The sequence below is a fragment of the Schistocerca gregaria genome, chromosome 1, assembly GCF_023897955.1.
Source record: "Schistocerca gregaria isolate iqSchGreg1 chromosome 1, iqSchGreg1.2, whole genome shotgun sequence".
Classification (NCBI taxonomy): domain Eukaryota; kingdom Metazoa; phylum Arthropoda; class Insecta; order Orthoptera; family Acrididae; genus Schistocerca; species Schistocerca gregaria.
Genome location: NC_064920.1, coordinates 464,810,014 through 464,954,192, shown reverse-complemented (window position 1 = coordinate 464,954,192; position 144,179 = coordinate 464,810,014). Strand labels below are relative to the sequence as shown.

Here is a 144,179-nt window from a genome sequence, read left to right as displayed (position 1 = left end):
CTTGTTTCTACATACAGGGTGTTTCAAAAATGACCGGTATATTTGAAACGGCAATAAAAACTAAACTAGCAGCGATAGATATACACCGTTTGTTGCAATATGCTTGGGACAACAGTACATTTTCAGGCGGACAAACTTTCGAAATTACAGTAGTTACAATTTTCAAGAACAGATGGCGCTGCAAGTGATGTGAAAGATATAGAAGACAACGCAGTCTGTGGGTGTGCCATTCTGTACGTCGTCTTTCTGCTGTAAGCGTGTGCTGTTCACAACGTTCAAGTGTGCTGTGGACAACATGGTTTATTCCTTAGAACAGAGGATTTTTCTGCTGTTGGAATTCCACCGCCTAGAACACAGTGTTGTTGCAACAAGACGAAGTTTTCAACGGAGGTTTAATGAAACCAAAGGACCGAAAAGCGATACAATAAAGGATGTGTCTGAAAAATTTCAATGGACTAGGAACGTGACGGATGAACGTGCTGGAAAGGTAGGGCGACCGCGTAAGGCAACCACAGAGGGTAACGCGCATCTAGTGCAGTAGGTGATCCAACAGCGGCCTCGCGTTTCCATTCGCCTTGTTGCAGCTGCGGTCCAAATGACGCCAACGTCCGCGTATCGTCTCATGCGCCAGAATTTACACCTCTATCCATACAAAATTCAAACGCGGCAACCCCTCAGCGCCGCTACCATTGCTGCACGAGAGACATTCGCTAACGATATAGTGCATAGGATTGATGACGGCGATATGCATGTGGGCAGCATTTGGTTTACTGACGAAGCTTATTTTTACCTGGACGGCTTCGTCAATAAACAGAACTGGCGCATATGGGGAACCGAAAAGCCCCATGTTGCAGTCCCATCGTCCCTGCATCCTCAAAAAGTACTGGTCTGGGCCGCCATTTCTTCCAAAGGAATCATTGGCCCATTTTTCTGATCGGAAAAGATTACTGTATCACGCTATCTGGACATTCTTCGTGAATTTGTGGCGGTACAAACTGCCTTACACGACACTGCGAACACCTCGTGGTTTATGCAAGATGGTGCCCGGCCACATCGCACGGCCGACGTCTTTAATTTCCTGAATGAATATTTCGATGGTCGTGTGATTGCTTTGGGCTATCCGAAACATATAGGAGGCGGCGTGGATTAGCCTCCCTATTCGCCAGACATGAACCCCTGTGACTTCTTTCTGTGGGGACTCTTGAAAGACCAGGTGTACCGCAAGAATCCAGAAACAATTGAACAGCTGAAGCAGTACATCTCATCTGCATGTGAAGCCATTCCGCCAGACACGTTGTCAAAGGTTTCGGGTAATTTCATTCAGAGACTACGCCATATTATTGCTACGCATGGTGGATATGTGGAAAATATCGTACTATAGAGTTTCCCAGACAGCAGCGCCATCTGTTGTTGACAATTGTAACTATTGTAATTTCGAAAGTTTGTCTGCCTGAAAATGTACTGTTATCCCAAGCATATTGCAACAAACGGTGTATTTCTATCGCAGCTCGTTTAGTTTGTATTGCCGTTTCAAATATACCGGTCATTTTTGAAACACCCTGTACGTTTTTCAGTCAAATTCTTCTCGAAGTATATCACCTGGCTCATTTTCATCTACGTCCTTTCCTGTTTCTATAACACTGACTACAAATGAATTTCCCTTGCACAATCCTTCTATATGCTCCTTGTACCTATCTGATTTATGGTCTTTCTTAGTAATGGATTTGTACCTGAGCTCTTGTATTCATGGCTGCTTTCTTTTTTCTAAACGTCTCTTTAATTTTCCAGCAGGCAGTATCTATCTTTCCTCTTATTATATACGCTTCTATACCCTTAGGTATGTCCTCTACACATTCTTGCTTAGCCATTTGACATTCCCTGCGAACCTCATTTTTAACAGTTTTTTTTCTTTTGCGTGCTGCATTTCTTACATTTTTATATTTTCTCCTTTCCTCAGTTAAATTCAATATGTCCCTTAATATCCAAAGATTTATACTTGACCTTTACTATTTCATCTCTCAAAGTTACCCTTTAGTATTCTCTGTATTCCTTTCCCCTGTTTCAGTCAATCGTTGCCTAATGCTGCCTCTGAAACTATCAACACATTTGGTTCTTTCAGCCTTTTCAGGCCACATGTCCTTAATTTCCTACTGTTTTGTAATTCGTTCAGTTATAATCTACAGTTACAATCTACAGTATCTGTAAATTCTGGTCAGTTATCACATCTACCTCTGGAAATATGTTGTAGTTTAAAATCTGGGCCTATAACTAATCACTGTGTTCATAGTTGGGCGTTCGGTTCATTTTGAATTTATAGTAGAATTTACTTCTTTTGCTATTGTCATGAAAATCATTCATTACACTGCAGTTTATGTAATTACGATCCTACATTACCAACCTATTCCGCTGTCTAGCGACGATTTCTATGCCCAACTTTCATCAGAGTAGGAAAATTGAGGTAATCATCTGTACTCGACAAGGCACGAAGTTTATATTAATCATAAACCTACAGATCTGTGTTACTCTTATCCTATCCTGCTGCCGTCGACGTGATGTTCTACTCCTGGACAACCAACATTCAAAATTTCACTTTATCATTTTATTTATTTTGTGGGATACATTACATTCCGAAATCTCTGTTTTACCGTTATATAATGTCTGTCGCGTTCTGGTGTCTCCATCTCTCTTCCATGTACATAACATTCTTTCGTGGTTCTTAAGCCAAGTTTAGCGATGATTAAATTATATTCTTTGAAAAATTCTACCAGGCAGTTTCCTCTTCCATTCCTTTCCACCAGTCCCTATTCACCAACTATTTTTCGTTCTCTTCCTTTAGCTAACATCGAATTCCAGTCCGCCAACACAATTAAATTTTAGTCACAGTTAACTATCTCAATAATTCCTTTTATCTCGTCACACATTTCTTGAATCATCTGTGCAACTTATTAGCATATCAACTTGTACTTCTTTGGTGACTTTTGGCTTCATGTCTGTGTTGGCCATGATAATACAATCACTGTGATGGTCGTAGTAGCTTACCCGCATTCCTATTTTTTTATTCGTTATCAGATCTACGATGATATGTCGAAACATTATGACCACTGGCCAAAGCGACGCTGGATGATACCTGGTGACGTTCAGGCACGTGACCCGTTATGAAAAATGTGTAAGCGCAGCAGAGACAGTTGGGGGATCATCCTATGGAAGACAAGGGCTGCAGACATCGAAGGACATATTATTATTACGCAAAGTCTGTGATCAGGAATCTCGAAAACGGTGAAGCTGGTAGAACGTTGACATGGTACTAACGTGAGCATCAACAGAAAGAGCTAGAAGGACAGTGAAACTGCTTCTATCGCTAAATGATTGGACTTCCAGGGCTTTTCACAGAATATGGGTTCTGTGGTTGCCTGTTCTTTAAAGTAAGATACCTGGTGATCTGTGGCACCTCTGCTGAAAGAGCACAATGCTGGTGCCCGCATTGTGTTTCGAAGTATACCATTCATCGTACATTGTAGAAAATCGAGCTTCGCTGCAGACCACCCCTAAGTGTTCCGACCGTCACTACTCTCTTGTAGTCCAAAGTGATTTATTGACGCCCGCATCTCGTGGTCGTGCGGTAGCGTTCTCGCTTCCCACGCCCTGGTTCCCGGGTTCGATTCCCGGCGGGGTCAGGGATTTTCTCTGCCTCGTGATGGCTGGGTGTTCTGTGATGTCCTTAGGTTAGTTAGGTTTAAGTAGTTCTAAGTTCTAGGGGACTGATGACCATAGATGTTAAGTCCCATAGTGCTCAGAGCCATTTGAACCTTTTTTATTTATTAATTTTGAATGAAGTTGCGACTGGTCACACCTTCACAGCACTTCGCACACTGAGATAGTGACACACTGCCGACAGAGGTACCGAAGGTAGAATTTGAATAAACAGTTTTCATAATTCTCATCTTTTATTTTCTTCTTTGTTGTAAGTTGAAGGCTCGTAGTCCAGTCTAAAGTATAGCTTTTTATACTGCTCTAGAGGATATTTCGGTTCATTCAATTGAATAATATGAACACTGGTGGACTTTCTGGTGTTAAACACTTATATTTTCAGTCATTTCACTTCATAATACAACTCAGTACTTCTAACTATTCAGAGACAAAGATTTACCTCTAACAACATGTAGCAAAGACAATACTGTCGTATATCGATCTATTTGGATCTATTTGTGTAAAATCATCTTTGGAACACACATTTCATAAGAAAATACAAATAATTTTTTATGTTATTTAGAAGTCCATAATCATGATCGTAATTAGATTAAGTGTTTATAGATGTTGACGATTATACTTTTTGTATAACTATGTGGTAGTGGGTTTCTGAGTTTGGAGTCTTCAATTTGGAATCCGTCATTTCAAACAATCCAAGTTCCGTTAGTACATTTATTTCATCATATTTAAATTTATTACAAGTACCCCCAAAAATTTTGAAAGCATAAAATTTTAGAAATATTTTGATACAAGATAACACAACTGGTTATGGCAACAATATATGGAGTATAACAAAGCAATATTCATACATTACTCATTACATGATACACAAAATTTTGACTACCTTTACTTCATTAATTTATTCAAATGAGGACAAAAGCAAAATTTCACTTTACAGAGTTCTATTATCACAAATTTTCTGAACAATTTCAAAGTCTGCCCTTGTACCTACTCTATAGCTCTCAGATTATTTCCAAATATCATATAATATATATGGGATAAGCAAAAGATGGTACACTTAACAGAAACGTCTACTTGTAACTCTGTTCTTTGACATAAGGCCACATTCATTGATTTTTTCATATTGTTCTTCGTGCAAGTCCATCAATTTTACGACTCATTTTGTTCTGTAGTCTATAATTGTTACAATGATTTTGCATTCATTAGTTTTCATGTAACATCATAGATTGTACAATAAATTACTAAAAATTGCTTTTCAAATATTTGAAATTATGATACAGGATGAGGCAACTAGCTTATTCTTACATTTTTTCCTGAAAACTGAATTATTTAGTTACTTATGTAAAAAAATGGCCATATTTTATGCAAAAAACGTCAACGACTCTGAAATTTGCTTAGCTGCTCATTGACTATTTGTCACTGTCCTATTTAAATTCTTCTTTCACGTCTACTTAAAGTACACTGATTCAACTGGGCAATATGAAAGTTCAATACACATACGAAAATAACATTAAACGACAAAAAATACAAATCATAATGTAATTTTTCATACTATCTATGTAATTATGTAGTTCGGTAGTTCTCAATTCGTTCGAGCAATCAATCATTCATAATAGGAAACACAATCATAACTCAGTCACTCAAAATGATTCAGAAATTTTACTTGTTAGAATGAAATCAGGCGATGATTCTTCTTCTCTACAGGCTCGTGCTTTGCGGCAGTCTGCTAATATGTACAAATAAAATGCCTCGTAATTTTGGGAGCGTTGTGTAATCAGCAAGAAACCTCAGATCAAATGAATATTTGGCTTTGATGAAGTTTAACCTTCCGAAGAAGTAATGGAGCTCTTGGATTATTAAATGCAGGTTCGTATCCAGTCTTTCGGAAGTTCCCTTCTGATTAACAATTACGCAATATATCGATAAATATAATTAATTCTCACATGTCAAATACACACCTTTTGTATGAAGGAGCAATATATACAGGGTGTTACAAAAAGGTACGGCCAAACTTTCAGGAAACATTCCTCACACACAAATAAAGAAAAGTTGTTATGTGGACATGTGTCCGGAAACGCTTAATTTCCATGTTAGAGCTCATTTTAGTTTCGTCAGTATGTACTGTACTTCCTCGATTCACCCACCAGTTGGCCCAATTGAAGGAAGGTAATGTTGACTTCGGTGCTTGTATTGACATGCGACTAATTGCTCTACACAGCACATCAGTAAGTAGCATAAACAGGTTAGTGTTCATCACGAACGTGGTTTTGCAGTCAGTGCAATGTTTACAAACGCGGAGTTGGCAGATGCCCATTTGATGTATGGATTAGCACGGGGCAATAGCCGTGGCGCGGTACGTTTGTATAGAGACAGATTTCCAGAACGAAGGTGTCTCGACAGGAAGACGTTCGAAGCAATTGATCGACAACTTAGGGAGCACGGAACATTCCTCCCTATGACTCGCGACTGGGCAAGACCTAGAACGACGAGGACACCTGCAATGGCGAGGCAATTCTTCGTGCAGTTGACGATAACCCTAATGTCAGCGTCAGAGAAGTTGCTGCTGTACAAGGTAACGTTGACCACGTCACTGTATGGAGAGTGCTACGGGAGAACCAGTTGTTTCAGTGCCATGTACAGCGTGTGCAGGCACTATCAGCAGCTGATTGACCTCCACGGGTACACTTCTGCGAATGGTTCATCCAACAATGTGTCAATCCTCATTTCAGTGCAAATGTTCTCTTTACGGATGAGACTTCTTTCCAACGTAATCAAATTGTAAATTTTTACAATCAACATGTGTGGACTGACGAGAATCTGCACGCAATTGTGCAATCACGTCATCAACACAGATTTTCTGTGAACGTTTGGGCAGGCATTGCTGGTGATGACTTGATTGGGCCCCATGTTCTTCCACCTACGCTCAATGGAGCACGTTATCATGATTTCATACGTGATACTCTACCTGCGCTGCTAGAACATGTGCCTTTACAAGTACGACTCACATGTGATTCATGCACTATGGATCTCCTGCACATTTCAGCCAAAGTGTTCGTACGCTTCTCAACAACAGATTCGGTGACCGATGGATTGGCAGAGGCGGACCAATTCCATGGCCTCCACGCTCTTCTGATCTCAACCCTCTTGACTTTTATTTATGGAGGCATTTGAAAACTCTTGTCTACGCAATCCCGGTACCAAATGTAGAGACTCTTCGTGCTCGTATTGTGGACGGCTGTGATACAATACGCCATTCTCCAGGGCTGCATCAGCGCACCAGGGATTCCATGCGATGGAGAGTGTATGCATGTATCCTCGCTAACGGAGAACATTTTGAACATTTCCTGTAACAAAGTGTTTGAAGTCACACTGGTACGTTCTGTTTCTGTGTTTTTCTATTCCATGATTAATGTTATTTGAAGAGAAGTAATAAAATAAGCTCTAACATGGAAAGTAAGCGTTTGCGGACACATGTCCACATAACATATTTTCTTTCTTTTTGTGTGAGTAATGTTTCCTGAAAGTTTGGCCGTACCTTTTTGTAACACCCTGTATATATATTTCCCTTTTAATAGTACAATATCGTATCAGTTATCTTTTGTCATAAATCTCTATATTCAGATTGCAATTCTTGAAACATTGCTCAGGCTAATCGGCACGAAGACAATCTCGTAACTTCTTTTTTTTAACAACCACCAGAGAGAGTACTACAAAGAATAATCATGCGCTCATGGCATAGCTATTGTATGAAACTACTTTGCGCATTGATTCTGCGAGTACGAAGATAGAAAATTAGTAAACGTCATACAAGGGTAGAATTGTATCAGAATAATTCATCGAATATAAAGAGGGAGTTTACAATAGTAAATAAAAATTATATACAGCGCAATAAATTGCAATTATGTCATGAGAAATAGTGTGGCGCTTTCCACACACCTTCCAGAAATTAGTACACAATAACTGTCAAAGTTTAATTAGATGACAAATAATTCTAACAAAAAATGTTCTAATGGGCATTTTTCAGATCTCAGAGTCTTTTTACACAAATATCATGACTAAAAATAACATAGAAATGTCACAAGTATTAATTCATTGTATATCACAAAGAAAGACATATTAAGAACTGTATAAATGCTCAGAAACTGACTGAGATTTGTTCTTAAAGCTTCACCTTTTCAAATGAATAGTTAGTTACAATATTATTCTAAACACTGACAAATAACACAGTAAAGGAACTAAGTTCTCATGAAAGAACATAATAAAATACATGTCATGGCTTATTTACAACCTGAAACACAGCACAAGCAAAGATTATATGTTAACACATTGGAGTTGTTATCTCAAAAATTTATCAAAAACTAATTACATAGTTCTTAGTATATGGTAGAAAACATTCTGATTCTACAAATTTTTAATATGTGTATTATGAAATTTGTTTATTCAAATTCTGCTGTCGCAATCTCTGTCTGCAGTGTGTTCTATCTCAGTGTGCCAAGTGCATTGAAAACGTGACCAGCTGACAAAATCAGTTAGTTGCTTCTTTATTAATAAATAATCTTTGGGCTAAAAGGGCCGTGAGAGTCTGAAAATGGTAACATCGTCCAGGATTTTCTGAAAGTAAAGTGTTAGCACTAGGTTGGGCTATTTTTCTTGTTACAGATTAAATAAGTGTATGGTGCGAAAATCTTATATGAACAGTCAGTCAAGTATGAGCAACTGTTACGAAACAATAATAATAACAGCAAAAGGAGATCTCCATGCTACTCTATCCTGTGTAAGCTTCTTCATCTCCCAGTAGCTGCTGCAACCCACATCCTTCTGAATCTGCTTGGTGTATTCATGTCTTGGTCTTCCTCTACGATTTTTACCCTTCACGCTGTCCTCCATTATTAAATTGGTAATCCCTTGATGCCTCAGAACATGTCCTACCAACCGATACCTTCTTCTAGTCAAATTGTGTCACAAATTTCACTTCTCCCCGATTCTATCTAATAACTCCCACTTAGTTATGTGATCTACCCATCGAATCTTCAGCACTCTTCTGTAGCGCCACATTTCGAAAGTTTCTATTCTCTTCTTGTTTAATCTATTTATCGTCAATGTTTCACTTCCGTTCATGGCTACACTGCATATAAATACTTTCAGAAACGACTACCTTACACTTAAATCTATATTCAATGTTAACAAATTTCTCTTCTTCAGAAACATTTTCCTTCCCATTGCCAGTCTACATTTTATATCCTCTCTACTTCGACCATCGTTAGTTATTTTGCACCGCAAATAGCAAAACTCTTTTACTACTTTAAGTGACTCATTTCCTAATCTAATTCCCTAGGCATTACCTGACTTAATTCGACGACATTCCATTATCCTCGTTTTGTTTTTGTTGATGTTCATCTTATGTCCTCCTTTCAAGACACTGCCCATTCCGTACAACTGCTCTCCAGGTATTTTGCTGTCTCTGACAGAATTACAACGTCATCAGCGAACCTCAAAGTTTTTATATCTTCTTCATGTATTTTACCTCATACTCAAAATTTTTCTTTTCTTTCCTTTACTGCTTGCTCAATATGCAGATCGAATAACATCAGGGATAGGCTACAAACCTGTCTCACTCCCTCTCCAACCACTGCTTCCCTTTCATTGCCCTCGACTCTTATAACTGCCATCTGCTTTCTGCACAAATTGCAAATAGTCTCTCAATGCCTGTATTTTACCCCTGCCACCTTCAGAATTTGAAAAAAAAAGTATTCCAGTCATTATTGTCAAAATCTTTCTCCAAGTCTTCAAATGCTAGAAATGTAGGTTTGCCTTTCCTTAATCTATCTTCAAAGATAAGTCGTAGGGTCAGTATTTCCTCATATGTTCCATCATTTCTAAAGAATCTAAACTGATATTCCCCCGAGGTCGGCTTCTAATAGTTTTTCCATCCGTCTGTAATTAGCGTTAGTATTTTGCAGCTGTGACTTGTTAAACTGATAGTTCGGTAATTTTTCACGTCTGTCAACAACTGCTTTCTTTGGGATTGGAATTATTATATTCTTCTTGAAGTCTGAGGGTATTTTGCCTGTCTCATACATCTTGTTCATCAGATGGTATGGTTTTGTCAGGGCTGTTTCTCCCAAGGCTGTCACTAGTTCGAATGGAATGTTGTCTACTCCCGGGTCCTTGTTTCGACTTATGCATTTCAGTGCTCTGTCAAACTCTTCACGCAGTATCATATTTCCCATTTCATCTTATCTACATTCTCTTCCATTTCCATAATATTGTCCTCAAGTACATCGCCCTTGTATAGACCCCTTATACACTCATTCCACCTTTCTGCTTTCCTTTCTTTTGCTGAGAACTGGGTTTCCATCTGAGCTCTTGATATTCATATACGTGGTTCTCTTTTCTCCAAAGGTCTCTTTAATTTTTGTGTAGGCAGTATCTATGTTACCCTTATTGATATACGCCTCTACATCCTTACATTTGTCCTCTAACCATCCCTGCTTAGCCATTTTGCACTTCCTGTAGATCTCATTTTTGAGACGTTTGTATTCCTTTTTGCCTGCTTCGTTTACTGCATATTTGTATTTTCTCCTTTCATTAATTATATTCAATATCTCTTCTGTCACCCGAGGATTTATATTAGCCCTCGTCTATTTACCTACGTCATTCTCTGCTGCCTTCAGTATTTCATCTCTCAGAGCTACCCATTCTTCTTCTTCTGTATTTCTTTCCACCATTCTTGTCAATCGTTCCCTTTCTTTCGTGATTCTTGAACCAAGGGGTAGTTATGATTGTACTCTGTGCAAAAGTCTGCCAAGTGACTTCCTCTTTCATTTCTCACCCCCATTCCATATTCACCAATTACTTTTCGTTCTCTTCCTTTTGCTACTAACGAATTCCAGTCCCCAATAACTATTAAATTTTCGTCTCCTTTCACTATCTGAATAATTTCTTTTATCTCATCATACATTTCATCAGTCGTTTGTTAGTATGAAACAGTTTTGCAAAAATCAGCCTAAAAAATTAGCTCTTCGACCAAACTTTCGATGTCATGACCCACATAGAAGCCTTAAACAGGTGGTTACCAGTTGAGGTACTTCATGACCTAGTGTATGGGCCAGATGACATGATAGACAAGTTTTTGAAATAGGTAGATAAATTAGATAGGGTGAAACAAAAAACAGGGAAATCCAACCACCCTTCTATAGGCCAAAGATGATTTATTAATATTGAACTAATTTACTAACTTTGGCGGCTGGTCACATTTCTGAAGCACTTGGGACACTGAGATACTGACACACTACAGACGGAGATAGCAACAGTAGAATGTGAATAAATAGGTTTCATAACACTCAAAAATTTGTAGAAACAAAATATTTTCTACCATATGTAAAGAACTAAGTACTTATAGTTTTTCATAAATTTTTGAGCTAACAACTTAAATGTGGTAACTTTGTGTTAGCACTTGTATCTCACCAAAATTAGTTTTATTGAAGCGTTCATACGTTGATCCAACGATATCGTCAATTACGATTGGAGTGTGTAATGGAAACCTGCCTGCTCTTTGGTTGAATCACATTTTTGCTGCACTAGGACGCCATCATCGAACTGAACAGCGGCTCGAAACGTGCAGCGCGAAATGGACACAGCCTGATGAGAGCAGTATTATGCTATAGGCGACATTCTCCTGTGCTTGCGTGGGACCTGTTGTAGTAATTGAAGATACGCTGACAACTGCAAACCCTCTGCATCTCTTCATGATTGATGTCTTGCCCAACGGCAATGTCATCTTTCTGCAGTACAATTGTCCGGTCTCGAAGCCAGAACTGTGCTACAGTCGTTTGAGGAGCATTATAGTGAATCCACGTGGATATCTCGGAGATTGACTACGTCTGATGTAAATTCTATGGAACCCATTTGGATCGCTATCGGGAGCCATCACGCATACCCAAATCAGTGGCCCGTTATTTAAGAAAATTAGTTGACCTATGCCACATACCTCCACAAACCTACCAACAAACTGTCGGATCCCTGACAGGTAGAACCAGTAATGTATTTTGTTCCAAGGACGGACAAACAAGCTGTTAAGCAGGTGGTCATAATGTTTTGGCTCATTAGCGTACATCTACAATTACTCCTACTTGATTTTGTATTTATAAGCCTGTACTCGCCTGACCAGAAGTCCTCTTCATCGTGCCACTAAACTTAACTAATATGCACTACATGTAATTTCAACCCATTCATTTCCATTTTAAATTTTACTAACCTACCTGCCAGATTAATGGATAGAACACCCACATTCCGATCTGTGGATTTCCAGTTCTGTCTCTCCTGATGATGACATCCCCTTCTAACCCCACCTGGAGATCTGAATGAGAGACAATTTTACTTCTACAGTATTTTACAAAAGAGAATTCCATCATCATTTAATCACACAGTACAACTGGATGCTCTCAGGATAAATAATGGCTGTAGCTTCCCCTTGCTTTGAGTTTACGTAGTACCTACACAGAAAGGCCGTTTTGGTTGATGTTACAAGGTCAGGTCAGTCAATCAAGCAGACAAATGCGCTTGCAACTATTGAAAAGTCTGCTGCCTACCTTCAGTAATGACATGTTTTTCTGGCTTTTCACCAGATATATCTGTGTTGTGGTTATATCTAAGGTACGACTATACAGTTTGCTGAGGCCTGCAAGACACGCTGCCACATGACCACCTAATGCCTTGGTTCACAAGAGGTTAAATATTAAATCACGCAGTCTAAAGGCTGTCAATTTAAGTAAATACCTAGAGATTACAATTACCAACAGCTTAAACTGGATAGATGATCACATAGAAAATGCAATGTTGCAGTGATGATGTCACCACCCCACTCTCTCCTCCAACTCCCCCTCCCCTCCCACACCTACCCTCTCCCTTCCCCATCTATGAATTGGCGGGAAAAGGATTCACTCTGTGTTGAGCTGCTGAAAAGGAAGGACGTAAGGTACAGCCTTGGAAACTGTGTTCAATTATTTATATGTTTAATATGCTGCTGGAAGAATTTTCTAAATTTTGCCGTGGAAACTTAACTGACAATTATTCTGCAGCCTTATTGCTTGAAATTCAAATAAACACAACTGCTTAAAAATGATGGAACAACAGAAAAATGCTCTCCTGAAAAACGGTCGTCCGTACAATAGAAAAACGTTCAAAAATCGATAACTGAAACGAAACCATAATCTTGCCTATCCATCGAACAACGCTTTGTAATTTGTCATGGAAAATTTCGAAGTACACAAAGGAAAACATCTGAGAAACTTTGACGAAAAAACACCTGTCCTAATAAAACAGTGATTACTACTGATATAAGAACTACATCTGTGATGGTATAAAAACACACACATTGGGAAACATCAATGAAATGCTCGTACACACAAAACGTATATCACGAGAAAAACATGAACGCAAACTGTTCTAATTACATGGTGCTAAAAAAACGATAGTGAATCAAAATCATAAACTACTCTACACACTCAAAACAAAATGTTGTATCGTGAAGAAATAGCGGTTTAACAGCTTGAGTGAGATCTTCTGATGCAATACACGGAACAGCTGGCGTCCATGAATCTAAATAAACCACACATCCCAACTGCCAGTCTCTTGCTGTCATGACATCTGTCGTTCAACTGGCGGTGTCATGCCAGTTGGTACACAGCCTGTGGTGGGCTCCTGCGACTGGTATGTGACTGGAGACAGCTGGCACATCAGCTGTTATATCGGCATGCAACATAGTACCTGCTTAAGCCTTTCGTCTCGCTAATCTGCTCGTGGCCTGAAAGGCCCGCATTTTCAAGCTCAGGCATCTGTGTGTGTGTGTATGTGTGTGTGTGTGTGTGTGTGTGTGTGTGTGTGTGTTTGTATATGCTTGTGTGTTTGCATCCCCCGCTCCCACTGCTGCATACAACTGCCTGTTACAAATTATGCAGAAAATGCCATGTATCTCTTAACGACCTGCCTGGACTTTACCTGTTTTCCTAGTTGGAAACAAGTGTATCTCCCAGAGCGACTGGAGGTGCCTTACAATACACGACCCCCCCCCCCTTCCCGCGGCAACCTTCTTGATATGTTTTTGCGTATACCAGGAAAATTGGGGCCAGTAGCTTTGTCTGAAAGAGAACAGACTGTTTCACTGTCAAAGGCAATACCGGCTCCTTCCAGGAAACGAATGTTTCCCATCATAAAAGAGTCTAAACGATTCCAGGAGAGGGAACAGGCAATTACTGGATACAGTGCAATTTATCTCACTGTCAGAGGCGATAGTGATGTATCAGCTTGTTCTAAGAATGGGTGCACTCACCAAGATTTCCACACCATCCACAGATGTCAGCAGGTCTCTTTATACCAGGGAAACTGGGACCGTAGCTTTGTCTAAAACAGAACAAAATATTTCACTGTCAAAGGTGATACCGACTCCTTCCAGGAAGGGGATGTTTCTCCTCTCAGAAAGGTGTCTGGACCACCACAGGAGAAGAAGTAGGCAGTTACTTCCTCTATGGGAACTTCCGTTTTTGTCTGAAACACGGCAATTTTATATCGCTAGCGATCTACCAGCTCCTTCTAAGGAGAGCACGCAGTATAAGCTGACAGGTCTCTGCCTGTCAAAGACAGTGGTAAGAGCTCCACATCTGCAGGACAGAGGCACTCGCCCTAACATGATGAGACAAAAGATTAGCAGACGTGTTCCAATTTGCTGGTCAGAGTTACTGTGATCCTTTTGGCTAACACTAAAAGAGAAGGAGAAGCTTGATGCTATATAAGACCTACCCTCTCCACAGTCATCTTTATTCTGCTTCCCCACGTCTGTGGTTGTTTGCCTCTCTGTGGTCACAATGAAGCTACCTCATCCATGGCAGTGCCAGCAGCAAGTGTCTGCGACTGGATGAAGACTGGTGTGTGTATGTGTATGTGTGTGTGTGTGTGTGTGTGTGTGTGTGTGTGTGTTTGTGTGTGTGTGTGTGTGTGTGTGTGTACAAGTTCCTCAGCAACTATTTCGCTTGTACATTGGTAGGAGGCAAGTCTCCCTACACTTCAGTGACAGTTTGCCGTCCTATCTGTTCATACCAAGTGTGTGTGTCTGTGTGTGTGTGTGTGTGTGTGTGTGTGTGTGTGTGTGTGTGTCTATGTGTGTGTGTGTGTGTGTGTGGGCGTCTCTAGTCAAATTTTGTAATATATTTTCGTAGTTTATCGTCAGATTTCGAAATATATTTTCGCAACAAAAGTTTCTTTGTTGTTATTACAGCATTCATTCATCAAATTCAGGAGGATTTAATTCGGGAACTGAAGACTGAAAGAAGGTCGGTTGATGGGGTGTAGAGCCCATTCAGATAGTGGAACAGGCTCCAGCTGCGGTTTCACCAGCACATCAGCTATGTAAGTACAAAATTTGGTGTTCAATTTCGTAGTATATACTCACATTAGAAGAATGTCTCAGTTCTTTTTCCCTGTTTCAGTACATGATGTCGACTAAATTGATTGGTTTCTGGAGCTTGTAGGCAAGGAGGTCAAAGAGTCTGAGCAGACTCCAGGGAAATTCTCCCATGTAAGTTCATATCCTCGTTGAAAAGATTTTTTTTCGCAGTGTTGTATTTCGTGTATTTGCATCCCCACTGTATACGTTTTTAAATAGATACGTTCCTGCTGTTGTACGCGATTTTGGGAAGGTCAAGGGCTTTGTTACGCCATCCCGGATAAACCTATCGCAACAGCCATGTAATTACATGTGTGTTCATCACATTGCATTTCGTAGTACATTCTTGTTTAGAAAAACAATTATTAATTCATTCCCATGTTGTTGTAGTTACAGCTTCCATAGCTTGCATACCGAAGACTGCAGTGAAGCTCATGAAACTTGTCTATGTACTGATGTGCTTACTAAACCTGACCAAATTCCACATGGACCGATACCATTATGAGTTTGTGAAACCTCATTTTGTTGATTCTAAGTTTAATTTGTATGGATCAGGCTGGTTCATCTGTTGGGTGAAGAACTGAAATGCATATGAAGTAATGAGGTGCCACATTGAAGAACTGAACATGTCTTCATACCATGGTCGATAATCCTTATGGTGTTGTTCCCCAGAACAAGAAGGTTATCGGTCTAATGAAAGACGAGGCAAATGGTTAACCATCTGTGGTGTTTGTGGTTATAAAACCCAAGGTGCATGCATGTTCTACATTCGAAGGTGCTACCCAGAGTTGGACAAAGGGCATGAGTCTTACGGCATCAAGGGGTCTCGAGACTGAAGACTATTTGCGTTGCCTCTACAGAAGTGCTCCACTGCAACTTTTGCATACGATGCAGCAAACTAGTATTTGGTCTCAAGGGCTTGAGGTCGACACTGTATTGCAGTCTAAAATCGCTTTGTTGGCTAACGACGATAAACACATCATTTTTAATGGCGGCATTGAAACTCTCCTGTACTCATTTATTATAGTGTAATTATTATTAGTGATTGAAGATCCAGGGAATATAAAAAATCTCTGGAAAGAACATTTTAAGAAACTGTTAAACGCTGAGGAGTAGGTACACGAGGAAATAACAAATAATGGAGATATTGAGAGAAGTTGTGAAGCAGAATTAGGACAAATTATACTGTAAGAAATGGAAATAGCTGTGAAGAAGATGAATTGGGGGAAAGCCCGAGGACCTGATGAAGTATCACTGGACATGATTAGAGCAGCAGGTCCAGAGGGAATGCAGCGGCTGTATAGAGTACTATCAAGTGTGTGGAGAAATGGAGAAATAGTACAATACCTGATGATTGGAGAAGAGGAGACATTGTTTCCATCTTCAAAAAAGGCAATAAAAGACTTTGTAAAAACTGTAGAGGAATAACCCTTACGAGTCAAACAGCCAAAAGATTTTTGAAAGAATTTTACTAAATCGAATAAGTGAAAAGATAGAATAGGAGCTGAGTGAAGAACAACATGGGTTTAGGAAAGGAACAAGCACAATCGACCTGATATTTTCTATCTGTCAACTGATGGAAAAGAAGTTTGGAGTATAACAAAAGGGTGATGACGGTTTTTATAGACATAGAAAAGGCATCTGACTCAGTTAACAGGGAAAGACTCTGGAAAGAAATGAAAAAGATAGATATAGAAGATGGATACATTAATGTAATAAAGACAATATACAGTGGACACAGTTGTATAATTAGAACACCATTGGGGAACTCTGAATACTTCGAAATAAGACAAAGACTTAAGCAAGGAAGTATTCTATCTCCTGAACTTTTTAATGTTGTGATGGATGGAATGAATAGGAGAGTTAAAGATATAATAAAAGAAAAAGACAAAAAGATGATTTTTGCAGATGGTATGGTAATATGGGGTGATAAAGAGGTAGATGTGCAGTTACAACTTGATGTGTGGAAGCAAATAATGGAAAGATCTGGATTAAAAATCAATAAAGTTTAGTAATGGTATTTGGAAGAGAGAAAGGAATCAATGGAAATATTACCTTGAATGGAGAACCCGTCAGAGTGGTAGAAAGTTTCACTTATTTAGGGAGTGAAATATCTAGGGATGGAAGAATAACCAACAAAATTAAAAGGAGGTTACAGAAGGGAGGCAATTTCTACCAAACAATGAAACACCTGATCTGGTATAAGGAAATTTCAGAAGAAGCAAAACTCCTGATATATAAGAATTATTACTTCCCTATTGTCACCTATTGTGGAGAAACATGGACAATGACAGAAAGGGACTGGAGCAGGCTGCAGGCAGGGGAATTAAATTTCTTACAGCAGTTAAGGGAATAACAAGAATGGACAGAGTAAGGACTGCAGAGATTAAAAAGGACATCAAACAAGAAAGGATGAGAGAAGAAATTGAAAAAAAGAGGTTAAGATGGTATGGGCACGTTAAGTGGATGCATGGGCAGAGACTCCCCAAAATTGTGATAGAACTAAACATGGATGGAAAAAGACCTAGAAGGCGCCCAAGAACACAGTGGAAAATGGAAGTGACAATATCTGTGAAAAGAAGAGGTGTGACCTGGCAGCAAATGGAGGAAGAAAAGTGGTGGGAGGACCGAGCCAAATGGAGAGGACTTGTCAGCACCCAGACCCAGCAGTAGCCCTTTCAGACCTGATACACACAATTGTATGGGTGCGGTTTATTTGCTTTTCAGCATCACATTATTCCGCTATGCAGTTGAGTCCAAAGTCACACGAGTGTGCAGGAATCGCTGTTTCGTATACAACTCGATTTATATCGATCTCTCGTTACAGACGTGAGATACTGTGTGAGATCTTTGGTAATTTTCAAGATGGCGGGTCAGAAGCATGTCTGTCGAGGTAAATGTTTATTGTGCTTTATTTATTGCTTATGACATTTGGAAAAATGTTTTTGAGATTCCGAACGGTGTACAGAAGTAAATAAAAATATGACCGCCACAATTATTTGAATACTTTCATAGCTACAATGACTGTAACATCCACTTGCTCAATTGTGCGTGTTGGGACTATTTTACCGGATGGTCGTTTTCGGTCGATGTTTGTGGTTACGATTCGGAACAGATTACGGAATAGATAAGTCATTTTACTATTGTATTTACTCATTATTTTCATAATTCGTTTGTTTGTTTCGTTTTAGGGCTTACTAACGAGGAAATTCTAGCCATATTAGATGACTCTGAAGTGGGGGTCTTCAGTAGTGGTGACGAATTGCTAGATACCACTTGAACTCTTCCATCAATCAAACCTAGACTCGAAGAAAGCTATGAATCTTCTGACGAGGAGTTCAGGACAATTTTCCCAGTCAACACAGTAGAAAGAATTCTAAAAAAACAGTAGAAACACATCGTCGTTTGTCCACTTGGAGAAAAAGTCCATTCACCTCCAAAATTTTTGCGCACTCAGAGAGTGAGGTAGGACAGGAAATTAAAACTCCAATGAGCTATTTCAGCGAGTACTACCCAGAAGATTCTTTTCAGCTAGCATCTGACTGCACTAAAAGTTACTACTTTTCGAAGAAAGGGAACTTGCTTCATACAAATCCTCAAGAGATAAAAAAGGTTTATGGCATGTATGTACTTATGGGATGCATTAGATATCCTCATACACATATGTACTGGCAGAAGTAATTGCGTATGCCAGCTATTGCCGATTGTATGACTAGAGACAGGTTCTTCACTCTCAGAACAGCACTGCATGTTGTGGACACTAACAATATTCCACGTGAATCAGAAACTAATAGATTGTGGAAAGTACACCCTGCAATTAATATTGTACACAGTGCTTGTTTGAGACTTACACGCCCCTCTGAAAATTATTATTTCATTGGTGAGCAAATGGTACCATTTACTGGACGCTGCACATTGTCTCAGTATGTTCCAAACAAACCGCGCCCTTTGGGAATTAAAAACTTTGTTTTAGCAACAACGAAAAGTTTAGTACTTGATTTTGAATTTTATCAAGGTAAATCAACTTCTCTGCCAGATGTTGGCCTTGGTCTTGGGCCATCTGTAATACTTCGCCTTGCTCAAACATTACCTCAAGGTGCAGCACTATATTTTGACAGATGTTTTACAGCTTTGCCATTATTGCAACAGTTACTTGACCTAGGGCTCAAAGGAACAGGAACCATAATGAAAAACAGAGTGAAACCAGTTCACCTGACAGAAGAAAAAAGACTGAAGAGAGGAGATATGGAAGAATTCTGCAGGGACGATCATAAAATAGTCATTGTCCTGTGGAAAGATTCAAAAGGTTTTTGCCTCTACTTGTACAGGATGTGAACCAGTAAGCAATCTTGAAAGATGGAGTAAACTAGAAAAGAAGTACATCTTAGTGCCACATCCTGCAGTTGAAGTGAAGTACAACCTGTGTGTGGGAGGAGTGGACCTCTGCGATCAAATGATGGAGACCTACAGGACTTCCTTAAAGACAAAAAAGTGGTCTTTAAAGTTTTTGATTCATTTACTTGATTTGGCATGCGTCAATTCCTGGTTACAATACAAAGTTGAATGCGAAGCCAATAAAGTACAATAGAAAAACACTTTAGATCTTCTTGGATCCCGACAAGTGATTAGGGAAGCGCTAATTTCTTCTTCTTCAGGACAGGAACATGAACGTGAATCCGATGAAGAGCCACCAAATAAAATGTACAAACCAGCAAACACACCATGTGATGCGAAGCGGCTAGATGGATATCATCACTGGCCAAATGTTGATGATGTGCCTTCAGCTCGTTGCTGCAGGCAAAAAAATTGCAAGAAGAGGACGAGAACAAGATGTCTGAAGTGTAATATGTATTTGTGTTTGTCAAAAGACAGTAATTGCTTTCGTGAATACCACTGCAAGAAATGACATAAATATGTAAGGTAATCCCGACACACACAATTGTGTGGGCTCAAAATTTGTATCAAAATTAAAAAATAAAATTTTCTAAGCAATTGGTCCACGATTCTATTTTTTTTTAGTTATAACAATGCGTTTGTTTCAAAATTTTCATTTCAGATTTGGGTGGGGTGTGAAAGAGGTAGCTGGAGTGGGATCCGGATACAGATAGATTATTAGTGCAAATATGTGTATATGTGTGTATGTGTGTGTTGGTGTTAATGTAAATAGTTCCTGTAAAAAGTCCGGTGTTTAAGTTTCACCTGCCACCAGTGCCACTGTGCCCTGAGAAATTGTAAAAAAATATCTAAACCAGTGCTACTGAAAATTGTAAATATTCTCAACCAGTGCTACTGTTGGGTGGACTGTGGACGGCTTTTTCTACTCATAGTTATTAGTAACAGTAATGGTAATATTGAGTAAGTTTAAAGTAAATCTGCACTGAACATATTAGAACCAAATTGTACAGAGTCTTAGTTATTAGTATCTGTGCATTAGAACCAAATTGTATGCGAAGAACGAAATTATAACTGAAGAACTAAATTGTATCTGTGAGCACAGAATAAACGAAAAATTCGTTAGCATACATCTCCATCGTTGTTGTTATTTACAGAAAACGTATGCCTGAGGTTGAAGATACTGCATCAGATGTAAAGTTCTTTTATTATCACACAACCGGTTCCGGGCTCTTCTAAGCCTATCTTCCGTGTCGTACTGTAAACAACAAGAGACGGGAGAAAATTTTCACACGCAGCAACACCTATAAAAAAGAAAAAATTCCATAAAACGTTTTTAAAACTTTTAACAAACATTTCAGAGCTGCCGGTCGGGCTAGATGCTGTGAACCCATGTCAGTGCGAAAGTGACTCCAGACAGTGCAACGGTCGACTGCCTGGGTAGGGAAGTATACAAATAATAGGAGGACACTTACACTTGGTGCTGCCGCCCCCGAGCGCCGCGGTGGACGTGTACTAGGCGCGGTGAGCTACCATGAGAGCCGAACAGGGAGTAGCGGATGCGAAAGATGAAGCAGACTGGTAAACCAGAGTGGCTAGTGGTGGCACCTGTTGACGGAGAGAGGAATGCGAGGACACTAGCCCAGCTGCTTACAATTTAAAATAGTGGTTTACATTTAAAATGAGGAAAAAACAAAAATTACAAAAAAATACACGAAATAAGTTAAAAGTGCATTTTGCGTAGTAAAGAAGCGTATTGAACAGGCAGTACAGAACTGCGGTAAAACTGAGTGGAAGCTGCGACATTAACTTATTAAGTAAACCGTAAAGCGCAATGAAACTTTCGTTATACATTGGTGGTAAACAAGTTCTTAATTTAGTCGGTATATGTAACTGGCAACGTGAAACAACGTGCCACAGTCATCAGTTAAAAGAACACACGCATGTGCCACTCCTATGCACAAGCTCCCGTTACCGATCAACAGGGAAAGTAGCGAAACCTTACAGTTTATACTGTCAGAAAGTAATATGTCAATTAATGGCCAGCAGTAACAGTCCTAAAAAGATACATTCAAAGTGGGGTCAGTTTAAAACCTGCTAACCAACAGCCGACAACGAATCGAGGCTTACATGAGATGAGGCCTGAGACGCATTTTACATCATGTAAGGCAGGTACATTTTTAGTTAGTGAGGGCACAATAATGCGCCATAGTCATAGGATAAAATGTAAAAGATGCGAACTTTTATTAAGGAGAGGACAATTTTACAGCTATGTAAAATGAACTGGGCGGACCTCACTATAGTAAACATGCATATGCTGTACGCCCGTTAAGCCTGTTGAAGGCCACAAAAATAGTGGCAATAATTAAGGAATATACATGTATGGTGTACAGTACTCAGCCACCAGAAAGAGAAGGAAATGAGGCTGGCCGCTGCTTCAAAAAAGAAAAGTTATTCAGCAGAACTGCGTGCTTAAGCGCAGTTTGGTCGTTCAAAATGCCAAACGGATCATGGCAAATGCTGTGGATGATTCCTACTTCCTCTAAAATGTTTAAAAACGGGCCTTTACGTTGAACATGTAGAATGCTGCAATTTGTGTTTATATTTGAAATAGAATGGTTATGATCCTTCAGGTGGTTAGTGAGAGCGGTCTTGGAATTGCTAAGATCCTGATTCTCTCTGAACTGTATGTTAAAGGAGCGGCCAGTTTGGCCTATGTATGCGCAGGGGCACCCACTACACTGGAAGCGATAGACGCCCGATTGTGCGCAGCGATTGTCTTCTCTGGTTTCGTGGTGTTTCAATAGGTGCCCGACCAAATGCGCGGTGTAGAAGGCGGGTATAGCCCTCTCTTTTCTAAGCCCTTTTCCAATCCTGTCGGATATAACACCTACATAAGAGATCCTACAAAAGTTTTTACAGTTATTATTATTAGTAGATGACAGGGTAATTCCATACAGATGGTTGGAAAGGGTTTTCGATTGCATTTGCTGATGAAGAACATCAACAACATTTATCTGGTAGCCATTAGCATGTGCTATGAATTTTATGGTATCCAACTGGCACTGATAATTTTCTTTTGAGAAAGGTACTCTGGCCCTGTGGCAAAGCGTAGTACGAAGAGCTGCCATTTTTTACTGCTTTTCATGAACTGAAGAGCAATGAATAATAGATTTAGTCGTAGTTAGTTTTATAAATACGTTAAAGTCCACATTACTGCCCTGTAACTAAATTTCCAGTTCTAAAAATGGGAGTGTAAAGCTAGAGTGGTATTCTATCGTACACTCAATCTTGGGTTGCATTTTGTTATAGTTGCAGGTGGGCGTCTGTCCCGTTATACAAAAGTATGATGTCATGACGTATCTTTTGTAGCATACTACTCTGGGTGTTGAGTGGGTTGTAAACAACTGATGTTCATTGTGATGTAAATTTTAACTATTATACTGGCAATGGGGATCCCATGGCTAAAAAGTTGGATTCACTAATAGGAATCACTTCTTTAATAAAGATATTTGTGTATATGGTTAAGATTTCGAGACTTGCTACATTCGTATCACTGGTTACACTTACACGATTGAGGTGTGTAATTAACTCCTCTCTGTTCTTGATGGCACGATCATGGTGTAAAAAAGTAGTGCTTACTGATGAAACTTTGCAATTCCTTAGCCTATAAGTAATCTGGGGCATTAATAGCGTCGATAATTGGCCTTAAAGCAGCCTGTGGCTTATGAACTTCCCCAACGTCCCTGAAAGTGGACGTTCTACAATTCAGCGATATTGAAGTTTTTTAAGAAAGTCGGAGAATAATGTATCTGTTTCTTTAAGTGCAACCTTAATTTGTGCTACGAACTTGGCTGCGGAGTTAAATGAGTATGTTTTGAACATAGGGCTCGAGAGGAAGTCCTGTTCTTTTCATACGTAGTCGGCCTGGTATAGGACTACTGATGTGTGGCCTTTGTCCGCCCCACAATTATGTCTTGCTCCTTCTGGAGCTTTCTGTTAATGTCACACAAAATTTATTGGCCCATGCAAGGACATATTTCTTGTGGGGATTCCAGTGTTTCTGATTTTTATGATTTACTTTGCCAAGTCGTATTGAATGGCTTTCTTCAGTTTTTGACAGACGGAGATTTTTGTGGGGTTATCCGATTTAGCCTGCTCCAGGCTAGCCCTTTGTTTAGAAAACACATTTCCTCGAGATTAAAAACGATGATAGTTTGGTTCTCAACCGTGTGGTAAAAACTAAAATTACATTTAGGAGCTACTTCCAAAGCCGAGTCAAACCTCACACCTAATCTTTCCAGCTTCCTGACATGAAAACTAGAATATTATCCTTCAGACAATTAATGAGACACGTAATATGCGCATATGCATCGTGAAAGACATTATACATGGTCAAGCTGACGGTTTAACCAAGGGATCCCCCATTGCCAGCACAAGAGCTAATATTAACGTCACATTGAACATCAGTTATTTTCAACGCATTCACAACACCTTCAAAGAGCAGTACGCTACAAAAGATACATCGATAACATCATACTTTTGTACAACGGGACCGACGCCAAGGTGCAACTTTTTCAACAAGACTTTAATAAAATGCTCCCCAAGATTGATTGTGCGATAGAATACCACTCTGGGTTTTACACTCTCATTTTTATATCTGGAAATATCGTTACAGCACAATAAAGTTCACTTTAACATATTTATGAAACCAACTACGACTAGTTCTATAGCTCATTGCTCTTCAGTTCATCCAAAGCAGCAAAAAATGGCATCTCTTCGTGCTATGCTTTACGCGCGGCCAGAGTCCCTCTCTCAAAAGAAAATTACCGGTGCGAGTTTACATGCTAATGGCTACCAGATAAATGTTGTTGATGTCCTTCATCAGCAAATGCAATCGAAAACCCTTTCCAACGATCTGTATGGAATTACCCTGTCATCTGCTAATAATAATAACTGGAAAAACTTTTGTAGGATCTCTTATGTAGGTGTTATATCTGACAGGACTGGAAAAGGTCTTAGAAAAGAGGGGGCTATACCCGCCTTCTACACCGCGCATTTGTTCCTCTCTCCGTCAACAGATGCCACTACTAGCCACTCTGGTTTACCATTATGCTTCATCTTTCGCATCCGCTACTCCCTGTTCGGCTCACATGGTAGCTCACCGCGCCTAGTACACGTCCACCGCGGCGCTAGGGGGCGACAGCACCAAGTGTAAGTGTCCTGCTATTATTTGTATACTTTCCTACCCAGGCAGTCGACCGTTGCACTGTCTGGAGTCACTTTCGCACTGACATGGGTTCACAGCATCGGCAGCTCTGAAATGTTTGTTAAAAGTTTTAAAACGTTTTATGGAATTTTTTCTTTTTTATGGGTGTAGCTGCGTGTGAAAATTTTTTCCCGTCTCTTGCTATTTCGAGTACGACACGTGAAGATGGGCTTAGAAGAGCCCGAAACCGGTCGTGTGATAATAGAAGAACTTTACAACTGATGTAGTATCTTCAACCTCTGGTATAGTGCTCAGTTGTGGATGTTCCTCCAATTGCATTGTTTAAACATACGCCTATCGTATGCATAACAGCTGTGCAAGACAAAAATTACTTTAGTTTCAAATCTGAGTGCTACGTTTTAGGTGGAGAATAACAAAACATATAATGGTGCGTGGGATTACGCCTATTGGGGAGCATAAGTTTCATTATGATTACAGATAGGACATGATGGTGACCTCTTTCAGAGACATATAACAAACACGTCTAACATTACATCTCCTGTTATTGAGGAGAACCACGGACGTAATATCTTGGTAAAGTTACATACAAACAAAGTGTGAAAGAAATTACACAGCTTTGTTTTTCATCCAACTTAAAAGTAATTTTGCATCTTTGTTAGCACACACGACACTATTTTCAAACTTATTCCTCTTCTTCTTCTTATGGAGAGTAGGACATCTGTAGAATTCTAGATTTTTGATAGCAGCAAACCTGCTAATCCCATGCATCCATGCGATTTTCCCCTTGCCTTTGACGTAGATGATGGTATCCATGTGATCAAATAATCGAAGCAACGTCACCATATTTTTGTAGGGTATACCAGGATAATTCCAGTGAATTCCATGGCAGTAACGTGTTACCCACTTTGCACTCCTCAGTGTTTTTGCACACATCATCTTGTTGAAGGACCACAAAGATGCAGTGCTTTCTGACAATGTCTCTGTTACACCAGCATCTTCTGTGTGTACTATGAATACAACCTCTTTAGAGAAGAAGCTCATCGTCATACAAAATCTGAGCATTTGCAATAGTGATCACACCTTGAGATGACATTGTGAAATGCTCTTAGTATGGCACACCACTTGTTTCTTTATACAGCTCATTGCTCAACACCAGTGAGCGGGCAGTAGTTAATCACACGGTTATGTAGAACTACAGCATACGCTGCAGTGTGTTCGGAGAAATTTACTGAAGATTCTAATTCAAGTTGTACATCTATCGGCCCTGCTTTAATTATTTCATTCACCTTTGAGCAGTATATTACGATAATTGGCACCAGCTCCTTGAATTTCCTTCTTCTTCACAGTAACCGGCTGGGGTGGCCGTGCGGTTCTAGGCGCTTCAGTCTGGAACCGCGCGACCGCTACGGTCGCAGATTCGAATCCTGCCTTGGGCATGGATGTGTGTGATGTCCTTAGGTTAGTTAGGTTTAAGTAGTTCTAAGTTTTAGGGGACTGATGACCTCAGATGTTAAGTCCCATAGTGCTCAGAGCCATTTGAACCATTTCTTCACAGTAAGAAGCACGGAACGTTGCATACATGTCAAATGCCAGACTATATACATTTCCATCCCACAACGGATGTAGATTACCGTAAGGGTCAACTTCTTAACTCAGGCAGACTCTGTCATTAATTGACCTGCAACTGTGAAATTTGGTGCAGTCATTTCCTATATTCCCTCTTCTACTGGTCTGAAATGCAAGTATGATGAAATTAGACGTCTCCAGTTGAACAGAAGTTTTAATAGCCCGCATTTGTCCGCTAGGAGTCGGTAGCACTGGGTACTCAAAAACCTCCCATGAACGGGATGTTAATAGTAGAAATACAAGAGCAATCAAAACTCTTAAAACCTTTAAATCCTACTCACCTGATACAGTGATTTGTGGTATTTCCCATCCTATTTTATTTTTGGAGGCCCTGTTTTCTTCTTGAGCTCTTTGAATGTATGGTTTGTTATCCATTGCACAAGATACAAGAATAAGTTCCTATTTAGCATTCACAACAATGCCCATAAACAATTTTAGAGATATACATGCAGTAGATCTCTTGTACTCTTCTACTACCCACTGGCTCCTCTATAAACCACCCACCATTTTCTAAATCGTTCAAATCCGAGGGAGAAACAGAGACATATGTTCTAAGAGTTGATGCTATGCCTACACTGCGTGTATGGTCAATCTCAATCCCATTAAGGTCGTAAGTTTCGATGGCGCTCTAGCAGAACAATCTCTTTTCATAAATCATCATCAAGAACTATGAAACTCTTGTATGGAAGGGTGAATTTCATCTTTCTTGTAAACTGTGCCTGATGGGTAAGTTTTATGTGAGAGGTACTCCTACATATAATTCACTCATCATATTCTGTGAGTTACTTGTGTTGAATGATGTCATTGTGAGATTTCAGACCTACTGCTTTAAGAAACTTGTAGTCTGCAATTGGTATAACATTGTTCTTCTATTCTGAAGTATCATGCTGTGAGTTGTTTGTGGTGGTTTTAAACCTTATTTTATACCTTACACACACCCTGTTTTCATTGACAGTACGGTACACAGACAGAGGGATTCTGCAGGCTACTGTGAGTTCCAGCTGGTTGAAGGTCACCACTGCTTCTGGTCCAGTAAGTTGAGGGTCGTTGTCGTCGCTTCTGCCTTCGACATTTCGTGACTGGTTGACGCTGATTCCCGCTTCCTATCCTGACTGGTTGAACTTTGTTGCAATATCTGTCAGGTTCCTGCACGTTTGAGGCCACTGCTGGTTCCACTTTAGATGTGGTCGTACAACGATTTCCTCGCCATGAAAGTCGATTATCCTCCTCTACAGCACGCTGCCCCAGGCAGTCCAATACCTGAACTGCTACTGAGAGGTATATAGCGTTGGTAGGAGTCTCAACGATCATATACCCAGTTCCGACTGACGAGAAGAACCCATAAATTGTATGTATCGATCTATTGTTGAAATCGAAGATTGTTGCAATGTTACAGTCGACACGGATTGTACTGACAGGAAGTATATCCACTGACTGGTCAGGTCTGTAAAATTTATTAGGGTCCATCTTCAAAACCTGACCGTTGTGAAACCATGTAGTCATCGCATGGGTCATGAGCTGCGGTGGCCCATCGTTAGGAGTCTTCGGTGGACTATATGTTCAGGCACACTTGTAGTCTGCCAAGTGTTAATGTCTAATGTTAGTTCTGCCACGTTCCGCCGTCTGTCATGTTTTACCAGTCTTACCACCCTATGTAATTTGACATCTGTAATGAGTGGTGGCCGTCCAACCCCATGACATCTAGACATGGTTTTATCTTGGTTTCACTGTTTGTTGAAGAGACTCACCACAACATTGCTGGAACGCCTGAAACCTTGTGCAGTTTCCGAAGAACACATGCTAAGCCTCTGAGCCATCATAATTTGCACTCGGTCAAACTGAGATAGATCACGTGCCTTCTCCATTCTGCACACACACACAGACAGCACTCTCACTGACACTACATGCACCATGCATGTGTCCGACTAGCAGGCATTCCTCGCCATTTGATGCTGCTATCGCCTGGGCGAGATTATATTGTCAGTGGGTCGGTGGTCATAATGTTCTGCTTGATCAGTACACATCTCTAGATACCTAACTTCAGATTAGAGAGACTGAAATTTTTGATCTATGTGTAGACGAATTGTCTGTCCGTGTATACCCATTGTCTTGGTTGGAGTGCCTTGGATACTTACAAATTGGTACTCACCTCTATTGTAGATGCATAACTACAAACACCTGGAAGTTGCGCCTATTCCTACCATCATTCAGTTTTCTTATTTTATCAATAACAAGAAACCAGTACAGAGTATTAGTCCAGCAATCTACACATATCTTCACAAATTCATTGAATGACAATGTCAGTTCCACGTGAGCTTGGTAAATGAGCTTTAAATTCAAACTGTCTTGTTTGAAGGCTATAATGAGGCTTCCATTATCCCTCACAAACTGTTTCAGGATTCTGGAATATGTTTTAGTAAAATAAAATATGGCAACACCCACATGATGACCAAAACAGAAATATCTTAGAATTTGATGCTTGTTTTCTACAGCGACATAATCAAATATGAACTCAGTGTTTCGCCCTACTTTTTCTGGAGAAGGAGATTTCACTGCTTTGACCCAACGTCGTGTATGTTACACATCTACGCTTTGGAGTCTCTTTTGCAGCAGCTGGTACTTGGGCTGAAACAGCGTTTTTGAAAATATACACACATTCTCTTAATGTGTTAGCAGTGGCTCAGGAACATCTGTCTTGCCACAGCTGGATGAACCCACAGTTATCACCCCATATTATCAGGTAGGAGTGTCCCATTCTTCTTCTTCTTCTTCTTCTGGTCTTCTTGGGCACCATCACAGGACCAGTTGTTTATAAGAAAGTCATTTTGTTGAGAATGCTTCACCCATCCCACCAAGATACTGACTACATCAGGTTTTGATGTGCAATGGACTTTTATGGAATATTCACTTTCCCCAGTGCATATTTACCTACGATTTTTCCTTCTCTTCCTGTTCCTACTATCGAATTCCACTCACCCATGACTATTAAATTTCCATCTCCCTTAATTATCTGAATAATTTCTTTTATCTCGTCATACATTTTCCCATCTCCTCCTCCTCTGTGGAGCTAGTTGGCATATAAGCTTGTACTACTGTGGTGGGTGTGGGCTTCGTGTCTATCTTGGCTACAATAATGCGATCATTATGCTGTTCGTAATAACTTATCCGCATCCCTATTTTTTAATTCATTATTAAACTTATTCCTGCATTACTCCTATTTGATTTTGTGTTTATAGCCCTGCAGTCACATGACCAGAAGTCCTGTTGCTCCTGCCACTGAACTTCACTGTATCTAATTTTAACCTATGCATTTCCCTTCTTTCTAACCTACCTGCCCGATTAAGGGATCTGACATTCCACCCTCCGATCCGTAGAACGCCAGTTTTATTTCTCCTGATAACGACGTCCTCCTCAGTAGTCCCCGTCCGGACATCCGAATGGAGACTGTTTTAAGTCTGGAGCATTTTACTCAAGAGGATGTCATCATCATTTAATCATACAGTAGAGCTGCATGCCCTCGGGAACAATACGGCTGTAGTTTCCCCTTTCTTTCAGCCGATCGCAGTACCAGCACGGCTAAGCCGTTTTGGTGATGCTACAAGGCCAGATCAGTCAGTCGTCCAGACAGTTGCCCCTGTAACTACTGAAAGGGCTGCTGCCCATCTTCAGGAACCGCGCATTTGTCTGGCCTGTCAACAGATACCCTTTCGTTGTGGTTGCATCTACGGTACGGCCATCTGTATAGCTGAGGCACGTACGTCTCCCCACCTACAGCAAGGTCTATGGTTCATGGGGGGAGGAGACGAGGGATAATGGGTAATAATTGTAGAGGGATAGAAAGCTCGACTACAGAGTGCACGATTAAAGTGTTTGCAGGTTGCAAAAATTAAACAGAAATGGAGGAACTGGCACAGGACAGGCTGGCGTGCAAGATCTGCGACAAACTCATCTTCAGAATGAATACCTCAACAACATGGCACTCTAAGCGAAAACGATAGTTCTCGTTGTGTTATACTACGTTCCAGAGACTATCGTGGTCTATAGAAGTATGAATTAAATGAAGTATTTGACAATGAACTAGAGAAAGAGACGAATTTATTCAGACATTAACAACACACGTGAACACTGTCCATACCTAGTTAACATCCATTACAGCCCCAAACAAGCAAGATAGTTTCCACAGAATCTCCAAGGATCCGAAGCCAAGTCGCCGTACGCAATAGCAATGGCCTCTAATGTAGTAATGGGGCACGTATCCAAGTTCAGGTTTCCTCGAGCAACCCAGGCGATGTCACTAGCTGCTTTATTGTCTGAAGTGTTTTTCCACAGACGGTACTTGCAACTAGGGCTGCGATGGGTTGTTAGCATCTGCTGGCGCTTATGGTTCAAATGGCTCTGAGCACTATGGGACGTAACATCTGAGGTCATTAGTCCCCTAGAACTTGGAATCACTTAAAACTAACTAACCTAAGGACATCACACACATCCATGCCCGAGGTAGGATTCGAACCTGCGACCGTGGCGGTCGCGCGGTTCCAGACTCAAGTTCCTAGAACCGTGCGGTCACTTAGGCCGGCTTGCTGGCGCTTATGTCAGTGATCGTTCTGCATCGATAATGTGATGTCTGCGTCGGAGCCTGAGTTGCCGTCAGGCCGGGATAGAATATTATGCAAATTTTTGTGGGTATTTGTAACACCATATCTTTAATTCTGTACGGATTTATTTTGCCTTTTTCTTTGGTTTAATTTTATAACATTGAGTATCTGTAAATGTGTTTGAATCAATAACATAAAATTGTATACTCCTTTCTTTGTTAAAACTTTGCCGTCGTGGTTTGATTCTATGCAATGTTGTATATCTTTCATTTAAATTCTTTGTCCCATTTGGAGGTAACAAAACTTACTGTATGTAATTGTAATTTCTGTGTGATAATTTTTTTGTAGAAATGTCAATATGTGCCAATGTTCTGTTTTATTTAATGCGTTTGGTTGCTGTTATGTAAACTGCTGATCCTCACTTAGGGTTCTTAGTTATTCTGTATGTAAAAGTTGTTGTGGTTCCCCTTGGGAACGGAACTGTGTAGAGCGCGCAAAATTGTCGTTGGCCTAGGTAGAAAAGGTGGAACAAGAGTCAGTCGGGGACGAGCTACCAAACTATGCAGTGCCCATGTGAAAGTTGTATAATGTGCTGGTTCTGAGAGAGGCCTTTCCTGCCGCTTACCGTCCTCTGATGGATGTGTAAATAGCTGGAACGATTCCGGAATTGGTATTCATCATCACCACCAAGAAGGGCCAGAGTCCAGCAGTTCTGCCTGCAAATCCACCTACCAACATGCAGTTGCCACCACATTGCGCAATCACTGTATCGGAATGCTATGATTATGTACAGTGAAGGATCAGCTTATTGAGTGTTTTAGTGTGCACAAATATAAGGTAACTCATAACTGAATTTATGTACTTACCTTGATTTTTTCCCTATCACAACACCTCTCAGGTTCCTCTCCATTTAAACTATGATTACCGAATGTACTATTTTGTGGAAAAAAAGGAAGCCTCAAAGTTAGATAGTTAATTACATAATGTTGTTTGATCGTTGATGAGAAGGGAATATTCAGGTTTACTGTGGATTTAGTGAAATTGTGGGAAGCAGTAAATGTAGTTTTGTGAAGTTTCAAAGTCACCTATTTAATCATTTACTTGAAAGTAGAAGACTGTGGTAATAAAGATAATTTGCAATTTCTTTTAAAAATCAAAATTCTTAAAACTGAGATTTATAAAGTTGTGCTTAGTTAATGATCAAAGTGCTGCCTGTAGTAAATTTTAAAAGGTGAGTCAGTTTCTAGTAAATTTGTCAACATTGTGTCTCACTGCAGCAAAAGTCGTGAATTTCAGTTGTGGAAAGTTATATATGCTTACTAAGCACTTGTTTCTTTTGGGTATTGAAAGTGCATATCAATAGTGTAATAAGATCCACAGGTTCTCCTTTGCCAGTATTTATGAAAACAATAATTTCTTTATTCAAAAGACAGTGAGAAGTAACCTGTTAGTGAATTGGAATTAACTTACATTTTAAATAGCAAACTGTTTAACTGAGAGGGACTTAATCTTGTTAGCAGCTCATAATTTTGCAATGAACAACATTTATAATTCTATGTCAATTAGGAAAGTGTTTGAAAAAATAATACTTAACCTATGTCCAATTTATGATTCTGCAGTGAATATTAATGGTAATGTTATAAATACCATTTAGTTTGAATAAGCCCTGAAAGTAATACTGAGTTTCGTGATCTGTTATATTTTTGCAAACAGTTTGTGCTGCTCTATCTGTTAGTTCCAACCTTAACGTTAACATATGCAGGTTTCAGAGTTCATTGCACTCGCGTGTGGCAAAATATAGGTTGTGTTAGTCCGTTAAAGTTACTCATACCTACTTTCTTAAACAAGAACGTTAATCTTTCTCTTGCCTAATTAGACTGGCAACCGTTTCCTTTATTCTTTAAACACTATTATTTGTTGCTATTTGAATATTTACGTAATTCTGACTTTCGCTTCCGATACGCCACCTCCGTTAGGTATATCACGGTCAACATAACAAAGTTCCTCTCAGAGGGTAACAGTGCTCTGTTGCTTTATACCATAATTGTTTTAACTAGATAGTCTTATTTCACGGCCTGCCTCCTACTTTAAGGTTATGGTGTAGTAGTAGCAGACGGTAGTGTTATACAGGGTGTTACAAAAAGGTACGGCCAAACTTTCAGGAAACATTCCTCACACACACACACATACAGATAAGATCTTAGGCGGACATGTGTCCGGAAATGCTTAATTTCCATGTTAGAGCTCATTTTAGTTTCGTCAGTATGTACTGTACTTCATCGATTCACCGCCAGTTGGCCCAGTTGAAGGAACGTAATGTTGTCTTCGGTGCTTGTGTTGACATGCGACTCATTGCTCTACAGTACTAGCATCAATCAAGTCAGTACGTAGCATCAACAGGTTAGTGTTCATCACGAACGTGGTTTTGCAGTCAGTGCAATGTTTACAAATGCGGAGTTGGCAGATGCCCATTTGATGTATGGATTAGCACGGGGCAATAGCCATGGCGCGGTACGTTTGTATCGATACAGATTTCCAGAACGAAGGTGTCCCGACAGGAAGACGTTCGAAGCAATTGATCGGCATCTTAGGGAGCACGGAATATTCCAGCCTATGACTCGCGACTGGGCAAGACCTAGAACGACGAGGACACCTGCAATGAACGAGGCAATTCTTCGTGCAGTTCATGATAACCCTAATGTCAGCGTTAGAGAAGTTGCTGCTGTACAAGGTAACGTTGACCACGTCACTGTATGGACAGTGCTACGGGAGAACCAGATGTTTCCGTACCATGTACAGCGTGTGCAGGCACTATCAGCAGCTGATTGGCCTCCACGGGTACACTTCTGCGAATGGTCATCCAACAATGTGCCAATCCTCATTTCAGTGCAAATGTTCTCTTTACGGATGAAGCTTCATTCCAACGTGATCAAATTGTAAATTTTCACAATCAACATGTGTAGGCTGACGAGAATCCCCACGCAACTGTGCAATCACGTCATCAGCACAGATCTTCTGTGAACGTTTGGGCAGGCATTGTTAGTGATGTCTTATTGGCCCTCATGTTCTTCCACCTACGCTCAATGGAGCACGTTATCAAGATTTCATACGGGATACTCTACCTGTGCTGCTAGAACATGTGCCTTTACAAGTACGACATAACATATGGTTCATTCACGATGGGTCTCCTGTACATTTCAGTCGAAGTGTTCGTACACTTCTCAACAACAGATTCGGTGAGCGATGGATTGGTAGAGGCGGACCAATTCCATGGCCTCCACGGTCTCCTGACCTCAACCCTCTTGACTGTTATTTATGGGGGCATTTGAAAGCTGTTGTCTACGCAACCCCGGTACCAAATGTACAGACTCTTCGTGCTCATGTTGTGGACGGCTGTGATACAATACACCATCTCCAGGGCTGCATCAGCGCGTCAGGGATTCCATGCGACGGAGGGTGGATGTATGTCTCCTCGCTAACGGAGGACTTTTTGACCATTTCCTGTAACAAAGTGTTTGAAGTCTCACTGGTACGTTCTGTTGCTGTATGTTTTCATTCCATGATTAATGTGATTTGAAGAGAAGTAATAAAATGAGCTCTAACATTGAAGTAAGCGTTTCCGGACACATGTCCACATAGCATATTTTCTTTCTGTGTGTGTGTGGAATGTTTCCTGAAAGTTTGGCCGTACCTTTTTGTAAGACCCTGTATATTGAACCCACATTAATCAACATTTTATGCCAAGTTTGGAATGAAATTAGCTGCTAAGTGTTCGTTAGTTTTGAGTTGCCATTTTGCTGCCCTCTCACATAAACTGAGAACAGAGCGTCGAACTATATCAATCCCCATTAACTTGGCTGTCGGGCTGTATATTTTGTTTAATGATATTAATTGTTTTTGTTTTTAGTTTTCAAATAAGATTGCAGTATGGCATTAAGACCAAGTGTTCTTATGGTGCCATGTCCCTCAGGCAAATGAACACACAAAGTTATAGAATTCTTAAGGCAACTGAAGGCAGGCGGTGGAAACTTGCCACCTCTTTCCGCTCAAAAATGCTGAGAGTTTGGCAGGGGTGATGTTCCTGGGTATATCGCCTGACATGTTGGTCACGACAAGTAGAAAAATGTTCCTGACTGTGTGCTGTTTCCTTACGACCTCAAGACATGTAAGAGACTGGTACAGTCCCTTCTCTCCCATTTCCATCCCTCGTCTGATGCTGCTAGACTCCCTTATAAATTAAATTCGATACGCTGATCTCATACTCACTGTGATTTGCAGTCTTAGTTCTTTTCACAAGTTTCTGCGTAAGTAACTGTTCGGTTTATCGCAGTCAATCACATTTTCGGGAGCGAAGATGATGTAGTCCGTTCACACATGTCGACCAGTATCACACTAAAATTGGCCAGACAACTTAAAATTTGACCTATTCCACGAAAAACTCATACTATTATTTGAAAATAGCTTTCCACAAAATCTAATCATAAAGGAGATTAAACAGCCTTGTAAACACAATGGACTACTAGCCTGATTAAAGTATCTTGTGAAAGGAAAAGACAACTCTGTTTACTGTAAGAAATACAGATCCTGCACTAGTTGCACACTACAAAAATTACTCTAATTTACTAATAAAAGTTATTAAAAAGTCAGGGAACATGCATATTTTGCAAGGAATCAGCAATTCCGACAACAGACTTATGGCTGTGTGGAATGTAGTGAAAAGAGACAGGACAACCAGCCACAAAACAGGATAACATCTCTATTGTACTAAATGATGAAACAACTGCAGCAAATACATTTAATAATCATTTGTTGAATATAGTAGAAAGTATAGGGAGAAACAATTCAAGAGAAAAATCAGAGCAGTTTGTTGAAAAAGCAACTCTCGTTGAATTCAGTCAAATGATTACATGAAAAACTTCTCCTTCCAAAATTAAGAAAATTATACATTCTCTCAGAAATTTGTGTTGTCTGCTTTTGGTAGTGTTTCCAATAGAGTACTAACGATTTTTTGCCATATAATAAGGCCTCTGAAATTTGTAATCCATCGCTAACACAAGGCGTTTTTCCAGATAGGTTAAAATGTGGCACTGTCAAATCCAACCATAAGGAGGACGTCAGTAACTATTGATCTCTTTTAATTGCTGACATTATTCTCCAAAATTTATGAGAAGGTGATGTGTTCCAAAACAGTACCTCACTTGAGCAACAATAATATCCTCAGCAGACAACACCTTGGATTTCAGAAGAGTTGTTCTACTGAAAATGTCATTTGAATATTCACTCTCCAAATTTGCAAGTATTAAATAATAGAATAGCGCCAGTTGGTATTTTCTGCCGCCTATCTAAGGTATATGACTGTGGGAATCACAATACTCTCCTAGATGTATTGAAGTTTATGGGATTGATGGTATAGCCAATCAGTGGCTAACGTCATATATGACCAAAATAATGAAAAACGTTGCAATTAGAAATTCAACCAATGTATAATGGAGACATTATACTCATTGGAGATATATCAGGTTTAGGGTTCTGTAAGGCTCAATCTTTGGTCCACTGTTGTTCCTCATTTATGTAAAAGATCGTCCGTCTAATATCCAACAAGTAGAATTAGTTATTTTTGCAGATGACAATAGTACTGTAATCAATACAAGCAAACACACTGAAACAAAGGAAAGAGTGAACAATGTTCTTAAAAATGTCGTTGACTGGTTTTCTGCGAATAGTTTCACCCTCAGTTTAAAAAAAAAAAAAAACCTATTGCCCCGTGGCATCATAGGAGTGGCCAACATTTCCCCACCCAAACAAAGAGAACCACAGCTCAGCGTTTCCCACCAGTTTAATTAATTGATATGATTAGTGTTTAAATCAATAAACAATATATTACTCAAATATACCACCCATTTCGTGTCTTGATATCCTCCTAGTCCAGGTCCTTCACACAGACTGAGCTTTTCCCACCAGTTCACAGATGACAAAGGGGGAGGTGACAAACAGGAAGTAACCTCTTGAGTGAGAGAGAGCGAGAGAGATAGAGAGAGGGAGAGAGAGAGATGGACAGACAAAAAGTGAGTCTGGAATTTCCTGGTCAAATGAATGCTGCCACCTGAGAGGGGCGCTCGTGTAATCACTTGTTATGTATGTCGTGTAATCACCTGTTATGTTCTTATAAAGAAATTCACCTAGATCTTTTTGTGGACCATCAGTAACAAGCTAGAACAGGCTTCTAAAACAAGTATCCCTTCCTCTGGGAGGCGGAGAGAGAGGAAGGAAGGAAGGAAAGGGAGGTAGGAGGAAGATAAGACTGGTTTTAAGCTGGTTAGTCTGTATCCAAACATCATGGTGAGCACATATGTAGCGCAACCACTCACTCTTATCGAGGGCCAGTTCTTGCAGTAGCTGTATTATTACAATGATTTTTCTCAATTCCCAGTGTGTGTTTTACGGTTATGACACACTTTTATGAGTTGTGGTTCTTTTTCATGACAACTTCGATGTGTAATTAGAGCAGTGAAGCATTTTCTGTCAGTTGTGGTAGCATGTATTTGCCTTCCTACACTCACTGATAGTTTGCTATCCTGTCCCTTCTTAATATATACTCCTGGAAATTGAAATAAGAACACCGTGAATTCATTGTCCCAGGAAGGGGAAACTTTATTGACACATTCCTGGGGTCAGATACATCACATGATCACACTGACAGAACCACAGGCTCATAGACACAGGCAACAGAGCATGCACAATGTCGGCACTAGTACAGTGTATATCCACCTTTCGCAACAATGCAGGCTGCTATTCTCCCATGGAGACGATCGTAGAGATGCTGGATGTAGTCCTGTGGAACGGCTTGCCATGCCATTTCCACCTGGCGCCTCAGTTGGACCAGCGTTCGTGCTGGACGTGCAGACCGCGTGAGACGACGCTTCATCCAGTCCCAAACATGCTCAATGGGGGACAGATCCGGAGATCTTGCTGGCCAGGGTAGTTGACTTACACCTTCTAGAGCACGTTGGGTGGCACGGGATACATGCGGACGTGCATTGTCCTGTTGGAACAGCAAGTTCCCTTGCCGGTCTAGGAATGGTAGAACGATGTGTTCGATGACGGTTTGGATGTACCGTGCACTATTCAATGTCCCCTCGACGATCACCAGAGGTGTACGGCCAGTGTAGGAGATCGCTCCCCACTCCATGTTGCCGGGTGTTGGCCCTGTGTGCCTCGGTCGTATGCAGTCCTGATTGTGGCGCTCACCTGCACGGCGCCAAACACGCATACGACCATTATTGGCACCAAGGCAGAAGCGACTCTCATCGCTGAAGACGACACGTCTCCATTCGTCCCTCCATTCACGCCTGTCGCGACACCACTGGAGGCGGGCTGCACGATGTTGGGGCGTGAGCGGAAGACGGCCTAACGGTGTGCTGGACCGTAGCCCAGCTTCATGGAGACGGTTGCGAATGGTCCTCGCCGATACCCCAGCAGCAACAGTGTCCCTAATTTGCTGGGAAGTGGCGGTGCGGTCCCCTACGGCACTGCGTATGATCCTACGGTGTTGGCGTGCATCCGTGCGTCGCTGCGGTCTGGTCCCAGGTCGACGGGCACGTGCACCTTCCGCCGACCACTGGCGACAACATCGATGTACTGTGGAGACCTCACGCCCCACGTGTTGAGCAATTTGTTGGTACGTCCACCCGGCCTCCCGCATGCCCACTATACGCCCTCGTTCAAAGTCCGTCAACTGCACATACGGTTCACGTCCACGCTGTCGCGGCATGCTACCAGTGTTAAAGACTGCGATGGAGCTCCGTATGCCACGGCAAACTGGCTGACACTGACGGCGGCGGTGCACAAATGCTGCGCAGCTAGCGCCATTCGACGGCCAACACCGCGGTTCCTGGTGTGTCCGCTGTGCCGTGCGTGTGATCATTGGTTGTACAGCCCTCTCGCAGTGTCCGGAGCAAGTATGGTGGGTCTGACACACCGGTGTCAATGTGTTCTTTTTTCCAGGAGTATATATATATATATATATATATATATATATATATATATATATATATATATATATATATTTGTGTGTGTGTGTGGATGTCCAACTTCTTCAACAGCTATTTCGCTCGTAGGCCAAGATGAATTAATTTTCTGGCAGTAGCTATAAAACAGTTCCCCGCCAATTCCAAGTGGTATTGTGGACTAGAACAAACATTAAGGTGAACATATACACACAAGTGATTGGAAAGGATAGCAAAACCTGTTTCAAGCGCCCTCACTGGAGCCCCCTACACAAGGCGAGTACCTCTGGTTCACTCAGTCGGGGGTAGTGCAATAGGACAAAGTTGTCTCCTGCACTGTGGACTGACTGACCACTTCAGAAAACACAAACAGCTCCCGCATACACAGTAGTCTCTATGAGTTGTGAAATGCATCCCACTGCATCGCCATTATTTGCTGAAAATTACTCGCCCCCATGGTATGCATGTGCTCGGCGCTCCACCTGGGCCCAGCAGTACACACCTCGTACATAGAGTCCAATCTCTGTGGTGTATAGATACACACACTTAGCGCTCCATGATCTGGCTGGTAGACACACACATGCAAAATGTGGCTAACATATCGCACTTTGCTCCATTTCTCGGTGCTTACAGCTATTACATGATGGAAAGTGGAGGTGTGGGGTGTGCAGATGTGAGCTCTGTTGAAGTGGGGAGCCTTGTCTACCACAAACTTATTAAATAAAGAATATGTGAGTTGAATTGAACAGTACATTACCATGTCAATTGACATTGATTTGAGATTCTACTTTTCAAGCAGCTCAGTGCAGATTGAGTCTTTTTCCTGTCGGTTTATAGATGAGGATGGAGAGGGAAAGTGCAGAATGGGAGAGGGGGGTTGGGCGATTTCGCAAATTGGGAGGCGGTAAATTATTGATCAATTAAATTAATTAGTCAATTGATATCAAAAGTAGGGTTGTATCAGCAAGGGATAGGGGGAATTGGAGATTTCCCAGAGGGGTGGGGTTTTTTTATAAAGAGGATTTATCCTCTGGGGGATCATAAATCAACCCCCAGGGAGTCATAAATTAATTAGTGCAACAAGTGGAGGGAGTGGGCAGTAATTTGCCCCTGAATGTATACTTGTCCTGAATGTATCCAATTGGCGCAAACTTTATCCTCCAGACACTTCTTTGCCTCACAACTGACCTGTATCTGTATCCCGTGCTCAGTCGAGCACGATGCCAAGGTGTGTTACAAGCTGTTGTTTGCTGACAGACGTGGCAGCTCTGTGTACCAATTTTGCTCCCGGTGTTCCCCCAAATCACCTACAAATTTAAAGACTTTGTCTTCCTGCTATGTGGTACTGCATACCCCACAACAAGTAAAATTTCGGTATTTGCTGTTCTTCTTGATGTTGCAATCTTAATGGACAGCAGTATTCCGTAGCTGTAAGACAAGACTTAATACATCCCATAGCTTGGCTGCATCTAAGCACAAATCCCATTTTTTCTCTCTCTCCTCTTCATTTTCAGCTTTTCGTTTGTGGAACAAACTATCCGTTACTCTACATGTGTTTGTACAAAAGCCGCTTTTAAGGGAAGGGGAAAAATTGAGCGTATATTTACTCTCAGTATACACCAGATGTTTTCTCCTGACCAAGAGAAAACCAACACTTCTCTTAGAGAGTCTTTATATTTTGACTCCACTGCTTTCTCTTTCATTATCTCTTCTATTGACACTCTCCTAGCCTTTTTCTCTCCGCCACTGAGCAAGTAAATCCATTTGTATTCCTTCTGTACCACTGTTTATATCATTACTCCTAGTTGATAGAGACCTTATGTTACAATAAATCAAAAGTGTTGCTATAATAAAGTGATTTTATATTGAAAGGCCGCCACTTAAGAAAGAACATCTTATCATTCCTCCTGAAACTACAATTCGCATTGTATTTGTTACTTGTTTGGTCGGGCTGTCGATAAGTATGTCTACTACAAAACGCTGGCGTGATTCATCTTCCCTTGTCCGAAAAAGTTTGTAAATTTATGATAAGGACTATGGGACCAAAAACCTGAGGCCATCGGTCCCTAGGCTTACGCACTACTTAATCTAACTTAAACTAACTTACGCTAAGGACAACAAACACACCCATGCCCACTCGAACCTCCGACGGGGACAGCCGAGCGAACCGCGACAAGACATCCGAGACCGCACGGCTACCCCCCGCGGCTGCTTGTCCGAGAATACGGTGATCTCTTCTGAGACGCTAAGTCATTTATAACCCGAGAGAGCCAGTAGTTTTAGCAGGCGGTAGTTTTCGCTTCTCCCAGCCACGCGGCTCGCTATACGCAAAGTTGCTGCTTCTTGTCTGGTCTTCATTCGGTGCTGACTCTGACCTCCTCGCCATTTTCAGCACGTCGTATCAAGCTCTTATTCAGTTTTTTTGTCTACTGGACAAGATGGAGCTTTTAAGCAAAACATTTCGATGTAATATGGTGAGACGCATATCGCTGCGAGCATTGCATTTAGCATCCTTTCAACAAAGATTTACAGGTTTACTGGGATTGTAATTTCGTGTGCTAAATGTGGGTCTTTGTTCGAGTTAGCACTTGTTACAACATGTGTTACGAAGTCCATTTTAATGATAAGCATCCTAAACCTCAAGTCACTTAAACTTATACGCATCTGTCTCACTTAAAATGATTCGTTTCTTCCATGTGGAATATTATTGTTGTAATGTAGTTTTGAGATACTGTTCAGGAAGACTCAATCTATTTCAGAGTGTGAACGCAGCCTCCAGAACTGAACTGCATATTTGATTCCTTATTCAATTGTAGTATTAGTGAAATTAATTTGCCTACTTTGATTGATTTACTTCACCTTTTCCTTTGAAGCACGAACTTACCACCTGACACAGCATCCATATTACTCGAATAATTTTGAATGATTACGCTCAGCGAGCTCATATAATCCGTAGAACATGGTATATATGGGACACTTTGTACTATCGTGTTGCCTTTGAACTTATCTTTCGTTTATGTTTTTCAGATCGTAAGATATGTTTGAGGCTCCTGCAGTTTCTCCGAGATCTTCAAGCGGTGGAGACGAACGACTTGCACTTATTAATACTGGTCAAATAGCATAGATCTTCATGTTGTTAACTATTAATGAGTAACTTATTTTAAACCATGTTTAAAGAGTTTACAGGATCCATTTTTGTGCTATTCGTTATGCTTTGAGATGTAGAAAGTAGGAGCTCACACTTCATAATTCATGTTTAATGTCCAAAAAGACATTACTAATAAATGATTTCCCCTGCTGCTGTTATGCTATCGCGTAATCTTGCTCCCACTGTCACTCTCACTATAACTATTTAACTTCGCGTCCTTTAAAATGGTTTCTTCTATTTGGGACCACATTTCAGAGCAAAGTTAATTATTGTCGGTACCAAAATTTCTCCACACTGATGCACTCCAACTGACAGAGAGCTATTGTTGTTCAGTTTCGAGCACTTGAAAGTGACCTAAGGACCTAAATCGATTGTGGAGAAACTTTTCATGCAACTGGCACAGTTTCAATCTAAATTTACGATCTACTAACATCAGTTTTAATCTCCGCTTCCAATAAATTTCCTCTCTGTTCTTATCGTGGCAACTACCATAGCGATCTGCTAGACTTTCCATAGTTCTGCTGACATTCTTTGTTCCTTCAGACCTTTTTGCATTTATAATGGCTATTGGCATTGTATGAACACAAACAGGATGTCACTGTCATTCTCATAGTTCTGTCAGTTGAACAAATTTAATTCGCCAGAATCCTTAGACGTGAGGTGTCGCCCAAGGGGATTGCGTTGTCATCAACCCTTGCGCTGTAGCTAGTATGAAGATGCACGCTGTCAGGACAAGTCGCTGACGTTGTATTATGTAGGACGCATTGTCCACTAGCCATTCTCTAGCATTAAAAAACTAAACTCCGTCCGAACAGACCTTGTAAGGCCCAACGGTACAGACCGGCCGCTCTGTCATCCTCAGACCACAGGCGTCACTGGATGCGGATATGGAGGGGCATGTGGTCAGCACACCACTCTCTCGGCCGTATGTTAGTTTACGAGACCGGAGCCGCTACTTCTCAATCAAGTAGCTCCTCATTTTGCCTCACAAGGGTTGAGTGCACCCCGCTTGCCAACAGCGCTCGGCAGACCGGATGGTGACCCATCCAAGCCCATCCAGCCCGGCAGCGCTTAACTTCGGTGTTCTGACTGGAACCGTCTTACCACTGCGGCAAGGCCGTTGGCATTTTCTATCATACTTTGAGTTATATATTTGTAATGCGACTGTTTGTCGACAGGTATCAAATGAAGTACCCAGTGGTCTGTTTCAGCCACTGAGCCACGCCCGATCTTCTGATCGTGTCTTATTCTTGCAACCTTCTATTATGTACGTCATAGACTCTACTGCGTTGGAGCCCTATCACACTTGCAGTTAACAACGAAAGACCCTCACATAGTTTTTTGTCACAATCAGTTGAGCTTGAAACCCTCACTGCTTAGAGATCTCCAATAGTACGATATTTCTGTGACGACTTCGTTGACATTGTGCGCTAATACAAGAAACGTGGATTTTAATATTAAAAAACCGACTTTCAATGGTGATAATAAAAATAAAAGAACGAGAAATTAACCAAACATAGTGTTGCAAAGCACAGTTTGCGTAACAGTGCCAGAATACAACAATTAACTACAGAAAATGTAGAAGTGATGCTATAAACAAAATTACATGGTCAGTCAGTAATCACTTCTACATATGGCTTCACAAGCTTCTGAATTTTAGCTGGGTCGTTATTTTATTTTTCACAATATCTGCCAACTTCTCTTGTTGTGTTCGTCAGGCGTCGAGAGCAGAGTGGTTCGAGTCAAAACTTGATTTTTTACATTACACGTCTTTTTTCCTTTATTCCCAGATTTCGAAATGAAAAATATGCATTCGTCACGTCGAAATCTATAATCAAAGTAATAAATACACTATTTGATCAAAAGTATCTGGATACATATTCGTGGGCCTTAAATGAGATTCGTCCACCTCTCGCCTTTAGGACGACTTGAACTCTGCAGGAGGACTTTCAATAACGTGTCTGAATATCTGGGGAGGAATGGCAGCCCACTCTTCCTCAAGAGCCAAAGAGTGTTCCACTGGGTTCAGGTCAGGACTCGGGCAGGCCAGTCCATTTCACGAATGTCAATAAAGCATTGTCTCCAACATTCTGCTTCATCGTAGGGTTCACTGTCATGCTGATCTAAACAATCATCATCTCCGAGCTGTTTCCCTACTGCACTCAGCACACAATGCTGTAAAATGTGTTCACATCCTTCCACATTTGGGTTTTTCTTACTCCAAAATAAGGGGACCACACCCTAACTACGAAAAACACCTCCACACCATAACACCACCTCCTACATAGTTCACATGATGCCAGACACCATTCTGCGGACATTTGACAGACCCAAACCCATCCATCGGATTGCCACAGGCGTTTGCGTGATTCATTGCTCCAAATCACTCGTTTCGAGTCATCCACTGTCCAGTGGCGTCGATCTCTACATCAAGCGTCGCTTACCGTTGACCACAAAAATGTGTTGCCTTTGAGGAGCTGCCCGACCACTGCACCACATTCATGTTAACTCACTAAGCACAATCATTGTGCTAGCTGGGCTGCTGGTAGCACTTTGGAACTCACGAATAATTCCTTCCATTGATTCCACGCTAGTTTTAAGATCACCCTCCGCAGTGCTCAATGGTCCTTGTGCGTTAGTACGTGAGGTCTGGCTGGTCTTGCTTTGGCTATAATTCTTCTTTAACGTTTCCTCTTCACAGTCACATCACAGGGGTCTCCTCGGCAATTGTAGGAAGGTTGTAATGTACCTGATGGATCCGTTACTCAGGTGACATCCAGTGACTAGTCCACATTCGAAGTCAGTAAGCCCTCCTGACTGACTCTTTCTTCTACTATTGCTTCTCTACTGACAACACACTACTCTTTGCCTCCTTTTATACTGGCCTCTCGTGATATCTAGAAGCCAATTCCGCATTAATAGGGGTGATTAAAGAGATTGTAAGGCTCCAGACTACGTTTTCTGTAGTTACTGAAATGCAGCACACTGCACAGCAACGTTCTTTTATGTGCAGCACAGTCGCTGAAACACGTCATGCTAAGCATGAAATAATGTATCTGATAGAGTGTCTTATATTTAAATGCTTAATGACACACATGCGTGCCTTTTAAAATCTCATTGTAATGAATAAAATTAAGATTTTTGCTTCATTAGATCCTAATATTGACTGTCAGGTAAAACAAATTTACAGGGGCAAAAATATGTAAGATCGAATCTGGTAGTATCTATCTCACAGAGGATTGCAAAATGCGGTATAGAAATTTTACTGATTACCAGCATAACAGTAAGTTGTCGACCCTACGCTGGGCTATGAATAATACAGGTTTGCTAGTGTTCTTTGTAATTTTATGCTGTGTTATGTAAAATGGTATAAATAGAGGAACTGATAGGTTATCTACGACATGTATAAAAATCAGACTACAGTCATAAGAGTCGGAGGGCATGAAAAGGGAGCCAGTAGTTGAGAAGGGAGTGAGACACGATTGTAACCTATTCCTGTAATTATTCAAACTTTACACTGAGCAAGCAGCAAACAAAACCAAATAAAACCCAGAAAGAGAATTAGAAGTGACAAAGAAGAAATAGAGCTTTGAATTTTGTCAGTGACATTGTAATTCTGTCAGAGACAGCAGAGCACTTGAAAGGTCACTTGAATGAAATAGATAGCGTTTCGGAAAGAGATTATAAGATGAACATGAATAGAACCAGAACAACATTTAGAGTGAAGTGGAATTAAATCGTACGATGCTAAGGGATTTGTATAAATAGGAAATGAGATAGTAAAGTAGCAGGCGACTTTTGGTATTTGGGCAGTGGTATGGAGCAAGGAGTTAGCTTGAGCGGTAAGCGTCTATGCCACGAAAATATTTAACAGAATTAAGCAATCTCTTTATTGATCCTTGAAAATATTTAATATTCAGGGCACAAGCGAATCAGTGAAAAAGAGGGCAACACCTCATTATCAAATTTAGCGTTTCATGGCAAGAAGAACAATTCAGATTTAATTTTACAATGCTGCAGTTGCCACTCATAGGGAATGGATTCATAGACTGTCCCGTTGAACAGTTACGACACAGCTTTTGCAAATAACCCCCTGACAAACGATGCGTCCAGTGGTTTGGGTCGACAGTTTCCGGAAACGACCCCTCATCTGCGACCACCATACTGCAGTGTGTACCAGGTCAAACCTCGTTTCAAAATAACCAAGTACATTCAACGTCCATCAAATGACTCAGCTCTACCAAGGCACCATCGCATCACGTAATTCACAAGTGATGCCACATACGAAGATACACAGGCTGCCAATAGCTGAGTGAGAGTGAGATTTGTTCCTTGCACCTAGCAAACTCGGACACGCTCCTTACGGACTTCGCGCGCAACTCCACAGGTAAACATCAACTGATGCCGACAACAAGTATCAGCCAGGGGGCAGAACTTCACTGCTTCGGTTCTCGGATCGCCTCGTCGTGTGCTCCTCAGTTCACCGCTAGATTCGGCCCCACCAAAACCCACGGCGGCGCCCCTAGAGCGGCCGCTGCCAACTTCAGGCGAATGATAGCACACGTAAATTCGAATCGATCTATCGCACTCGAGTTAGAGCCAGCACCAAACGGGCTCAGGCAGCAAAAGAAGTGACGACGGTAGAAATTGAGAGAATACAAAATGAAGACCGGCAATAGCACGAAAAATATTTCTCAAAAACGGAAATAAGTTAGCACCAGATTTAAATTTGAGTATTAAGAAATTTTTACTGAACGTATATGTCTGGAGTGTGGCGTTGTACGGCAGTGAAAAGAGGATGATAAACAGAACAGACTAGAAGAGAATAGAAGCTGATGAGGTGCTATGGTAGAATTCTGAATATTAGATGGATGTACTGGACAACTAATGAAGCGATGCTGAATTCAATGAAGGAGAGCAGAAATTTATGACACAACTTAATGAAGGACTCAGTTGACACCACACATCCTGAGGATTTAACGAATACTTAATTTGATAGTGGTGGGAAGTGTGTGTGTCGGGGGTGGGGGGAGGAGGAAGAACAGAAGTGGAGGAAAATTGTAAAGGGAGATCGCTTGACCAAAGTGAGCGAGTACTGTGTGGTTATAATTAAACTCGAGCTATGCATGGGAGTCCAGTGTGAACTATAAATTATCGCATGGCAGTGAAACTTGGTACATATTCTGATGTGTTAATGTGGAACCGATTTCTGTTACTAAAAATTTGTTCCAATGTGGGTCACCAGGTGCAAATCTACGCTGTGAATGCAAGAAAGACGTAAAGCAGGGCTTCCCAACGTGTGGTCCGCAGACCCCTTAGGGGTCCGCCGGCTCTTTCTAGGGGGTCCGCGGCCACCTTTCACCAAATGATGTAAAGTAATGAGTAAAATTATTGAATAAAAATTTGAAAATCAAATTCATCACTATTTTTTTCGTGTGAAAAACATGTGTACTTTTACTTCAGGTCGTATTCCCAAGCAGCCTTTCCTGTTCCTAAGTGAGAACGTATACACAGTTTAGTGCCGGAGAATGCGTTTTCTCTGATCGACTCTTTCGCAACAATGCGGGGGTCGTTTGTGCGTCAGCTCATGGCGCTAGATGGACTGAAACCTTTTAAGCATGCACGGAGCAATCACAGCACTCGCTTGCACGTATGCGGCCCCAGGCACCCTTAAATGTTAAACTTGCTTTGTCAGTGCACTGCCTATTTCACAAGTCGATTTTTGGCCAGTTTATTACGTCTCCTTGGATCCTTGGCTGAAGTCAGGATCATTGAAGAAGGGTGCGGTTTCTCCATCGCCTTCACAACAAGGGAAGTTGCCAGTTGAAATGAATGAGGAGGGAGGACGACCAATGGAAGAAGAATCACAAGAAGCTGCAAAGACTATTGATTCTTCGGGAGGGGGGGGGGGGGGAGAGGGGGCATCATTAGGAACATGGAACTTGCATTAAGAAGCTTTCAGTTTCCATGGGTTTCACTCTGAAATTTAAAGTTACTGTGCTCTTGACTGACTAGGGGTTCGCCAGATGAAAAGGTTGGGAAGCCCTGACGTAAAGAATGTTTCCATATGTAACGGATTGGCAATAGGACAAGTGGGAAAAGATTTGCACCTGTGACCAAAATGGGAACTAATATTTTTACAGCGGAAATCCGTCCCGCATTAACACATTCGAATATCTAGCAAGTTTCGCTCCCACACGATACCTGCAGCCAACACTGGACCTCTATGGGTAGCTGCACTTTAATTGTAACCATTCGGTACAAGTGAACAGTACGTGGAAAACTGCGTCGAAACAGTCTTCGGACCGAAGACGCAACACCAGCGGTGTACGGGAGTTCACTCTAGCCGCAGTGAGAGTGTAGCGCGCGTTGAGGTTACCGTAATTCCCCGCAGCGCTCCCGCCTCGGCCAGCGGCTGCCGCTGCGGAACCACACTGGCAACTGGCGGCTGTCAGCTGTCAGCCGGGGGACTCACCGGCAGAGGGCAGGGCGGGCGCGCCGGCCGCCGCAGCCGCGCCGCCGGCCCAGTGTGCGGCAGCATGGCGGCCGGCGCGCCGCGGCTACTGTGCGTCTGCGCCTGCGTCTGGCTGCTGCTCGCGCCGGGCTCGCTAACGCGTAAGTACAGCTGCCCGCCGGCGCTCTGCGTGCGCGCTAGGAACGTCACAGTCCAACAACTCGTCCAGAAACTGGACTTTTATTCTAAGTCGATAAGGAAGGCGATACAGAAATCATCCTTGTTTTAGGATGAAGGGTATAAGACGGATGTCATATTCCTTGACTTCCGGAAAGCGTTTGACTCGCTGCCCCACTGCAGACTCCTAACTAAGGTACGAGCATACGGGATTGGTTCCCAAATATTTGAGTGGCTCGAAGACTTCTTAAGTAGTAGAACCCAGTACGTTGTCCTCGATGGTGAGTGTTCATCGGAGGTGAGGGTATCATCTGAAGTACCCCAGGGAAGTGTGGTAGGTAGCTGTTGTTTGTAGGGAAGCTGTCTTCGTTGAGTGACTGTAGGAGGATACAAGATGACTTGGACAGGATTTGTGATTGGTGTAAAGAATGGCAGCTAACTCTAAATATAGATAAATGTAAATTAATGTAGAAGAATAAAAAAAAGAATCCCGAAATATTTGAGTTCTCCATTAGTAGTGTAGCGCTTTCACGACCTATTCTTGAGTACTGCTCGAGCGTTTGAGATCAATATCAGGTCGGATTGAGGGAGGACGTAGAAGCAATTCAGAGGCGGGCTGCTAGATTTGTTACTGGTAGGTTTCATCATCACGCGAGTGTTACGGAAATGCTTCAGGAACTCGGGTGGGAGTCTCTAGAGGAAAGGAGGCGTTATTTTCGTGACTCGCCACTGAGGAAGTTTAGAGAACCAGCATTTGAGGCTGACTGCAGTACAATTTTACTGCCGCCAACTTATATTTTGCGGAAAGACCACAAAGATAAGATAAGAGAGATTAGGGCTTGTACAGAGGCATACAGGCAGTGATTTTTCAGTCGTTCTGTTTGGGAGTTCAAATGGCTCTGAGCACTATGGGACTCAACTTCTGAGGTCACTAGTCCCCTAGAACTTAGAACTAGTTAAACATAACTAACTAAGGACATCACACACATCCATGCCCTATGCAGGATTCGAACCTGCGACCATAGCGGTCTCGCGGTTCCAGACTCCTGCGCCTAGAACCGCACGGCCACTTCGGCCAGCTGTTTGGAACAGGAAGAAAAGATGCTAGTTGTGGTACGAGGTACGCTTCGCCATGCACCGTATGGTGGATTGCGGAGTATGCATGTAGATGTAGATGTAGGTCTTTTATGAGCTAGGAAAAACTACGGAAAACCTGAGTAGCCAGAGAGTGGTTTGATCCTTTTCCCTTTTGAACACAGGTCCAGTGCTCCACCAGGAAGCAGAAATCACTGTCGACTGACTGGATATTTACTACACCACCTGTCATTTTAACTATAAAATGAATTCGAAGCGCTTTTTGTTAGTTCAACTCATTGTTGGGTGTCAGAAGTACATTAAATTGTGTATTTCACTGAAACTGAATCTTCATAATAAAATCGCCGAGCCTACACATCTGTATATAGTTCGTTAACACTACCACACTATAACCCATGCAGGCCGCACTGTGGCACCCAGAAAGAAAAATACGCTGTGCCAGTATCTGGAATCGTGGAACTCCTGGCCACTCAGGCCCCCAGACCTACTTCCTCCCTCCTCTACACCCGTTATAGCTCCTCCAAGCAGTGATTTGCTACAAAGTTTTAGTTTCAGCATTGTTATTTTTGTGCATTATACACCTTACAATCGCCGGCCAGTGTGGCCGAGCGGTTCTAGGCGCTTCAGTCTGGAACCGCGCGGCCGCTACGGTTAGAATCCTGCCTCGGGCATGGATATGTGTGGTGTTCTTAGGTTAGTTAGGTTTAAGTAGTTCTAAGTTCTAGGGGACTGATGACCTCAGATGTTAAGTCCCATAGTGCTCAGAGCCATTTTTGAAAACATTACAATCAGGCAGAAATGACTCCAGCATGACTCACTTTTTCGCGTTATTATTAATTCAGTGTTATCACAATGGTGGAATGATGAATAAATAACCTTTTGATTAAAACAGTTCACTTATGGAGCTTATATTCTGCAAAAGTAGTGAAACACCTTAACAATTCAGTATTTTACAAGGGAACCAGAATCATCAAAAACGAAACTGAAAAGTATACGGGCATCTCCGGTGTTCGGACACTGTATAGACGAGCCTTTAGATAATGTAGAGTTGTTTCTGATCTCGATAATTGTAAATAAATGCATAATAGTAGAGAAAACATAGGAACACCCACAGAAGATAATACAAAAAAAAACAGAAACATAAAACTGGTGATCGACTTCGTTATAATTAAGTCAATTTTATATTCTGCCATACTAGAAAGCTCTGTTGACTGGAATAGGATATAGTATTCCTGAGACATTGTCTACAACGTTTGTGGACGACCAGTTTCGTAAGTACTATTCGAGTGCCCGCCTCAAGCTTGTCACCACAGAGAAAGAGACTAGAGAATTTACAGACAAGCTGCTGTATTTGTAACTGGTCTCTTTTTCTCGGAAGCGATGCATAAATCTCGGTAATTTTTGGAGAGCAATAGTTAGGTGTCAGGGAAAGTAGAGAGAAAATTCAGAGCTCGGTTAACAGACGTAAACTTGAAGACATTGTTCGCCTATCCATAACCAGATATGTCACTATTGTCTGAGGTAGGCATTTTACAATGTCTGTGAAGATTCTTTCAGCTGCGTTCATACAGTGCTACGCCTCCAACTTTTAAAGGTCAAGAGCCACAAATGATGTATCAACCAGGCGCTAATGTGTTGTGACTGTCGTTCCCAGAAGATACGAAGTTATCGGAAGCGAGGAACAACAGCGTTCAAAGTGCTCGTGCAATTGGACGATCACACTCAGCGACCTTCTGAAATGCCTAGGAAATGATTTCCTTTCCATATACGCGATACGTAGGTATTCAGTGGTCACAACACAGTGTTAGATTTTAATTTTCTAAATGCTGTTCTGTTATAATTATAAAATGCCTCAGTTATCTGCATATCACCAATATTAGTTGCTTTCATGTTGTTGAAGTTGCTACTTATAAAGAAAGACGATGACATCATCAGATACATAATCTTTTCACTAGTATTGTTATATGAACTTTTCTGTGGTGTAACAAGGAAGATGCGAAAGATTAGATTTTGCCATGTAGGTCATTGGAGACAGAACACAAACTCACATTCGTCAGGAATTTATTAGGGAAATCACAGTAAACCTACATTAGAATGGCTGGGAGGAGGTATGAATGAAAACAAGATCGTCGTGTTAATCACTAAACACTTGGGTTATTGCTACGGTGTAAACGTTTAATCGTAGATTAAATCAGATACACTGTTGTTTCTGTAGACACAGCGAGGAGACCCTCGAGGATGTGGAGGATGTCAGAAAAATAAAAATACACAATGCTTATTTATAAGAGAACCGACATGCTAACGTTACTTCCTCATGAACGTTGAAACAGTCACACATTTACCCACTTTTTTCATTTACGCGTTAAAAAGTCAGCACACACATTTCAGTGTGTATGCATGTAAAAGCAAAAGATATCTTCTAGATTATTGCAGCCAAGCATTGTCAAAAATAAATAAGACATACAGATAACATTACTGTACTCAATCTGGGTGGGAATCAGGTGTTACATAGCATTTATTTTAACTATTAGGCCTATAAATAATTATTCATTTATTTGCTCTGCTTCGAAATTCATGAGCTGGCCACAAATATATGCTTTAGGTTCCCCTCATATTATACAAGTAGCTAAACTTTTTAACCTTTTTGGAAAATTATTGAAAATGTGTTCCTGAAAAATGGACAATTTTCTGGACTCCTGACTTTAATAACTCTTCATTAAGATCGTTCTTATTCCTTCCACTGACTCCATTTTGAGAGATATATACATCATTTATGACAGTTTTCATTAAGCAGTAAATGTAGGAAGAAGTACAGGTCAGTAGGCAGCGTCTTTCAAGAGTGTTCTACAAGAAGTTCTTGAATACATACCATAAATTACTCGCAATACCCCAGAGAGGGCACAAAAGCTTGAGCTTGTCTAACTTGTATAATGTGATGGAGTGAAAGCAAGCAAAGTAAGCCAGCTCTTTAACGCTTATACTACATAAGTTTGTCAATATTTGAGACACAAATAAGATTTTTAGGCGTTTCGCCAGTTATACATTATGCTCCTCTCAACTGAATTTATTACCAAATGGTTATTTGAATTCATAGACCAGTGATAATTTCGAGATATCAACTCTGGCACTCTCTTGTATCCTCATCTTTTATGTACACTACTGACCATAAAAATTGCTACATCACGAAGATGACGTGCTACAGAGGTGAAATTTAGCCAACGAGAAGAAGATACTGTGATAAGCAAATGACTAGCTTTTCAGAGCATTCACACAAGGTTGGCGCCGGTAGCGACACCTACAACGTGCTGATATGAGGTATTTTTCTAATCGATTTCTCATACAAAAACACCAGTTGACCGGCGTTCCTGGTGAAACGTTGCTGTGATGCCTTGTGTAAGGAGGAGAAATGCGCACCATCACGTTTCCGATTTTGATAAAGGTTGGATTGTAGCCTATCGCGATTGCGGTTTATCGTATCGCGACATTGCTGCTCGCGTTGGTCGAGATCCAATAACTGTTAGCAGAACATGGAATCGGTGGTTTCAGGAGGGTAATACGGAACGCTGTGCTGGATCCCAACGGCCTCGTATCACTAGCAGTCGAGATGACAGGCACCTTGTCAGCATGGCTGTAACGGATCGTGCAGCCACGTCTCGATCCCTGAGTCAACAGACGGCGGCGCTTGCAAGACAACAACCATCTGCACGAACAGTTCGGCCACGTTTGCAGCAGCATGGACTACCAGCTCAGAGACCATGGCTGCCGTTACCCTTGACGCTACATCAGAGACAGGAGCGCCTGCGATGGTGTACTCAACGACGAACCTGGGTGTACGAATGGCAAAACGTCATTTTTTCGGATGAATCCAGGTTCTGTTTACAGCATCAAAATGATCGCATCCATGTTTGGCGACATCGCGGTGAACTCACATTGGAAACTTGTATTCGTCATCGTCATACTTGCATATCACCCGGCGTGATGGTATGGGGTGCCTTTGGTTACTTGTCTAGGTCACCTCTTGTTCGCATTGACGGCACTTTGAACAGTGGACTTTACATTTCAGATGTGTTACGACCCGTGGCTCTATCCTTCATTCGATCCCTGCGAAACCCTACATTTCAGCAGGATAATGCACGAACGCATGTTGCAGGACCTGTACGGGCCTTTCTGGATACAGAAAATGTTGGACTGCTGCCCTGGCCAACACATTCTCCAGATCTCTACCCAATTGAAAACTTCTTATCAATAGTGGCCTAGCAACTGGCTCGTCACAATACACCAGTCACTACTCTTGATTAACTGTGGTATCGTGTTGAAGCTGCATGGGCAGCTGTACCTGTACACGCCATCCAAGCTCTGTTTGACTCAATACCTAGGCGAATCAAGGCCGTTATTACGGCCAGAGGTGGTTGTACTGGGTACTGATTTCTCAGGATCTATGAACCCAAATTGGGTGAAAATGTAGTCACATGTCAGTTCTAGTATAATATATTTGTCCAATGAATACTCGTTTATCATCTGCATTTCTTCTTGGTGTAGCAATATTAATGGCCAGTAGTCTATATGTTGGACGGAAATTTCTTGCAGGTTCTGAGCTTCTTATAGAAAGCTTTTTCTTTTAAAAAACAGTTTAATGCCATTTAGTTAGTTAGAAACCACGTGTTACTGATCAACATGTCATAAACCCTTCTTTCTGAAACTAGTCTTGGTTTACTACTTATTTCTCTTTGTATCATCTGAAATGGAAAGAGACAAAGCGTCTGGTAATGTTTTCGTTGAAAAGTCATTAATACAAAAACGTAAGGGCCCTAAGACGGAAGCTTGCGTGACACTACATGTAATAGGTTCGCATTACTGTGAAAATCGACACCGTATATCAGAACTCTTCGTTATTGACATCTTGTGTTCCCTGCTAGAAACGGCGTGAACTATTTAAGAGAATTTTCTACGACACCAGATCTTAATTTATTTAAAGGGATGTTGTGAAACTGAAGCAATCTTTCCGGCTCGTCCACGGAAGTTCAGTGGTCACGGTCGGAATCAGCGCCGGGCGTCACGCGAGACAGCTCTGCCTGCCGAAGACGTGTCCGCCACCTAAACTGCAACACAGCCACCTTAAGAAGAATACATCTCCACACAGGAACGCACTTGCAGGCTCTTTTACAGCTTAACGTACTGACAAATCAACTACACTCCTGGAAATTGAAATAAGAACACCGTGAATTCATTGTCCCAGGAAGGGGAAACTTTATTGACACATTCCTGGGGTCAGATACATCACATGATCACACTGACAGAACCACAGGCACATAGACACAGGCAACAGGGAATGCACAATGTCGGCACTAGTACAGTGTATATCCACCTTTCGCAGCAATGCAGGCTGCTATTCTCCCATGGAGACGATCGTAGAGATGCTGGATGTAGTCCTGTGGAACGGCTTGCCATGCCATTTCCTCCTGGCGCCTCAGTTGGACCAGCGTTCGTGCTGGACTTCTTGTCCAAACTACACTCCTGGAAATGGAGAAAAGAACACATTGACACAGGTGTGTCAGACCCACCATACTTGCTCCGGACACTGCGAGAGGGCTGTACAAGCAATGATCACACGCATGGCACAGCGGACACATCAGGAACCGCGGTGTTGGCCGTCGAATGGCGCTAGCTGCGCAGCATTCGTGCACCACCGCCGTCAGTGTCAGCCAGTTTGCCGTGGCATACGGAGCTCCATCGCAGTCTTTAACACTGGTAGCATGCCGCGGCACCGTGGACGTGAATCGTATGTGCAGTTGACGGACTTTGAGCGAGGGCGTATAGTGGGCATGCGGGAGGCCGGGTGGACGTACCGCCGAATTGCTCAACACGTGGGGCGTGAGGTCTCCACAGTACATCGATGTTGTCGCCAGTGGTCGGCGGAAAGTGCACGTGCCCGTCGACCTGGGACCGGACCGCAGCGACGCACGGATGCACGCCAAGACCGTAGGATCATACGCAGTGCCGTAGGGGACCGCACCGCCACTTCCCAGCAAATTAGGGGCACTGTTGCTCCTGGGGTATCGGCGAGGACCATTCGCAACCATCTCCATGAAGCTGGGCTACGGTCCCGCACACCGTTAGGCCGTCTTCCGCTGACGCCCCAACATCTTGCAGCCTGCCTCCAGTGGTGTCGCGACAGGCGTGAATGGAGGGACGAATGGAGACGTGTCGTCTTTAGCGATGAGAGTCGCTTCTGCCTTGGTGCCAATGATGGTCGTATGCGTGTTTGGCGCCGTGCAGGTGAGCGCCACAATCAGGACTGCATACGAGCGAGGCACACAGGGCCAACACCCGGCATCATGGTGTGGGGAGCGATCTCCTACACTGGCCGTACACCTCTGGTGATCGTCGAGGGGACACTGAATAGTGCACGATACATCCAAACCGTCATCGAACCCATTGTTCTACCATTCCTAGACCGGCAAGGTAACTTGCTGTTCCAACAGGACAATGCACGTCCGCATGTATCCCGTGCCACCCAACGTGCTCTAGAAGGTGTAAGTCAACTACCCTGGCCAGCAAGATCTCCGGATCTGTCCCCCATTGAGCATGTTTGGGACTGGATGAAGCGTGGTCTCACGCGGTCTGCACGTCCAGCACGAACGCTGGTCCAACTGAGGCGCCAGATGGAAATGGCATGGCAAGCCGTTCCACAGGACTACATCCAGCATCTCTACGATCGTCTCCATGGGAGAATAGCAGCCTGCATTGCTGCGAAAGGTGGATATACACTGTACTAGTGCCCACATTGTACATGCCCTGTTGCCTGTGTCTATGTGCCTGTGGTTCTGTCAGTGTGATCATGTGATGTATCTGACTCCAGGAATGTGTCAATAAAGTTTCCCCTTCCTGGGACAATGAATTCACGGTGTTCTTATTTCAATTTCCAGGAGTGTATTTATCGTCTATGTTTCACTCCCATACATGGCTACACTCCATACAAATACTTTCAGAAATGTCTTCCTGACACTTAAATCTATATTCGATATTAACAAATTTCTCTTCTTCAGAAACGCTTTCCTTGTGATTGCTAGTCTACTTTTTATATCTTCTCCACTTCGACTTTCATCAGTTAATTTGCTCCCCAAGTTGGAAAACGCCTTTACTACTTTAAGTGACTCATTTCCTAATCTAATTCCCTCAGCATCACCCGACTTAATTCAACTACATTCCATTATCCTAGTTTTGCTTTTGTTGATCATCTTATATCCTCCTTTCAAGACACTGTCCATTCCATTCAACTGCTCTTTCAAGTCCTTTGCTGTATCTGATAGAATTACAATGTCATCGTCGAATTTCAAAGTTTTTATTTCTTCTCCATGGATTTTAATACCTACTCCGAATTTTTCTTTTGTTTTCTTTACTGCTTGCTCAATATACAGATTGAATAACATCGGGGATAGGCTACAACCCTGCCTCACTCCCTTCCCAACCACTGCTTCCCTTTTATGCCCCTCGACCCTTATAACTGCCAAATTGTAAATAGCCTTTCGCTCCCTGTATTTTACCCCTGCCACCTTTAGAATTTGAAAGAGAGTATTCCAGTCAACATTGTCAAAAGCTTTCTCGAAGTCTACAAATGCTAGAAACGTAGGTTTACCTTTCCTTAATCTTTCTTCTAAGATAAGTCGTAAGGTCACTATTGCCCCACGTGTTCCAATATTTCTACGGAATCCATACTGATCTTCCCCGAGGTCGGCTTCTACTAGTTTTTCCATTCGTCTGTAGAGAATTCGCGTTAGTATTTTGCAGCTGTGACTTATTAAACAGATAGTTCGGTAATTTTCAAATTGTCAACACCTGTTTTCTTTGGGATTGGAATTATTGTATTCTTCTTGAAGTCTGAGGGTATTTCGCATGTCTCATACAACTTGCTCACGAGATGGTAGAGTTTTGTCAGGACTGGCTCTCCCAAGGCCATGAGTAGTTCTACTTCCGAGGCGTTGTGTCGGCTCAGGTCTTTCAGTGCTCTGTCAAACTCTTCAACACTATCGTATCTCCCATTTCATCTTCATCTACATCCTCTTCCATTTCCATAATATTGTCCTCAAGTACATCGCCCTTGTATAGACCCTCTATATACTTCTCCCACCTTTCTGCTTCCCCTTCTTTGCTTAGAACTGGGTTTCCATCTGAGCTCTTGATATTCATGCAAGTAGCTGTCTTTTCTCCGAAGGTCTCTTTAATTTTCCTGTAGGCAGTATCTATCTTACCCCTAGTGAGATAAGCCTCTACATCCTTACATTTGTCCTCTAGCCATCCCTGCTTATCCATTTTGCACTTCCTGTAGATCACATTTTTGAGACGTTTGTATTCCTTTTTGACTGCTTCATTTTCTGCATTTTTATATTTTCTCCTTTCGTCAACTAAGTTCAATACTTTTTCTGTTACCCAAGGAGCTCTACTAACCCTCGTCTTTTTACCTACTTGATCCTCTGCTCCTTCACTACTTCATCCCTCAAAGTTACCCATTCTTCTTCTACTGTATTTCTTTCCCCCATTCTTGTCAATTGTTCCCTTATGTTCTCCCTGAAACACTGTACAACCTCTGGTTTAGTCAGTTTGTCCAGGTCCCATCTCCTTAAATTCCCACCTTTTTTCAGTTTCTTCAGTTTTAATCTACAGTTCATAACCAATAGATTGTGGTCAAAGTCCACATCTGCACCTGGAAATGTCTTACCATTTAAAACCTGGTTCCTAAATCTCTGTTTACCATTATATAATCTATCTGATACCTTTTAGTATCTCCAGGATTCTTCGATGTATACAACCTTCTTTCATGATTCTTGAAGCAAGTGTTAGCTATGATTAAGTTATGCTCTGTGCAAAACTCTATCAGGCGGCTTCCTCTTTCATTTCTTAGCCCCAATCCATATTCACCTGCTATGTTTCCTTCTCTCCCTTTTCCTACTCTCGAATTCCAGTCACCCATGACTATTAAATTTTCGTCTCCCTTCACTACCTGAATAATTACTTTTATCTCATCATACATTTCTTCGATTTCTTCATCTTCTGCAGAGCTAGTGGGCATATAAACTTGTACTACTGTCGTAGACGTGGGCTTCGTGTCTATCTTGGCCACAATAATGCGTTCACTATGCTGTTTGTAGTAGCTTACCCGCACTCCTATCTTTTTATTCATTATTAAACCTACTCCTGCATTACCCCTATTTGATTTTGTGTTTATAACCCTGTATTCACCTGACCAAAAGTGTTGTTCCTCCTGCCACCGAACTTCACTAATTCCCACTATATCTATCTTTAACCTATCCATTTCCCTTTTTAAATTTTCTAATCTACCTGCCCGGTTAAGGGATCTCACATTCCACGCTCCGATCCGTAGAACGCCAGTTTTCTTTTCCTGATAATGATGTCCTCTCGAGTAGTCCCCGCCCGGAGATCCGAATGGGGGACTATTTTGCCTCCGGAATATTTTACCCAAGAGAACGCCATCATCATTTATCCGTACAGTAAAGCTGCATGCCCTCGGGAAAAATTTAGGCCGTAGTTTCCCCTTGCTTTCAGCCGTTCGCAGTACCAGCACAGCAAGGCCGTTTTGGTTAATGTTCCAAGGCCAGGTCAGTCAATCATCCAGACTGCTGCCCCTGCAACTACTAAAAAGGCCCTCCGTTGTGGTTGCACTACGGTACGTCCATCTGTATCGTTGAGGCACGCAAGCCTCCCCACCAACGGCAAGGTCCATGGTTCATGGGGAAGGTACAAAATGTTACTGACAGATAAAGAGTATTCCGGTCACGTATCACTTATTGTCTAATGAAGCAAGTACTTTCTCAATCTACATGTAAGGAGCCTACTCAGTATCAAAACCCTTTAAATTCAGGGACTCTGACATTTTGTTATTCGTAATTAGAGGTTACTGGAAAACTACTATATTGACGATCCTAAGCATTTTGTAAGTGCTGACAAAAATAGAAAAATAGGGAAGTTTGAAGAAGTGTGATCAAACGAATCCCGAGGCCTGCTAGTGTATATTAGTATGGGATATGTCCACCCTTCGCATGTGTGACCTTCTGAATTCTGGTGCGGCACTTTCCGTGATGTGTCTGAATGTCTGTGGACGAATGACAGATGATTCTTTCTCGAGAACCGAAACCAAAGAAGATGTGATGTTGAACGCTGGGATCTGGAGCGAACCCACGTTCTAACTCATCCCAAAGGTTTATAAAAGATACCCAGTGTTGTTCAATTTCAGGAATGTCACCGTCTACAAGCCACTGCCTCACAGATGCTGCTTTATGACAGGGTGTATTGTCGTAGTGATAGGCCTACAGCCTGTCATCGTCTTCGAACTGTTCCTCTGCTGTATGCAGCACACAAAGTTATGAAATGTATTGGTATCCTTCCGCATGTAGCGTCTTCTTTAGTCCAGTAGGCGACCACTCACTTGCCGCTACAGACATCCACAACCGTACCGCCATATCTCCGTACTTCAGTATTTGCACTACCTTTAATGGCAGGTAACGTTCTTCCAGCATTCACCAAATCCGAACCCTTGAGTCAGATTACCGCACGTTGTAGCACGTTTCGTCAGCTCAAATCACTAGTTTCCAGTCATCCACTGTCCAGTGGAGTCGCCGTTTACAGCACCTCAAGCTCCGTGTTAGCGTGCACTTCAGAAATATGTGTCTTATGAGGAGCTGCTCCACCACTGTACTCCACTCTTTGTAATTCCCTACGCAAGATGGACTGCTAATAGCTCTTCGGAACCTTTCTGTTGTTACTACTTCTCTCCTGACAACAAAATACTCTCCGCCTCCTTTTATACGGAAAAGTCCGCCACTTGTGACATCTAGAGGTCAATTCTGCATCACATGCTTTTGACCAGACAGTATGTTCATTTTTTCACTTTCTTAGAAGGGGGCACTCATTTTCGAGTCACGATGTATTAACTATTACACTGAGTCAGTTTCCTCCTATAGCTCCGAATGTAAAATAATCGTATTGTGATGAGATAAAAAAGATTTTTTGGCGTCATTCAACATTTCGCCACCTTTCTCTTAAGTGCCAACATGGTGAACGTGTGACTGAACCGAGAGCTGAGGAATGGTGACTTTGTTAATGTACGTTCATAGTATATTGTCACTAATTGTATAACAGCTCTTGAAGTGAAAGTTCATTTTCTTCTATTTTTAGACCTGTTTTGTGTTTACTGACTTATACTGAATCCAAGATCCACAGCCCGTGCCCATAATGTCCCTTTTAGTTAAGAGGCTCCACCGTGCTGCTCTGTAGAAGGTAGTATGTATCAAATTGGGCAATACTGGGGGGGGGGGGGGGGGGGGGGCAGTGTCCGATGTTCGGAATGACGACTCACATGTTCAATTATTTCAGTCGAGTCGTTATGGAAACATATGCTGCAAATACAGGAAAACACAGGAGGTAAAGTTACCGCTGTAGGATCCGTAAGCGCAGTGAAGCAGCAGATTAAGAAACACACGTGTCGCAAGCAGTCAGATTGCTGCCTCACTGCGCTGTAGAATTCCCTATCTGGACGCGTTGCGCAGCGCAGGTTCTGCCATAGAACGGCGCCTCTCGAGTAACCGCTGAAAATTCAACGAGCACAATTCCTTTGGCATCTGATACTACTCACATTTGAATAACCAATGGTGAATCTGTCGCACATTAAAAATTAAGCAGTGAGGGATATATTGACACCCGTACCGACAAATAGTGCCAGTTTATTCTTGAGACAAAAACGATGAGGAAAGACCAAAACTTTTGCCCAAAGATAGTTGTAAACCTACTTTCATCTCTAACTGAACTTACAGTCATTTTCACGTTTTTTACCAAAAAAGTAAAAGTCGCCAAGTTCGTTCAACAGACGGGTCGATATTTCATGCAGTATATGTTGAAGAGACATCTGCCAGTTTGGGAACAAGTTTCCTTTTCTGCACTGTACTTCAGGCGCTGTTGACAACAAAATGTCATAATATATAAATTTAATGTGAAGGAGGCAGAAAGGAAAGGGAAGGGAAGGTACTGATAATATCAGCTGCATGTGGAATCAGCAGCGACGAGTGAAACTGTGTGTCGGACTGGGAATCAACTCAGGATGTGCGACTTACTACTAGGCAGTTGCGTTATCGCTGAGCCACCCGGCCAGTGTTTATAGCAAATGCGCGGACTGTCTCTGCTCGTCCTCGGCCAAGCCACATTCCCACCTAGTTCAAAAGAATAGACGCCACGCATTCATATAATTGATACATCCCAATGGAGTATAAATCCATAACCATCAATGCAGATGCACATTTCTCGTTCAACCGCCACAGGGAATCTAAAATTAGCGAGCACGGAAGACATGGACTGGTACTAGAGGTAAGTGGTGGCTCTATGTGGGAATGTGGATCGGCCGAGGAGAGTGGCGAGATAGTTGGAGCATTTGCGATAAACACTGTGTCCGGGTGGCGCAGTGGTTAACGCACGTGCCTAGTAAGCAGAAGATCCCGGTTCGAGTCCCGGTCTGGAACACATTTACATTCGTCGCCAGTTATTCACCGTAAAGTCCCGACGCTGGTGGTATCACAAGTACTTTTCCTTTCCTCTCTCCCCCTCCACATTCAATTTACATAATATGTATCACAGCTGCTAATTCCACGTGGTGTCTGTTCTTACGGATATTTTCGGACTTTTCCAAAAGAACAGACACCTCGCACTCGTATAATTATGCCATAATCTGCACAATACATCAGCAACAGATGTTACCAGGTTATAACTGCGTTCATATGGTCAGATGTAAAATCTTCTGGTCTCTCTTCCAACTGGCTGGGACTGGAGGAAAAATAAAAAAGAAATGAATATAGAAACTCTCTCTTAATATGATGAGAATGTTACCAGGAGATTATTGCTGCAGTTTTTACGCAGAACCTGAAACGTTCAGCGGTTTTTTGGTACTGCTCGACATGAACAGACATAAGCGTCGAATATTGACCAAATCAATTTTGCTCCCTCGTGCAAAGTTACGAAACGTGTTACTATAAATACAGATAATTCGTCCTAAGGTCAGACGAATCAATTTACGAAGCTTTGGACGAACTGCGGAACATTAACTTTAATGAAACACGGAGCTAGCAAAGTAATTTATACACTTTACACATTTATAATAAAATGTAAATTCTATTGACAATTGTGCAAATTCCTACCCAAAAAAGATAAGAAAAATCAAACGAAGTCAGGAAAACGATATCCGGAATACCGTTTCTGCGTGTTATCACGTTGTAAGAAGCACTGAAACGAAAGGATAGTAACTGTGACCACGCAAGAAGAACGTAGATAAAGGATAATCATTGGTTCAGTGTTAGTATAAAATAAAAAAAGTAAATTTGTAACGTCACAATCACTTTTTACTCACAAACTTCGGTCCATAACCGTTATAGGAAGTGTAACAGGTCATTAGCTATATTTAGTACCCACACATTATGATAGGTGGAGTACTCGTATTCCCTTATATGGACACGTCACTACATAGTAAGTAACCGACAACTGGCTACCTCCTACAGTTAGTTACGTGTTGTAACACTTGTAACGACTATGATTTCACCGGAAAACGGCAATCAATTAGTACCCAAAAGGTGGCTATGACGTCAAAAACAAATATTTATTTCAATCTCAGCTCTGTTGTTTTAGTACAATAACCAGTGATAGTAGGCGGCAGCTAACATTATGTGGAATACGACGGTAACAGTGCTAACAGCACAAATATTCACTGGGTCCCAAAACATTTTCAAAAGCACGCTAGTTCAAATTATGGAAGGAAGATAAGAAGGACGATCAGTTTCGAGCGTATCTTCACGTACGAAGCCAGTACAGATGGAATCAGATCGGATTAGGGAAGGAAATCAGCTGTATATTTTTACAGGAGCTATCCTGGTATTTGACTTCAGGAAAAGAACGGGAAATCTACGTCTGAACGGCCAGATGAGTATTTGCTCGCGATTGCTTTCTGCACGCTCGCTCGGGGCCGCAAGTGTGCGTCAAGTCCGATGAAACAAAACCAAAGCAGGAAACACGTTATATGGCATAATTAAAATATACTGTTAGGCAAGGAATTTATCATCATCGTCTTCAGTACCAACTCCACTATTTACGGGCTTAGCCGTCCTGCATGCTCAGCCGTTTTCGTCTGTATAACGAGTTATATGGGAGTCTCAGGGAAGGACTAGCTGATACCCTCGACAGGGAAGCGGTAACACGACCGACGTTGGTAATGGAGATAACGGACGCGGATTCGCGAACACAGATGCACTTGCAGCCCCCAGAACTGGAGCAGGGATATTGGGCTATTGCTCCTTGCAACAGACTGCGGGCCATGAAAGAGACCTTAGCTGTCTGGCATTCGTTCTTTCGTCGTCAAGGAAGAGTCGACTGTCTTATGCCAGTTTCATATTGGTATACCTGTCTAATGATTTTACCCTGTGTAACGAGACTCTCCACAGTGGGACTGTGGTGCTACGCACAAGGTGGATCAAATAGTGGTGGAATGCTCCCTAACCATACTGGATCTGAATTGGAGAAGGTACCTTCTATCTCCGCCATGTTAAATTCACCGTTTTCAATGTACCTTTTTGAGGAAGTGTTGACAGTAGAACACTGGATTGATTGGTTGGTTGATCTGGGGGAGGGGACCAAACAGCGAGATCATCGGTCCCATAGGATTAGGAAAGGATGGTAAAGGAAGTCGGCCGTGTCATTTCAAAGGAATCATCCCGGTATTTGCCTGAGGCGATTTAGGAAATCACGGAAAACCTTAATCAAGATGACCGGACGTTGGTTTGAACCGTCGTCCTCCCGAATGCGAGTCCAGTGCGCTAACCACTACGCCACCTCGCTCGGTGGCACACCGGAATTTTTCACGTATATTTACACTATTTCCTAACAAGCTATCATGTTTAAGAATAATATATTAAATCTGAAACGTTGAAAAATGTTTTGATATTGTCCCTTTTTTGGGTAAATGTATAAAATAAAAAAGCTAGAAAGCTAAAAAACGTATTTCGGGCACTTGTATTGAGACAATTGACTATTAAAATTTCATTGTTCTGGGATGAATGATTTCAGAGGAAAGGCACATTATGGAAAATAGAACAAAAATTACGCTATGTTTCAAATATTTTTGCAGTGACAGTGCCATCAGTACGTTCCTGCTTTGTTCACATTTTAAAAACGAACTTACAGCTTCTGAAAACAAATTGTTATCCCATATAACATTTCTGCTACGGGTTTCAGAGTGTTTTGCACCATCTCTATATGTAGAAGGGCAGTAAAACAGATTCCTCATAGAAAAGTTGTGAGTAGAAGCACTTCCATATGATTCTGTACTCACTGAAGTAGAAGTATGACGTAACCTACACTATCACTAAGTAAATGATTATCAGCTTCTAGTGTATTTATAATGTTTATATTCATTATTTTCTATTTTCCATAACCTCCAAACTTTTTCTTGTAAACTTTGGAGGTCAGAATCAGAATAAAAAAACACACTGTAGGAAACAACTGAATGCAAGACAGGAAAACATATAGCCAATTGATGGATGCTCACAGCAATGGAAAAAAAAATCCGCAAGGATAATGAACTCAAACATCATAGCAAGAGAAGTCTCAGAGCAAAAGTGGGTGCGCCTCATTCTGGAAACTGTCATTTAAACCGACATTCACGACCTTTAACTAAGGATTTGGTCTAAAATACTTTTATACTCGCATAAAACATAATAACAAATAACAAAATTGCATATTTTCATCATTTCCAAGGTACCTTTTGCCCTGAAGTCTAACTCTTAGTATTGGCTGCTGGTGAGAGGACAGCCTTCAGGATTCGACCATTCACAGGTCGGGAGCGAGATCGCATGTTCAGCCCTGGGGAAAGGACTGCCCCACTCGCGTTTTCGTTATCTTCCAAATATTTTTTCAGATATTCGCTCAACTATTAGCTGTCAAGCCGCTTTTATTTGTACTGACGTCTCCTTTGTCTGTTTACAAGGGAGATGATACTGTACCATTGTTCTAGAAACGTCTAGTGTTGGTTGGATGTCGGGCATGGTGGCTGGGTGTTGAGCGTGTGACTCTCTGCAGATGAGCCTGGAAGGACCTCTTTTTACATCTTCTAAAATTGCTTTTAATTCTTAGTAATGTCAACGTTCAGGGCGTTTCTGTCATATTTTGCGCCGGACATCGTAGCCCCTTAGTTGGGATTTACTTTTGGTTTACAGTGCCGTTATCGATGGATTTGTTTCTTGATTGAGGGACTGATTACTTCGTAGTTTTACCCCTTAAACATCACATGCCCAACCAAGCACATTTACCTTCTTACCCATAGTCATCTCCATCTTATTACGTTGAATATATGGTGTCATATCAAAATTTGTGCCAGATGTGGGCTCGAATCAAGATTTTCTGCTTATCTCTAACAGTCACGTTAACTGTTACACTATCTAAGCACGCAGGCATGGAGGCCCCGGTGCACAAACCAAAAGTGTCGCCCCACCTTGTGCCTAACCCTCCAACGTTCACGTTCGTAGGTAAGCAAAAGACTGCCCATACTTAATCTCTCACGCTCAGCTCCCCCAATCATTGCCGACCCCCCCCCCCCCTCTCCCCCTCCCCTCAACACACATTTACTCATCAACCCATCACTATCCTCATGTCTCCTATTAACAAAAAAACGCTTTCAAAAAATAGCACTTGACCTTTAATAGTTTAATAGAATAGAATATCAATATTTTCTCTGATATATCAGCACATGAAACAGCTATACTTTCCGATGCCTCTGCACGTAACAAATACTGCCCTCCGCCTAAGGAACATTTTAATGTAAGATAAAGGTAGTTTTTTTATAGAATTTTTTTAACCTTGTAGGACACCTTTCTTAGATTCAAAATAAAAATATTAAAAACTAATCAATTATAACACACAATAATATCACAAAAAGGCAAGTAATACAGCATTATAACACATAAGCAAAAAGTTAACTGAAGGAATGAGCACGACCAAGTAAACGATCCTGTAGCATTATAGAAAAGAGTAGTTTATTTATCTTTTTCTTAATTTGGAAAAATAAAGTTTTGCTTTTGCAATGGATACTGTTAGACGCATCAGGATGCCTTTATTTAAGTCACGTTACTCGATACCAATGACCTATGTTTTACCTACAACACCTCTGATAACTTTTGTACACATGGTTTCGATACTTGTATTTTAAGTGAAGTTCTTATCAGTATACTATGTGCTGAAAACAGAGGAGAAATGTCGTCAACAAATGCCATTATAAACACAAATGTTACATTTTTAAGGTCTTGCTCACAAACGGTAGATATTAACAAGAGTGGTATCGTTCTATACGTGTGTACAACTTCTTTCATTCTTTAAAATGTCGTATTCTGTTACAAGAAAATGATGTCTTCATTGGGCAGAAAAGTGACAAATAGTTGTCGGCTCTGTCAGTCTCGTCCTCGTAAAGCTCGAAGAAGTGCTTGTTTACTGCTTTTTATTTCTTTGTTCGAGCATTTACTCATGCGTTCCATATTTCACATACGTTGAAGGCTTCATCAAGCAGTCTGTCTAATGATCCTTTGATTTGTGTCAGCCCCATTCCTAAGAGGTAATAGACCTACGCAGCTGTGCCGTCCATAGTCTTCGAATATATTGCTTTAGATCCTATACCGATAGTTTTTTCGGGAACTTTAGACTAGGAAGATAAGAAAGCAATAGTATTGCATTTTCTTTTTAAGACCTTTGTCTACAATTCCGTAATTAAATTTCTGCCCGCGCGGGGCAGCCACGTGATCTGAGGCGCCTTGTGTCACGGTCCGTGCGGCTCCCCACGTCGGAGGTTCGAGTCATCCCTCGGGCGTGGGTGTGTGTGACGTCCGTAGCGTAAGTTAGTTTAAGTTAGATTAAGCAGTGTGTAGGCTTAGAGACCGATGACCTCAGCAGTTTGGTGCCCTAAGACCTTACCACAATTTAAATTTAAATTTCTTACTTGAAAGAATTATACTTCTCAAAGCCTTAAGAAAGTCAACGAACCTGTAAGTGCATGGATGGCGTCGCACCATCTCGCTCAATGTATCTGGTTCAGCTGCTTTAGCTTAATCTCGTCAGTACCCCGCGGAACAATTTTTAAATCCGAACTCCAAAGCACATTGTTGCTAAAAAATTAGTAGGTGTTATCAACTGTTTCGATAACGATGTTATTTCTTGATTAGCCTCTACAGCGTCTTTACGGATTATATTCAATTTGTGAATCGCACAATGAGCAGAAGCGATAGGATGCACTAACTTCTTGCTTTTTATTTTACACTATAATATACGTCGTCGTAACTGCCGTCTGCTTCACAACTGCTGTGCAGCAAGCTACGTTAATTTAAGTATTAACTGTGTTTTTATTACTTGTCAATTCTTTTTCCCTGTGTTTTTGCTTTTAGGAAGCTTTAATTTTCGAGTACAAGTAATAGTGTTCCATAGATTTGATGTTTGTTTTGAATACCGCCCAGAGACAGTTAGTGCTTATTTCCATTCTTCCAACAAGAAGTGTCTAGTAACCACAGTTTAGTAGTCAGCTATCAGCCGCCTTTAGTGAATTAGCAGTCTAGTTAAAAGTTGATTAACTCTCTACAGTAAATTGTTGATTTCTTAGGATCGGTAGGATGTGTGACTGCTGTGTAAGGACGCAGGAGGAGTTGGCCATTGTTTGCGAACATCTGAACGTGCTGATGGTCGCGGTCAGCCGTCTTCAGGCTGCTGTCTCGGAGTGTAGCGGCAGTGGGGAGTCTGGTGCGTCGCATGGTACACCCCAAGAGTTAAATGCTTCACCCACGGTCCCTGCTGTCGAGAAATCTTTAAGGGTACCGGGCGCGGTTGGGCCACCCTTCCCCAAAGGGAGTGGCGGGTTCAACGGCGTTCGCGTCGCACGAGGCGGAGGGTCAATGTGGAAGCTGGCCGTGTGGCATCGCCCCCTCTGCCTGTGAGTGGACATGTGGCCGCTCCCTCTCCGAGGTCCGAGCAGGAACACGGGGAGAGGCGTTTATTAGTGATGGGAGCTCCAATGTTAGGCGGGTGACGAAGCCCCATAGGGAAATAGCGGAAAGGTCGGGGAAGAAGGCCAGTGTTCACTCTGTCTGCTTGCCGGGGGGTCTCATCCGAGATGTGGAGGAGGCCCTGCCGGCGGCGGTAGAGAGCACTGGGTGCACCCGACTGCAAATTGTCAAATCGTTGCTCATGTTGGCACCAATGAATCCTGCCGCCTGGGTTCAGAGGCCATCCTCAGTCCATACAGGCGGTTGGCGTGGCGGAGTTGGAGAAGGCGGAAATCCTCGCTCGCGGGGTGAAATCTGAGCTAATTATTTTTAGTATCGTTCCCAGAACCTATCGCGGCCCTTTGGTTTGGAGCCGAGTGGAAGGCTTAAACCAGAGGCTCAGACGATTCTGCGGAGATCTGGAGTGCAAATTTCTTGACCTCCGCTATCGGGTGGAGAAATGTTGGGTTCCCTTGAGCAGGTCAGGCGTGCACTACACGCAAGAGGCGGCTACAAGGGTAGCGGAATACGTGTGGAGTGCACATGGGGGTTTTTTAGGTCAGAGAATTCCCTCCCTAGGCCTGACAAGACGCCTTCGGAGACACGACAAGGTAGCAGTAGGCAAAACGCAACAGGGAATGACCACATTAATGTGGTAGTAGTCAACTGCTGGAGCGTATATAAAAAGGTCCCAGAACTGCTCTCATTAATAAATGGCCACGATGCCCACATAGTACTAGAGACGTAAAGTTATCTGAAACCAAATCTAAACAGTAACGAAATTCTTAACTCAGATTGGAACGTATACCGCAGAGACAGGCTAGGCAGTGAAGGGGGAGGCGTGTTTATAGCGATAAAAAGTGCAATAGTATAGAAGGAAATTAACGGAGATCCGAAATGTGAAATAATTTCGGTGAAGGTCACGGTTAAAGCAGGCTCAAACGTGGTAATTGGATGTCTCTGTAGGCCCCCTGGCTCAGCAGCTGTTGTGGTGGAACGGCTGAAGGAAAATTTGGAAAATATTTCCAGTGGATTTCCCGACCATGTTATAGTTCTGGGTGGAGATTTTAATTTACCAGGTATAGACTGGGAGACGAGTGGCGGGGACAAAGAATCCAGTGAAAATTTTTTAAGTGCATTATCTGAAAACTGCCTTGAGCAGTTAAACAGAGATCCGACTCGTGGCGATAACATATTAGACCTTCTGGTGACAAACAGACCCGAACTATTTGAAACAGTCAACGCAGTACAGGGACTCAGCGATCATAAAGCGGTTACTGTCTCGATGATTTCAGCCGTAAATAGAAATATTAAAAAAGGTAGGAAGATTTTTCTGTTTAGCAAAAGTGACAATAAGTAGATTTCAGAGTACTTGACATCTCAACACAAAAGTTTTATCTCAAATACAGATAATGTTGAGGATCAGTGTGAAAAGTTCAAAACCATGGTACAATATGCATTAGATGAGTATGTGCCAAGCAAGATTGTAAGAGATGGTAAAGAGCCACCGTCGTACAACACCCGAGTTAGAAAACTGCTACGGAAGCAAAGGGAACTTCGCTGCAAACATAAACATAGCCAAAGCCTTGCAGACAAACAAAATTACAAGAAGCGAAATGTAGTGTGAGGAGGGCTCTGCGAGAGGCGTTCAATGAATTCGAAAGTAAAGTTCTATGTACTGACTTGGCAGAAAATCCTAAGAACTTTTTGTCTTATGTCAAAGCGATAGGTGGATCAAAACAAAATGTCCAGACACTCTGTGACGAAAATGGTACTGAAACAGAAGACGACAGACTAAAGGCCGAAATACTAAATGTTGTAAGAGGTCCATGATTAAAGAGTTTGTTGCTAGCGCACTCGAGCTGATGTAATTTCGATGTATTGCTCACGCGCTGCCTGCGATATGTAAGCTACAAGAGAATCTGAGACCAAAGAGCAGTATTGACTGCAGTAGGAACTGTATAGCAGTAGCAGTATGTTGTTGCTAGCGAGCAGTCTGGTCTGGTGTATCGTGTTGGCTGGGCCGGTCGTGTGCAGCGATGGCGGAGCATGAGCGTTATAGGATAAGGTAAAAGCAGCCTCGCGCATATATAGTATTGTTACATCAAGTCCCATGTAAATGTTTTTAAAAAAAATCTGTTAATAATAATCATTCTCATAAAAAGTAACTTTTGACACTTATCTCAATTTAAAGAATTCACTAATTTCTCCAATCCTTGGCAATCCCGATTATTGAAAAGAAAAGTCAGTTCCTTCCTTTTTTATAAGACAAATCTATCGGCCAGCATTGTACTTAGCTGCGCCAGGAAAATTTCTTATAGGAGCAGATATATACGCGTTATCCGGCGATCTAATTAAGGTAAGATTTTTCAGCTTATTCAGAATGAGTATCAGGGCCATGACGCAGCATTGCTGACGTCCAAAAATTTACCAGGTTAACTTGACTGTCAATTATTGAAAGGTTATAGGTTTGTCACATTGTATTATATTTTCACTGTTGGGTAGTTACGCTAAATGAGAGTAATATTCATATTATATTTTATTTTTGTGGGGAGGTTACACTTGGCGACAACCGGCCAGGATCGTATTTTTGTGAATTTCTGAGAAGTGGTTAGCTATATATCTGCTCTTATTTACTTAATATTAAAAGTAGTTTGCATCTGGCGCAACGCATTTACTAATTTGTCACGTTTTCTTTCACAGATCATTGACAATTTATTGCTCTTTGTTGTAACTGTATTTGTTCCGTTTTTGGTTTGTCTTTGTTTGATTTTGTGCTTAACTTTGAGTTGTGAAAATGCCGCGCAAAACTGCTAACAGCGCATCGCGATGTGCAAGGATTGAAAAAGCTGACTCGAATAATTTGACCGATTATACTAGCTACACTCATTGTAATAGTGATAATCCTATAATTACAGATAATCAGTGTGTGCCGATCACTAGTAATGATTTTGATGCTAATGATGAGCAAACAAATTCAATTGTGTCCTCTGTTAATTTAACGACAATTGATGACGCGGCACGTTCCGTTACAATGAACGCTGTCCAGTTTGAAACACCTGATTTGCAAAATTTACGTAGTGAACAGATAATTGCTTCTAACGAAGGTGACCAATATACACAAAGCACGTCAGATTTGATTCCGCTGTAGTGACCAACACAGCACATCCGATTAGCAAATCTTTTTGTGAATCAGACAATGAGGAAATGGTTATACAAAACATGACACATGCAGATACAACATCACACAGCACAGAGAATGCAGCAGCTAATTTTGGCATGGATCGAGTTATGGCATTATTGCTACAACTTAATGAAAAATCTTACCTTAATTAGATCGCCGGATAACGCGTATATATCTGCTCCTATAAGAAATATTCCTGGCGCAGCTAAGTGCAATGCTGGCCGATAGATTTGTCTTATAAAAAAGGAAGGAACTGACTTTTCTTTTCAATAATCGGGATTGCCAAGGATTGGAGAAATTAGTGAATTCTTTAAATTGAGATAAGTGTCAAAAGTTACTTTTTATGAGAATGATTATTATTAACAGATTTTTTTTTAAAACGTTTACATGGAACTTGATGTAACAATACTATATATGCGCGAGGCTGCTTCTACCTTATCCTATAACGCTCATGCTCCGCCATCGCTGCACACGACCGGCCCAGTCAACACGATACACCAGACCAGACTGCTCGCTAGCAACAACATACTGCTACTGCTATACAGTTCCTACTGCAGTCAATACTGCTCTTTGGTCTCAGATTCTCTTGTAGCTTACATATCGCAGGCAGCGCGTGAGCAATACATCGAAATTACATCAGCTCGAGTGCGCTAGCAACAAACTCTTTAATCATGGACCTCTTACAATGTCTTTTTCCAAAGCTGTTTCACAGAGGAAGAATGCACTGTAGCTCCTTTTCTAGGTTGTCACACAGATGACAAAATGGTAGATAACGAAATAGATGACAGAGGGATAGAAAAACAACTAAAATCGCTCAAGAGAGGATGGGCCGTTGGACCTTATCGGATACCAGTTCGATTTTACGCAGAGTACGTGAAGGAACTTGCTCCCCTTCTTGCAGCGGTGTACCGTAGGACTCTAGAAGAGTGTAGCGTTCCAAAAGATTGGAAAAGGGCACAGGTCACCCCCGTTTTCAAGAACGGACGTCGAACAGATGTGCAGAACTATAGACCTATATCTCTAACGTCGATCAGTTATAGAACTTTGGAACACGTATTATGTTCGAGTATAATGACTTTTTTATAGACTAAAAATCTACTCTGTAGGAAGCAGCATGGGTTTCGAAAAAGACGATCGTGTGAAACCCAGCTCGCTGTTCGTCCACGAGACTCAGAGGGCCATAGACACGGGTTCCCAGGTAGATGCCGTGTTTCTTGAGTTCCGCAAGGCCTTTGATACAGTCCCCCATAGTCGTTTAATGAACAAAGTAAGAACATATGGACTATCAGACCATTTGTGTGATTGGATTGAAGAGTTCCTGGATAACAGAACGAAGCATGTCATTTTCAGGAGTGCCGCAGGGGAGTGTCGTAGGACCGTTGCTATTCACAATACATATAAATGACCTTGTGGATGACATAGGAAGTTCACTGAGGCTTTTTGCGTATGATGCTGTGGTATATCGAGAGGTTGTAACAATGGAAAATTGTACTGAAATGCAGGAGGATCTACAATGAATTGACGCATGGTGCAGGGAATGGCAATTGAATCTCAATGTAGACAAGTGTAATGTGCTGCGAATACATAGAAGGAAAGATCCTTCATCATTTAGCTACAATATAGCAGGTCAGCAACTGGAAGCAGTTAATTCCATAAATTATCTGGGAGTAGGAATTAGGAGTGATTTAAAATGGAACGTCCATATAAAATTAATCGTCGGTAAAGCAGATGCCAGACTGAGATTCATTGGGAGACTCCTAAGGAAATGTAGTCGGAAAACAAAGGAAGTAGGTTACAGTACACTTGTTCGCCCGCTGCTTGAATACTGCTCACCGGTGTCGGATCCGTACCAGATAGGGTTGATAGAAGAGACAGAGAAGATCCAACGGATAGCAGCGCGCTTCGTTAGAGGATCATTTAGTAATCGCGAAAGCGTTACGGAGATGATAAACTCCAGTGGAAGGCTCTGCAAGAGAGACGCTAAGTAGCTCGGTGCGGGCTTTTGTTGAAGTTTCGAGAAAATATCTTCACCGAGGAGTGAAGCAGTATATTGCTCCCTCCTGCGTACATCTCGCGCACGAGGATAAAATCTGAGAGATTAGAGCCCACACAGAGGCATACCGACAATCTTTCTTTCCAGGAACAATACGAGACTGGAATAGAAGGGAGAACCGATAGAGGTACTCCAGGTACCCTCCGCCACACACCGTCAGGTGGCTTCTGGAGCATGGATGCAGATGTAGATAATGGAAGCTCTGTCTTAACCTTAGCGTCGAAATTTGATCAGATCTAGCTACTTTCGTTCTGTACATCCAGTTATTTGATGTTTCTATCATAATGTGTATTGCTCCTTGATCTGACTAAAGGATATCTATTGTCATCTTTGATTATTTTAAAGTAGCAAAGACTGAGGCCCATTAATTGGCTGGTTTTCTTATCCTTATGTGGTATAAGATGTGAGAGAAAACAACTGTGTGCTTTAAATGTCTTGAATTAATTCTCGTGTGACTTCTCCTAACAACCAATAAGTGATTTAATTCTGAGTTGAGTTACTTTACAAGAGACATGTGGTTTCTGATACAATCCTTCCAGTGCTGAATGATAACTGTTAAGTAGTTAAATGGTGCACAGAAAGTTATCCTTGTTCAAGCACGTGATATTACTGCTTTTCCCAGGGAGACAGCTTTTTACTAATGTTTATGGGACATAATCCATCATTCGACGACTGATGCTGGTGCACTTCTTCTTCATAAACAAGAGTCAGGTATCACTAAAGCTTCACGTCTTCCTATTTCCTATTAAAATTATTGGCGTGTGTGGTAATCTCTGTATGCAAACTATAGTGATCAGCTCGTGGCTTCCGAAACCTGTGCCTTAAAAAAGAGAATCTTGCGGTTCAGTTACTCCAAAATGTGACCGCTGTAGCTAATTTATCGGTTTCCTTCCTTCAACAATTGCCTTTATCCTCTTTTAGTTATTGAACTGTTATCTTCTTAACTAAACAAAGCTGTTGACAACCAACATAATATGGGTCTTAGCGAACGAATATCGATGCATGCCGTGTTTTCTGTTTTTCCACTTTTCGCTTTTGTTTCTGTTTTCCTGTCTGTATCTGCGCGTCAGGGGGCACCTTGTCGTCGGAGGCCGGTTTCCTCAGCCTAATGGCGATCTAACTCAGATTTTCATCGTCACTGGACACTGCACCAGAATTTCTCCCATGGGACGTGTGGGACTGGCGCAACTGTGGAAACGGATTTAGATGATAGTGACTTACTCTGCCAGGAGGTTTATACCGTATATGAACCGAATTAAATGCACTGAACTGAAACGAATACACAAACATTCTTTGTGACAGAGTATGGCGCGGTCCTCCACCATATCCGTTAACCCATTTGTGCTAACCCCATACACCCCGCCGAAGGACCTCTTGTGATAGTGTTCGGAAATCACAGACAGAAACGTCAGTGACGGTGGAAATTGGGTTCAGACCTTGAGGCACCGTCAAATACTACGTCGCAGTCTTTTCATACCTCTTGAAAAGCAGCGCAGAACGTCCTTGTCTCACCTACCAGGCATTCATCTGATATGTCCCACGTCATCCACTCCACTCTGTTCCCTTGTCTGTTTATTTGTTTGTTTTCCTATCTATCCTGGTAATTCTCAACGCGCATGTTTCATTAGTCGCTGAGTAACTTCCAGTGATTCAACTATTTTGTTATTAAACGTCCGAGTCTCCTGCCATAAACTTTTAATAAATAGACATTACAAACTTCCCATTCCACACACATATGAACATGCTTTTGAAAGTCCGATTTATTTTATCAAAAGCCTCTATTTCTATGCGTGCCTTCATTGTCTTCAGCTATCCTAAATGCAAGAAAATCACCAATCACAGTGACAACTGCGCCTTCTGACCGAGTGCGCTGACACATGTGCTTCTCGCACTATTCTAGACATCGCAGTATGTCGTAAGTGAATCTTCCGGCATGTCAACGTGTAAAAATAAGGAGCAGGAAAATCGAGTGAGGTAACGGATTGACTTTACTTCTGTACAAGCATCCTCTCTTTCTTCTACCATAGCTCGCTAGCTTACTTCAGCAAGACCTCGGCCGATTCTCCTAACATACACTGACGGAAAGGAAATGACAACAGCAAGAAGGAGTTGGACAATTTAAACGAAAGTTGTCAGGCGTGTTTCCACGTATGAAAGATGATACCTAAGCAAATTTCGCGCCAGTCGCATAAGACTGACGCTAGCAGCGCCACTATGAGAATGCAAATCAGGTTTGCTTTAGAAACACGCTGTAACGGTTTCGAGTGGTGATTACCTTTGAGACTGGACGTGGTGAGATGTCTTTAACGTGACAAAGACGCCATTATCAAAACCTCACAGAATTTGAATGAGGCCGTGTAATAGGGCTGCGAGAACCTGGATGTTCCTTCTGCGATATTGTAGGTAGACGTGACAGGAAATGTAGCCAATGTAAATGAAAGCTGACAGCGGTGGTGACGAGAATGTACGATCGCAAGAAGATCAGGCTCCGGATGGCCACATAGCACTACCGATAGGGTAGACCATCGTATTCGGTGTATGATTCTGACGCATCGTACTGCATCTGCAGTAGCAATTTGAACAGCGGTTGGTACCACAGTGACACAAAGAATTGTTATAAATCAGTTACTCTAACGACAGCTCCGAGCCAGAGGCTCTATAGCGTACATTCCACTGACCCCAAATCACCGCCATTTGCAACTTCAGTGGTGTCAATCCAGCCCTCATTAGAGGGCAGGGTGGAAAGGACTGTTTGTTTTCTGATGAAAGCTGGTTCAGCTTCGGTACCAGTGATAGTCGTATGTTAGTCAGAAGGAGACTAGTTGAGGACGTGCAACCAACCAGTCTGCGTGGTAGACACAATGGACCACCACCTGGAATTATGGCCTGGTGTGCTATTTCATATGATAGGGGGAGTTCTTCCTTGGTGATCCCACGCACACTGACTGCAAATTTCTACGTCAATCTGGTGACTCGACCTGCTGTACTGCCATTCATGAACAGCAGCGTAGGGGGTGCTTTGCAACATGATACGTTCGCCCACATACTGCTGTTGTAACACAACATGTTCTGCAGAGCGTTGACGTGTTGCCTTGCCTCCTCGACCACAAGACCTGTCTCCAATCGAACACATATGGGTCATCATCGGTCGATACCAACGTCATCAACAACCAGCATTAAGTCCCGGTTTTGACCGACCAAATGTAACAGGCACGGTACTGCAGCCCACAAACTGACATGTGGCGCCTGTACAACACAATGAATGTACGTTTTCATGATTGCGTTCAATAATCTGGCAGTTACAGCCGTTATTAGTGCACCAGCATTTCACAGTAATTTCAGTCAAATGTATTCCAGAAAATTCGTTATTCTGCAATATTTTTTGGTGTTGCGATTTTTTCCATTGGTGTAATAATATGGTCTATATTGCACATTTGTTCAAAATTAAGTCTGAACACAACAGGAGTTGCCCGTGTGCAGGCCTAGTTATCGAATGCGTACTAAACAGAACCAACATAAACGAAAAGCAGCTTAGCTATAGTGCCTTATCTTCTTATGCTGTTCTGCGAATTCTGTTTGCTGCTCTTCCGAAATTGTAGCACGTAACTGTGTACAGATGTCAACCTGGGTGTTTAGTGCTGACTGCTCCTGTTGCTCCGCAGAATCTTCCAGCCGTGCACAGCGTCAGGAGTGCGAGACGACCGTCCTTGCGGACCGCATCTACGGCGGCGAGAGGGCCACCATCGGTCAGTATCCGTGGCTCGCCCTGCTGCAGTACCGTTCCCGTGAGTACCACCACACTATACTCTGCTGCCTCGCTATCTTCACTGCAATCGCTTCTTGAAACATATTCCGATATTTATCGTTCAGTTGGACACCGTTATTACGTTGTCGAAGCATTTTACACTGAAGAACCAAAGAAACTGGTACACCACACTAATTTAGTGCAGGGCCCCGCGAGCACGCAAAAGTGCCGCAACACGACGTGGCATGGACTTGACTAATGTCTTAATTAGTGCTTGAGGGAACAGACACCATAAATTGCCGGGCTGTCCGTAAATTCGTAGAGTGCGAGGAGGTGAAGATCTCTTCTGAACAGCACGTTGCAAGGCATCCCAAATATGCTCAATAATGTCGTGTCTGGGTAGTTTGGCGGGCAGCGGAAATGATTAAACTCAAAAGAGTGTTCCTGGAGCCACTCTGTAGCGATTCTGGACCTGTCGGGTGTCGCATTGTCCTGTTGGAATTACCCAAGTCTGTTGGGATGCACAATGGGCATGTATGGATGCAGGTGATTAGATTGGATGCTTACATAAGTGTCACCTGTCAGAATCTTATCTAGACGTATCAGGGGCTCCATTTCACTCCAACAAAACACGCTCCATACCTTTAAAGAGCCTCCACCAGCTTCAACAGTCCCCTGCTGACACGCAGGGTCCATCCATGGATTCATGAGGTTTGCCCGTACATGTCCATCTGTTCTATACAATTTGAAATGAGACTCATCCGACTGTGCTTATTATAATCATTTAATAAATCTAATTCTTCTTTTGTCATTTTTAACATAGAATCCCAAGACAAACTATGTGCTGTAAAACATCAAAATTGATGGAGTTTACTAGATTTTATACAAGTATCTCTAAAATTTTCAGAAATATCTGCTAGTATTCAAACATCAGATTTATTATATAATTTTGTACATTCATCTAAATTTTTAATATTGAATTTTTCCCAAACAAGTTTTGCATGATTTAATCTTCACCAGAATTTCTTTAGACAAGTCTAGAATAAAAATATTTTTTATTAAATAATTTACAATCTTTTCTGTACAATTCATATATTCATAACATCTTCTTTAATCATTAAAACTAATTGTTCACCTTTAAAATATTTTGATGCTTCTCTAAACTGTTCTTTTAAAAAAATTTTATGTAATTTATCAAGGCCATAAATTTAAATGTATGGTATCAAAAATCTTAATTTTAATCCATCTTCAACATCCTTACTGAATGAAATATATTATTGTTCATTATTTGGAACAGTATTAATGTCTTGATTATCTATTGTTAATTCATTGATAAACAAATGAACATCATAATTTGCTGAATTATGAATATAAACTGGAATAAAATTAAGATTTTGATAATAATGATTACAATCTACTTATGCAGATCCTTGGTATTTTCCTGTTAAGTTATAATTACCTCCTGCCTTTTTTCCCTTTTAGTAAATTGTTTTATACAAATAAAACAATTTTTTTAAATTTATAAATTTATTTTATCTTCTTTTGTCATTATCCTTGGAATATTTCGATCACATATTTCAGCAATTTCTCTAGGTTCTTGTTTTAACATTTCAATGACTTTTTTGCTGTATCTTCACCAGTATATGTTACAGGTTCTTTATAACCATCATTAGAATATTTAACATAATAATTAAATGAAAATGGAATATGTTTTCGATATTTATTAATACAAGCTTTTTCAGGATTTGCTTTACAAGTGGTTAACATCCTTTAAAAGATGTTCTAAATCTCCATAAATTTTAAGTTAGTTGTAATGAATTGTTATAATTTCCAAATTCATTTTTTTCACCTTCTATATACATATCTATTTTTACTTTTTTATGTTATTTACAGTTGTTGCCATGATTGTCTATCTATCAGAAGAATAAATTTTTCCATTGTGTTCACTTGTTTGTGAACTAGTTAAACGAGGTAAATTTTTTATCCCACAATAATTTGAAATATTTTTCTCTCAAATTAAAAGAAGATTAATATGTTTTTATTTATTATTTTCTGGGTGGTTAAGAGAATATGCAATAAATTTTTCATCAGTTGCATGAACATTAATTTAAATATTCCGTCATTTTTTAAAATTTTAGAACATTTGATTACTGAACTGGGAAGTGAATTTTTTCTTTTTCAAAAATTTATCCAATTCTAATCCAATATTTTTATAATTTTTAACCTTTTCAGCATGATCATTTTCTGGACATAAAGCTGATTTTAAAAGAAAGAAAACATTTTTGATCTGAACTTTTTAACATTGATTAGAGCTTCTTTATCTTTAATTTTTTTGGAAATCGATATATGATGAACCTAAAATTTGATTGTGTGTATTAACAAATACTTGTAAACTATTTGCATAAAATAAAGACCACCAGTTTTTTTCTTTGCATTACTTCCATTTCAGTCAATATTATAATCATTGATTTTTGACAATAATCTTCTAAAATAGTTGTTCTTATTAAACCTTCATAACTTGTTTTAAAATTAAATTTTTGTATTTCATCTTGTCTTTTAAAATAACAATACAATTTATTTCTAACTCCAGTTGTTATTTGTATTAAAATATTCATAAATTTTGTGGTTACATCTTGTAGTTCAGGAAGATCGTTGACAGTTCTAATTTTGTCAGTTGTTATTGTAGATTTGAAGGCAGAAGTTTTTCAATTCATACATTTAGGTGATTTAAAATCATCATCATGTAGAAAATTGAAACAAGGTAGATTTTTTTGATCTTTGTTTTTGTTTGATTTCTTGATATTTGTCTATAAGAAGTTTTATAGTAATTCTCATTATCATTATTATTAATATTAACCCTCAGATCTACTGATAAGATCAATTAATTGTTGTTTATTAACTTTAGAATAATTTTTTGTTTTACAGTTTTGATGAATTTATTTCAAACATTTTTATTCAGATTGTTTCATTATTATAAGTATTGTCTTCATATGTTTTGAAACAAGTTATTAATTGTTTTTCACTAAGTTTTACAGTATTTGTTGAAGTTTTACAGATTCCATGAAGTTTGTTTACAGATAATTTATTCAATTCGTTATTGTTATTATTAATATTTTGGACAGGATTTAGAGTAAGAGTAATTAATTTCTCATTATTGCATTTAGAATAATTTTTTAATGTTCTCATTTAAAAAATTGTTCAAAGTTTTTTATGTTTTTATATCTTAGTTCTCTCTTCTTCATTTCTTTCATACTGAAATAACGAATAATTTCCTCTTGATATTGTTACATTTGAATAACCTTCCACTTTACAACGTCTTTCCAAACCAGCGTTATTCAATCCACATTTTTCTTTACAATAATTTTATAAGTTTTGAAAAGCTGGACTATGGAATACATTTCGTCTTGCTTTTATGTTATAGAAAAAATTTAACTTCTTATAAAGTTGAAATGTTTACAGTTGAAATGTACCTTTGAATTTTTTAATTAAAATTTCGATCAATGATATAGGTAGATGAGGTTTGGGAGAGCTTATTTATACAGAGAAAAATTTATTCAATTTTTATATAAATAAAAATTTGGTTAGTGGATGTAGTTAAACAAGATCTTGGAGAGCCTATTTATAAAGAAAGAATTTATTAGATTTTTATTCTTTAAACAACTGAAAATTTCATAGACAGTCTTGGAGAACCTATTTATTAATAAAATTATTAGAGTTTTATTTATTTAAAAAAATTGGTTCGTGGATATAGATAAATTTTTAAGTGGGGGAAATGACAAAACTAAAATCATAGTTCATATCAAGAAATTTTTAAAAATGTTCTCTTTGGCCCAGCTCGCTCATAAATATGCTACTAGTGCGCCACTTTGCTCGCTAGTCACTTGAAAATAAGCCACCTACATATTTTAAAAATTACAGTGAGGGGACAAAAGTCTTGGAATATTTCTTTATATCATGTTGGACCTACTTTTGCCCAGAATGGTCTGGTATCTACATCTATATGAATACCCTGCAAATCACATTTAAGTTCCTGAAAAGGGTTCATTGAACCACCTTCACAATTCTCTATTGTTTCAATCTTATATAGTGCACATAAAAAATGAACACCTATATCTTTCTGTGTGAGCTTTGATTTCCCTTATTTTATCATGGTGATCGTTTCGCCCTATGTAGGTCGGTGTCAACAAAATATTTTCACATTCAGGGAAGTAAGTTGGTGATAGCAGTTTCGTGAGAAGATTCTGCCGTAACGAAAAACGCATTTGTTTTCATTATATCCACCTCACATCCTACACTCCTGGAAATGGAAAAAAGAACACATTGACACCGGTGTGTCAGACCCACCATACTTTCTCCGGACACTGCGAGAGGGCTGTACAAGCAATGATCACACGCACGGCACAGCGGACACACCAGGAACCGCGGTGTTGGCCGTCGAATGGCGCTAGCTGCGCAGCATTTGTGCACCGCCGCCGTCAGTGTCAGCCAGTTTGCCGTGGCATACGGAGCTCCATCGCAGTCTTTAACACTGGTACCATGCCGCGACAGCGTGGACGTGAACCTTATGTGCAGTTGACGGACTTTGAGCGAGGGCGTATAGTGGGAATGCGGGAGGCCGGGTGGACGTACCGCCGAATTGCTCAACACGTGGGGCGTGAGGTCTCTACAGTACATCGATGTTGTCGCCAGCGGTCGGCGGAAGGTGCACGTGCCCGTCGACCAGGGACCGGACAGCAGCGACGCACGGATGCACGCCAAGACCGTAGGATCCTACGCAGTGCCGTAGGGGACCGCACCGCCACTTCCCGGCAAATTAGGGACACTGTTGCTCCTGGGGTATCGGCGAGGACCATTCGCAACCGTCTCCATGAAGCTGGGCTACGGTCCCGCACACCGTTAGGCCGTCTTCCGCTCACGCCCCAACATCGTGCAGCCCGCCTCCAGTGGTGTCGCGACAGGCGTGAATGGAGGGACGAATGGAGACGTGTCGTCTTCAGCGATGAGAGTCGCTTCTGCCTTGATGCCAATGATGGTCGTATGCGTGTTTGGCGCCGTGCAGGTGAGCGCCATAATCAGGACTGCATACGACCGAGGCACACAGGGCCAACACCCGGCATCATGATGTGGGGAGCGATCTCCTACACTGGCCGTACACCTCTGGTGATCGTCGAGGGGACACTGAATAGTGCACGGTACATCCAAACCGTCATCGAACCCATCGTTCTACCATTCCTAGACCGGCAAGGGAACTTGCTGTTCCAACAGGACAATGCACGTCCGCATGTATCCCGTGCCACCCAACGTGCTCTAGAAGGTGTAAGTCAACTACCCTGGCCAGCAAGATCTCCGGATCTGTCCCCCATTGAGCATGTTTGGGACTGGATGAAGCGTGGTCTCACGCGGTCTGCACGTCCAGCACGAACGCTGGTCCAACTGAGGCGCCAGGTGGAAATGGCATGGCAAGCCGTTCCACAGGACTACATCCAGCATCTCTACGATCGTCTCCATGGGAGAATAGCAGCCTGCATTGCTGCGAAAGGTGGATATACACTGTACTAGCGCCGACATTGTGCATGCTCTGTTGCCTGTGTCTATGTGCCTGTGGTTCTGTCAGTGTGATCATGTGATGTATCTGACCCCAGGAATGTGTCAATAAAGTTTCCCCTTCCTGGGACAATGAATTCACGGTGTTTTTATTTCAATTTCCAGGAGTGTATATCATTTCAGTGACATTCTCTCCCCTATTTTGCAACAATACGAAACGTGCGGCCCTTTTTTCAACTTGTTCGATGTACTCTGATAATCCTGTCTGGTAAGGATCCCGCAACACACAGCAGTATTCTAAAAGAGTAAGGACAAGCATAGTGTAGGCTGTCTCTTTAGTAAATCTGTTACATATTCTAAGTGTCTTGCCAATGAAACGCTGTCTTGGATTAGCATTCCCCCACAACATTTTCATTATATTTCTTCCAATTAAAATTGTTTGTCATTGTAATTCCTAGGTATTTAGTTGAACTTACAGCCTTTAGATTTGACTGAGTTATCGAATAACCGAAGTTTGGCGGATTCCTTTCGACACTCATGTGGATGGCCTCACACTTTTCGTTATTTAGGGTCAATTGCCAATTTTCGCACAATACTGATACCGTTTCTAAATCATTTTGCATGTTGTTTCGATCTTCTGATGAGTTTATTAGTCGATAAACGACAGCGTCGTCTGCAAACAACCTAAGATGGCTGCTCAGATTGTCTCCCAAATCGTTTGTGTAGATAAGGAATAGCAAAGGGCCTATAACACTACCTTCGGGAATGCCAGAAATCACTTCTGTGTTAGCTGATGACTTTCGGTCAGTTACTACGAATTGTGACCTTCCTGACAGGAAATAACGAATCCAGTCACATAACTGAGACGATATTCCATAAGTACACAATCTGACTATAATTCGCTTCGGTGGTATAGTGTCTGGAAATCTAGAAATACGGAATCCATTTGAAATCCCTTGTCAGTCGCACTCAACGCTTCAAGTGTCTAAAGAACTAGTTGTGTTTCACAAGAACGATGTTTTCTAAATCTGTGTTGACTGTTTGTCAATAGACCGTTTTTTTAGAAGTAATTCGTAATGTTCGAACACAATATATGTTCCAATATCCTGCTGCATATCGACGTTAATGATATGGGCCTGTAAATTAGTGGATTACTCCTAACACCTTTCTTGAACAGTAACGTGACCTGTGAAACTTTCCAGTCTATGGGTACGCATCTTCCATCAAGTGAACAGTTGTATATGATTGTTAAGTATGGAGCTATTGCATCAGCATACTGTGAAAAGAACCTAATTAGTATACAGTGTGGACCAGCAGTCTTGCTTTTGTTAAGTGATTTAAATTGCTTCACTACTCCAAGGATATCTACTTCTGTTTTACTCATGTTGGCAACTGTTCTTGATTTGAATTCTGGGATATTTACTTCATCTTCTTTTGTGAAGGCATTTCGGAATGCTGTGTTCAGTAACTCTGCTTTGGTAGCATTGTCTTCTAGGGTATCTGCATTGATATCGTGAGAGAATTCATTGAAGTTTCTTACCACTGGTATACTTCACGTACGACTAGAATCTCTTTGGATTTCTGCCAGGTTTCGAGACAAAGTTTCGTTGTGAAAGTCATTATACTTCTCGCATTGAAGTCCGCACTAAATTTCGAGCTTCTGTAAAAGATCGCCAGTCTTGGAGATTTTGCATGTGTTTAAAGTTGGAATGTTTTTTTCGTGGCACGTACTCAAGAAGCCGCTGAAAGTCCCCTGTAGAAGTATTGAGCCATACTGCCATTGTAGTAGTCCATAAGCGTTTATAACTGTCCATAAGTGCGAAAGAACTGCCGGAGGAGGTTTTTGTGCGCGAACGACCTCTCGATTTTTCCCATAAATGTTTAGTGGGATTCATGTCGGGCAAACTGGGTGGCTAAACCTTTCGCTCGAGTTGTCCAAGATGCTCTTCAAACCATACACGAACAATTGTGGCCCACTGACGTTACGTATTGTCATCCACAAAACATAAAACTTCCTTCGTTGTCTGGGAACATATCGTCCATGAACGGCTGCAAATAGTCTCCAAGTGGCCGACCATCTAGAGGACCCAATCGAATCCTTGTAAACACAGCCGACACCATTATGCCACTTATGGATCCACCATTAGATTGCACAGTGCCTTGTTGACAACTTGAACCCATGGCTTCGTGGGGTCTGTGGCACACATGTACTCCCTCCATCAGCTCTTACCGTCTGAAATCGGGCTACAGTTCTCGAGTCGTCTAGGGTCCGACCGACATGGCGACGAACCCAGGACAGCCGCTGCAAGCGATGTCGTGCTACCCGCGTCGATCGTCTGCTGCCATAGCACGTTTACACAAAACTTATCCTCACTGTCTTAACAGATATGTTCGTTGTAGATCCCACATTGGTTTCTGCTGTTATTTAACGCAGTGTTTCTTGTGTGTTAGCACTGGCAACTCTACACATACGCCGCTGCTCTCAGTCGCTAAGTGAAGGCCGTCGGCTACTGCATTGAAAGTGATAAGAGGTAATGCCTGAAATGTGGTATTCTATGCACTCTCTTGGCGCTGTGGATCGCGGAATATTGTATTCCCTAATGATTTCTAAGCTAGTGTCCGCCTGCAATGCGCAGCGGTAGCGCTACCACCTATCATGCAACGGGTTCCGGGTTCGGTCCCGGCAGGTGACTGGGTGTTGTGTGTCCTACATAATAAAGCTCATAATCATTGACGTGCAAGTCGTCGAATTGGCGTCAACTAAAAAGACTTGCAATACGGTGGCTGAACCCCGAAGGGGATATCCCGGCCAATAAATGCCATACGATCATCTTATTTTTTCTAAAATGGTATGTCCTATGTGTCTACCTCCAATTACCACTCCGCATTCATAGTCTATTAATTTCCGCCTTGCGGCCGTATTCACGTCAGAAACCTTTTCACAAGAATCACGTGGGTACAAATGCCAGCTCCCCCAATGCACTGCACTAATGATTATAAATAATTTGCGCGATCTTTACTAACAGAAGATTATTTATAAGAACCTATAATTTTTAAAAATAATTTAGTTGCGTAACCGAAACTCAATTGAACCCTTTTGTTGCTACCTACCAGACAATTACATTTTACCCCTCATGGAGTAATTATCCCCAGACTGGGAACACTCTCACACGGTCGTAAACAGATATTCTTAATAACTGGCTTATTTCAGTGATTTTTTCATTAATTGCATATGTATGTTTAGGAGTACTAAAATAATACTATATACGAATGAAACAAAATTTCTTTTAAGCGTTGTCTGTCTTGATAGTCATTCGTAGTAGTCATATTCCCTAATATAATTTGCGTCCTAGCCGCGTATTCCGCGCTTTAATTCCGTACTGTGTAGCTGCTTTTACAGTTAGGCATTACTAATATGATTAAGGTACAACTATGCTGACTTTAATAAAAGGAAAATGTTGTTTGTACGAATCGACTGGAATACAGTCGACCGAAGGTTTTAACCGCTTGAAGTGTCCGGACACCGAGGAAGATTTTTTTCGCCTATATTTATCCGTCTTAAGGAATCTTTCGTGAAATACTTTTCTGTCGAATTTATTTCAGCCTGCTATTATTGTTTTCTTGCAACTTATTTACATTCATTGTGTGCGATTTTATTTATATTTACGCTATTTGACCAAAAGTATCCGGCCACCAGAATGTAGCGCGGAACTGATCGCTAGATGTCAGGAGAGGCGGACCCGTCAATATACACTCCTGGAAATTGAAATAAGAACACCGTGAATTCATTGTCCCAGGAAGGGGAAACTTTATTGACACATTCCTGGGGTCAGATACATCACATGATCACACTGACAGAACCACAGGCACATAGACACAGGCAACAGAGCATGCACAATGTCGGCACTAGTACAGTGTATATCCACCTTTCGCAGCAATGCAGGCTGCTATTCTCCCATGGAGACGATCGTAGAGATGCTGGATGTAGTCCTATGGAACGGATTGCCATGCCATTTCCACCTGGCGCCTCAGTTGGACCAGCGTTCGTGCTGGACGTGCAGACCGCGTGAGACCACGCTTCATCCAGTCCCAAACATGCTCAATGGGGGACAGATCCGGAGATCTTGCTGGCCAGGGTAGTTGACTTACACCTTCTAGAGCACGTTGGGTGGCACGGGATACATGCGGACGTGCATTGTCCTGTTGGAACAGCAAGTTCCCTTGCCGGTCTAGGAATGGTAGAACAATGGGTTCGATGACGGTTTGGATGTACCGTGCACTATTCAGTGTCCCCTCGACGATCACCAGAGGTGTACGGCCAGTGTAGGAGATCGCTCCCCACACCATGATGCCGGGTGTTGGCCCTGTGTGCCTCGGTCGTATGCAGTCCTGATTGTGGCGATCACCTGCACGGCGCCAAACACGCATACGACCATCATTGGCACCAAGGCAGAAGCGACTCTTATCGCTGAAGACGACACGTCTCCATTCGTCCCTCCATTCACGCCTGTCGCGACACCACTGGAGGCGGGCTGCACGATGTTGGGGCGTGAGCGGAAGACGGCCTAACGGTGTGCGGGACCGTAGCCCAGCTTCATGGAGACGGTTGCGAATGGTCCTCGCCGATACCCCAGGAGCAACAGTGTCCCTAATTTGCTGGGAAGTGGCGGTGCGGTCCCCTACGGCACTGCGTAGGATCCTACGGTCTTGGCGTGCATCCGTGCGTCGCTGCGGTCCGATCCCAGGTCGCCCAGGTCGACGGGCACGTGCACCTTCCACCGAGCACTGGCGACAACATCGATGTACAGTGGAGATCTCACGCCCCACGTGTTGAGCAATTCGGCGGTAAGTCCATCCGGCCTCCCGCATGCACACTATACGCCATCGCTCAAAGTCCGTCAACTGCACATACGGTTCACGTCCACGCTGTCGCGGCATGGTACCAGTGTTAAATACTGCGATGGAGCTCCGTATGCCACGGCAAACTGGCTGACACTGACGGCGGCGGTGCACAAATGCTGCGCAGCTAGCGCCATTCGACGGCCAACACCGCGGTTCCTGGTGTGTCCGCTGTGCCGTGCGTGTGATCATTGCTTGTACAGCCCTCTCGCAGTGTCCGGAGCAAGTATGGTGGGTCTGACACACCGGTGTCAATGTGTTCTTTTTTCCATTTCCAGGAGTGTAAAACGAGGCGATTAGTTTGTAGCGCCAACTTTGCAGTGCGGATGAGGTGTTTTTATTAATTTTTTTCGTGGTTAGGTTATGATCTCCTTATTGTGCTTAACAAAGCGCTAAAGGCGGAAGGATAAGAAATCATTTTACAGTACTGTGTTCTGTGTGCAGTACAGGAACAGTTCGGAGACGATGATTGTTTGTACCTGCATGACGGTTACTCTCATGAAGCAGCGTCTGCGAGGCAGTGGTTTGTGTAAGTAACGTTCTGAAATGGACTAGCATGCCTGGAGTCCCAATTTGAACATGACAAAACACCTTTGGAATGAGTTAGCGTGTCGACTTTGCTCTAGGCCCCAGCGTCAAACACCTTTACCTTCTGCTGTTTCAGCTCTTGAGGAAGAATCGACTGCCATTCCTCCACAGAGATTCATAAAACTCACGAAAGAGTTCCCAGCAGGGCTCAAGCCGTCATAAAAGCGAAGAGTGAAAACACTCCTTACTCATGTCCACTAATAAGTGTCTGGATATTTCTGATCATCTATACTGTGAATATTATTTCCTTACGTTCATAAGTAATTAATATTTCCGCTTGTAACACGCACTCACAAGTAGCCTCTGTTAACTATTATAATTATAATTATAGTTTGACAACTACAGATCGTTTCATTGCCGGTAACGGTATTGTTCGCTGCGGGCAGCAGTGACAGTGGGCTCACTGTTTGTGTTGTGCTGTGTTGCCAGCTGAAGGAGAGCTGGCGTTCCTGTGCGGCGGCGCGCTGGTCAGCCCGCGCTACGTGCTCACCGCCGCCCACTGCCTCCAGAGGAAGCCCTCCGGCGGCACCCTGTGAGTACCACCTCACGTCACCGCACCACGTCTCTCTGCCCGCAGCCGTATCTCCACTGCAATGAAATACGTTTTAGCAACTCCTCTGGTCAAATAACTACTGGCAGCATGACGTGCATGCTAAACGTAAGCCCCGACATAGTCAGGGAGAAACCGGGTTCGTAATAGTTTACTGTAAATTTACTTGTCTTGATCCCGTTCCAAAGAAACAGTTAGATAACCGGCTTCATTGTTGAACAACCAAGTTAGTATCTATCTGCCGTAGCTCGTTGTGCAACTGGTACCAACATACACATTATGAAAAAAGCGATAAGGTGAACTGCGAACAGCGTACTGTCAACGCACTCAAAATCTGCCCAATGATATACCACAGTGATAGGCGTCCCTGTCTGGCGCCAGCAAGTGTTTCCAAATTCAACAAACAGGGGCCACGCAGTTACAACATAAGTATAATATATAAATACACTGGAGAGACAAAGAAACTGGTACACCTGCCTAATATCGTGTAGTGTCCCCGCCAGTACGCAGAAGTGCCGCAACACTACGTGTCATGGACTCGACTAGTGCTGGATGGAGGGAACTGACACCATGAATCCTTCAGAGCTGTCCATAAATCCGTAACTGTCGAGGGGATACACATCTCTTCTGAACAGAACCTTGAAATGCATCTCAGATATGTGCAATAATGTTCATGTCTGAGGAGTTTCGTAGCCAGCGGAAGTGTTTAAACGCAGAACAGTGTTCCTGGAGCCACTCTGTAGCAATTCTGGTCGTGTGGGATGTCGCATTGCCCTCTTGGAATTGCCTAAGTCTGTCGGAATGCACAATGGACATGAGTAGGTGCAGATGCTCAGACAGGATGCTTACGTACCTGTCACGTGTCACAGTCGAATCTAAAAGTATTAGGGGTCCCATATCACCCAAGCTGCACATGCCTCACACCATTACACAGCCTCCATCAGCTTCAAATGGTTCAAATGGCTATGAGCACTATGGGACTTAACATCTGAGGTCAGCAGTCCCCTACAACTTAGAACTACTTAAACCTAACTAACGTTAGGACATCACACACATCCATGCCCGAGGCAGGATTCGAACCTGCGACAGTAGCGGTCTCGCGGTTCCGGACTGAAGAGCCTAGAACCTCTCGGCCACCCCGGCCGGCCTCCATCAGCTTCAACAGTCCCCTGCTGACAGGCAGGGCCCGTTCATTCATGAAGTTGTCTCCAGTCTCCTTACTCGTACACGTCCATCCGCTCGATGAAATTTGAAACGAGACTCGTTCGACAGGGCAAGATGTTTCCAATCATCAACAGTCCAATATCGGTGTTGACGGGCCCACGCGAAGCATAAAGCTTTGTGTCGTGCGGTCATCAAGAGTACAGGAATGGGCCTCCGGGCTCCGGAAGCTCATACCGGTGATGTTTCGTTGAATGGTTCGCACGGTGACACTTGTTGATGGACCAGTATTGAAATCTGCAGCAATTTTCGGAAGGATTGTATTTCTGTGACGTTGAACGATTTTCTTCAGTCGTCGTTGGTCCCGTTCTTGCAGGATCTTTTTCCGGCCGCATAGATATTGGAGATATGATGTTTTCTCGGCTTCCTGATGTTTACGGTACACATGTGAAATGGTCGTACGGGAGGATCCCCACTTCATCGCTTCATCGGACATGCCATGTCCCATCGCTCGTGCGCCGACTGCAACATCACATTCAAACTCACTTAAATCTTGATAACCCGCCATTGTAGCAGCAGTAACAGATCTAACAACTGCACCAGACAGTTGTTTTATATAGGCGTTGCCGACCGCGGTTAATCGCCATCTAACGTTAATGCACAATAAAACAAACAAAGTAAATGGAACTGACACTTGAATTTTAGAATTTGAGAGCCCATCGCAAGATCCAATCAGTACACTCGATAGTAATATTAGCAAGTTGATGTCTCACACTACATAGGCCAGACTAGCACAGTAAATTTTTCGAGTCTATCGCTGTAGTCGAACACTCGTGTAGCAATACAACAGAGCGAGACGATGAATTGGGCAGAGTCAGCTTAGCGGGGCTACGTCGTACTCAGTTCGATGAAGTATCGCACAGTCTCTCGGAAGATCCTCAGTCCACACTCGACTGAGACGGTTGACCTCTCGTTAATCAGAGGATAGAGATCACTCAGAAAGATAGGAGGTTTTCTATAAGTGTCATCGATGTTTCCTCATGAGTTGATGGTCGAGGGTGATCTCCAAGTACTTTGCTGTTGACATCCAGAGGATGGGTGTAGCAAAGAGAGTAACATCGACTGTCACACAGCATCTGTTTTTGAGGAGGGGGGCCTGGCTTTTGGAGGCATTACATTCGATCAGTCACGTTCGAAAGTCCAGCAAGCATCTTGAGGACAGCGTTGAATCTCTTCTCGTTGCTGGTGCCAGCGTATATGCATTGGCTGACACGAGGCGGCGAATGGAGGTCTGCAGTGTATGCAGGGTACACCGAACCCTGCGGGTCTCTGGCGAGAACAGGTCGCTCGTTGATATGGCGTCATCGATCCACATGCGTTCCTCAAAATAGTTGTCAAGGAGGTAGACCAATGAGGTCGGCAGGTCTTGCGTAAAAAGTTTATAGATCACACACCGATGCCAAACGCTATCAAAAGCGCGAGAGACATCATGTCTCAGCTCTCAATGTTGTCGAAGGCTTGGATAACGTTTTCAATAACCCAAAACAACAGGAGAGGTGTAGAGTGACTTGCCCTAAATCCAAACTTCCTCAGTAGTCAACACAGCTTCGCTGGGCAGATGTACAGAGAGCCGCGCCAGCAAAATTCCCGTTCGGAGGCGTTGTTGAGATTAGAAAGTAGGTTAATGGACTGTAAGCTGGCAAGATCGGCACAATTCTTCCCCAGTTTGGACACTTCGACGACGATGGCCGTCTTCCAGGAAACGGGAAACATCTTCTGTGTCAGTGTCCTATTAAATGTGCAAATATGTAAGTGACAACAAGTAGGGCATTGCCTTAGGCATCAGTGCACTGATGAGGTCGGGTCCAGGCGCTTTCCTGTGGGGATTTGAAAGTTTCGCCGGACGTTGTGTTCTCTGATAGCCTCTAATTCCTGGGTGTCGTCCCCCGGGTCGGCCTAGAGATAACCAGAAGACTGTGACGGCTGTAGTCATGCAGATGAGGGCCTCATCGGCATTGGTGCCAGAAGCAAGCGTATGTTCGACGATGTAACAGTGCAGCTGTCTGCAGTACTCTCTCCAGTCAGTTCTGGCAGTGTGAAGGCGGCCTGAGGTGGGGGTAAGTCGTCCATCCATGGAGTACACTATTGGAAGACGGTCAAAGGGAAGCTCCCAAACTGCTTCATTGCAATGAATCTTGGGATTCGTTTGGCGATGTGTGCATCAACGACATCTGGCTAAGTTTTATTGGCAGGGTAGCTGGTAGGCCCATTGGGAGCAAACACGAGAGCCTGGAATGAACTGTTGCTCGACACAAAGCTTTGGCACTGCGGTTGATTGTCCTGGAGTGTCACACCACATGCTTTGCGTTAAAGTCTCTGGCAATGACGCACTTTCTTCTAGTTGGGAAGAGACTGAAGGCATCCTCTTCAGTCAGGTGGCATTTAGGAGGTCTGTAAATGGCGGTGAAAGTGACAATGCCATGCCTGACTTCCTCTGTGACACAAATGGATTCCATGATGCGGAACATTGACGACGGTGCTGCATAATGGCAGAGAGAGCTGTTAACGAAAACAACTGTTCCACCTCTGGCTGCAGGGCTGTCAGCGTGATAGCGTGGTCACTATGATGGCCTGCGCTGCTGTCGGCTGCATGTGGGTCTTATGTCTCGCAGGAAGAGCTCGAATCCGTTTATATGATGATATAAGCCATTGTCTTTCCTAGTCACAAAGATCATGTCGTCAAAATGCAGACGCCTGGGTATGTCCAGTGTGAGTAGTTCCAGTGGCGAGAACAAACAAGCTTCTAACAGCTTCTTGCACAGTCACGGTAGCAGTGGCACCCTTGAGGTCAGCGACAGCATGACAAAGCGCAAGTACCAGTACAGTGACTTCTGTTTGTTCTCCCATGGATTGGGGTACAACATAGGGCTGCTCTCCTAGTCCTTATTTCCACATGGCTAGTTGCGATGCATGCAGTGTAGTAGATGCTCCTCGAATCTTGTAGACAAATTGTTCTAGTCGAATTCAGGCCGAGTGTTGCTCCATAAGCGTGGATTGTGGCTGCTGATGGCCGTGGTGATGGCGCGGCGGAGCATATAAAAGTTTCGATTTTTGGCCGTAGCAGCCAAAGTCTTCTGGGTGGTGCCCTGGGGACGGAGTGGCGGGAGGCCAGCTTGCCGTCGCCGAGCATTTTGTGCTTGAGTCAGCCCCTGTAGCTAAAGGGGTGGCAGCCCTGGAAAAGGCAGCAGATTGCAGGTTTCTCACGTTCTAGCGGACAGGGACCTCCTTCATGACCCTGACCACACCTGGCGCAACGTGGCTGCTTCATAAGTGGCGCGTAACGTGATAGCATTCCTGGAAATTATAGCACTGAAGAGGATCTCAGCTGGAGTGCAGATTCTCAACTTTGACGACAAGCTGGTAAAATCGCTCTATACAGAAAATTGGGCGAGTCTGTGCCTGGAAGAATGACTGCTTGCCTTGGGGAGGTCTTCCCAGTGCCTGGAATCATGAGCCAGTCGATTTTCGTAGCGGAATATCCTTCTTCTGGAGGTTCCTCGTCAAAATCGTCGTCAGGGACGGTTCTGCGGATGCCTTTGATGACGGTTGTCACTCACTCGGCTTCACCATCAGGAGCGTATAACACGGCATGCTTTCAGCACCAACTTTGTCAATGACTTTGACGTAATCAGCGGAAGTACTGCCTGCTTGGCAGTGAAAGACACAGTAAGGTTCACCACGGCTATGGAGGAAAAAGCTTTGACAATGCCAGACACTCGCGCTGACGAAAAGTCAGTAAAATCTTTAGATGAACGTCGGCCGAGAACCCGCGACAGAAGTCAGTAAGCAGTTTGTCAAGGTTCTTCTTAGTCGGGTTTTTAGCGTGCTATGATTCTCCTTGTCTTGCAGCACAGTAGGAGGTATCTTCTGGCCTTGTTGCTGCGGTTGTTCTTGGGGCTGCTGTTGCTGTTATTGCTATCGGGCCTTTTCAGTTGCGTCGTCTTCTCGGAGTGCGGAGGACGAATTCGCAGTTTCTAACACCAGCGGTGCAGGCGCTGCCTCAGCATTCGTCAAGCTAATTTCTTTCTTCTTGGGAGTACCATGAATCCTTCGCTGTTGCGATAGACTAGCAGCGCATCGCTCACTGTGACCACTTCTCTTTTCCTCTTGGAGTCGATGGGAAGACGCTCCACTTCCATAGAGTCCTTGCCAATAGCTACATTCTAATCGGAGAACCTCTCTTGTTTACTGACGATTGCCGTGTCCTCATACCTGGAGCGACCGATGAGGCCGTCGACGAAGAAAACTTCGCCGGACGGCCATCAGCTGACTCAGGTGCGGCCGGCTCGGTAGCCGTTTATAAAGTCACCTTCTTACAAGGGGAGGACACGGCGGTGGAATCACGTATTTACTTCAAACTTTGTACGCCTTTGGTAGGCCACTAAAACAACATAACGTGCAAATAGTAATGTGCACTACTCTGGCAATTCCGCGAAAATCGCATGAGAAGTTTTACGCGTCTGTTATGTGCGTTATGTATCTGTGTGTAGGTGACGGACGTTGGAGTCCATTGTGGTCAGGTGACAAAGAGTCGAGCTTCGGAAGACGGATGTGTATGAGGCAACGATTCGTCTCCCATTCACACTAAGTTATTAATCTATTTTTTCATCACTGGTCATATTATTTAATTTCTGTGTCAATTGAGAGATAATATAATGAAAAAAATATTTATTTGCTTAAAGTATTTGCATGAAGTTTTAATTTATGTTTTCCATGTCTACGACAAATACCATCCTGCAACGTGTGATGTCGATAAAATATCCGACGAGTAACTGTACATTACTCTTGTAGTCCGACACATTTGACTTACTAAACTTCTGATTGTAAATGTCGTCATTCGCATAATTATTTATCGAAGATTCACTTGGGCTTTCCAAGCCTATCCCTTGTTCAAATGATGGTTCAAATGGCTCTGAGCACTATGGGACTTAATTTCAGAGGTCATCAGTCCCCTAGAACGTAGAACTACTTAAACCTAACTAACCTAAGGACATCACACACATCCATGCCCGAGGCAGGATTCGAACCTGCGACCGTAGTGGTCGCGCGGTTCCAGACTGTAGCGCCTAGAACCGCTCGGTCACTTGGGTCGGCTATCCCTTGTCCTTGTAAAAACGTTCAAATGTGTGTGAAAGCTTATGGGACTTAACTGCTAAGGTCATCAGTCCCTAAGCTTACACACTACTTAACCTAAATTATCCTAAGGACAAACACATACAACCGTGCCCGAGGGAGGAATCGAACCTCCGCCGGGTCCAGCCGCACAGTCCATGACTGGGACCAGCCGCACAGTCCATGACTGCAACGCCTTGGACCGCTCGGCCAGTCCAGCGCGGCTTGTCGTCGTAAATTGAATTACAAATAGCAAACAGTCAAATAACTCACGAAATTCACTACAACTTCGTCAAAATGCACGTGCGCTTTTTTCGTTGTATTACGTATCAGATGTCATATAAATGAAATAATGTGACCAGTGATGAAAGAAATATAGATTAAAAAGTAAACGGGAGCAGAATTAGAACCGTCACCTCCTCCACGACCTTCTTGCAAAGCTCGAACGCTACTCGCTTGGCCACAGTGACTTGCGTCTATTGATATCTTCGGACAAATACATCTGTGACATAATAGACGCGTAAAACTGCTGTTGCCGTTTCCTCAGAATTGCCAGAGTAATGCACCTTACTACTTGCACATTATGTTGTTTTAATGATCCGCTAAAAGCGTACAGAGTCTGAAGTAAATCCGTGATCTCAACGTCGTGGCCTTCCATTGTTAGTTTCCCAAGTAGCCGACTTACGTGACCGGTGGTCACGTGGCGCACTTACCCCGCTTGTGACCGGGCCGATAAACCTGTGATGTTGATAGTCCCCGTCATTGTTGTGTCTTCATCCATCGATTGCAAAGATGTCAAGAAACACCAAATTGGTCTGTTTGTAAATGAACTGGTAAAGTTATCATCACCGTTTCCTCTGTGTGGCAGCATCAGATTCCACAGGGTTTCTTGTGTTTTCATGCCCCACGTGGTCCAATTGGATGTGATACGCTGTAATAAAAGCAGTTAGTTTCTGAATAATCCTGTTCACTTGCGATCACATGGTCTCATGCCCATGATACTGACAGGCTTTCCTCCATTTGCGTTTTAGTGGACAAGCATATCACGTCTGTCTTTTACCTTTCCGTCTAATTTATTGCAAAAAATAAATCCACTAACAACAACAGTGTGCTGAGTAAAAGGAAATATCTCTTCTTGTAGTTCCATGAGGACACTCTCCCGTGGACACGGCTAAGTAGAAGTAATCTCACCCGCTGCCTGCAGGCACCTATCTCCTCTTGCCAGTACTGACTTTCTCACGTTTTGCGAGATAGTCGGGCTATCTGCAGCGACAGATTGTCGCTAGCACAGCTGCGCCACAGCTGAAAGCATTCACTTCTGAAACGCAGATTTCCAGAAGAGTACAACTTCATACAAGATTTCCTTGTGTCTCCATGTTTTTACTTTGCCATTAACTGGTTTCTAAACGTGTTTGTGGTAGCTTCAGAAAATATTTCGAAAGATCATACATTCACATTCATTTGACGACACAACTCTTAATTTTAAGCGCAGACTTAACTTCAGTAATAAAAGAATCTGTCTACAGAATTCTTGGACTTCTTTTCGCATCAGTTCTGGGTAAAACCTCGAGCTTCCGACACTTACTTCCATCGTCTTCGTCAGGAGCAAACGACTATCTAAACTGCTGCTGTCGTGGCCTTATGTACCCCACAGATGACTTCTGATTGGTCGGTAATTACGCAGTGCTATCGCAGATGGTGTCAACTTCTGTGCTGGCCACCGCTCCCATCGTAGCGTGAACATAGCGACGAATACCAGATGTAGAAGAATGAAACCGGAATTTGGTTGCAATCATCACAAGTCTGTTGTTTGAAATTAATAAACAATATTTTATTCAGAATAATCTCCATTGCTACTTATGCATTTCTCCCGACTCTCCGGCAGGCTATGAATGCCACGCCATAACAACGGTTCTCCTTTTGAAGCGGACCAGTCAGCGAGCCAGTTTCGTACATTTTCATACGAATTGAAGCAATTTTTAGCGAGAGCGTGTCCCAGTCATGCAAATAGACGGTAGTTGGACGGAGCCAAATCTGGAGAACCATATTCCGGTCGTTTTTCACGTAATGATCGATTTAAATCGATCATTTGCTACTGGTAGCGATCGGTTTTAACGGTTTAACCAGGTTTTTGGAGCACATAATAGATGACACCCTTCTGATCGCACCAAACACAGAGCATTGTCTTCTCTCCAATGCGATTTGGTCTTGCAGTGGATGCCGATGGTTTGCCTGGATTCATCCATGATTTACGGCGCGTAGTATTTTCAAAATATATCCATTTTTCATCACCTGTCACTATTCGATGGAGAAACGACCTTCTTTTGTATCTAGCGAGAAGGAGTTTGCAAGTGGTCTTTCAATTGGCTTGCTGTCTTTCACTCAATTCATGCGGAACATATTTTCCCACGTTCTGCACCTTTCCCATAGCTTTCAACCGAAGAGGAACGGCTTTCTGCGTCACATTCAACTGTTGCGCGAGTTCCTGTTGAGTCTGAGTACCATCTTCATGCAATAAGGTCTGCAATTCGTTGTCTTCGAACTATTTCGGTGGTTTCCCACGCTCGTCGTTTCTCACGTCAAAATGATCACTTTTGAATTTTTTGAACCACTCGAAACACTGAGTTTTCCCAAGAGTATGTTCGCCAAAAGCTTCGACAAGCATTCGATGCGATTCTGCAGCAGTTTTCTTCAAATGATAACAGAAAACCATTGCTGTCGGCAAATCTTAGTTCGTAGGCACAAAGCACAACATTTTTACGGGTTTGAAACAGATACCTATGTATGGAACTTGGGCTACTGGTTGTTCATATTCGTCGTCAACCGTTACAGGAAGCAGATGGCGCTGCAAACGATGTCTCATTGGCCCCTCACGGACGTCTAGCACCATCTCTACGGAAATTCCGGTTACATACTTCTACACCTGGTATACCTTCCTCTTCTCTACATCGAGAACTCGCCTCCGTGCACCGCTAAGTCTATGCCCGCTGTCGCGGTTGAAGTTCTTCTCGCACGCTCTTTTTTTTTTTTTACAGCTTCTTTTAATACAAATTGTAAAAAACTGGGACAAATCTTCCGTTTCCTCAAACAGTATTTTGTGTTTGTTTGTGAAGCTGGGCTCAGCAACTGAGTATTTCTCCAATCTCGATTTTTAATAAGTCTTTGATGTTCTACACAGCGGTCGGAAGCAGAGTGAATGGGCAGGCTGATTTCATTGCTTCCGTTCTCGCAGGGGATTTCCAAATCCCAGGGATCTTGAGGCCAAGACTGTCCTTAATAGGGCGTAGCATCTGCTTTATTTTCTTAGGACGTAAAATAGAGTCTTTATGTTGTCTTCCCAGGACTCACCCTATTCTGTTGGACATAGCGCTGCAAAAAGGCAAAATACAATCGGTGGCTCATTAGGTAAATTTTCAACCTTTTCACGTTTCCTTTCTTCGGCGAACATTGATGTTATATCACGTGAACCATAACCAATCTTTCGGAGCACGTGCTTCAGGTAGTTAATTTCGGAATCCAAGTGGTTCTCGTCAGAAACGGAAACAAGTGGCGCCAAGGCTGTAAGACTCACCATCAGTCACATTTTAGCCCCCTGAAGCAGTCTGTTCTACGAGAGGACGTCATCATCAATCTTAATGCACGACCTCCTAGACCTCGCGGCGGCTAAGGATTACCTGAAGTCGACAAGGCAAGTATTTCGTTGAGGCCAATCGGAAGCGCTCTTGGTCCTCCTACCTACAGACTGGTCAAATATATAACTAAGTTGATGACTCTGATAGCCGTCCACTGTGAACATCGCATCAAAAACTTTCAGATGTTCACTGAGAAATTAGAGTTGGCCCAAACGATATTTTAGTCTGCGAGGTTGTAGTCTAACTATATACGAAAGGTCCTTTGGAGGACACATTGAATCTGTTGGCAGAGCATACTCGTCCTGAAGCAATAAAGCTGTTCCAATATGTTATGAGAGCCACCTACTTCTTGTATGACGGTAAATTTTACAAAATAACTGACTCAATGGCTATGGGTTCTCCGTTGTCTCCAGAGTTGGGTACCTTTTTAATGGAACATTTTGAGAGACGTGCATAAAATTTAGCTTCCCTTCGTCCATCTTCATTGTACCCTTATGTTGATGACATACATAGTCTGGCCACAAAGCCACTCGGCCGAACGTTGAGTACTTCCTTGAACATACTAAGTGTATCCACCTAAGCATCCACTTCAATATGGAGACAGAGAAAGAAGGAAGGCTGCCATTTTTAGATGGTTTGGTACGACGAAAGTCGGGTGGGTGTCTCGGCAACTCAGCGCACCGCAAACTGACGCACACTGATTTATATCGTATGTATTTTCGTCCTCCAGTGCAGAAGACAGCAGTTTTAAATACACTGGTACACAGAGCAAAAACTGTTCCAGGCGGGGACCATTTGGATTCCGAAGTTAACCATCTGAAGTACGTGTCCCGAAAGGACGGCTGTGGCTCACGTGATATGAATTCACCGTTCTTCAAGGCTGAAAATTCGCGCGATAAGCCACCGATTGTATTCTTTCTTTTCTGCGGCACTACGCCCAACAAAGTAGGCAGAGTCCTGGAAAGACAAGATATTAGACCTATTTTCCGACCTCCTAAGAAAATAAAGGAGATGCTACGCTCTGTTAAGGAGAATCTCGGCCTCTGGATCACTGACATTTATGACATCCGTTGTGAGTGTGGAAGAAATTACAACGATCAGTCCATTCACCCTGTTTACTACTGCTGTGTAGGACATTAACAGCATATTAAAAATCGAGAACTGGAGAAATCCTCAGTTGCTGAGCACAGCCTCACAAACAAGCACAAAATGATGTTTAACGAAACAATAGTTTTGTAGCATTTTCCTATATACCGAGGTTCTGTAATAAAAGCGGCTGTAGAAATACGAATGTGAGAAAAGAACTTCAAGCGCGACAACGGATACAGTCTTAGCGAGTTCTCGATGCATAAAAGAGGCAGATATATTCGCTGGTGCCACCAGCGCAGACGTTGACACCATCTGCGACAGCATTACGTAATTACCGATGAATCAGAAGTCGTCTATGGGCTATATAAGGCCACAACGGTAACAGTTTACACAGTCATTGCCTCCCGACGAGGACGATGGAGGTAATCATCGAAAGCTTGAGGCTGCATCCTGAATTGACGCAGCAATTCAGTCTGGAACCGCGCGACCACTACGGTCGCAGATTCGAATCCTGCCTCGGGCATGGATGTGATTTGCTTAGGTTAGTTAGGGTTAAATAGTTCTAAGTTCTAGGGGACTTATGACCTCAGATGTTAAGTCCCATAGTGCTCAGAGCCATTTGAACACTTTTTGACGCAGCAAGATATTCAAGAAATCTTTTATACCACATTGCGTCTGAACAAATGTATCTCTAAAATATTATAATTATTAATTCCATTTGATGATAATTCAATTCGGGATCGAGGGAAAAATCTGGGCATCGAAGCCAGAGTTCCACGATACGTCAACTGTCGGAGAACATGCAACAGGTTCCTCGGAGAGTTTTGCGTGAGATCGAGACTACTTAACTAGGGTACCAGAAGTTCCGTACTTGTTGGTTTCCAAAATTTCTTTAGGAGAACCACAGTACTGAACGGATGACTTCATCTCTGGACTCTTTTCCGTTAAGGTGCGGAAGGAGACTGCCCACTGAACAGAATCGTTATCCGAGACAAGGCATGGGTTTCCTATGCAAACGCGGAGACAAACCAGCATCACTATAGTGGAGACATACACCCACCCACCCACACACACACACACACATATATATATATATATATATATATATATATATATATATATATATATATATATATATAATTTTTACTGTAATTTGATTTTGTGTGTGTTTCGAATGCGGACGAGAAGTACGGAATAGACAGTAAAGAGGTAATTATAATTTTTACTGGTTTTAACTGTAATTAATTAAAAAATTAGAGATTTTTGCCATGGTGACCTTTTCCGTTGGTAGAGGGCCCTTCGTGGAAAGTCTGAAATCTCTTTCGAGCATGAATACACAAGTGAGGCCCCAGAGAAGCGGTTGTGGTCGTTAAAAGAAGCAAATGTTGGCAACGTAATGTAACTGAGCCACCTACCGAGGGCTGGGCAGATGAGGACAGTTAGATTGCCTTTGAAAATTAGAGCCTTCCGCGCTTTCGACTGTCCACAGCAGGGAATCTGCGTCATTGGGATCAGTGTTCCTCTGCCATCGAGACAAGTTTCCGTGGCTGGTACAGTCAGTGTGCACACCACACGGCACTGCCGCTAACTGCCTTCTACACTCGGAAAAAAGTTAATGATCACGTTGCTTGCAAGCTACGCCAGTCAAATCAACCGCCAACTCGTAGTTATTACGATAGTATCCGGGCCACCGAAGCCTCGCTGTCGCGCTAAGGTAATCTGCCGCGTTGTGCTGCCGCGTGCCATCATTACACGGTATCTCTTTTGGTCGCTCCCAATTACATGTGCTATTTCTTCATTTTGTATGTGTGCTCTGAGTACTTATATGTATGGTTTTTTAGTGATCGAACAAGCCTTGTCGTCCGGTCAAGTAATAATTACCTCATATTTGGTCGTTTTTCAGTGCCTTTCTACTCGGTTTAATCGTGTTATTAATATATTTGTGGAATTTTTATCAAAAATATCATATCTGAGTTTGTAGCCATTCTTATTTAAGTAGAGTTTGTGCTATTCACTTCCGTCCTGAACCAACCATCACGCTTCGTGTACTGTATTGTGATCATGAAGACAACATCCAATGACGCCTGTAGTAGAAGATGAATTCGATGCTTTAGGGTAGATCGTGACAGGGAGCTCGTTCCAAGCAACACAGCTGGGAACCGGGCTTGACCTTCTCACATTGCCTCGCAGCGCTTTGACTCTGATAAGATGCTCTGCCGGAATGGCTCCAGTCTCAGGCGTAGATCTGTAGGCACAATCAATTTTCAACTCAACAGATATAAAAGCTTATATCTGAACGTTGATTAAGTGGAGAAGCAAGGCAAATTTGTAGGTTAAAATAGTTTTCTCATAAATTTGGTTTACTTCTTTCTCCATGTTGGGACGATGCTGATTATGCATCTGTATCTTCAGTTACTGATATGCCGCTCCAATTGCTAATGAGAACATTATTAAGTCCACGACTCTATTCGGGCCTTACGTTAGACCATTCTTAAGAGGCCTGCCATTTTAGATGCATAAAATGATATACAAATATTCCACATAACACGAGATGAAAAACAAGGCGTCCATATGTGCAGTGTAAGCACAGGAAGAATTTTTAACTTGGATTGTGCTGTAGGGAGCCAAAGGCAAATGACAAAGAAATTAGGAGTCAGGTGCCCGTGGCATCGTGAGAACAATAGGCGTGCGCGATTATATTCGATCCCGTCACAATAATATGACCACCGCCTATGTCCGACGTCAGCGTGTAGTAACTACTCAGGCGGCAGGTGTCAGCAATAGCAGTGCGGGTAATATAAAGCGTGTCGCAGGAACGCGGGAAACGGTGCAGTCGTTTTCGTATTGCAGAAAGGGAGCGATTTATCTGACGTCCAAAAGGGCATAATCATTGGCTTTTAGGCCAAGGATGAAAGCATTTCAGAATACCTGAATTTGTCGATTGTTTTGCCTGCCACCGTGGTTAAAGTATACTGTGCGTGGCAAAAAGGCGCAAAACCGGTACAACAGGCCATAGATATATGACAGGAGTGAACGGCTGCCGCGGAAATGTGCACGGGCGAATCGTCGTGCAACTGTCAAACAACTGACAGCCCCAATGAACCAAGGGGCTACTAATAATGCCTCCTCAACGACCGTTCAGAGAACGTGGCTTCGTATGCAGCAGGTAACAACTTCATGCAACCATGTTGACTGCTGTTCATCAGCTACAAGACTGGAATTTGCACGCCAGTACCGCGACTGGACGTTCACTGAGAGCGGCAGGTGGCCTTTTTCAGATGACTCACGTTTTATGCTCCATCGGACTGAAAGCAAACACCATGCAACAATCATCGGAAGAGTTCAGGTGGGAAGAGGGAGCGTTATGGTCTGAGGAATGTCTTGGTGACGTCCCCTGAATGTCCTCGCCAATCTGGACGGCACACACGTACCCATCTACCCTTAAGGGCCATGTCGACTCCTGCCTGCAGTCTATTTTTCTTCAGCACGACGGCAGCTACAAGCGGGACATTGTGACATATGACACAGCTCGCACTGTGCCTCCGTGTTTCGAAGAGCACCAGGATGAGTTTTCCATACTGTCCTGGCCATCAAACTCCCCGGATTCAAACCCAATCGAGAATCAGTGGGACCACCTCTTTCGGGTTGTTCGCGTCGTGGATCCTCAACCGGAAGACGGAAGACATAGCGCAGCTGGCCACAGCTGTCGGTACCTTCCTGGATTACACTTACTCTCCTCCTGCACGTCTCGCAGGGGTCTGCTCTGAAAAAGGCAGTTTCTTTGGCTTTTGACAGGTGGCCACATTAATGTTGCTCGACAGAGGAAAAAATGTACAGGTTGACATATCAAAAGTATTATCATGCTTTAAGAAGATGATGATAATGTTTCGTTTGTGGGGCGCTCAACTGAGCGGGCAACAGCGCCGCCCATACAAAGCCCCAGTTCTTCCACAGTCCAATTTTAACTCAGTCCAACCTATTCACTGTCACGAATGATGATGATAATGATGCTGATGAAATGATGAAGGCAACACAAACACCCAGTCCCCAGGATGAGGAAATCCCCAATCCAGCCGGGAATCGAACCCGGGACCCCATGGAACCAGAGGCAGCAACGCATGCTTTAAGAAGAGTTATATTGTGACGTGTTCAGAATTCCAAGTTCTGTGCTTTAACAATAAAAGGCTAAAGTTTTTTTTTTTAGATTTACCAAGAATTTCAATTAACTGCGGTGGACAGTCCATCCAAGTCGAGTGTAAAGTTACGTACTCTGGCGAGCAAAAGTTAAATCACAATTAACTGAAGCGGCGTTTCATTACTTAAATTTGGTTTAACTATTAAAATTGCTACACCAAGAAGAAATGCAGATGGTAAACGAGTATTTATAGGACAAATATACACTCCTGGAAATGGAAAAAAGAACACATTGACACCGGTGTGTCAGACCCACCATACTTGCTCCGGACACTGCGAGAGGGCTGTACAAGCAATGATCACACGCACGGCACAGCGGACACACCAGGAACCGCGGTGTTGGCCGTCGAATGGCGCTAGCTGCGCAGCATTTGTGCACCGCCGCCGTCAGTGTCAGCCAGTTTGCCGTGGCATACGGAGCTCCATCGCAGTCTTTAACACTGGTAGCATGCCGCGACAGCGTGGACGTGAACCGTATGTGCAGTTGACGGACTTTGAGCGAGGGCGTATAGCGGGCATGCGGGCGGCCGGATGGACGTACCGCCGAATTGCTCAACACGTGGGGCGTGAGGTCTCCACAGTACATCGATGTTGTCGCCAGTGCTCGGCGGAAGGTGCACGTGCCCGTCGACCTGGGACCGGACCGCAGCGACGCACGGATGCACGCCAAGACCGTAGGATCCTACGCAGTGCCGTAGGGGACCGCACCGCCACTTCCCAGCAAATTAGAGACACTGTTGCTCCTGGGGTATCGGCGAGGACCATTCGCAACCGTCTCCATGAAGCTGGGCTACGGTCCCGCACAGCGTTAGGCCGTCTTCCGCTCATGCCCCGACATCGTGCAGCCCGCCTCCAGTGGTGTCGCGACAGGCGTGAATGGAGAGACGAATGGAGACGTGTCGTCTTCAGCGATGAGAGTCGCTTCTGCCTTGGTGCCAATGATGGTCGTATGCGTGTTTGGCGCCACAATCAGGACTGCATACGACCGAGGCACACAGGGCCAACACCCGGCATCATGGTGTGGGGAGCGATCTCCTACACTGGCCGTACACCTCTGGTGATCATCGAGGGGACACTGAATAGTACACGGTACATCCAAACCGTCATCGAACCCATCGTTCTACCATTCCTAGACCGGCAAGGGAACTTGCTGTTCCAACAGGACAATGCACGTCCGCATGTATCCCGTACCACCCAACGTGCTCTAGAAGGTGTAAGTCAACTACCCTGGCCAGCAAGATCTCCGGATCTGTCCCCCATTGAGTATGTTTGGGACTGGATGAAGCGTGGTCTCATGCGGTCTGCACGTCCAGCACGAACGCTGGTCCAACTGAGGCGCCAGGTGGAAATGGCATGGCAAGTCGTTCCACAGGACTACATCCAGCATCTCTACGATCGTCTCCATGGGAGAATAGCAGCCTGCATTGTTGCGAAAGGTGGATATACACTGTACTAGTTCCGACATTGTGCATGCTCTGTTGCCTGTGTCTATGTGCCTGTGGTTCTGTCAGTGTGATCATGTGATGTATCTGACCCCAGGAATGTGTCAATTAAGTTTTCCCTTCCTGAGACAATGAATTCACGGTGTTCTTATTTCAATTTCCAGGAGTGTATTATACTTGAACTGACATGTGATTACATTTTCACTCAATTTGGGTTCATAGATCCTGAGAAATCAGTACCCAGAACAACCACCTCTGGCCGTAATAAGGGTCTTGATTCGCCTGGGCATTGAGTCAAACAGAGCTTGGATGGCGTGTACAGGTACAGCTGCCCATGCAGCTTCAACACGATACCACAGTTCATCAAGAGTAGTGACTGGCTTATTGTGACGAGCCGGTTGCTCGGCCACCATTGACCACAAGTTTTCAATTGGTGAGAGATCTGGATAATGTACTGGCTAGGGCAGCCGTCGAACATTTTCTGTATCCAGAAAGGCCCGTACAGGACCTGCAACATGCGGTCGTGCATTATACTGCTGAAATGTAGGGGTCCGCAGGGATCGAATGAAGGGTAGAGCCACGGGTCGTAACACATCTGAAATGTAACGTCCACTGTTCAAAGTGCCGTCAATGTGAACAAGAGGTGACCGAGACGTGTAACCAATGGCACCCCATATCGTCACGCCGGGTGTTACGCCAGTATGGCGATGACTTATACACGCTTCCAATGTGCGTTCACCGCGATGTCGCCAAATACGGATGCGACCATTATGCTGCTGTAAACAGAACCTGGATTCATCCATCGCAGGCGTTCCTGTCTGTGATGCAGCGTCAAGGCTAACCTCAGCCATGGTCTCCGAGCTGATGGTCCATACTGCTGGAAACGTCGTCGAACTGTTCGTGCAGATGGTTGTTGTCTTGCAGACGTCCCCATATGTTGACTCAGGGAGCGAGACGTGGTTGCACGATCCGTTAGAGCCATGCTGATAAGATGCCTGTCATCTCGACTGCTAGTGATACGAGGCCGTTGGGATCCAGCACGGCGTTCCGTATTACCCTCCTGAAACCACCGATTGCATATTCTGCTAACAGTCATTGGAGCTCGACCAACGCGCAGCAATGTCACGATACGATAAACCGCAATCGCGATAGGCTACAATCCGACCTTTATCAAAGTCGGAAACGTGATGGTACGCATTTCTCCTCCTTACACGAGGCATCACAACAACGTTTCACCAGGCAACGCCGGTCAACTGCTGTTTGTGTATGAGAATTCGGTTGGAAACTTTCCTCATGTCAGCACGTTGTAGGTGTCGCCACCGACGGCAACCTTGTGTGAATGCTCTGAAAAGCTAATCATTGGCATATCACAGCATCTTCTTCTTCTTGTCGGTTAAATTTCGTGTCTGTAGCACGTCATCTTCGTGGTGTAGCAATTTTAATGGCCAGCAGTGTATTTACTACAGAACAGAGGATACTTGCCAGACAGCCTTCGTATCCTCGTGGGCAGCTGACTACCGAGTGCTGCCAGTTAAACACTGCGCAGGGTGAGCGTGCGGCTGGGCGAGTTCGACGTGGACTCTGAGTTCGACTGCTTGGAGCCGGACGTGAACGGGTCGCGGGTGTGCGCCGACCCGCCGCTCGACGTGGAGCCGGAGCGCCTCCTGCCGCACCCCGGCTACCGCGGCCAGGACAACAGCTTCCAGAACGACATCGGACTCGTCCGGCTCAACCAGGAGGTCATGTACACAAGTAAGTACGCCTCTGCAGCAGCGGCACCGCGGCACTCGGCCGTTCAGGCAACACCACACATGCAGTTGGAGCAGGGTACTATAGTTGGTCATTAGTGGGACAAAACACACTCTTCTTCTTCTTTTCCTTGTGCCTTTGTCCAATGTTTTCGCAGGGTCGGCATGGTTATGGTCGGATTTTGCAGGGTTAATTTATGGAGTGGCCCGATGCCCTTCCTATCGCCAATTGGCCAAAATACACTGCCTGATAAAAAAGCAAACCACCCAGAAGTCACGGTCGGGTGCCAATGTAATTTAGTACATGAGCACACCATCGTCGCGTATGTAAATGACTAAGACTTAAAATTCTCCGTGACTGGTAGAACAGCCACCAGAGCGCATTAGTGTCCTTCGTGTGTAGTACTGTTACCAAACCTGGTAGGGTATATAAGGGACGTGAGTTATTACTGTGAGGGACACGGAGAAGCCCCGTACACGTGTGAGACATCTTTATCAGCAGCTCATTGTAGGTTTCCGTTTGACGGCTGGCCGAACCGTACAGTAACCAAATGTGCGGGTTATTTGGGTGTAACAGTGGCCCGATGTTGGGCTGCATGCGAAACGAGAGCAAGTATACTGGTCACCAAGGTTCCAGTCGAGCACGCCTGACCACCACAAGGGAGGATCATCGGAAAGTGCACCAGGCATATCGTAAACCCTTCACATCGGCGCCTGCCATCCGGCAACAACTGAACAAATCCCCGCAACTTCCTTTGTCGTCCTGAGAGTAGCAGCAGCCGGATTAAGGAATCGCCGTCCCTCGCACAGGCTGTCGCTGACACCACAATGCAAACATCTGCGTTTGGAGTGGTGCTGTGAACGGGAAGCATGGAGTACTGATGAATGACGTTGCATTGAGTTCAGCCATGAATCGTGCTTCTGTACTACCCGCGGTGACCATTGTTGAGTGTGAGGCGGCGATCTGGGGAGAGGTCTCATCCTTCAGGTTATTCGAAGAGCCGCAACGGCGTGATTCTTGGCGTTAGGGTGTGGGGAACCGTCGTGTATGATTTCAGATCATGGCTGATAGTGATTTCTTCTTCCTCTGTGGCCTCTCTTTTTTCCATGGCTTCCTTTACCTCGTATAACCAGGCAACTTTCGGTCTTCCTCTTCTCTTTCTTACCTGAGAAGGGTACATCGAGGTCTTCTTTAGTCATCTGACATCTGTCATTCGCATTGCATGTTCATACCTGACGAGCTGCCGTTCTTCTGTTCTATCTGCAATGTAATTTTTATTCTTAGTCATTTGCCTAGTCTTTCCATTTCTTATGTGGTCTCGCCCGGATATTGTACACGATCTTCTGATATAGTCCATTTCTACACCTCTTAGTTTGCTTTTATTTTTTCCAATACGCTCCCACCACTTCCCGTAAGTTGCTATAGGTTCTACAGTACTTATTTAGAGCATCTTCTTTACTCTCACACTTATCTTAGAAGACCACAGCAGAGGGTTTACCTTCTAGATTGCTGTTTTTCCATGCACTACTCGTTGCTGTATTACAAAATTTTTTCTTCGTCTTCAGATTTGTTGCTAGTCAAATATTTAAACGTTTTACGTGCCTTAACGTGCTGGCCATTTACTGTTTTAATTCCTACATTTTCTCCACTGCATCGGTATTCAGTCTTTTGAAAATTTAGTTTCAGTCCCCACTATTTAAACAATGTAAGAGAAAAGCAGCACACTGCTTCAGTCCCTTTCAGATTTTGAAAAGCATTGACCAAATTGGTTTCCCCACTTAGATTACACGCTCTGCAAACTTCTGTAGTTTGCATGTACTTCTAACATGTCTTTCAAAGCCCAAGCCCCTCAGGGGCGTGGCCGTGCGGTTCTAGGCGCTACAGTCTGGACCCGAGCGACCGCTACGGTCGCAGGTTCGAATCCTGCCTCGGGCATGGATGTGTGTGATGTCCTTAGATTAGTTAGGTTTAATTAGTTCTAAGTTCTAGGCGACTGATGACCTCAGAAGTTAAGTAGCATAGTGCTCAGAGCCATTTGAACCATTTGAACCTCAGGGCTTCAAACAGTTTCTTCAGCGGCACTGTGTCATATGGCTTCTCGAGACCTTTGAAGGTTAAATGGCTGCTAGAATTCCTTTTCAGTTTCTTTACCATTAGTTGCCTTAAAGCAAAAATGTTGTTATTACTGTCGCCACTCAAATTCGTTTGTACGCCAGGCTTTCTAGGCTGCTAGCGAATAAGCCTGCACTACGAAAATTTAAAGGAAAAGCTGTTTTTAACACTGCTTCTTATAATCCTAAAATACATAGACCGTACTTATTTGGTATGCGTTTATTGGATTTAATTTTTCAGTGGACAGCTGACATGAACGAAGCATTCATCTCTCATACCCTGCGCTCCACGCGTCATGCTCGCAGTGGCGCCAGGCCACACGCAAGGCTCTTCATTTCCTAACTGAAAAAGGATTTACGTACGCACCTTATCACAAAACGCACAATTCAGACTGTCTACCCCTTTCGGTGAAGCATGGCGGAGAGTCGCAGTTATTTGGGAGGTCATATCGACATCACAAGTTGATAATGCAGTCACGCAAAAGGGAAAAGCTTCACGCAGGGCGTACGAAAACGTATTAGGCGACTGTTATCTATGTGGTCTTCCGTCCGAATGCTCTCGTTCGATGTAGCTCAACATATTAATCTATCCTGAGCAGGCCTCTTCATCTCTGCAACGTACAGCCATTTGAACCTTGCTTACTGTATTCAAACCTTGGTCTTCCTATACAATCCCCCCCCCCCTCAATCCCCCCTCCCCAACAAACACACACACACACACACACACACACACACACACACACACACACACACACACACACTCACTCACACTCTCCCCCCATTACCAAACTGATGATTCCTTGATGCCTCAGAATGTGTCTTATCAGCCGAACCCTTCTGTTAGGCAAATTATGCCACAGATTTGTTTTTCCCCAATTTGATCCCGTAGTTTTTCGATCCGCCCATATAACTTTCAAAATTCTTCTGCTGCACCACGTTTCAAATGATTCTATTCTCTCCTGGTCTGAACTGTTTTCGTTCTCGTTTCACTTTCGTACAAGGCTACACAACATACAAATACCTTCAGAGAAAGCTTCCTAGCACTTAAATTCATATTCGGTGTTAATAAATTTCTCTTCAGAAATGCTTTGCTTGGCACTGCCAGTTTCCTTTTTATATCCCCTACACATCAGCTAACGCCATGTGTTTTGCTTTACAAATAGTAAAACTCATCGACTTCTTTTAGTCTATGAACTCCTAATGTACACTCCAAGACAAAAGATGCAGCACGAAGGAATTATCCGAATGGGAGGGATATCGGTAGATGTGACGTACTTGTCTACATCTACATCTACATGACTATTCTGCAATTCACATTTAAGTGCTTGGCAGAGGGTTCATCGAACCACAATCATACTATCTCTCTACTATTCCACTCCCGAACAGCGCACGGGTAAAACGAACACCTAATCCTTTCTGTTCGAGCTCTGATTTCTCTTATTTTATTTTGATGATCATTCCTACCTATGTAGGTTGGGCTCAACAAAATATTTTCGCATTCGGAAGAGAAAGTTGTTGACTGAAATTTCGTAAAAAGGTCTCGCCGCGACGAAAAACGTCTTTGCTGTAATGACTTCCATCCCAACTCGTGTATCATATCTGCCACACTCTCTCCCCTATTACGTGATAATACAAAACGAGCTGCCCTTTTTTGCACCCTTTCGATGTCCTCCGTCAATCCCACCTGGTAAGGATCCCACACCGCGCAGCAATATTCTAACAGAGGAACGAACGAGTGTAGTGTAAGCTGTCTCTTTAGTGGACTTGTTGCATCTTCTAAGTGTCCTGCCAATGAAACGCAACCTTTGGCTCGCCTTCCCCACAATATTATCTATGTGGTCCTTCCAACTGAAGTTGTTCGTAATTTTAACACCCAGGTACTTAGTTGAATTGACAGCCTTGAGAATTGTACTATTTATCGAGTAATCGAATTCCAAAGGATTTCTTTTGGAACTCATGTGGATCATCTCACACTTTTCGTTATTTAGCGTCAACTGCCACCTGACACACCATACAGCAATCTTTTCTAAATCGCTTTGCAACTGATACTGGTCTTCGGATGACCTTACTAGACGGTAAATTACAGCATCATTTGCGAACAATCTAAGAGAACTGCTCAGATTGTCACCCAGGTCATTTATATTGATTAAGAACAGCAGAGGTCCCAGGACGCTTCCCTGGGGAACACCTGATATCACTTCAGTTTTACTCGATGATTTGCCGTCTATTACTACGAACTGCGACCTTCCTGACAGGAAATCACGAATCCAGTCCAGACGGTACCCCACAGCTCCGCAGCTTGATTAGAAGTCGCTTGTGAGGAGCGGTGTCAAAAGGTTTCCGGAAATCTAGAAATACGGAATCAACTTGAGATCCCCTGTCGATAGCGGCCATCACTTCGTGCGAATAAAGAGCTAGCTGCGTTGCACAAGAGCGATGTTTTCTGAAGCCATGCTGATTACGTGTCAATAGATCGTTCCCTTCGAGGTGATTCATAATGTTTGAATACAGTATATGCTCCAAAACCCTACTGCAAACCGACGTCAATGATATAGGTCTGTAGTTAAATGGATTACTACTACTACCCTTCTTAAACACTGGTGCGACCTGCGCAATTTTCCAATCTGTAGGTACAGATCTATCTGTGAGCGAGCGGTTGTATATGAGTGCTAAGTAGGGAGCTATAGTATCAGCGTAATCTGAAAGGAAGCTAATCGGTATACAATCTGGACCTGAAGACTTGCCCGTATCAAGCGATTTGAGTTGCTTCGCAACCCCTAAGGTATCTACTTCTAAGAAACTCATGCTAGCAAATGTTCGTGTTTCAAATTCTGGAATATTCCATTCGTCTTCCCTGGTGAAGGAATTTCGGAAAACTGCGTTCAATAACTCCGCTTTAGCGGCACAGTCGTCGGTAACAGTACCATCGGCACTGCGCAGCGAAGGTATTGACTGCGTCTTGCCGCTTGTGAACTTTACATACGACCAGAATTTCTTCGGATTTTCTACCAAACTTGTACAGACAAACAAACGATTACTATTTCAGAAAAATTTAATGTTTTATTCAAGAGCAAGAGCTTTCGCAGTCTGAGCATGTCAATAACGCTTTGATCCACCTCTGACCCTTATAGAAGTAGTTATTCGCCTTGGCATTGATGGATAGCGTTATTGTTATGTCCTCCTGAGGGATATCGTGCCAAATTCTGACCGCTTGGCGCGTTACATCCTCAAAATCCCGAACTGGTCGGAGGTCCCTGCCTATAATGCTCCAAACGTTTTCAGTTGGAGATACATCCGTCTACCTAGCAGTAGAAAATCTCACCACGTGCGGGTGGGTGTTATCTTGCTGAACAGTAATCCTAGGATGACTTGCCATGTGGGGGACAATATGGGGCGTAAAATATCGTCGACGTAACGCTGTGCTGTAACGGTGCCAAGGATGACTGCTGAATGGGTCCTGCCATGAAATGAAATGGCACCCCAGACCACGTCTCCTGATTGTCGACCATTATGGCGGGTGACGGGCTGGTATCTCCCCGCCGTCTGGGGCGTCTCGAGACACGTCTTCGCTGGCCATCGGAGCTCATTTCGAAACGGGACTCATCACTGAAGACAGTTCTACTCCTGTCGCTGAGATTCCAGGTCGAAGACGTGTCTGAAGACGCCCCAGATAGCAGTGGGATACCAACCTGATTATCGCCCGCCATCCCGTCCGACAACTAGGAGTGAAGGTCTGGAGAGCCATTTCAGTTCGTAGCAGGACTCCTTTGGTTGTCATCCGCGGCACTTTTACAGCGCTGCTGTACGTCGACGATATTCTACACCCCGTTTTGTTGCCCTTTATGGCGAGCCATGGACTTGCATTTCAGCAAGATAATGCCCCCCTCCCCCCCTAGGGCAAGAGTTTCTAATGCTTGTCTTCGTGATTGCCAAACCCAACTTTGTCCTCCCCCAAGTTTGAAACGTTTGGAGCACTTCCGTTACATTCGGATAATTCCTTCGTGCTGAGTCGTTTCTTTGTCTTAGAATGTACTTCCGTCGCCATCGCCTGTTTTAATTCGACTACATTTCATTACCCTTGCTTTCCTTTTGTTGATGTTCATCTTATAACATCTTTTCACGACATCATCCATTCCGTGCAACTGCTTTTTCAAGTGTTTTACCGCGTCTGAAATAATTACCATGTCATCGAGAAACCTCAAGGTTTTAAATTTCTTTTGCCTTTAATTCCCTGTCTAAGAATTCCCTTACTTTCCGTTTCTGCTTTCGCTTTGTACAGATTGAATAATATGGGAGATAGGGTACAATCCTGTTTCACTCGCTTCTCAACTACTACTTTCCCTTCATGCTCTTCGAATCCTGTAACTGTGGGCGATGATGTCCATTCGCCAGCTCAGGCGTTGTTTCAACCAAGACACTGCATGTGTGAGTCAAGTCCGGCACACATTCTGTTGGAAATGGCGAAGTTCAGTTCAGCACTTGCCACACCGAGCGAACTGACGCAGAGGCCAACACATTGCACTAGCATTCCGGAGGGCAACTGTTCAAATCTCCATCCGGAGATCCAGATTTACATTTTCTGCGACTTCCAAATGGTTCGAATGGCTCTAAGTACTATGGGACTTAACATCTGAGGTTATTAGTCCCCTAGACCTAGACCCACTTAAAGCTAACTAACATAAGGACACCACCCACATCCATGCCCGAGGCACGATTCGAACCTGCAACCCTAGCAGCAGCGCGGTTCCGGACTGCAGCGCATACAACCGCTCGGCCACAGCGGCCGGCCTGCGACTTCCCTAAATCATTCAAAGCTAGTATCATAATGAGTGCTTTCAAAAAAGTCACGGCCGAATTTCTTTGCTATCTTTCGTAATTCGATCTTGTACTCTGTCTACAATGACATCGCTGTCGACGCAACGTTTAACTCTTAATCTTCCTTCCTTCTTAGTACTTGTCACAGCATATGCGACACTGAAATACAATCTCTCTCAGTCGAAGTATCTATGTAGCCTTCACAATCCGATGGACTTAAAAAACCTGCCCTATTTTCTTTGTGTTTTAAGTTGTCCACAGGAGGTATACATTGGGTGTAACAAAAATTTGCGGCACAAATTGCTGGGCACATACCTGATAAGTAGACGAAGAAGTTACGTTATATGAACACTGATCTGCAAACGCTTTGTTTCCATGTTACAATTCATTTTCTCCAACTCATTAATCATGTGAATCATACAAGAACAGAATGTTAGAATCACGGGGAACATGCTCTCTTGGTGACGTCTGGTTACGTTGTGCAGCACCAGTGTTTTGTTTCTCAGGTCCCTGTTACCAGTGGACGTACACCTTTGCTTGTTTCAGAGATCAGTATAACAGTTGCAAGCACACGGGTTACTACGTAGAGTTAATGACATATTTGACTCTTGCAGTGGCAGTGTACACAAATGCAGAATTGGCAGATGGGCATTTACTGTATGGGTTAGCTGACGGCAATGGCGATCGCGCTCAACTATCGCACAGATCCGGTTATAATGGATAGGTAGCGACGGAGCAATTGACTGACCTCCATGCTCTCCGAACCTAAGCACACTGGACTTTTATTTTTGGGGGCACTTGAATGCACTTGCGAGATGTAGAAGTATGAAATTGGAATTTGGTTGCAATAATTACACGTCTGTTGTGTGAAACTAATAAACAATATTTTATTCAAAATGATCTCCGTTGCTATTTATACATTTCACCCAACTCTCCGGCAGGCTATGAACGCCACGCCAAAAAAACAGTTCTTCTTTTGAAGCGAGCCAGTCAGCGAGCCGTTTTCGTTCCTTGCCATACGAACTGAAGCGTTGTTCAGCGAGAGCGCGTCCCAGCGGTGCAAGTAGATGGTAATCGGAAGGAGCCAAGTCTGCAGAACAAGCCGCATGCCCTAGTACTTCCCAGATGAACGCCTCGATCGTTTCCCTGTGTGTGATGCGTTGCCACGAAGCAATATGACTTTGTGTTGCAGTTTTTTCATAATCCGGTCGTTTTCCACGTAATGCTCATTTTAAATCATTTACTGTTGGTAGCGATCGGTGTTAACGGTTTCACCAGGTTGTAGCAGCTCATAGTAGATGACACCCTTCTGATTCCATCAAACACAGAACATTGTCTGCTGCCCAAAGCGATTTGGTCTTGCAGTGGATGTCGATGGTTTACCTGGATTCAGTCATGATCTACGATGCTTAGGATCCATTTTTCATCACATCCGATGGAGAAACGACTTTCTTTCGTATCTGGCGAGCAACATTTCACAAGTGGTCTTTCGATTTGCTTGCTGCTTTCACTCAGTTCATGTGGAACCTATTTTCCCACTTTCTGCAGCTTTCCCATAGCTTTCAACCGAAGAAAACCGGCTTTCTTTAGCACATTCAATTGTTCCGCCTGTTCCTGTTGAGTTTGAGTATCGTCTTCATCCAATAAGGCCTGCAAATCGTTGTCTTCGAGCTTTTTTTGTTAGTTTCCCGCGCTCGTCGTTTCTCACGTCAAAATCACCACTTTTGAATTTTTTGAACACTCGAAACATTGTTTTCTCAAGAGCATGTTCGCCGAAAGCTTCGACAAGCATTCGGTGCGATTCTGTAGCAGTTTTCTTCAAATGATAACAGAAAACCATTGACGCCCTAAAATCGTAGTTCGTAGGCACAAAACTCGACGTGTTTACGGGTTTCAAACAGGTACAGATGTATGGAACCCGGGTTACTGTGTGTTGACATTCGTCGTAAGCCGTTACAGGAAGCAGATAGCACTGCAGACGCGGTATCACTAGAGAGCCTTAGGTATCACGAGATCTGCACTGACGGCTAACGCCATCTGTAGGGGAATTCTGGTATCATATTTATGCATCTGGTATGTGTGGAACCCAGTACAAGTTGTTCAAAGTCTCTGTGCCCGTATTATGGAGGGCTACGAAACCATACGTAAGACTCGAGGGATACATCAGTGCATCAGAGATTCAGTATCATGGCCTTTTAGCGCATGTGTCAGTGCCCACGGAGGGCATATTGAACAACTCCTGTGAGAAAGAGTTGTATGAGGTTTGCTGGTGCGTTGTGTTCTTATGTATTTCCCGTGATTAATGAGTTAGAGAAAATGACTTGTAACATGGAAACAGAGCCGTTCCAGACCCTTGTTCATACAACATAATTTCTTCGCCTACGTGTGTCCAGCAATTTGTGATGTACATTTTCGTTAGAATCTATATAAATTTTGAGAAGAAATATCTTTCCTGGAATAAGCTTGTTCTTACTGTTCAATAGGTAGGCAACTCCTCAAATTCACTGGAAGCAGGGGCTATTACGATTACTTCAAGTTTTTCACCATTGACTGCTCAATTGCGGTATTACTGTGCCTCTGAACAATTTTCTCCGTCAAAGAGATGCTAGGCTGTGTACAGAGCGTTAAGTTTTCTTTAGTCTAATAATTCTGCTCTGTCTAAAATTCTCATCTATCTTAATCGGAGATCGATTGACCTGTACAACACCAGCGTACAACCACACCACGACCGGCCAGTGCGACATTTATCATACGACGCACTGCAGCATTTACGAACTTCACGCACATGTGGTCACGGCCTCTTAACATGTATTTTCAGTCTAGAGAAGTAACATACTTCGGAGCTAAGTTTCATTGCAGGCAAATAATAATCGACATTGATAACAATTTCTCAATCATGGGATTGTGGCGAAAAGCTTTAGGGAACCTGTATAAACTCCCTGAAGTAGATAACTGTTTTTTTCTGTAGGAATTATAATATTAGATGTTGGGTATTTGCTGCTTCTCCCTTCTCCGCTCTCTATGGAACCCACAGTGGTAAATAAGACAACGTTACTTTTATGCTCACTGTTTAGCAAATAATGCGCTCTTGCTTTCTTCCTACCTAGAGCTAACAACTATTTCTCTCTTCTCAGTTGCATTGTTACACTAAGACAAGCACTTTGGTATTCCAGATAACATCCGGCCGATCTGCCTCCCGTCTTCACAGGATGTCAACGAGACCTACAAAAACTGGCAGCCGACTATCGCAGGCTGGGGTCGCACTGAAACGAGTAAGCAGCCAATGTATTAGAACAAAAAGTGGTTCTCGCGAAATTGTGACATTTCCCAATATCGCAAACTTCTGACCATAAATTAAGACTTAACACGATGCACACCGTACTATAGAAGTTTTGGTCTGTGTAATGAAATAGTAGACAGCCTTTTACCTGCCTTAGACGGTTAATCCATTACACCAGTGTCAATCAGGTCAATGAAGAAGTGGTCCAAAATATCCACTGGCAAAATGAAGCAAATGGAGTATTGAGAAGAGAGCCAATAAGACGCAAAATAGTCGTTAAGGTCAAAAATATGGATGGCCCTACCCCACTTTTTCAGGATGTGGAATTGGTAAGGTTTAAAGATGGACTCCTAGAAAAAGTTCCAAGCAGTATATTGAACCATACTAACAATTTAAAGAATAAAACAGTACCACGGAAGCCCCTACATTGCCCTGTGGTTGTGAGAGTTGGGCACCAACACAGAAAGCTACGTCTTGAGTGCAGAACTGTGAAATGAAATTCGTAAGTGGAACTATGGAAGACAAGTTTAATAATGCTAATAAGAAAGAAATGAACGTAGAAGTAGTCAACACCGGAATGCAAAAATACAGACGCCAATGGGCTTTCCATATTCATAAAATGGAGGACACCAAAGGCAGCTCTGTGCTGATGAAGTGTGGAGAAAGCAAGGAATAAGATGGAAGTAAACGCTATGAAGATGTAACATGGAGTATCCCTAAATGTAAGGAAACTGCTACTGAAGTTTGTCAGGGTTCTCTTGGGACACTATATATTTATAAATGTTTGTGTATGTGTGTGTGTTTTTAATGTTTTAATATGTATATTTTTTATTAGGCACTCCATATTATTTCTTACGCCATCAATAACATCAAAAATCACGAAAAGAATGGCAGTGGTTAAATCGCAATACATCAATTACATCCCAAGAAATCGCAAGGCGACGTCGATACTTGAAATAAACAAAACGCGCCGCTACTGCAAATCTGATACGCAAGCTTGAACCCCACATTTCTCGTAATCGCGATGTACTTGACATACTACGATTCAACAAACGGTGTACTTATTGATACACTGTTAAGTGGACTGGAAACAATACAGATGTCTGATCATACACAAAGAAAAGTAAGGGAAGGGTTTGCTCATTCGTGTTTTATTGAACTTTACTACAGTATGGTACTAGAATGCACAAGACGGCAACGGAAATCCAAATATCTCCGGCCACGGTGAGCATAATTAACGGCTGACCAAGTATCTAACAAAGAGGTAAATAATAGTTGCACATTTCTGTGTTGTAGGTAGTTGTATGATTGGATGCCTGCATTGTTTCCAGTCAATTTAATAACGATGTAAATGACAATAAGTACAGCGTTTGTTGCATCATAGTACGTCAATCACATCGCAATTACGAACAGTGTAGGGGATTACACTTGCATCTCAGGATGTTCAATAGCTGCGTGTTCTGTTTATAAGCATCACTTTCGCCTTGCAATTTTTTGGGACGTGAATGACGTTTTGCGGTACAACTAAAGCCATTCTTTCTGTGATTTTTCGTGTCACTGATTGCGTAAGAAATAATTCGGGCTGCCCATTACAAAAAAAACATATGTTTGTGTTGAAAATAATATTTGCTTGCGATTCAGAATGTCTCATAGTATTTACTTTCATGAGCCCCTGCCTTACATTGATACTTCTTAAAGTCGTTTACCAATATCTGTTGTTGTCGCAGAGACATTTGCACTGAAACGTTTAAGTGGACCACCTTGCACATACAAACCGATGAACCAAAACATTCTGACCAACAGCTTAATAGCCTGTTGTTTCTCTTTTCGAACACAGTAGAACAGATATTCTGCGTGACGTGGATTCTATAAGTCTTTGACAGAATTCCAGAAGTATGTGGCACCAGAGGTCTACTGACAGGTCAAGCAATTCCCGCAAATTTCGGAATGGTTATTTACAGCCTAACACCTGGCACCCAATATGTTTTCCAGTGGGTACAGATCAAACAGATTTGCTGGCCAAGACTTGAGTGTGATTTCACTATAATGACCCTCAAACCAGTGTCGTAAAATTCTGACCATGCAACACGGGCAGTTATCCTGCTGCAAGATGTTACAGCCTTAGGGGGAGACTTCAAGCATGAAGCGATGCAGGTGATCAAATGGTTCAAATGGCTCTGAGCACTATGGGACTCAACTGCTGTGGTCATTAGTCCCCTAGAACTTAGAACTACTTAAACCTAACTAACCTAAGGACATCACACACCTCCATGCCCGAGGCAGGATTCGAACCTGCGACCGTAGCAGTCGCACGGTTCCGGACTGCGCGCCTAGGCAGGTGATCCGCAGTAATGTTCATGTGGTGCGCTGCTGTCATGACCACCACAGATCCCACCGAAGCCCTACTCAATTTTTTACCCTTAGCATAATTCTATCTTCATCGGCCTAGCATCTGTTGCCTGATGCATGTTTCGTACAGCCATTCGCCTAAATGACGGCGTGTAAGGACCCAACCATCGATATCGAGTAACAAGAAATGTGATTCTTTCGACAGGCGACACATTTCTATTGATCCACAGTGAAAACGCACTGATGCTTTGCTCACTGTAATCACAACTGATGATGTCGTTGGGTGAACACAGGATCACATAGGGGTCGCATAAAGTGAAGCTCCACGTTTAACAATGGCCTTTGAACGATCTGCTCCGAAAGACTTGTGCCTGCGCCAGTATTGTACGTTGTCTTCAGATCTACCACAGATCACTGCCCACCCTGGATTACGCGATGAGGAATCCTGCAACTTCTGCGTTACGTAATGAGGCATGGTCCTCCTTGTTGTTCCACCATCCTTCAACCACTTTCCGTATTACTCACGACAGTAGTACGCCAACAGGGGGCCAGCTTAGCCTTTTCAGAGATTTTTGTTTCCAGTCGCCCTTCGTCAAAACCTCTTACATCGGTGAATTTCTGCAATTGTGGCCCGTATCTTCGTTATAATGTCTGTCTATTCGCGATCTCTTGCGCTTATATTCTTTCCTTATTGCCTCACTGCCCTCAACTCCACCAGGAGTGAGCAGTAGTCATAATATTTTGGCTCATCAGTGTATACATATATACGACAGCTTGAACACCGAGCAGAATACATTTCCCTAAAACGAACTTTATCTCACATATTACGTATGTCATTAGCATTGTCGAACTGTCAATAATCTCTCAGTTTGATAACTCAGTATGCTGTGAACAGCACGTAGGTGCTACATTTGTATTCCGATAGCCACGGCACGGTGTGAGGCAGAGAATACATAATGTATTGAACCTGTATAATTTCTGTCTTTCCTATTCAATCCGCGGATGGAATGTGGGAACGAAGACTTTCGGCAGACCTGAGTCCGAAGGTTGGTTTGAACATCTCAGTGCCTTTCTACGAGGGGGTCTCAGAAAGTAAGTTCCACATGTCGTCGCACGCCACGATCAATGCGCAACAGGAGTGGTGCGTTGTCAGGAGTGCTTGTTCTCTGGCTCTTGCAGACACAGATCTGCTTTGGTAGGTATTACAGACGCCTGTGCGAATGAAATTGAGCGATAACTGTAAACGTACTGCAAATTTCATTTATGCGGAAGAGCACGATTCTTGTGGGCGTAACGTCTCCATGCAATTCTCGTGATACACGGACCAAATGTAATTCCCTATCCAGCCGTAGTGAAATAGTGCCAACAGTTTGTCCCAGGACGCACAGACGTCAGTGACGTTGACCAGGTAGGAATGAAGGCCATCTACGCCAACCACAGACGACAACATTCAGGCAATCGAGGAACTGTTTTGCAGCAGTAGTAATTTTCCGACGATCGTGACGTACACACAGCGATACCCGAACGGCTGCGTTACGAAGAAGCGGACTTCTATCGTCGAGAAATTGAACGATGTGCAATACGCTGCGACCGTTGCCTACAGATACTTTGCGGTTACATAACTGTATCACTTTGAAGTGTAGAGTTACCAGGCTTGGCTCTGAGCACTATGCGACTTAACTGAGGTCATTAGTCGCCTAGAACTTAGAACTAATTAAACATAACTAACCTAAGGACATCACACACATCCATGCCCGAGGCAGGATTCGAAACTGCGACCGTAGCGGTTGCTCGGCTCCAGACTGAAGCGCCTGGAAACCGCACGGCCACTCCGGCACATGTAATTTACTTTTTGAAGTCCCTTCGTAAGTATGATCCTGTTGGAGGATTGCCTTGTATACTGTGTATTAAACTGTTAAACCGGGGACCTAGAAACGACGCACAGGCTTCATCCCGTCTTAGCCCTCAGTGGTTCACAACCCCATAACAGGCTACACAGCAGCCCCATACCGAACCTAGGGTTATTGTGCCGTTAGGCACAGTAGGCAACCCCTCCTCCCCCCCTCCCCCTCCCCCCCGGGAACGTGTCATACCAGACGAGTGTAACCCAAAAAGTTTATGGTGTACTCGCACATTGAGACAGTGTTTGCGCATAGTGTAACTTTAGGCTGAATGAGGTGAGCTAGCCCGCATTCGCCGAGGTAGATGGAAAACCGCTTTCAAAACAATCCACATGCTCACCGGCACACCGGACCTCGACACTAATCCGCCGGGGGGATTCGTGCCGGGGACCGGCATGCCTTCCCGCTCGGGAAGCAGCGTGTTAGACCGCGGGACAAGACGGGCGGGCGAGGATTGCCTTACTCCGGCCTTTCAGCTGACATACCCAGCTAGTTATGTGGGGAACTGCTGTTTAACATCAACTGCAAACCACGTCGAAACTTGTCATTTTAGACATTATAAACCATTACCAGAGGTGTATAAAGAGGCATAAGTGACAAAAAAATCCTAGGACCAACAGGGGGTCGCACTCCAGGCGTTTGAGTTGTAGTTTGTCATTAAACGTGGGATGCCTTATTGCAAGTGACGATTACTGCTCCAGCTCACCTCCATGCTGTTCAGAAAGTTCACCTCGTCGTCGGGATTGAATCGCTTTCTGGCCAAATGTTATTTTCAGCTAGGGAACAGGTGATAGTCACTGGGCACCAAGTCAGAACTATACGGTGGGTGGGTGATTATGTTCCACTGAAACTGTTGCAGCAGATCAACGGTTTGCCGAGCGATGTGTGGGCGAGCGTTGTCATGGAGAATGTGTACGCCCTTGCTCAACATTCCTCTTCTCCGGTTCTGAATCGCCCGTTTGAGTTTTTTCAGAGTCTCACAGTACCTGTCAGCGTTAATTATGGTCCCAGTGAAAGAAGAGGTTCATAACTTTCTGAACATCATGGCAGCGAGCTGGTATGACATGAGCATACAAAAACTACCACAACGTCTACAAAAATGCATCGACAGAAATGGTGATTATGTCGAAAAATAGTTAAATGTTCAAGCTGTAAACTGATGTAAACCATTGTAGAAATAAACAGCTCTATGTACTTATAAAAAAATAGGAGACCTTACTTTTGGGATTACCGTCGTAGGATAATCAGCTGCGACAGACCGGCGAAACGAAACGCTCAGAGTAGTAGATGGGTTTTGCTGTTTGGGCGAAGAAGCAACTGACGACGGCGGAAGTACTGAGAATACAAAACTCCGTCTGGTAATGCTTTGTACAAAAGGTATATATGTTAACATAATATAAATTTACATGTTAAGAGGTTTTCTCCGAAAGTATTTTTGTGAAGTTTGGTGTTAAATGGAAGAAAACATGGACGACAAACAGAACAGGAACGCAGAGAACAGAAGCTTTTGAAGTGTGGTGCTTCAGGAAAAGCGTAAAGGTTAGATGGGTAGGCGAGTAACTGTTAACGAGTTATTGAATCTAACTGGCGAGAAAAGAGCTTTATGGTAGAAATACGTTGATAAGAACTTCCTGACGCGACAAGAAACCGTCAGTCAGAGTAAAATTGGACAAGGAGACAAAAGCTTGACTGCAGGAAGCGGGTTTAACTGGATAGGGTACAGTGGCTGCGCTGATGTGAAAAAAACCTTACGTGTTAAACTGTTGCCTGTAATCAGTCTTAGAGCTGGTGACAACAACAAAAATAATGTCAGCGCACCGGACAAAATATTAGTCTCCCCCTTAAAGAAGCACACTGAGCATTACAAATGGCGTGGAACTGGTAGCGGAAATTCACGCAACCGTGCGGCGTAGGCGTAAGGCACGGCGGTGTTGTGAATGTGCCAATAGCTTGCTTGGACGCAGTGCAGTTACATGGGTCGCCGTGGAGACCTGAGAAAAGGCTCAAAGTGCTACCATGCTTGGACGTGACCATAATTTCACCGTGGGTGAAGCTGCCGGATTTGTTGGTGTACCAACTTCGACTATCAAACGTATCCAGAAGGAATGTTATCACTTGCAGCTCTGTAATAGGAACAGGCTGTAAAAAATACTGATCTTGAAAAAATCCTAATCGGCGGGGATTGGAGACGAGTGTAAAAAACTGGCGGTTTCTAACTCGATAGGAATTGCTTTTGTCAGTGGATGCGAATCCATCTCATCCAGTTACTGAGAGAAGATTGGGAAGGCACCGGCGTACAGAGGACGTTCGGAGTCGGATACCTCGCAAAAGGACATTGCTCTCAATGGCACATAACGCTGAACGTCCCCAAGGGGAAAAACAATGCAGAACCGGTCAGTAGCTGATCGGAGGCGTATAATGTTGTCCGAAGAGTCGCGATTCTGCCTCTTTTCAAGGCATCGAATTTACCGGCGGCTCAATCAGCAGTGTGTAGAGTGTTTAACTCAGGATGGAGATGGTTGTCTGATGCTTTGGGCTGTTTTTCGTACCACGACATAGGCTCACTGATTTAGGTTCTGATGAAAATGAACCAGAATGTTTATTTCTGAAATCTCGGTAATCAAGTTTTGTCCTTCGTGCTTCATCTTCATGATGGATAAGCTACGGGCACTCCCTTCTTGCAGGATAACAGCCGTGTTCACTGGGAGGTAAATGTACGATCCTGGTTTGACCAACAGTCAGCCGCCGTATCACACCTCGACCGACCCGCTAAACCATCTGATCCTGGCTACACACGAAAAAAGTGTGGGCTATTCGGAGCAGCGAGTGAAACATAGCAGTCAGCAGCCACACATCTCTGCATGGCGTCAACTGGAAATGGCATACCTGAAGAGTCTTGAACAAGTGATGCAAATATAACTGACAGAACTTGTACACTCTCTTCCTTATCGACATGGCGTCATTATCAAGGCTGTGGTACATGGTACTTACGTGATATCTTCTAGGGCGTGATTAGTATTTCCTCTGGTATGTTTATGAGGAGTCTCGTCCCCTGCAGTTGGCTCACTTGACCTCATATAATGTTTAACTCCTGTTGCCGAACTAAAATTTACTTCTTTCATGTGGTGAGGGATACTTACCGTGGTGCAACAGCATGGAGCGGGGGAACGGTAGGTACTGAGCTCCAATAAAGTAAGATTTTAATGCAATAATTTTTCTTTTATCCACAGGCCTCAACAAAAGTAATTTGGCACAATCTTGTAATAGACATATTCCATTTGATTAGATACAGTTTAAACAAAGCGCTCTTCATAAGCCATTAATTGATGTTAATAAAAAATATTGTAAAGATCTTGATCATTAAGGTTACAGCGTAAACTAAACAATTACAAATATCAAAGCACTTTAAAAGGAATAAAGTAGCACACTTCAGTCACAGCTTTAAATACTTGCTTACTAACAAGACTGATACACGGAGGGGTTTCAAAAGAAATAATTCATAATCAACACATCTGTAGCAATGGCACCCAACCATCACATCGAAATAAACTCGGCCCCTAGAGGTGGTGTGTGTGCCGTACTGTTACGAATACCACTAGCGCCAGTCGACAACCTAACTCAGTATAAAGAAAGGAAAATTACATACATGCCATACAAGTGATTACATAAGAAATATAAGCACCCAATGGACATTAAACATGAAAACGTGCCAAAAATAATCACTAGTTAAACAGCTTGACAGTACACCCGAAGGCATAAAAATCATAAGTTCATGTAACATCAGTGCCTAGTTAACTCTTACTTTACATTAATAGGCTTCTGGAAGGTAGCCAGAATCTAAACTAATTTCGCGACAAGAAAAGCCACTTAAAACAATGTTCAGCAGAAATACTTCTAATATGGCCAAATCACGGCCACGGACAAAACAGTCACAACGGATCTACCACAGAGCAAGACACACTGGTTCAGATTAAGGAGTGAAGACAACACAATCTTAGTGCGCAGATGAGATGGCCGTAAGTTATCAGTGAATATGTCTCAGCAACCAGCAGCCAAGTTTGAACCGGCAGAAATTTTCAACGCAGGCTACGCAATACGATGTCGGACGACGCTTGTAGGTAACACCGTTCCTGACGGTGCACTACGCTCCCATCAGCAGCGGGTACGATCCGTCACCTGCAGTGCGTGGTGCCTCTGCACTCTTCCACAGCAGGCGGCAAGTGAATGACCCCGGCGAGCAACAACACTGTGTTTGACTACTGTAATGAGGCATCGATAGGAGACGGTTCACGGTTCAGTCTCAATAAATCTTTAAAAATTACCCCTGACATGTGAAAAACTCTACGTAATTGCACGGCTACGAGTTAGATGGTGGAAAAAAGGAACGTCCTAAATTATGGTAGTTAATGGTGTGATACTCTATTCAAATTGCTGCTCTTCTCAGTAATCCGGTATAGATTACGACCAACCGATATATTCCAAAACGATTGCTCAAATGAAAATTAATTTGTAAGCTATTCCTCCAGTTCTCTGTAATAAAAGATCGCTCCAACACTTTCGGCCATTATAAAAGATTGCTTGAAATTTTCCGTACCTTTCACATCATGTTCTTACTTGTATTTAATTTTATCAGCTTCTACATCTACATGGATACTCTGCAAATCACATTTAAGTGCCTGGCAGAGGGTTCATCGAACCACCTTCATTATTCTCTATTATTCCAATATCCTATAGGGCGCGGAGTGAATGAACACCTATATCTTTCCGTACAAGCTCTGATTTATCTTATTTTATCGTGGTGATCGTTCCTCCCTATGTAGGTCGGTGTCAACAAAATATTTTCTCATTCGATGGAGAAAGTTGGTGATTGGAATTTCGTGAGAAGATTCCGTCGCAACGGAAAACGACTTTCTTTTAATGATTTCCAGCCCAAACATAAATCATTTCTGTGACACTCTCTCCCATATTTCGCGATAATACAAAACGTGCTGCCTTTCTTTGAACTTTTTCGATGTACTCCGTCAGTCCTATCTGGTAAGGATCCCACACCGCGAAGCAGTATTCTAAGAGAGGACGGACAAGCGTAGTGTATGTAGTCTCCTTAGTAGGACTGTTACATTTTCTAAGTGTCCTGCCAATAAAACGCCGCCTTTGGTTAGCCTTCCCCACAACATTTTCTATGTGTTTTTTCCAGTTTAAGTTGTTCGTAATTGTTATACCTATGGATTTAGTTGAATTTGGCTTTTAGATTAGACTGATTTATCGTATAACCGAAGTTTAACGAGTTCATTTTACCACTCATGTGGATGACCTCACACTTTTCGTTATTTACGGTGAACTGTCACGTTTCGCACCATTCAGATATTTTTTCTAAATCGTTTTGCAGTTTGTTTTGATCTTCCGATGACTTTATTAGTTGCTAAACGACAACGTCCTCCGCAAACAACCGAACACAGCTGCTCAGATTGTCTCCCAAATCGTTTATATAGATAAGGAACAGCTAAGGGCCTATAACACTACCTTGGGGAACGCTGGAAATCACTTCTATTTTACTCGATGACTTTCCGTCAATTACTACGAACTGTGACCTCTCTCACAGGAAATCGCAAATACAGTCACATAACTGAGACGATATTCCATAAGCACGCAATTTCACTACTAGCCGCTTGTCTGGTACAGTGTCAAAAGCCCTCCGGAAATCCAGGAATACGGAATCGATCTAAAATCCCTCGTCAATAGCACTCAGCGCTTCATGTGAATAAAGAACTAGTTGTGTTTCAGAGGAACAATGTTTTCTAAACCCATGTTGACTGTGTGTCAATACACCGTTTCCTTCGAGGTAATTCATAATGTTCGAACACAATATGTGTTCTAAAATCCTGCTGCACATCGACGTTAACGATATGGGCCTGTAATTTATTGGATTACTCCTACTACCTTTCTTGAATATTGGTGCAACCTGTGTAACTTTCCAGTCTTTAGGTACAGATTTTTCGTCGACCGAACAGTTGTATATGATTGTTAAGTATGGATCTAATGCATCAGCACACTCTGAAAGAACAGTCTGGGCCAGAAGACTTGCGTTTATTAAGTGATTTGAGTTGCTCCACTACTCCGAGGCTATTTACTTCTACGTTACTCATGTTGGCAGCTGTTCTCGATTCTAATTCTGCTGTATTTACTTCGTCTTCTTTTGTGAAGTCATTTCGTAAGGCTTTGTTTTGTAACTCTGCTTTGCCAGCACTGTCTTCGATAGTATCTCCAATGCTATCCCGCAGAAAAGGCATTGATTTTTTCTTGCCGCTAACATACTTCACATACGACCAGAATCTCTTTGGATTTTCTGCCAGGTTTCGAGACAAAGTTTCGTTGTTGAAACTGTTATAGGCGTCTCGCATTGAACTCCGCACTTCTGTAAAGGATCGCCAATCTTGGGGATTTTGCGTATGTTTAAATTTGGCATGTTTGTTTCTTTGTTTCTGCAACAATGTTCTAGCCCGTTTTATGTACCAAGGAGGATCTGCTCCGTCGTTTGTTAATTTATTTGGTATATTTTTCGAGGATTTGGGGATTACAGTATTCAATCCCGCTACGACAACCCTGTGTTCACTAATCTCTGTATCGGTTTTGATGCTCGTTATTAACTCAGGATTATTTATTGCTAAGAGAACAATTGTGTTTTCACAACCGTTTACTATTCGCGTGGGCTCATGAACTAAGTGCTCGAAATAATTTTCAGAGAATGCGTTTAGCACAATTTCGGATGCTATTTTATGCGTAGCTCCGGAATTAAACATGTATTTTCGCCAACATATAAAGAACACGCGAGGCAATACTGACCTTACGACTTATCTTAGAAGAAAGATTAAGGAAAGGCAAACCTACGTTTCTAGCATTTGTAGACTTAGAGAAGGCGTTTGACAATGTTGACTGGAATACTGTCTTTCAAATTCTAAAGGTGGCAGGGGTAAAATACAGGGAGCGAAAGGCTATTTACAATTTGTACAGAAACCAGATGGCAGTTATAAGAGTCGAGGGACATGAAAGGGAAGCAGTGGTTGGGAATGGAGTAAGGCAGGGTTGCAGCCTTTCCCCGATGTTATTTAATCTGTATATTGAGCAAGCAGTAAAGGAAACAAAAGAAAAATTCGGAGTAGGTATTAAAATCCATAGCGAAGAAATAAAAACTTTGAGGTTCGCCAATGACATTGTAATTCTGTCAGAGACGGCAAAGGACTTGGAAGAGCAGTAGAACGGAATGGACAGTGTCTTGAAAGGAGGATATAAGATGAACATCAACAAAAGCAAAACGAGGATAATGGAATGTAGTCGAATTAAGTCGGGTGATGCTGAGGGAATTAGATTAGGAAATGAGACACTTAAAGTAGTAAAGGAGTTTTGCTATTTGGGGAGCAAAATAACTGATGATGGTCGAAGTAGAGAGGATATAAAATGTGGACTGGCAATGGCAAGGAAAGCGTTTCTGAAGAAGAGAAATTTGTTAACATCGAGTATAGATTTAAGTGTCAGGAAGACATTTCTGAAAGTATTTGTATGGAGTGTAGCCATGTATGGAAGTGAAACATGGACGATAAATAGTTTGGACAAGAAGAGAATAGAAGCTTTTGAACTGTAGTGCTACAGAAGAATGCTGAAGATTAGATGGGTAGATCACATAACTAATAAGGAAGTATTAAATAGGACTGGGGAGAAGAGAAGTTTGTGGCACAACTTGACCAGAAAAAGGGATCGGTTGGTAGGACATGTTCTGAGGCATCAAGGGATCACCAATTTAGTATTGGAGGGCAGCGTGGAGGGTAAAAATCGTAGAGGGAGACCAAGAGATGAATACACTAAGCAGATTCAGAAGGATGTAGGTTGCAGTAGGTACTGGGAGATGAAGAAGCTTGCACAGGATAGAGTAGCATGGAGAGCTGCATCAAACCAGTCTCATGACTGAAGACAACAACAACAACAACATAAAGGGTTAATTAAAGTCACCACCAACTATTATCATATGAGTCGGGTACGTGTTTGAAATCAAACTCAAGTTTTCCTTGAACCTTTCAGCAACTGTATCATTTGAATTGGGAGGTCGGTAAAAGGATCCAATTATTATTTTATTCCGGTTGCCAACAATGACCTCTGCCCATACTAACTCACAGGAAGTATCTACTTCAATTTCGCGACAAGTTAAACTACTTCTGATAGCAACAAACACGCCACCGCCAACTGTGTTTAGCCTATCTTTTCGGAACAGCGATAGGTTCTTCGCAATGTCGGCTGAGCTTGTATCCGGCTTTAGCCAGCTTTCAGTGCCTATAACGATTTGAGCATCAGTGCTCTCTATTAGCGCTTGGAGCTCTTGTACTTTCCCAACACAGCTACGACTATTTACAACTGTTGTACCAATGGTTCCTGTATCTACGTTCTTCCTGTGTTCAGCCTGCACGCTGTTTGACTGAAGCCCTCTTGTGTTGACCCTCTAACCTAAAAAAAACCACCCACTCCACGCCACACAGCCACCGCTGCCCGCATAGCCGCCTCCTACGTATAGTGGACACTTGACCTATTCAGCAGTACCTAAAACCCAACCTACCTTTTGGCGCTCCTGTCGACTATGTTGCATATGATCAGCTATACTTTCATCTTGCAAGCAAGACTGGCAGCCTTTACCACTTCTGTTAGCCGCTCGAACCAGAGAGAATCTCTTCTGATCCAAAATGACACACATCATTGGTACCGACGTGAGCAACCACCTGCAGTTGGCTGCACCCTTCGTGTAACTCAAGGTACCGTATTTGGTTTCTCTTTTCAAAATTATGCCCAGCTTTAGTAACATGTGTCAGGAGCGTCTCATGTACACAGTGACATAGCAGGTTTTGTGGCGCATGGCTTCCGTCATCTGATCCTGCAAAATTTGATTAGAGAGTACTGCTCATTTTAATTTCGACACTGTTTTAGAAAAGAATTTTTTTGAAGCAATTAAAGTATTTCAGTCGAAGCAAAACGTCACAATGACTCGCTTCTGATAACTAGTTGAACTGGAGATTAAGTTTTAATTAATATTAATAAACTGAAACATCGATAAAGGCACGTCGACAACACTCGTTATACATAGTCCAAACAATTTAATAATCACGATAGCATTTTGTTTGATTTTTATTGTGCATTTTTCTAGCGGATTTCGATTTTTCGTTTTTTAAAGCTCTCCCGTTCTAGCTGGTGCAATTACTATATCATAAACACAGTTTGCATGCGACCAAGATCGGTTGCTTGTGAGAGGTTTAGAATCTCATTTTGAATCACTGAATTATGTATATACGTAGTAATTAGCCATCAGCTACAGTTACAGTTACATAAACTTCGCTTGAGTCATAAGACAAGTCGTAATTCTGACGTAAAAGTTGTTTGACTCCAAGTGAACGTCACCGCAACGCACCAGAGTAAAAGCTGCAGTCTAGACTGAAGGTGGACGGTAGTGGCAGGTGTGTGGGCAGTTTTGGAGCGTCGAGTTGCTGAAGCCAGTGATTCAGATTTCTCTATCTTCTTAAATAATATGTTAGCAACGCCAAGACAGGTGCTAGATGTCTTTGTATTTGCACCGAACGATTTTAAAGAAACATTATTCGATTTTTTTTTATTTATTATTTAATAACCGAGATAACCTCAAACATGAAATGGGTCCTGGGCAGCCAACGACTGTAAAATAAATACACAGTGTGTCCCAGTTCCTTTAATGTTGTCTCGCCCTCATACACAAAACTTAATGTTGCCTCTCTGCACGACCACCAGCTTTCGACGAGTGTTAGACACGTACTGCTACATTCGTGACCAAGGTGCCTACTGCAGAAATGCTAGCGCTTTGACCTTCTACATGGCTGTTGTTGAAACTTCAGTGATCGTAACGACACAACTTGCGACGTGATAACTTTGCAGTTTGTAATTTCACAAAAGCAGTGCTAACGGAATTGGACAGACTGTGCACATCCGCAGGAAGCGTGGATTTAGGACTCTGCTGACACGCACTAGCTTTTTGTTGATTAAACAGCGAAACACAGGTAGATCTGAAGGTACATCCTCCTCGTGTGTCACGTTATCAGAAAAACAAAGGACTAAAAATACTTTGACAGTGGCATAAAATACATTTTCAAAGCTGCCGGGAGTGCGACCTAAAACGTGCGAGGGGAATTCAGCCTTATTCAAGACATTGTTTTATTAGTTTTGTTTCAGGCAAAGATGTTGCAGCACTTGGTGCTATGTTCGGCAGGTTTTTATTTATTTTTCCTGATAATTATTATTAGATGTTATCATATTGCGGAGGTGAATTTTGGCTTAAAGTTATTAACACGAACAAAGGAGCTATTATTATATGTCAAATTTTATGTTATCGTACATTTATAGTCACAGTCACTGAATTGAGTCATTATTTGTTGTACACTTACACAGTGCTAAACATTTAGGTCTAAGATACTAATTTGGATATAAGATGATTATACGTCAGTTCACATATCTTACATGACGCTTTCAATCATGCATGTTGATAGTTTATATCTACCATGCATCCTACAGCTTCTCATCTGTAAAGAACAAAACGTTTTCCGTTCTTCATTTATTCTGGACTGAAAACCGCTGTATTGTATCTTTCTTTTTAGAATGTTTCTTACGCGGTTGTTTTTGTGCTGTGCTCTTGCTTCCTTTGTCTATGACGTGTTAAAAAAACGTATTTCTTTTGTGATTCTCGTTTTTAGATGTTACAGACGGATATGGTAGACTTTATCAGCAAAACACAAGGTTTCCGTCACCACTTTACACATTGACGTAGCTACGAGGTGCTCATTTGTTTCTCTTCGTGTTTGTATTGTTGCCCGCGATTTCGAAGTGTTATTGAGATCTGAGATTCTTACCTTTAGTGTGTGTATGTGTGTGTGTGTGTGAGGGAGAGAGAGAGAGAGAGAGAGAGAGAGAGAGAGGGAGAGAATAAATTTCTTTTAATTTACGTCTATGGTCACAAACTGTTTGTTCATAGATTACCGGTTTCCGTCTATAGTGACCATCTTCAGATCTGTGTTTTATAAGTGAGTGTTACTGACAACATGACTCGTGCATATGTTATTATTTGTATATACAGGGTGTTACAAAAAGGTATGGCCAAAATTTCAGGAAACATTCCTCACAAAAAAATAAAGAAAAGATGTTAGGCGGACATGTGTCCGGAAATGCTTAATTTCCATGTTAGAGCTCATTTTAGTTTCGTCAGTATGTACTGTACTTCCTCGATTCACCGCCAGTTGGCCCAATTGAAGGAACGTAATGTTGTCTTCGGTGCTTGTGTTGACATGCGACTCATTGCTCTACAGTGCTAGCATCAAGCAAGTCAGTACGTAGCATCAGCAGGTTAGTGTTCATCACGAACGTGGTTTTGCAGTCAGTGCAATGTTTACAAATGCGGAGTTGGCAGATGCCCATTTGATGTATGGATTAGCACGGGACAATAGCCACGGCGCTGTACGTTTGTGTCGAGAGAGATTTCCAGAACGAAGGTGTCCCGACAGGAAGACGTTCGAAGCAATTGATCGGCGTCTTAGGGAGCACGGAACATTCCAGCCTATGTCTCGCGACTTGGGAAGACCTAGAACGACGAGGACACCTGCAATGGACGAGGCAATTCTTCGTGCAGTTGACGATAACCCTAATGTCAGCGTCAGAGAAGTTGCTGCTGTACAAGGTAACGTTGACCACGTCACTGTATGGAGAGTGCTACGGGAGAACCAGTTGTTTCCGTACCATGTACAGCGTGTGCAGGCACTATCAGCAGCTGATTGGCCTCCACGGGTACACTTCTGCGAATGGTTCATCCAACAATGTGTCAATCCTCATTTCAGTGCAAATGTTCTCTTTACGGATGAGGCTTCATTTCAACGTGATCAAATTGTAAATTTTCACAATCAACTTGTGTAGGCTGACGAGAATCCGCACGCAGCTGTGCAGTTACGTCATCAACACAGATTTTCTGTGAATGTTTGGACAGGCATTGTTGGTGATGTCTTGATTGGGCCCCATGTTCTTCTTCCACCTACGCTCAAATGGAGCACGTTATCATGATTTCATACGTGATACTCTACCTGTGCTGCTAGAACATGTGCCTTTACAAGTACGACACAACATGTGGTTCATGCACGATGGAGCTCCTGCACATTTCAGTCGAAGTGTTCGTACGCTTCTCAACAACAGATTCGGTGACAGATGGATTGGTAGAGGCGGAGCAATTCCATGGCCTCCACGCTCTCCTGACCTCAACCCTCCTGACTTTCATTTATGGCGGCACTTGAAAGCTCTTGTCTACGCAACCCAGATACCAAATGTAGAGACTCTTCGTGCTCGTATTGTGGACGGCGGTGATACAATACGCCATTCTCCAGGGCTGCATCAGCGCTTCAGGGATTCCATGCGACGGAGGGTGGATGCCTGCATCCTCGCTAACGGAGGACATTTTGAACATTTCCTTTAACAAAGTGTTTGAAGTTACGATGGTACGTTCTGTTGCTGTGAGTTTCTATTCCATGATTAATGTGATTTGAAGAGAAGTAATAAAATGAGCTCTAACATGGAAAGTAAGCGTTTCCAGACACATGTCGACATAACATATTTTCTTTCTTTGTGTGTGAGGAATTTTTCCTGAAAGTTTGGCCGTACCTTTTTGTAACACCGCCGGCCAGAGTGGCCGAGTGGTTCTAGGCGCTACAGTCTGGAACCGCGCAACCGCTACGGTCACAGGTTCGAATCCTGCCTTGGGCATGGATGTTTGTGATGTCCTTAGGTTAGTTAGGTTTAAGTAGTTCTAAGTTCTAGGGGACTGATGACCTCAGAAGTTGAGTCCTATAGTGCTCAGAGCCATTTGAACTTTTTTTTTTTGTAATACTCTGTAATTGACGATGCTGGTGCTGAATCTGCATTTAACATTTGACGATGCTACTATCGCTGCACTATGTTAGGACATTGTTTATATAAATCACAGATCTGAAGATGGTCATTACATACCGAAAACGGTAATCTGTGAACAAAAAGTTTCTGACTATAGACGTAAATTAAATGAAATTTATTCTTTAAACGGGCCACTGTTTTATTCACTACAGTGTCGCAGCTGGTGAAAGAGAGAGTGACAGAGAGAGAGATAAGGTGAATGGTGTGGATTTGGATAAAGCATAAATTTTATTTTAATGTTTCGACGTTACGAGTAGCATCAGAGTGAGTGTGGGTGCGTCGTCTGCCTCAGAGAACTGGAGCCCCGTGCTGCTGCAGGCGATGGTGCCGGTGGTGGAGGGCGGCGCGTGCGCGGCCATGTTCGCCGCCGAGGCGTCGCTGCGCGTCGACCCTCGGCGGCAGGTGTGCGCGGGCGGCGAGCGGCGCGACTCGTGCCGCGGCGACTCCGGCGGCCCGCTCATGGGTACGCGGCCGGCCGACGCCGTCACCGTCGCCGTCGCCGTCGCCAGCTACGGGCCCGACCCCTGCGGCAAGCCGGGCTGGCCCGGCGTCTACACGCGCGTCGACGCCTACCGCTCCTGGCTGCTCCGCAACATGCGAATCTGAAGCCGGCGTTCCCACCGCCACCACCTGCCCACATTCACACACCTACTTTTTGCGGAAAAGTCTCTTCCTTTTGCTCCCTATCACTCCGACTGATCTGGCGGAACCTTGCCTGCTGTGTAATGCCATCTTCTCGACTACCTCATCTTACATTATGTGTGAGGATCACGACGTACCTTTTAAGATTTTCAAAATTATATAAAATAAAACACTTTTATCGCTGTATTTTCTCGAAGTACCGTCACAAAACTTACACTAAGGTGACAAAACATATGGGATACCTCCAAATATCGTGTCCGACCTCCATTTTCCTAGTGCAGCAGCTCAACAAGTCGTTGGAAGTCCCTTGCAGGAAAATTGAGCCCTACTGGCTCTATACTCGTCCATAATTACGAAAGTATTGCTTGTGCAGCATTTTGTGCACAAACGGACCTCTCTGTAATCTCCCATAAACGTTCAGCGTGTGTCCAGATCATTTGCTCGAATTGTCCAGAATGTTCTTCAAGTCAGCGACGAACAATTGTAGCCCAGTGACATGGCGCAACGCCATTCATAAAAATTCCATCGTCGTTTGTGAACATGAAGTCCATAAAAGCCTGCAAATGATTTACCAGTAGTGAACATAACCACTTCCAGTCAATGTTCGTTCAGCTGGACCAGGTAACCCAGTCCATTCAATATAAAAACAGCCCAGACCATTAAGAAACAACCGCCAGCTCGCAAAGTGCTATGTTGACAACTTGGGTCCATTGCTTCGTGGGGTTTGTGTCTCAATCGAACCGTACCATCAGCTCCTACCAACTGAAACCGGGACTAATCTGATTAGGCCGCTGTTTTCCAGTCGTCTAGGGTCCAAACTAAATGGTCACGAGCTCAACCGACACCGACTCAATGGAAGGCCTCGGCGCTTGTTGCTGACGTCACGTCAGGTAGGCACGGCGAACGCCAGGTCTGGTGCAGGCAGAAACGCCCTGGCGTGCTTATCACAATAAATATCTTATTTTTGGACAAACTGTTTGGTATTCTTTTGGACTCTGCAGTTTTATTTAGATGAAAGATTTTCTTACTATCGTAAAGCTACAAACGAAGATCATAGTTCTGTATTACTGAATCCTGTCGAAACAAACGTAGATCAATAAGAGAAGATGCATTACCCCATTGCAAGCTTCGGAAATTTTACATTCAAGAAACTATATTTACTTGATCCATTTCGCTATCGAAACTTACCCCAACCCCCTTACAATGAACGCGTTTCTTTTATTTATTTATTTATTTTCGTTTGACATCGTCACTGGAAATGTGAACTAATTTACACGTGAAAATGTCCAGCTGTTGTCAGTCATTAGATTACAGTCGTTTACAACGAAGGGAATTCTAAACAGGAAGCAAAATAGCTTCATACATCGAAAATACTGCTGAGCTTAAACTTTTTTAAACATGCACATTAGAAAAGATAAATATTCCCCTCTTGCAACTGAAAGGAGAAACGTCATCAAACAAAAACAATTTATTTTATAAAACAAGTATCTCTCTTTTGCACTTCTTGTGTCGCCCACCCCCTCCCCCAAAGTGTACAATCGCAATATATTTCATTAACATTCACTGCTGCACACCCCATAGTCAACCAAGATACCTAAAGAAGAGCACCAATATGTTCACAGTTTCTTGTAAAAGCAACCCAGTACAAAAGTAACTTCCTAAGATTTACAAAAAAGGTAAAGAAGCACGAATTCTGTTGCTGCTGGACCATGAAGTTGTTTTTGTATGTCAGTCCTTAAAACAGGTGGAAATTTAAGTTCAGGAGTACACTATTTGTTAAGAAGTGTAATGAATTGCACAATTAATTGATTGCAGAAACCTCTCAGAACAATCTGTGTTGGTCAACTACCGCCAATAGCTTCACATTTTCCTGTGTCAGAGAGGGAGACACCACCATTATGGTGGTGGTGGCTAGTGTTTAACGTCTCGTCGACAACGAGGTCATTAGAGACGGAGCGCAAGCTCGGGTTAGGGAAGGATTGGAAAGGAAATCGGCCGTGCCTTTTCATAGGAACCATCCCGGCATTTGCCTGAAACGATTTAGGGAAATCACGGAAAACCTAAATCAGGATGGCCGGAGACGGCATTGAACCGTCGTCCTCCCGAATGCGAGTCCAGTGTGCTAACCACTGCGCCACCTCGCTCGGTCCACCATTATGAGTATCCCGTGCCTAGCTGACGTGACGTCAACAACAAGCGCCGAGGCCTTCCTTTGAGTCGGTGTTGGCTCAACAGAGGCGCCGCAGGCTATGTTGTGCTGTTAGCAAAGGCACTCGCCACGATCAGCTGCTCCCATAGCCTTTCCGCACTGTCCTAAAGTATACGTTCGTCTTACGTCCCACATTGATTCCTGCGGTTATTTCACGCAATGTTGCTTGTCTATTTGCACTTACAAACCTGCGCAAACGCTGCTGCTCTCGTTCGTTAGCTAAGTGAAGGCTGTCTGCCACTGCGTTGCCGAGGTGGCAGGTAATGCCTGATATTTCGTATTCTTGGCACACTCTTGACACTGCAGATCTCGTAATGTTGAATTCCCTAACGATTTCCGGAAATGCGTCTAGCTCCAACTACCATTCCGCGTTCAAAGTGTTTTAATTGCCGTCGCGCGGCCATAATCACGTCAGAAACCTTTTCACATGTGTCACCTGAGTACAAATGACAGCTCCGCCAATGCACTGCCCTTTTATATCTTATGTACGCGGCGCTACCGCCAGGTACGTGTGCATGTCGCTATCCCATGACTTTTGTCACCTCAGTGTAATCCACTTTTCTGAACCAGTTCTGAAAACTGTTTTTTTCCTCATGTTCATGAAATACTGTAAACTCACTGTTGCTGGCGTCCACAATTTCGACTGCAAACGAAATTTTCTACACGTGCAAGTTTTAACTTCAGAGGACACGAGGGAATCACATAGCGTCTGGAAAGCGGAAGACAAGATACATGTTTGGCTTCCGTGGACCCTAGAAACTGAGCGATTAGATTGGATATGCTCGCATACACTTATTCTCTTGGGTTCCTATTGGCGTATTAAATGGTCAAACAACTTAGGAGAATACAACTGGGTCACGTCCTCAACAACAGCCGAAATTTCGACAGGTGCACACACCGTCGTTTTTGAGGCGAAAATGCAGCGACAGAGTGCTGTGCAAGAAAATTTAAAGCATCGGTTTGTGAACAAGAACCACAGAATTGCATCTGCAGAAAGACTGATCTCACACTGTAAACAACTTTAGCGACGACACAACCAAATATGACCACCGTCAGAACTTACGGAGTGGCCGACCGGATCTAGGCGCTACAGTCCGGAACAGCGCGACCGCTTCGGTCTAGGTTCGAATCCTGCCTCCGGCATGGATGTGTGTGATGTCCTTGGGTTACTTAGGTTTAAGTAGTTTAAAGTCTAGGGGACTGATGACCGCAGATGTTAAGTCCCATAGTTTTCAGAGCCATTTGACTCGAAATTAGTCAAGCACATGAAAAAGAAGATCTAACTGAAAAATGAAAGTAAGTTTCAATAAACACTGATAGGTTCGACAAAGTTATCGGACAAGGTATGAGGTCTGTAGTAATTAGTTTCCTAATATATTAATTTAGCACACGCAGCTGCTGGTGTATAACAGTGAAACCGAAAAGACTGCCGTTATGCCTGTCCACCCGGTCATGCATGGATAGCCTGTATGGATTTACTGACGTACCAGAAAGGCATCATAATGGCCCTTGGCCTGTAACTCAGCTCGAGACCCTTGCTCTACCGAAGTACTGGCTTGCTAAAACCTCTTTTGACACAGGCGAAAAATCTACCATTACTTGCACAAAGAACCAGTTAGAACATAGAGAAGAGGGTGGGTAGTATTACACTAATGAGTAAGGCGTGATGCAAACAGTCAAATTTTACTCTCTCTTTCATCTATTTTTTATTTTGTTTGGCGGATGGGGTACCTGACCATAAGTTGAAATATGACCAGTTAGGATGTGGAAACAGGGCTACTTTGGCAAACTATAGCAGCACACATATGATTGCCACACAATTTGATTCATTCTTTTCGCCGATAATGTCGCTTAAGGCTCTTATTAAAATGTTGCTATGATAATAGTAAAGCACTTCTTCTTTGAATATGCCCAGCTTGCAAAAACTAGTTGATTCTGAATTCAAAAGTTTTGCAATATGAGTTAAGATATCTCATCCACTGACGTTGTTGTCAGCCCCCTTGATTTAGTAAATCATTCCATTTGTCAATAACAAATATAAAATTCTCCCCTACTCAATATATATGATGTTCAGAAGACATGCATATGTATAGTCCCTTGATTAAGTACATATATTTAACCCTAATATAAAATACAAGGACATTTGATTTTTAGCAACTATAGTGAATTATCCAGAAACAATACTCTATACTCAAACAATAAAAAAAAGCAAATGTTGGTACTTTACAAAGGGGAAAGAAAACGAGTCAGCCAACGTATAATGAGGTGACTCAAGACGTGATTGAAGGTCAACTTCACTATTAAATAATCATGAAAACTACATACAATAACACAAAGCAGTATCATGGGAGTTACCTAGCATTATGTAAGGAAACTTATTTCTATACATAAAATTGTTGGTGTACGCATGTAAGAGTGTCTCTGATGTACTATCAGTTGTTTAAAGAAAAAACAAGAGCACACAGATACATAAATCGTATTACATGCTACGCCGGAAAAAAGGTAAAAATGATTGTTACTGGAGGATTGCAGCTTACTTGAGGGTGATTCTAAAAATTGGTTCAAATGTCTCTGAGCACTATGGTACTTAGCATCTATGGTCATCAGTCCCCTAGAACTTAGAACTACTTAAACCTAACTAACCTAAGGACAGCACGCAACACCCAGTCATCACGAGGCAGAGAAAATCCCTGACCCCGCCGGGAATCGAACCCGGGAACCCGGGTGCGGGAAGCGAGAACGCTAGCGCACGACCACGAGCTGCGGACAGGCTGATTCTAAAATGGTACAATTACATAGATACATACAAAGATTTAACAACAATAATTGAAGACAATATGTCAGTTTCCTGTCTAGCATAGCCAGAGCTACAGAAATGTATCTGACACGACAGTGTCTATTAGGAAAAGAAGGAAAAGGAAATAAACCTAATTACATTCGAGAACTTTAGTCATGTCCAAGTTTGGCACACTAGGGAAGTACATAGACAGTGTCACATGAGTATCTGGAAAAACGTACTTCAGTTCAAGGGAAGTTGCCTGTGTTCATTGATTGGTGGCATTTGCGTGCATAAGCATTACGTTAGCTCATTAGTACATTCTTTCATTGAACGACTCTCCTCATAAAAGAGTTGGCCAGACAATGTTGTCATTGGCGTATTTCAATGGGATATGTTGGCAAGTGTCAGGGCAATGACAAGATTCAAGCTTCTTCTTCCAACCTGTCTGTATACCCTATGGATTTCTTTGTTACTCAGAAACAGAGACAATGTTCATCTGTATTCGCTCTACATGGTGTAACAGCGCTGATACAGAAGTTGGCACATCAAGTTATATTCCTTGATTGCCTCGACAACAGAAGAGGCAAAGGCTGCTCAACAGGATACAACAATAAAGAACTGTTAATAGAGTAGTGTTACCATACAGAATGGATGTATACGTGGACAGGGAAAAAAAATCCCGGATTTCCCGGTTAAGAATACACTTTCTCCCCTGTGACAGTATATTTTCCCTTACCAATCCTTTGAATGGTTATGGTTTTATACACGGGCGTACAATTTCCCGGCACTTTAGAAAATGAAACTCAGGGGAAAAGACACGTTTTGCAAATATCTTTGATGTGCAGCAACATGTACGCTGTGTATCTTCGTATTACGAAAGTATACATGGGAATTCCACCAAACACCGCTTGTTACTTTCCGAATCACTGAAATCGAGATTTCGATGCGCTTTTGTAAGCCGTTCGTAACTCATGTCACGTGATCTCGCCAGCCGACGACAGCGGGTATTCAGAGCATAGGACACGTGATGTAGTCAGCCAACATCAACATCACAGTTAAGTAGCACGAACACACAAACAGGGAAAGTTAATAGCTTAAATTAATATACATAGCGTTGCTACAAGAAAAGAAAAGCTTTCACATATAACATTGGTCTCAAGCTGCAAGAGAAGCTAAACTTTCGCATATACTGTTGATCTTTTTGGCGTGTGTTACACTATAAGATATATCACACAAATGCGCCAGTAAAATTTTTAATATTGGCATAAATGTCTGATCTTCAGGGTTCGAAATTCTTCTAAATGGCTCGTCATCAAAGTGTTGATTTTTAAATGAGATTCAAACGATCTGTGATTTAATAAATCCATGGTACATTCTTGCACATAGTACAACTTACGTAAAAGGATATTTACTTTGAAAGTAACGCTTTTCGAACCACTATTTGCAATATTTTCCCGCGACCTGTTAGAAATAGGTTCGTTTCAGCAGTTGCCAGAGAGCGCAGATAACAGGCGACACCGCTATCATGGCGTAGGAAGCCCGTATGTACGTACGTGCAAAACATTGAAAGATCATACATTATGTCATAAAATAAACAAGACATCATAGGATACTGTAAGAACATCGGAATTTCGTGATCCATATTAAAATGTGTACATTTAAGGTGCATACTTAAAGGGCACATTTGTATGTCCAGATTCCCAATGAAGTAGACCTCGCCCTGGTATTAAGCTTTTCAGTGCGGTTTTCGGGATGTAAATTTTCTTGAGAGCACCAGTACTGTATTATATCTTTATATTCTTTATTATGGCATAATGCCACACGTGGTAGAAAATGAAAACGTGCACTTGCAATGTAACGAACAGTTGAAACTAGCCAGTATTATGGAATTAAACATTTCGTTTCAAATACATTGACTGCCACTGCGAAAAATGTTAATAAAAGTCAAATTTCGTTAGCAAACAGACAAAAATAACTTCATTGTTCCACAAGGCCATTAATGCTTGACTGTCAGAAAAGTGGAAATAAAATAAAATCTGAAACTAATAACATATTTCAGCTTTCCGGAATTATGTGAATGTGTTTTAATTAACTTGATAGCTCCCGGCCACAGATATCCGTTTTGTTTTCATTTGACGTGAGGGTAAACGAAAGGGAAACAGCAAAATCACTAAATGTAAACACGAGTCACGTGGAGACTACACACAATAACTCTAACTGCTCTGCGCATCATACCCGGATTACGACATTTGCGAACTCGGTCAATACTAAAAAAAATCGAATTTTCAAAATATGTTCATCTTGTAGCGCACATCTTTCTGAAATGTCTGAAACATAAAACATATGTATTCGAGGAAATTTAAGACATATAATTTGGTCTTAAGTATGCGATAGTGCAGTGCCACGCCTCTTCATAGAGCATTTTTCTACCGCACGTCCAAACTATATTCAGGTGAGTGGAAATTGAAATGTCCTGTGGTGCCTCTCCTGCTCCCAGTTGGCCGGTTTGACAGCCTTTCCCTCGAAAAAAATCTCGCAATTAATAGTGGATGGGATTATTTGTAATCGAGAGAACAAGAACTCTTCAGAAAATCTGAACTCTTTATTGCCTATTAGTTAATAACTTGCTGTTTTGTGTGACATAAAATTAAATATAGAATATATAAAACCAATACTGACAAGAGATAAGCAAGAAATTACACATTTCTTCAAACCTCAGCTCCTAGCACTTTTTTTCTCTCTAATCTTGCTACAGCTTTACAGGGCGTGCTTTCCTTTCTGCGAGAGAATCTATTACCACATCAAAGTTCGTCAAACGTTTTGCTACATGAAAAGGCGAAATGTCGTTATCTAATACTGAAAAAGCTGTTAATCCAAATTATACCCAAGACTGGTGTGGTTTTTCGATCTGATTACGTCTGTTTTTTCACTGTCTGCTAGTAAAACAAAATAGGCCTTTCTAATATGGCAGCAATTTTGTAACACCAAATAAACGAGACTGTTTTGGCACAAAGGCCATTTTTACAACACGACAGAATATATTCCACGAAGTACCAATATCAAATGCCTATTAGGCTTACTACAAGCAAAAAGCTTTATGTTAGGAAATAGTTTCACGTTTCATTCATACGCACCAGCTTCTCAAGCTTGAGATTGGAAAGTAGTATTACGAAAT

The 144,179-nt window shown here is 42.8% G+C and overlaps 1 protein-coding gene across 1 annotated transcript; it reads left to right on the top strand.

The window, feature by feature from the left end:
- The first annotated feature begins 45,391 nt into the window (after positions 1-45,391).
- On the top strand, positions 45,392-136,202 carry LOC126354211 (CLIP domain-containing serine protease HP8-like). Its single transcript, XM_050003719.1, has 8 exons — positions 45,392-45,428; positions 46,488-46,708; positions 48,418-48,760; positions 77,832-77,954; positions 89,375-89,477; positions 107,732-107,937; positions 118,034-118,132; positions 135,667-136,202. The coding sequence occupies exons 1-8, from the start codon at positions 45,392-45,394 to the stop codon at positions 135,978-135,980; spliced, it is 1,446 nt and encodes a 481-aa protein (XP_049859676.1). The 3' UTR covers positions 135,981-136,202.
- Positions 136,203-144,179: the final 7,977 nt, after the last annotated feature.

Bases quoted from the DNA above. Each gene is read 5' to 3' on its own strand.
- LOC126354211 (XM_050003719.1), top strand. From the start codon at position 45,392: ATGCGGTATAGAAATTTTACTGATTACCAGCATAACA. The intron at 46,709-48,417 runs GTAAATTCGAAT...ACAAGTGAACAG, and splicing joins TCAGGCGAATGATAGCACAC to TACGTGGAAAACTGCGTCGA. The intron at 48,761-77,831 runs GTAAGTACAGCT...GTTGCTCCGCAG, and splicing joins CGCGCCGGGCTCGCTAACGC to AATCTTCCAGCCGTGCACAG.